Source organism: Thunnus thynnus, chromosome 12 (genome assembly GCF_963924715.1).
Source record: "Thunnus thynnus chromosome 12, fThuThy2.1, whole genome shotgun sequence".
Lineage (NCBI taxonomy): Eukaryota > Metazoa > Chordata > Actinopteri > Scombriformes > Scombridae > Thunnus > Thunnus thynnus.
This window is the reverse complement of record NC_089528.1, coordinates 8,985,062-9,129,240: the sequence shown is the minus strand read 5'-3', so window position 1 is coordinate 9,129,240 and position 144,179 is coordinate 8,985,062. Positions and strand designations below refer to the sequence as shown.

The 144,179-nt window shown below is 39.1% G+C and overlaps 1 protein-coding gene and 3 non-coding genes across 4 annotated transcripts; all 4 read left to right on the top strand.

The window, feature by feature from the left end:
• Positions 1 to 40,659: 40,659 nt before the first annotated feature.
• LOC137193494 (vertebrate ancient opsin-like) lies at positions 40,660 to 102,109 on the top strand. Its single transcript, XM_067604709.1, has 4 exons — positions 40,660 to 41,367; positions 49,657 to 49,985; positions 83,215 to 83,448; positions 101,828 to 102,109. The coding sequence occupies exons 1-4, from the start codon at positions 40,995 to 40,997 to the stop codon at positions 102,107 to 102,109; spliced, it is 1,218 nt and encodes a 405-aa protein (XP_067460810.1). The 5' UTR covers positions 40,660 to 40,994.
• Positions 102,110 to 114,813: 12,704 nt separating this feature from the next.
• On the top strand, positions 114,814 to 114,886 carry trnar-ucg (transfer RNA arginine (anticodon UCG)). The gene has a single exon. It is a non-coding gene; the product is annotated as a tRNA-Arg (tRNA).
• Positions 114,887 to 116,368: 1,482 nt separating this feature from the next.
• trnar-ucg (transfer RNA arginine (anticodon UCG)) lies at positions 116,369 to 116,441 on the top strand. Its single transcript has one exon. It is a non-coding gene; the product is annotated as a tRNA-Arg (tRNA).
• A 180-nt stretch (positions 116,442 to 116,621) lies between these two features.
• trnar-ucg (transfer RNA arginine (anticodon UCG)) lies at positions 116,622 to 116,694 on the top strand. Its single transcript has one exon. It is a non-coding gene; the product is annotated as a tRNA-Arg (tRNA).
• The last annotated feature ends 27,485 nt before the right edge of the window (positions 116,695 to 144,179 follow it).

Below are 144,179 nucleotides of genomic sequence, written 5' to 3'. Positions count from 1 at the left end.
TTTCCAAATACTTTTGCAATACAGAACATCTGTTTCCCAGAGAGAAACTGGGTCAAAAAATAGCCCATTTATCCATTATCATTGACAACTTTAGCCATAACTCCAACAAAGATCATTCTTGTGTTAGATACCAACCTTAGCATAGTTTTTAGAATATGATAAACTATATTAATAGAAATTTTGAAACATCAATTACTGCTGTACATTCATGTGGCGAATCATGCGACTCATCTCACATACAATACAAACTCTGTTTCCAGGCTGTGCCCTCAGCTACTTGTTGGAGCTTACTACCCTAAAATATGAATGAACAACAATTATATTTTAATATTTGATGAGTGGCTATATGTTATGGTGTAATACATCCTGTGCTGTGCAGTTACAAAAAAATAATGATCTCTGCAGAGGCTGAAAACCTCTGCAGCATGTAATGAGTGGATACCATATAGTGTGTCTAAGTGGTGTAAAGCCTGAGGTTGCTGATGTATGATATGTTACTCATTCGCTATCATCTACTTGTATAACACATAACTGTAGAAAGAATTTTAAAAAATATAGTTTATATTTAAGTTATATTATCTGAGAGGCACAAACACACAATCCCTCAATAAATACAGTATGTGTCTGTGAGAGTGATGATTGTTTTGTGTGTGCATATATATGGAATTTATTTTCATGTCTCTTGCAAAAGAAATCTTGCTCTCAATGAGACTCAATAAAGCTCAATAAACCCGTCAGTCCCTCCAGGATCTCTTTTGTAATTTTTGTGGCTTAAAATGATTCAACTTTCAATGGCTTTTCTTAAAACTTCTTGTTAAAAATTGTGATTTAAATGTTTTAAGTAACTGATAATTTAGCAATCTCTTTGAGATGCCCTTTGCGTGGATACCCAGTAGCTCTTAGCCCGTGCAGATAGCTAGCCAGGAAGCTGTACATGCACAACAAAACTTTTGTATGCCCTGAATTGAGTCTATAAGCAAGTGTTGCCAAGTTCTAAACCAGCTGATTAATTTCAGGTATAAAATTTGAGATGGTTCAGCTTTGGTAACTTTGCAATGGTCACATGGAAGAGCTTGTTGTGAGCAATATGCAGTCTGAGTGCAAAGCACTGCCTGAGAAGTCAAGCTCATAAAAGTGCCTCTGAAATGGATTTTTAATGTGTAAAATTGGTGAGCATTCTTCCAGTCTGGCGGTTTTTGGCAGAACATTCGAAAAGAAAATGCAAGCTCTCGCAAATATTACAGGATTGGTTGAATTTGCGCTGATTCTTATGATCAAAAGATTACAAACTCTTGAAGGAACTACTTCATTTAATGCTTTAATGGACAAGAAAGAAATAAAGCACTCAATTCTAAATCATAGGTGAATCTTTTCTGAGAAAGCTAGATTGAGTGAACCTCCATGGTGGAAAGAACTGCATGCTCCTAACTCTAAAGCAGAGATAATCACTTTTTCCGCCTAAATCTGTGAATCAATCAAATCTACCAATCAACCTCTGTCCATCTCTGCCTTATTTTCTCTCTCTCTCTCTCTCTCTCTCTCTCTCTCTCTCTCTCACACACACAAACACACACACACAGCTGCACACAGTCATGCACCAGAGGAACTCTATTTACATTACTGCCTTGGAGAGGTGATGGTAGGCAGGTTTTAATTTCCATGAAAATGTGTGGAATGACGGCAAGTGTGCACAGGAGGTGTGTTTTCACACTGAATGTCATCATCACCCAATCGCTAGAATATGTCACCTCCTCACACACAATGATGCCACTGTGAATCTGGCTGAGGAATGTCAACTATTAATATTTCAGCAATCTATGTTTTTCAAGGCTGTTTCTCCTCCACTTCCCAAACATCTAAAAGCATTTTTCACTCTCTTGTCACAAGAATATTCTGTATAGGTGGAAAAAGTGATAATCTCTGCTCGCCTTCTCTCCTCCCTGTTTTTCTCACTTTTCTCATCAACCTTCCCTTCCCTCCCCATAATGCTGGCCATTGGAGTGATTTGTTTGTCATTGCAAATCCTTGATTAACAGCACACTTGGTTTGCAGCAGCCTGACCTTGCCAGGCATGGACAAGCTTTGTCGTTTTTGTATAAATCACAAGGAGAAATGTCTCAAAAATTACAAAGAAATGATCTCATAATCAATGTCTGTGCACAAAGACCTATGAAAAAGTCAAACATAAAAGAATAAAGCATTTCTTTGTCCCTTCTGGTGTTTTTAAACAGAAGTTTACTCAGACTTGAAGGCAAAGGTGCTACAAAGCGTCCCCAAAGCTTTTAAGCCTACAAGCTAAATGACTGTACAAATACTCTGTTTTCTTTTCTAGGGAAAATGGGAAGAAAAACCTTGTGATTTGCTTTTCAAGCATAGTTGTTATTATCTAACCTGCTTGTGCAATTGAGTAAACACGCTGCATTTACATGAGACCCCAGCAGTGTGTTTTTCATGTAACTGAATCTCATTCTCTAAATAACTGTGCCTGGACATGATTTTTTGTCTTAATATGAACTTAAAGTTTTAGAATGGGAAAGCACAAGATCAAGAAAGAGAGGAACGGAAGCTGAGAGGACAGGTTAAGAACTGTGTGTGTGTGTGTGGACTAAACTCTGTCGAAATTTCTCTCCATTTCTTCTCTTTGACTTTGGGACTTTGTCATCTAGTCTTTTGAAGTTTCATCCCAGAATGGGACAGGGCAAACATAGTTAAGCATACCAGTTTTCTGCTGAGGTGGTATAATTTTTTTCCTCTAAAGCACAACTGAAATCTCATCTCAATCCATGTACATACAAGTGATGCCAAGTCCAATAACTTAAGCACCTTTGATTTTTCATTCATAAATTCATTAATACACCAAGATCTCTGTGTAAGTGACTATTCTCTCCTCTCTCTGAAGACACCTCATCAACAATGCATGGACATAAAATCTTTACCCTGCAAACTTTCTGACTTTAAACTTGAGGAAAACTTTCTTGAGACTGTAGTTTTTGGTACATCTCTCAAACAGTCACCACTGTTTTCATTAACATTAACATCTACTGTTCCTAAATATAGTTGAAATCAAATCACATTCAGCACTACACAGTTTAAACATAACAGATGTCCCAATGTTTGTACATTTAGACAAAAGACAAATTTATACTCTTAATTAATAATTTTACAGTGTAAAGCTTGAAGAAATTGTGTCCAAGCTTGACTGATACTGTACATATAAAAACTTTACATAAGTAAAGAGATTGAGAAAACTGATTGCTAACTCTTTTGATAATTAATTATCAACCAAAAAAGACAAACATTCTCTTGTTGCAGCTTCTCAGATCTGAAGATAAATTCGATATCTTGTTGTTTGAACAAATATATGAGTATGGTGATTTTCTATATCATGGGCTTTATGTGCTATGCTTATCATTGCTGACACGAGCTGATGGCAGTCATTAAAGACAGCTCTTCACACAACAGTTTGCTGTTTTTAATAGCTCGCTTGCAGCTTCTCATGAAAACTATTATAGTATACATATATAGCATTGGCAGGTCTATGCTGCCCTCTGCTCAACAATACTGAAATGCAATACACCTCTTCACTTTGTTTTCTGTGTTGGGATTTGATTTAAATGTGGCGTGAAAAATTCATGTCACAATGAAAAACTAATCATTCATTACAGACAAAAAGCAAATTATTATTCTTTTAACATATGTTTTTCATTTAATTATAAAAGAATAAATACGCATAAAAAGGAAATACATATAATAATGTGTACTGTATTTCACTTTATTTGATTTGTTTTTATTTAGGCATTTTAAATCCACCATACATAAAAAAGACCTAAAGTAATTAAAAATGTATTAATCCTACTAGCAAGTGTTATCTGTGTGGCCAAAGCCTAATATAGCTAATCCTCAGTGCTACAAAGCTCCACTGTTGTCCAAAAAACAATTAAAAACACATTATTGAGCCACACTGTTGCCCTGAGTGACATGTTCATTAGGTTGAACATGGGCCTGTAATTTTGAGTGAATCCCACAAACACTGTCCTGATGCCAAATTTGCAGCTGAAAATAATCCCTTACAAAACACACCATCTACCTGTTTCACATAACCTTTGCTAAAAACTACATGCTTTAGGTAACCAACTCTGAAAACAATTATTAGTTACAGCCCTTGGTATCACAAGTTAAAGTTAAGTTAAACACAGTCTGGACACTGACGCATCCAACTATACCAACAAGTTCTCCAAATGAAAGGACCAAATACGGTATTTGTCCATGAACTCCAGAACAACACATAGGAGCGTTTTCCAATCTGGCGTCCCTATTGGCAGTAATAGACAGGACAACATAATTTGTCTGTGTTTTCCAAAACCATTACAAATCACTGTTGCGACAACATCATGGTTAAGGTCTGGTTAGGTTTAGGGAAAGATCATGGTTTGGGTTAAAGTTATCACTTTGTTAAGGTTAGAGAAACATGTGGTATGGGTTAAAGTTACTACATCCTTAAAGTTAGGTGTCCTTCATTGTTACGGCAACAGTACAACACCATGGGGTTAAGGTTTGGGGATGATCGTAGTAACGCTTTTACAAAAACTGTCCCGACTTGTGGTTGGAAGGAAACGGGAAACAGCAGCCCACTCTTTGCAAGTTAAGGTTATACCATCCACCCAACCCAACACCCCCGAATGAGGAAATCTGTCAGCTTATATACATATCATCTGGACTGCACCACCTCTGCGGGTCATAATTACTATGGCTGCTAGATAACATCTGTCACTCAAACGTAACTGTATGTCGTTTTTGGCCAACTGAGTTGAGTTGTTTGTCTTGGGAGGACAATATTTTAATATTCATTTTTTAGTCCCTAGAATATATTAAACCCTGCATCCCATACTTCCTACAATGCATTTTTTGCTAGACCCTCACAACCTGATAAATATGAAATATTTCAAATTCCATGCTCCCAGTGTCTTTAAAACATCTGCAATCTTCAAGCACAACACAAATAAAACCCATAAATATTCAACTTCATGATGGTTTGTCTCATTTTCTAGTCTGGATTCTGTTGCATGACTCATCAACACAACAACTCCTCCAACAGTAACAAAATATGTCATTGGATCATGCAATCTACATCAAACGTCTTTTGATCTGACACCCCTATCAGCAGTTATTGGCTGGATGACAAAATTTGTCTGTGCCTTCCCAAACATATCACTATTGAAAAAAAAGTTTAGTGATATGCTATGTTATGGTTATGGTTTGGTTAGGTTTAGGCACAAAAATCATTTAGTTGAACATCATGGTTTGTGTTAAAATTTGGGGACCTTTATCATCATGGTTATAATCATAACCAAGCACATCATAAAGGTTTGCAGACAACCTTGTTTATGGTTGTAAGAAAAACCAAAGTTGACTCACTGTTGGAAAAAAGAAATAAACAGCAACCTCCAGTATTAAACTTAGATGTTTTGTTGACCCCAGACCTCCTAACTCACTTGTTACTCTGTAATGACACCTGATTTCCTTTATAATTACAATGGCTGGGGTCCCCTGGTAGCCTACTGGTTAAGACGCATACCATATAACCACAACATTTGCAGTTTGATTCTGGCTGCGGACCTCTGTTGCATGTCATACCCCTCTGTCATGTCTGGAAACAAAGAGGCTGTGGCAGGTCCCCAACAGTCTTACCATTGCTATTCAGTATATGCAAAGTATTCATACTCCAGCCTTGAAACATCGGTGATCTCTCACACTATGTATACATCCCAAGTCTCTTAATTGATATTTCCTGGCTCCTCGATCCTCGCTTGAACCAGAGGTTGTTCTGGTCCACCATTTTGAAGGCTGCTCCAAGTCTCTTATTTCTGCTCTGAGGAGTGAGGTTACAGGAGAGCAGCCTTCACAGAAATCTTTTACCTGCCGAAAAGCCCCCTTATTGGATATCAGTTATTGATTGGAGGCTGCAACTGATTGGACTGATCTGATTCATCACAACATGACTGCAGTTTCATACTGAAGTGGAGACTGATTACAGATTAAACTCAAGTGTTCTTCTGATTCATCATCCAATTAAAAATCTGTTAATTGTCAGTCTGATCAACAAAGGAACGATAAGCAACTTTCTTCATTTATTAGAAAGATTTCTTTTCATGATCTGTTATTTCTCCATTAACTGTTATTACGGATAAAATTAAAGTCAGAGAGTCTGTCTGTCAGCAGGAAACAGTTTAAACACATTTTTATTTTACATAATTCGCTGTCATATCCATTCAATTACATGTGAGGCTGAAAATTCCTGAGCGTTGGGTTTGATATGAGTTACATAATTTCAATTTGCCCTGAAACATTTAGCCTAATAAATAATTTCCAGTGATCAAAAGACATTCTAATCCTACTCTGGATTATTAAATAATTAATTCACAATCAGAATATCAATAAATACAGACTTAAATATTTAATAAATGATATAAATGCATTCTGCCAGCAGAAATGGTTCATGTGTCTCTGACCAGGACACAGTACAAATTCAAAATGCAAGTTTTTATTCATGTGCAGGTGTTTGTTAAACAGGTAACAGGCTGCAGAGAGCCAACAGCTGCTCTGGCAGTGAAAACTTCTCTTTTATTGGTATGAGCACAGTGCATGTGTATGCAGACACAAACTCCATCAAAAGTCCCTTCAGCTGTTTAAGCCATCTGACAGCTGATCAGCTGCCGCAGTCATCAGAAACAAACGTCGCTCCACGTAACGTGCCTCAGAGGAAAGGACATTTCATTTCTCTACATACATATTTCCTCTTTTCCTCTCTCCTTCCATCTCTCCATGCATCCACAGAGGGATGAACTGAGTTGCAAGGAAAAGACGCAAGTGAGGGAAAATTGCATTGGATGCAATTTACGAGATTTGGGATGTACTCTATATATGAACACACAATCCTTCTTCCTGTTTGGTGTGAGGTGGTTAGACCAAACCATGTACTGTATGTACCAAGCAAACCATTTTGTCTTGTTTTCTCCTTCTCTCTTACACACAAATACACACACACACATACATATATACATATATATATATATATATATATATATGTACACATCCACTGAGATGATACCTTCAGCAGATCTGGTCCAGGCATTGAAGGACACGTGTCGGCTTCCATAATCACTAATTTCATTTTCTCTGCTGCTTCAGCCTGTTGAGTGTTGAGAGGAACAGCACGATGGGCTGAGGGCAGGTTATTATCCTGGCCCTTGTGTGCTTAGGGCTGGGATGAGTGGTATTCTGGGAGGAATTGTGTTTGTGTGTGTAGGTGGTCTTGTTAGATGTAATGAAAGGTGATCCACAAAGTCTATCTCTCTCCAGGTTAGACTTTTCTCATCCCTTGTTTTTCTATCCCTCTTCCTCCTCCTCCTCCACCTCTTCTCTTTCTCTGGTTTGTTTGGATATTGGTGAAATGGCCTTTTGCCGCAATCATATCTGAGAGTACGTCATGGCCCAGTGGACCATGCATTCACTTCTAGCACATGGAGGAGAGGCCGACAGAGTGCAATGAGGCTTGCACCATGTTTCTAGTGTACTGTACAGTACAAGTCCCTATAGTTGATCTCAATTGACTATCAGTTCACACCCACACACTTTGATATATACTGTAAAAACTGTGTTTTCACATAAAGGCATTGGCCACATTTTCAGCCAGAAATGAAACAAAGAAGTCTCTTTTGAATCATTTTTTAAGAATGTCTTCCATGGCAGCTCACTGAAAGATGAGGTCAAACAGAAGACAGAAAATAAAGTGCTATTATCCCCTCTTTCTGTTTTTCCTGCACAGCATCATTGCTTAGGTGTCTGCACATCTATGAAAAATCCTCTTTGAAGTCATAACTCTGGGTTGATTATGCTATTCAACTTGTCTCCAATCTTGTATCTTTTTGCCTCTCTGCTTTTGAGCGCCGCCATCGATTCCCTTTGTCATGATGTGTAACTAACCATTAGCAAAGTAATTTTGGTACTTGTTTTGACAGGCGTGCAAAATATAAGTCACAGCTAATGTATGCTGACCAGCTGAATGATTGCTGCAGCATGCATCATACACAGACTGCCCCATCCTAACCAAAGACTAGTCAATGATACCAAACATGTCATGGATGAACACAAGCAGAAGAAAGAGCATCTAATAAGTGAAACATGAAGGAATTTGTTATTGATTTCCAAGGCAAACCACCGAGAGAAGAAGGGAGAGATAAAGAGAATGACCATGAAGAGTGAATAATGTTTAATAAATCACACCTCACATCTTTGCCTTTTGCCAAATTAGATTATATGTGCTCGTGTTTTGTATTAGGCATGTTTATAGATGCTTGTGGACCACCATCCTCATATTTTTTATCACCAAACCAGCAGCCACAAATCTGAACAGCCTGTTAAACCATTATGTAAACTCCTTTAGTACAACCCCCCTCCTTCCTCCCTTCCTTCTTTCTTCTCCTGTCACTCCCACGCCCCCTCTCTCCATGTGAATTTCCATAAGTTAAAAGAGAAGGAGGTTGATGAATGGCCCCATGCTTCTTTGATGACATAGGGAAATGTCTACACCACCTACACTATTCCTATTATATTCAGAACAGGGCAGTTGGTGGACATGTCTGGCCTTATCCTCTGAGGGTATACAGTTGAAGTGTCCTCTCCCAGCTTGAAAAAAGGGAATAGACTCAGACTAATTTACCTCAGTCATGTGGCTTTGTCATTTGTAAGTAAGAGTCGCATAAAACAAATTCAAATATATTTATTTGATTCACCTAATATATACAGTATGTTGCAAAATCTAACCTGCTCATGTATGCGATTTCAACACACAACCAAAAGAAGAAAAAAACATCTCTAAAAGATGGTGATATTCTGGAAAAAGCAAATTGAACATATTGTGATGTGAAAACGGGTCAACAACCTGTTGATGATGAATTGTGCCAATGCAAAAAGCACTGTGCTACAGAGCTATGCGGGTTGCAAGATAATCTGAGAGACATGTTAACTCAAAGTCCAAAGCACAGATCTGTTCCATTATCCAAAAGTTGATACATAACCATTTGGAATGTGAATTGCTTGATTAGCACTAAACCTGGCAGCTCAGTGAAACCAGCCTGAAACACATTCACAAAACTGGTAATTTAACAAACATTCTCATACTTGAAAGGTTCAATGCAAAGAGCAACAATATCTCAAGTGGTCCTTAAATATAATCTGGAATTTATCCTTCTCCCATTCAGTCCAGTTCAACAGACAGGGAAAAAGTCTGAGGGCATCTGGTGGACTGGTGGAGGGACACAGAGCAAGACTGGGACAGAACTATAACCACATTGTGACACAAACACTGTGTTTTTACTGTTTATCTTGTGATTACCCTTCCTTTTAGTATACATCCATTATTATTATCTTTTTTGTCTTTTCTGGACTGTATTTCATCAACCTGATGCCCTTTATCACTGTAAACCACAGACTGGTCATAGAGGACTGTTGGATGACCAAGAAAATTAAATATAGGAGTAGAGACAGGTTTAGCTCACGGTTAAAACTCTCTTTTGACATTATGTCCATTTGTCTACTTACAGTATATAACAAAACTGAGTAAACCCTGGTCAATATCATTAAAATGTTAATTACAAAGTCTTTCCATTTAATACAATTTTGTTTTTAGACAAAACCCAAGAAGATTTAAGCCAATTCATTTGATAAACAGAATGTTTGACTGATTAAACTATAATGAAAGATCCATATTTAAGAACGAACTGCAACAAAAGTCAGCACACCCTTCATTAGTGAGACTCCTTTATTTATTTATTTATTTATTTTTTAATATTTGGTTTGCCCGACTTTGTTTTTGATGGCAGATTGGATCCTCCTGGGCATGAATGATACCAGTCTTGCACAGATCTGTAGAGAGATGTTCTGTCGTTCTTCAGAGATGATTATTTTCAGCTGCTCTTTGCTGGGAAGGTTTTGTTGCTCTACCTTCTGCTTTAAAATATTACAAACATGTTCTATTGGATTCAGGTCAGGGGACATACCAGGTCACAGTTTTCACATTTTTCTTCTTTAAAAAAACTATTGTCTCATTTTTTTCAGTGTGTTTGGGATCATTGTCATGTTGGAAAATTCCTCTCCTGCCAACCTTCTAGAGACTGGTAGTCATCTTTTCATTCAGTATTTGGGTATACAAACTTGCATTCACAATACCATCTATAAATGTCATCTCCTCTACACCTTTTGCACTCTTGCAGCCTCATATCAGCACACCTCCATTTTTCATAGTTGGCACTATGCAGTCACTGTGGTACTCCTGGCCAGGTCTATGCCAAACCCTCTCAAACCCATCTGATCCAAACTTATTTTGGCTTCATCTGACCAAAGAATGTGCTGCCAGCATTCATCAGGCTTCTTTTCATGTTTTTGACAAAGTTTAATCTTGCAGTTTTGTGCTGTTTTGTGAGCAATGGTTTTCTTCTTGGGCATCGCCTGTAGAGGCTGACCTCATGCAATGTCCTTCACACTGTCTGAACAGTCACTGAAACACCAATTTCCACAGATAATCCTTGCACCAATTCAAAAGCACTTGCCTGTCTATTTTTTAATGCAAGGTTGCGTAAATAGTGAATTGTGCGTGCCATCATTTTTCGAGGATGGCCACTGCGCCTTCTGTTATTGGTAGTATGGGTCTTCCTGTACCTCCTAACCACTGCTGCCACTGTGTTTTGGCTTCTGTTCAGTAGCCTACAGGTGATCTTGTACCTTTTCCCATCTTTATGAAGTCTCACAATCTGGTTTTTTACTTGTTCAGGCAATTCCTTACTATGTGGAGTCATGTTGAATAAGACACAACCCAGGCTAAAACTGAGAAAGTTGTGGTGTTCACAGGTTCTTTTATAACCTTGTTCAGGCAATAAATCTTAATTGTAGGTCACAGGTATACTCACTTTTGTTTCAGTGGTCACAGGTGTACTTGATATTGTTGCATTGAAGTTGTACTTTGAGGCTGGAGCCCTACACTTCACCCTAAAAATCTTCCAATTAATGTGAGATGATACAATGTTGAATCATTTAACATATCAATGGTATTGCACAGGGGTGTACTCAGTTTTGTTATATACTGTATATCTGCTGGAAAATATTACTATTCTTCTGATATGATTACCCCACAGTATGATTTTTTTCTTTGATTCATATGCCTGGTAAGATGCTTGCACCTCTTGGCAAAGCATTCATTTTCATGGGGGATGATTTGTGTTACCTAAATATAATTAAGCATTCTCCCTGTGTTTGCAAAAATGCTGATTATTCATCTTCCATTTTCTGCTAAATTGCTACCACACCACAGCACTGACTATCAAAGAAAAAGAGATTAGCCGTTAGCCATGCTGGATTTTATACCTTCCCATGATGCCCAGTTTTACCGGTTACCTTCCACTCCTTGAATCGCCATGGCCACAGTCCCCAGCTCTGACAATGGTCAAGTGAAACTGTAACATAATTTGGTCATTTCTCTCTTGGCTGTCAATGAAAATGCTGCAGACTGTGATATTTTCAGGAAGGCCACAACAGTGGTAATGTCACAAATTTGCTCAATATATCAGAGTTAATGAGGAGAAGGAGGATACAGAGCTGCAAGAAAAGAGACAAGGGGGGCATGTGTCCCAGTGAAACCCAAGCAAATTTCACACTGATGGCTGTCGTTCAGAAAGGCAGAGTGTAGGTAGGCTGCATACAGACTCTGTCAGGAACTGTTGCAATTGCCTGTCAGCTGCTGTACAACTACTTTATTATTACATATGAAATTAATCTTCCTCTAAGAAAGTACATTCAAATTCTTCTTAATGAATAGTATCGGTGATGCCTGTCATGCTATTACTTGGTATCAAATCAAAAATCAAGTTTGTGAAATTGCTTACAACTATGTAACACTGGTCATAAAAGGCAGAGGCGAACCTCCAAACACAGAAAAGAAATTCAATTTTGGTAAACCAGCCACAGTGGTTGAACTTGAAACGAATACCTTACTGTGTGTTTATCTCATGATTATAATACTGTAAATGGGAGGAGCCCAGGAAAAATCAAGGTAATCATCATCTTTTACAGTTCCTTGCTTTGCTGTTCTATGGAAAACCATCTGTGCCATGCCAGAAGGCCTTGAATTATGGAAAAAAAAACACCCTGAGTGTGCACTAAACCAATCAGATAATATTTATTGGAGAACAGGTGGTCATACATACTGTACATATTGTGACATCAATCAACAAGTCAACACTCTTACTCTGAGAAGTACAAATCAAAGGTTGAATTAACACTGAATAATGAATAGACTGAATCTTGATATTGAAAAATTATTAAACATGCTTAAAATCCAAAGTCAAGTATAGAATTTGTTGTTCTCTAATAGTAACAGTACCTTTCCAAAGAAAATGAAGAACACATATTCCAACACTATATCTGTCAGAGAATGAAATTCTACCTTTCATTTTTGAAATTTAAGAGCTCTCTCTTCAATCTGTAACTACTAACAATGAGGGCAGGTGAGAGTGAGAGTTGGAACAAATGGGTGTAGATGTGTACTCATCCAGATGGAAATCAGAAATTGTGATTCCAGGGCTGTATGAGGCTGTGATGATAAGAGAAAAAATACATTCTTTGAGATATATCTGTCTGGTCTACAACAAAAGTCCAAGGGGAGATGGGGAACTAGGAATCCAGCACAGGGGAGTGAAAAATTTAGAAGCTCCTATAAAAACTGTGGAGATATGCAAGTATGATGTCCTTCCGTCTCCCAGTTTACTACTGTGGTAGTTTTAGAACTGAGTAGAGGGATAACATTGATCAGCATTTAAAGACCAATGTAATGGCTAACGCAATGAGAGCTCACCTGTTAACCATGGACCCAAGAAGAAAGGAAGCTGTTACATTCAATATTTTTTAGACAGTGGAAACCGCTTAACAGCTTAGCAATTTACTGAATTTTATTGACTTTCAAAATACAGTACAACTGTTACAAAATGCTTGTTTCACTGCAGCATCTCACTGCAGTTTTGCTGCTGCATCTCGTTTTTGGCAGTTTTTCATAGCTTTGAGGAGACTATGTTTTTCATTGAGAGAAAATGACTTTCTTTTTCCTGTCATGATTACAATGTGCACGCAGAACCAGCCTCAGGTAACCAGCCGGAGGCAGGTGGCTTACCGCGAGGCAATAATGGTGTCACAGTCGCTAAGTACATATCATATGTGTATCATGGGAGTAAAGTAAAAAAAAAAAAAAAAAAAGTAGAATTACTGTAGTTTAAATTTTTTTTCTATATGTTGTCATGTATGAAAAGACCCAAAAATTAGCACTGTAAGCGGACTACTTGATTACTATAAGCAAGTTATTTAACAGAATTTGTGTAGTAATGATTCTGTCCCAAGCTTTTTGATCCATATAAGCGGTTGAGCACTGTAACCGTGATCATTATAAGCGGTTCCCACTGTATTAATGATAGATCACATGACAATGTGTATGCGAAAGGAGTCATTGTGGCTAACCCTCAGAATGATCACCAAATCCTGCCAATCCCCTCAGTTTTACTGTCTTTCAGCTCATTGTTTTGGCCCACAACTTACCTGTTTTGGCTGAGTCTCAATGCTCTCATTAATACTGTTTACAGCCACAGCAGGCAGTAGTTTTCAGTGAAAAAGCTCTAAAACCTAATGTACACTACCTGCCCCTCAATAAAGAGCAAACAGACAAAGATGTAAACTAGCTGGTGAACATACAGAGCTTTTAGCAGCTAAGCCAATCTCAGAACCCACCAGTTATCATCTGATGATGGTTTAGCCTCTGGGGGTAACAGCCAATATTTCAAGGGTTCCAATGTAGCCAGCGGATATCCAAATAACAGATATCCAGGCCAAGGCTTCCTCTTCCATGTGCTGGTCGTTGTTTACAGTCTGATTGGCAAGTTTAGATGGTCCAGGTGACATTTCAGCTAATCTCTATAAACATATACAATATATGCATGTGAATGCAGATCATTTCTTTTTAAAAAGCTGATAAAAAGCTAAATTGTGGTCAGAAGATAGATGATGGGTTCTGAGACAGCATTTATGCCAATGCCTTCCGCCTCTTTTTTTCTCCACACGGACTGTTTACCTGCATGCAACCAAAGCCTGCTCAAACATGATTGGTCAATACTACTCAGAGTACAAACGGACTACAAACAGAAAGAAGAATGCTTCTGGTACCAATATCTTGTTCTGTTGCCTACTGCATTAATATGCAGAAATCTGTTTATAGAGATTACAGCTAGGCAGATATGTCCCTGGGGAGCTGGTGGAAAGCAGACCAGAGCTAAAACGAGAGTGAATTTTGGACTTAGAGTTGCTAAGCATGACTCCAAGTAAATGCTAATGTTTCTCTATACCTGTTGGATGTGTAAATAAGCAACTATTTGCTAACAAGTTCACCATATCAACTTAAGAGGTGACATTATGTTGTGTTTACAGCTTGTTGTTATCCGCTGCTTGAAATTGTTCCCCCCAAAAAACAAAAATCTATCAAGGCAGGTTTAAGACCCTTAAGGCCTTTGCCCCATATGTTACCTTGGCACATATGGGCAAAGGCAAACGTTTAAATCCAGTATTTCCATAAAACCTACTGATCTCTTCTTCGCTGTACCAGCTATAAATTATGTAAACTGTTGAAATACTGGATTTAGACGTTGGTTTCAAATACTACAAAGGGTGAGTTGGTGTTTCAGCATGGAATGATTGAAATGCTCTAAATATAAGGGCGGATTGCATGTTATACCCGTGTTTATTCTGCCCCACAGCCTCTCCTGCAAGCACACCACATCATTGTAATGAGGCATCCCTTGCACTGGTTACCAGTCTGACCTATGGCCTCTGGCCTTCAGGAGATTCTCAACTATTTGCTTTCTGATCTACATTCCACACACTCATGAAGTCATTACAGATGCTGAACACGATCCCGTCTGGCTGACATAAATGCACACATGCACACACACACACACACAAACAGAAACACCATTGTAAAAACACACTGCACCACTGAAAAAATACTGATAAAAATACTGGAGTCATTACTGTACCCTCACTTCAGAGTTACAGTGCATTAATCAGCTGTTGGTAGAATAATATAATGTGACTTCATTTGAATATTTTTAGAAGTACTTTAAGCACTCTTATACTTTATGAAACTTAAATTAAAAGAAGTAGGGAAGAGTTGTCCAAGGTTATCGTTGTTAGTGTTTCCACAGCAGTGGAGGTGTTTTTTGGGTTTTTTTTTTGTAGTTTGAGAATATAATTTTCTCATCTAGAGTCAGACTTTTTTACATAATGGACTTAAATCTCATCTGCTGTAATCACCCACCAGCAGCACTCCTGGGGAGGTGAACAAAGCAGTCACTATGACATCCCGAAAGACCTGCAGAAGTGCTTAGTGTAATGATCTTCCATTTGGTAATCCACAATTTGTTTCAAATTGACAAATGCTTGAAGAACACCAACTTTCACAGAACAGAAAGTCTTTATAATGTGAATTGTGCAGGAGATTGTCAAGAGTAGCACTGTCTAATCATTTGAATGCTTAGAAATCAAATAATCAAGCTCTCTTTTCATCCGATCGCAATTAAACTGGTGGATTGCCAGTTTCATCATCTGCATTTCAACTTTTTGTCTGCTTGCACCTGTTTGATCACTTTGTGGCCCAAAACTAATTTGCCTGCAAAATTTCCCTGGGTCCAGCAGAGTCAGCCATCTTGTAGTGTGTTAATGAAAATCTGGTGGATTGCAACTTTGTTTCCGTTTTGGCATGAAATTTGTCCTTGCTGAATCAGTTGGCAAAAGTGCACATAATGTATATAGATCTATCCAAATTCACACTTGAATCAGCTAACTCACATGGAACAGATTATTATGTGAATACAGAAATTGGACAGGTTGATAATTGGCAACTAGGCTCTGACCTCATCACATCCCACAGATGTACACCAAGCTCAGCACAGCAGAGACTAGAGAGTGATGATAATAGCTTAATAACACCAGCCATTATGTTGAATCTACACTATATGGCCCTGTACCTGTACCTTTTGTGTACTTTTGGTCTTCAGTTCCATAGTTCCAATTACAGGAAATGTAAATGCTACAGCATACAATGATGTTTTAAACAATTGTGTGCTTCCTAACTTGCAGCAACAGTTTGATGAAGACTCTTTTCTGTTTCAACAAGCCAAAACTCTGTGCACAAAGTGGGGTCCATAGAGGAATGGTTGTCCGAGTTGGTGTGTGTGTGGAAGAACTTGATTGGCATGCACAGAGCTCTTTAGAATGAATTTGAACAAAGACTTGAAACACGTCCTCACTAATGGTCTTGTAGATAAATAGGAGAAAAATCTCTGCAGCCAGGTTCCAAAATCTTTTGGAAAGCCTTTCCAGAAGAGTACAGTATGTTTTAGCATCAAATTAAAGCCCATAGTTTTAGAATGAGATGTTCAACAATCACAAATGGGTGTAGTGTTTGGGTTATATAATACTTTGGGCACCAGTTGTCGTGTGGCCATTTTCCTCTCACAAGGCATCTGAAGCAATGAGAGGAGTATACTAACTAATGAATTGAGATGAATGAATTGAAACCCAACACTCCCCTGATATGCAGATGCAGGGTAAGACACATCACAGATGCAGCACATACTTACTTGTTCAGGCATATTAAAATTACAAATTCATGGTTCGGAGTAGACAATCTCCTCTTATCAAATGTTATGTAGCATTGACAAGAAGCAGATGCCTATCAGGCAATAGGTGCAGAAGCAGACTCTCTCATGCTAGGCAAATATGAGGCATGTGGAGAAAATGTGACTGTGACTACTTATGTATATTGTCTGTGACAGAAACGATGTTGGATTCCACATGAAGTCAATGCAATAGGTAAGTATCTACAGGTATTTGAATAGACTGTGCTGCATGAGAAGAGTCATGTTTACACCCCTCCAGAGCTGCAACGATTAGTCAACAAGTCGATTGACAGAAAATTAATTGGCAACTATCCTAACAATCAAATAATCATTTTAGTCATTTTTAAGGAAAAATGCCAAACATTTCCTAGTTTCAGCCTCTCAAATGTGATTTGATATTTTTATGTGTCATACATGATAGCAAACTGAATATCTTTGGATTTTGGACTGTTGACTGGACGAAACAATACATTTGATGACATCACCATGAGCTCTGAGAAATTATAACAGGCATTTTTCAACATTTTATAGACAAAATGATTAATTGAGAAAATAATCTGAAGATTAATCGATAATGAAAATAATTGTTAGTTGCAGTCCTACATCCCTCAAGTCAATAAACAATATTATCTTCTATCTGACTTTGTACTGGACCAACAGGAACCCCCCCAAAATAAAAATAAACTACTACTACTACTACATAATTTACCAATAATGTGATACTACATATCACACTACACTCACTACATAAATCAATAGCATAAAAGCATTGTAATGCGTGTGCTTAACAACCACCACAGGAAAATTAGTTTAGCTAATAAAACATACATACAAAAATAATTCACAATTTATACTGATGTGAATATTGCAAATTGCTGGGCAGATAGCAGCACAAGAGCAGAAGAAATACCTTGATAAAATGAAGCAATGCTCCCCAGAATTTCAGCTGAGAATACATCCTTGAGTCAGACTCAAACTAGTAAACATATACATGAAAATTAAAAAGGAGCAAATACAACATTTAAATACAACCCTACAATGATATTGATAATGATAATGTAATTTTGACCAGACTGGATTACCTATCTCATACAAGTTTCAAGTCTATGCAAGAAGATTTTCATACCATACTGGCCTGAAATAAGCCGGCAGCTGCTAGGGAGTAAGAAATCAACCTAAAAATGTATGGTGTGCTTTGGAAAATGGTCAGCAGTAATGTACAGTGTATGCAATTTGTAATTAATGGGCTAAAATAAGCAAAACCACCCATACGGTTCTTTTTATGGTCATTTTATGGTCATTTTTATAGGCATCTATAATTTTTAATGTTTAATATGTTTAATGTTTAATGTAGTTCAACCAACATTTTCAACAGAAATACTATGTTAGGGAATTAGACCTTACTTATACATTTAGATGCTTTGCTTTGCTTGAGCAAATGGTTCAGTGTGCTTTTAAGTGCTTTTTAAGGCCAAACAAAGGCAGATCTGACAGCTTAGCAATTCTTTCCATCTTCTGAATGAGCAAAACATTTACACAGTCAGAGTGAAAAAAAGGCCCTACAGTCACAAAGTTTACCCAGCTCCTTGCCTCTCCACAGTCTCTCCCCATCAGTCATCAGAGCTGTCAGTGCCACATCCAGATACATAATGAACGTGGGGTCTATTCTGTCACCTCTCCGTCCATCTCCCCACTCGCCATCTCTTAATCAGGAAGGAACCTGTGGGGGCGTAATGTGGACATAAGTCTTTTTCTAAATGCGGCACGCAGGTTGACAGGGGAGGTCGCCTTTCCCTTCAATCAAAGGAAGTCGACACACATGGCACACACTCACATATGTGCATGAAAATGAAGACATTGACCAGCATCAGCATCCTCCGGAACAGCTTATATTTATGTATATGAGAGCACAAATTTCACTTCTAATGCTACTGTGTTTGTCATGGCACAGCTGATTGGGCAAGTTAATTAAAGTTGCAATAGTCTATTTCTTTATACAGTATATCTTAAAGAAATAAGACATTGCACAGCTGGGGCTTTCCACTCTTCTGCCCACCACCCATCAAATAGAGAAACTGCTATGAGAAGGTCCCAGTGGAATTTTTCCAAGGTGATACTGAGCCTTCCTCTTATGCATTCAGTTGGTGTATATCTTGAATCCATACGCTGTATATCCAACAACACCCTTATATGGTGGTTTGGTGCGGTATTCAGACAGAAAATAAGACTGTCCTAGTTTCACAATCTGTTTTGAGCACATTTGTTAAATATGACCTTACATGCAGCCGGTATATATTTTATGTGTGACAGTACTAAAATTAGTAAAAGAAAACCAGAAAAAACCTGTTCAACCAATCAAACGTCAACTTGATGGAGGTCCCACTTGTGTGAGGTTATTGCACTTCCCGCTTGGCCGGCTACTGCACTTAATTAATTCACTGGAATAATATCTAATTCTATTAGGGGTTGTGTCCCCACCTGTTTACCTAATGGGCTTTTTCTTCCTCTTTTTCACCACCTGTCTGTTATTCTTCATCCTATCCCTCTGTCTCCCTGGGTCCCTGAGGATGTGATTAGAAGTGTCTGCGGTCCCGGTGGGAAATCACTTGCGTTGCTGCTGGTATGTCTATAGTGACAGATTTGGCCCAGGACTCACTAGCTGCTGAATTACTCTGCAGCTGACCAGGTCTGAAGGAAAAGGCGAGATGAACAAGAGGAGGAGAGGGAGACAGATTAGAAGCAAGAGCAAAGGGAGAAAGAACAAGAGGCTGATGTGCAGATGTAATGGGGTCATATATACCTTTATCTCTTGTTCTGTTGTTATAATTACACAAAATCTATCTGGTTACAGTTTATTTTTGATTGGGAGGACCTCCAAACTCCAGAATGTCTATGTGTTGAAGTTCCTTCATTTCTCCTACTGTGTTCCCTACTATAAGTTCCTTTTGCCCCTTCCCCTCTCCCCTTTTTGTACAATTCCCCTGTGGGAGAATTGGGTGTCATTTCTTTTGGCCCATTTATTATCCTAATCCATCCCATTATTTCTTGTATTTATTTGTTTATATTTTTGATTCCTGCAATGTTATAATGTCTGTCCCAACCTGTCAATGTATTGATTTCAACGAACTGGCACTTAAAAATAGTTGTTTTAAGAGTGAGTGCTGGTAGCTTAAAGTTGCAGCAAACTAAGTTAACTTCCTTTTGTATATTTATTTTATTTGTGTAGGAGCTGGAGCAGGCAATAGAATTAACATGGAGGTTCTGTTTCCCTATTTGTTTGTTTGGTATGTCGTACTGTATATTGGTTTTATTCCATAGTTAATATTCTGCCACAAGCCCTTTTTGTACAATTCCCCTGTGGGAGGGGAGCTGGAGCAGGCAGTAGAATTAACATTGAAGTTCTGTTTCCCTATTTTTTTTGTCAGAATAAACAAAGGTCAGCCATAAAAAGATTTCAGTGTCATGGCATCTCTCCTGTCACACCAACACAATGCAGAAGCCCACTGGTTAGAAGGAAAGAGGTGTGCAGTGAAGATGTAGGGAGCGCTAGATGAATGTGGAGAAGAAAAAGGAGATGGTAGCGCAGAGAGTGTGACAGAAGAAGATGGCGAGAATGAGATGGAGGTTGATACTGATAATAGAATGGGGAAAGAGGAAGAAGCATGAAAAATATAAAAAGAACAAAGCGACAGAAAGTGCTAAATGGGATGAGATGAATAAAACAAAGAAGAACAAATGATTTCTTAAGTATAGCACTCTCAATGCCTTTGAACCATTACAACGGATGCACATCCCACTAATTCTCATTGTTTTAATGAGAAGAAAGGTTAGTTATTATTAATCAACTTTTTTGATTCAAATCTTCATCAAAATAGACATTAGACCAAAATTTATAACCTTATGGCCATTCATCATGTTGCTGTATAGTAAAATATAAATAAAATGCTATCAAATTTTTCAAGATTGCAGTGTTGATACTTTTGCATGTCAACTAAATTTGGTTGCAATTTTATAATGTGTACAAGAGTCATGGCAGTAAAAGTTGTAAAAAATGGGCCACACCAACAAAAATTTGGCAAGCGATGTAACCGACCTGTGCGCTGATATTTGACATGGGTTTTCTTTTTCTTCCTGAAAACAAATAATTTTAAAAATATTTTCACGAAATAAATGTTCATAAAAACCAACTATTTGTGCTTTGCCAAATGATGTATTTGGATTCGGACACACCCCTAGTTTCTATTAAAAATGAATATCCGCTGATATACCATTATCATTTTTTTTAAAATCCTCAAATATAAAATGTGTATCGGCCTTAAAAATCCAATATTGGTCTGGCTCTATCAGCAATAACACTAGAGGCATTTCAGTTAATAACAATGTCAAGATCTCTTTCTTCTATTATTGATGAAGCTGTAGATGGAAGATGGATTGGTCTACATTCCATTTTATATTCATTTGTTCATATCTCTAAAAGCCATTTAAAATGCATAGCACCAATGGAGATGGTGGGACAATACCCAGATTGCTTGGGAAAATCTGGGCAAGGAAAATGAACCAGAAAGACTCTTGACCAACTGCTCTAGATGAGGTTCTCAGTGAGTGAATACTGTGGTTTACTGGGCGGCTCGCAGATATAAAAATGTGTTGTATTCACTCATACAGCTTTTTGTTTAACCTGGGTTTATTGTTAGGGGTTGTGTGTCGTTACACCTCAGCAAAAGCTTTCCATTCTCCCAATGCATATATGCAGTTTACATTGACAACAGGGACATATTTACCATTCAAAATTCTAAGTAACTTTTGAATTCATTTCAGACGGAAATCAGGCTTCTCATTTAGCCAGCAAGTGTTGATATTGCCAACTGGAATGACATCTGTTGCCAACAGATTTTATCAGCTGTAGCTAATTAAACTAACATAAGCTCCATGAGTTGGCTTAAAACGCCATCTCCAGCTGACTTCATGTTTCCAGGTGACGCTTTAAACCAAGAACCATGTAAAAGGGTCTTAAATATGCACTTGTTGGCTACATACATGATATCATGCTAAAAGACTAAAGCTAAAAATTGTCCCACGCAAATAGTCTGCATTCTCACCAGTTCTTATTCTTGTATTGCATCTAGAGCAGTTAGTCCTAGTATTGAAAGTATGATAATGAAAATTGTAAGTTCAGACACTATTTCATGCGAACATTTCCGATTGGCTGCTTTCAACATAACTGGACAAGTAAAGCAGAGGTTAGATTTATGTTTCTGATGTATTTTCAAACTGTTTGAAGCTTACATTATAGCAGAAAAACACACGGTTTAAACTATTGCTTATTCTTTTGCTCTTGCATTTTTGGTTTTGGAAAGGCTAAAAAAGAAAAACACCATCCTTTAAACTCTTTAGATATTGAGTATTAGTCTTACTACAGCCCCATGGATACCACTTTAACCTGTGGCAAAAGTTACAGTTGCCTTGAGCTATGACCGCTGTTTGGGCGAACACTCAATTAAGTATCCAAGAGGCCCAGTGGTCAAAGACACCGACCATGAAACTGTGATATCCTGTTTCTGATCCGGCTATTGACCTTTGTTACTTGTCAGCCTCCTTTCTGTCTTCCAACATTTCCTGTAGTTTGAAACTAATTGATAAAGGCAAATACCTTAAAAAGTCAAACACAGACCACAGAAAACTAAAAACATTTAAGAGAAAACAAAGTAATCGCTGCCAGAGAATATAGAGGTTGCATTGTGTATGAACACGTTTTCACTTGAGACTTAAAAAGAAGACATATTCATTTATTGAATGGTAAATTGTCTCTTGGTTCAGGGGTATTTTAAAATGGACACACTGTGCATTGACTGCACTTGGTTTCATTAAAAAGGCCCCAACAGATTTTGTTGCTGGCCTTTAACAACAAAGCTGTACGTAGTACTCTGTTATTTTATCATATGTCCATTAATCTCAGTACCTGGTTGGATTCACACCTCCCCTGACAAATCACTTCATTCCCTCACTGCCAAATAACAGAGCAGTTCTCTCTGTAATTTCACACTCTCCAATAACTATCATGTTTATTAAATGGCAAAGAAGCTCTCTCAGGTAAAATGATGAATAATTGCATCACATTGATACATCACAGATTTCTGCTTCCTCAGCTTGTCGCTTTGAAAACTGCTGTTGATCTGTAATGTTTGTGGGTGAGCCCTCATTGCGCTTTTATTTTTTTCACTGGCTTCTCATTATACTGCCAGTGACAAAGACTAATGACTGTCAAATGACAAGATGATGCTTCAGGAGGGACATCACTCCCAAGAGGGTGGAACTGAAACAGGTGCTCCTGTGTGCGAGGGGGCACGCTTGCACGCACACACAAACAAAAACCCCTGATGACAAATTGAGAGCTGTGCGGTGTTTTCAATGATTCACTGGTTCCATAATAGTAACATTTTATTCAAATGGGAAGTATGATTGTCTCATGCAATTGTGATGTGTGTAGTGCTGACTAAGTAGAGGCATGCAGGCCCTCCTGCTGCCAAGTTATTAATGGAGACAAAAAGCACATCCTGTGATCATATTACTCCAGTTTTAACTTCACTTTGTCAGCTGCTTGTTCATTTTACCTTTGACTGTAAACTGGCCATTATATACTGTTGAGCGTGTGAGATATCTGTTTAATACTGACATTGTAGAACTTTCTCCCTTCTCCACCTGCTTTCTAATTGCGTTCCTTTATCTAAGCATTTTCCACTACCCAACAATGGACAAAGCCACCGGGGAGCAACCAGGATCACACAGCCTTTTGTCCTTTAGCAATAAAAGCAAATGACAAAGCAATATTACTGTATTGTGTTACAGCACTTAGTAGGATGATAAAGAACCTCCCCAGTCTGTAATTAGCGACCTTACTAATCTTTATTTTTGAAAAAGAGAACGTTAAAGTTTATGTCACTGCTTTTCTGTCTGCTTTTCATTTAACTATCCATCCAGCCATCGTCTAAACCTGCCTGTTCCTGTTCAGGGCCACAGGGGGCTGGAGCCGATGCCAGCATGTTCTGCATGCTTGTCTTTTTTGCTCTTTTTTGTGTTATTTAATTATTTGTATTTATAAAGCACTTTTTCAAAAAATGCCAAATAAGTACAGAAATGCAGTATTTATTCCTTTTTTATTATTTACTCACTGTCATCTATTCTCTCTCCACACACACACACACACACACACACACACACACACACACACACACACACAGTAAAGAATCATTCAGCTTATTGAAAAGATGCAGTCTGTGTATTGCGCATTGCCTTCTTATATTGCTCACTGTCCAGGAAACAATCTTAATGTTCCAAACTGTAGATCTGTGCTTTGTCAGCGTTCAAATGGAGAGATGGATCATTTGAATTGGATAAATAGATCCTCATTGCTATTTAGTTATTAATTATCTGTTAATTTCAGTAGCTGTCTACCCATAGTGGCAATAGAGATGCTAAAGGAGGCAACAGTCTGACATAATTTTCAGGAAGAATCAATCTATCTATTTATCTGTCTAGGTTGTAATAAAACCTGAAGGGCTGGATTACTTTAACATGAGCTGTCACTTCATACATCTGTATTATTTAAATGAATGATGTTAAATCAGATAGACTGATTAATGACCTAAGATAAAGACAGATGTAATAAATCAAAATCACACATCATTAGTCAGCTGTGAACAAGAGGAAGGGTGATTGTGAAATTGGCACAGCTGTTTTTCTTGTGTCTTACATTCAGTTATCAGCCTTTTCATATTGGAACATTGTGTTACAGTTTTTTTTAGAGGACATCACTATAACACTATATTACAGTCATCAACTCATCAAGGTGATTTTGTTATTATTGATAAGAAAAGCTGAAATGCCAAGGCACCTTTAGAAATATAAAAAATACCCAATAGATGATTCTTAAAGTTCTTCATTTCAGCATCTTAGAGCACTTTCACACATAAAAATTACTTGTTAGTGGTGGGAATTACAGCTGATTCTTTTAAATGACTTAGTGAGTCAGAGTCTAACTAAGAATCAGTTAGTATAAACTGGCTTCCCATGAATCAAACTTGACACAGTATTGGATAATTATGGTCACATACAACACTGTCATTGTAGAAGGAGAATGCATGAAACAAACAATTAAAAGAAATTTTGGTGGATATACGGTTTGGATTTTCCGAATAATTAGGTGACAAGAAATCTTTGAGGGTTAGTGGCTCTTATTATCATCCTGCATGCTTTGTTTTGCTCTCCTGTGACAAAAGATCAAAATCCAATACAGACAGGAGTTTTGCTGCAACAGAGAGACTGATCATTAAACTTCTTCCCATTAACTTAATTAACAGTTTAATGGCTGATAGGTGGAGCCAGAGGTGGTTACTCGATTCACACCTGATGACACCTAAAATGAGGACCTGCAAGAAGTTCATAGATGAAGCCACCCCTATATATTGTTTATTTTATTTCATTTCATTATAGGACCATACAATAGATAATGTTCAGAGGTTATAATGTCCTGTCTACTAAAACACGTATTGTTTTATGTTGTGGTGTTGTTAGCAAATAGTCACTGTGCTCCAGTTTCCTGCACTCAGACATAGTACGTATGAAGGCAAGAGTTGTTGCCCCCTTATGCCACAAGAGGGAGAATACCCTTAAGTCAGCACTTCTGTCAGCAGTAAACAAGGGCAAGGCACATACATTGTACTGTTGTGCTAAGAGAGAGGATGGACAGAAATGTGTAATGATGTATTGCAATGTCTGTGTATTTTGCCGTAAAAGAAGAAAATAATAATTCACACTGAGTTTTTATTCAAGTGTGCAACAAAATTTGGTGTCAGAAGTGGGAGAAGAGGTGCTACTGAGAAGCAGTGTGAGATCGCAGACCCAACACACAAACAGTGGAGCTGGAGCAACTGCGAGATCGGCTGAGTGAGATCCTGGTGCACTTAATGCTTGAACAGCTACAAGAGGTGTGTTTGCAAGCTAAAATCTCAACTGAAAGACAGACAAAAAAAGCACATGCTAATCAGATCAATAGTGGTTGATACAGCTATTGAAAGTGAAAGGTTGGCACATAAGTTCTTGGTCTGCTTAATAGCAAGCGCTAAAGAAGTGAAAGAAAGAGATGCCCAAACACAGGTTGTAGAGGATAGTGCCAGTAAAGATGCATGTTGTTCTAGGCTAGCCTACGAGAACAATATGCAGCTCTACAGATAAGCTTTCAGACCTCTACAAAAAGACCAAGAGAAAGAAATGGTGGAGCTGTCAAACAAAATGACTTACTAGGGACCCAGTCAGGGTTTGTGCCCCAAACTAGCTGCTTCATCAGCAACCCAGCCACCTGAAGTGACCATGCACAGGGATTTAAAATTAATGGCGAGATTGGGGAAAGGGGTCAGACAGATAAACTGTCATACTCTAACCTGGTCCATCAAATTGAAATGGGACTGAAAAGAAATCACAGTGAGGCAGAAATTATTGAAGCCGTCGTCAGAGCCATAAGCCCAGGCCTAAGCCTCTGTGATATATTAGTGATCAAAATGGACCTCACCCTCTCACAGCTTCGTACTATCTCAAAAGGGCACTATAAAGAGGATAGTTACACTGATCTCTACCATAAATACTCCACGGATAACTATCACCCAAGACAGTAACGAGTCCACACACAACTTTCTATTCAGGCTGATAGAGCTGAAAGAGAGACTTCTAGTGTTATCTAGAGAACCAGGCACAGATGATCAGTACAGTGCCAAATTGATACAGAGGAAGTTCTTAAAAGCTGTGGGTACAGGATTGACCAGTGACAATGTGAGATACCAGACCAAGAGCTAGCTGGCTGATATAGCAGTCGCTGATGATGTTCTGATTGTTGAAACAAATCAAGCAGCAAGCCTTGAGTGGGACAGGCAACAAAAATTCTGAAACAGCAGAGAACCTAAAGTGAGAGAAATAAGAACAAGCACAACCAGTTCAGGAGGCAGCAATTGGTGCAGTTGGTGGGCAAGAACAATCATCCTCCACATCTACAAAAGTTAAAACAGTTAAAACACAACCAACAGTGACTCATAAAGAATCAGCGCAATCAACCAACTAAAAGGTGAAATAGCTGAAATAAAGGAAGTTACTCATGAGTCACATAGATATCCTCCACAGCACCATCCAAGCAGGAAATGTGATGTAGTAATTGTCGGGACAGCAACAGAGGAGAGCAGTGTGACCATTGCTTCAAATGTGGACAAAGTGGTCATCTCTCCAGGGGATGTAGGACCCGGAGGAAGCCCACAGACAAGCCAGAGCAGGTAGATATGTCAGCTAGCACTGTAACACCCCTTCCATCTCCATCTGTTACAGAATTTAACCAGATTGAGCGACAAAAAGATGTTTATAAGCATCTGACATTTGGAGACAAATGTGACAGCTAGGACACAAGACGAGAAAAATGAAGCAGTCGGTATGAGTCTCTTCTCCCCAAAACGAAGAGCCCAACTCCTTAATCTGATTGGGAGGAAATATATGTTTACCGGCCTGTTGGATGGAGTGAAAACAAAAGCTTTGTGGGACACTGCTGGATCACAGGTTTGCCTCATAAATGAGAAATGGATACAACAGAACACCCCACATACCAGAATTAGGAGTATGTCTGAGATCCTCGGACCTCGTATACTAGATGGGAGGGCAGTGAATCAGACACCAATCCTCTTTTCTGGGTGGGCTGAAATCAAGTTTGGGTTGCCCACAGATGAGGCCACACAGTTAAAGCTTCTAGTGCCAGTTTTGGTAGCCCATGAAGATGGAGTGGCAGAGGAGCTAATCACTGGTTTCAGTGTGATGGAATATCTGTTAGAGTGGGGCATAGATCCACCACATGATGTAACAGAGGCTGTCAGCACAGCATTCTCCTTTTACTGTGAGAAAACTGTACTGCACAGTGATTGTAAGGAGAGAACTAATGACTATTCCAGCTGGTCAGACAAAAGTTGTTAGGCGTAGTGTGAGAGCAGGCCCACTTCCAGATCAGCAGGATGTCCTGTTTGAGCCAAATTCACATCCACAGCTACCAGAGGGGTTAGATGTCATGGAAAGTGTTGTCCGTCCATTGCGAGGTACATGGTCCCACATCACCATCCCAATCACGAATAACACAGCTCATGAGATCTTACTGCCCCCAAGAACTGTACTTGGTCAAAATTATATACCCAGCTAACTCCGGACCAGTGGAAATAAATCAGACAGAAACAATAATGCCAACCACATGAACAAGCATCCACACCAGCGACAGGAAATCAGATGCTGGAACAAGAAAATGGAACAAGACTGTGCTGTGATTACTGGGAGCTAAACAGGAAGTCAGTCCCTGACCACCAGGAGGTGCTCGGGGCAGTGCTTTACCAGAGGCAACATGGGAAGCTGTTCTGATTGCATATGGGCCCAAGACTGTAACTGCCCCTGAGAAAAACTACCACCTTCACTCAGGAAAGTTGGAGTTTCTTGCCTTGAGCTGACAATAACCCACTCACATATGTGGTCACCCACAGGTGGGTAGCTGAACTTGCTGACTTCCAGTTCTCCTTCAGTCAATCAATCATTCAATCAATCAATCAATCAATCAATGATACTTTCTATAAATGAAATGACTTTGTAATTAATACAGCACTCAATAAAAACAGAAACTGTGGAAACACTTTCATAAATCTCATCAATTTGCAATGAGGAAACACAAATATATGAATAAATGATAATAAAACAAAATATTATAAAAACTACAAACAGTAGATAAAAAGTAAATGAAAAGGTAAGAGCACAAGATAAAATAATAAAATATTATATTAATAAATAATAAATATAAATACTAAGAGAGGAAATGTATTGACGTAAGTAAAACCAGAAATAAAAGGTAAGGTAATAAAAGGAAAACAAGTATTGACGTCGCAGGGATAATTGGGATGCTGATGGTCTCTTGTGCATGCCCTTGGATATGGAACAGTACATGTAAACCTGCACATAAGCAGTGGCACCTGAGGTCATAAACAGTGTGACTCAGGCCCTGGCTGTTCAGCTGCAAGGAAATGAGTGTCCTGTGACCATTTCAACAGTGTTAGCTAAGGAAAACAAGGAAGTGAGGATGTCAGTGGTGGAAATCCCAAAAACATCTCTGAGAGAGGCACAAGAACAGGATCCTGTAATTGGGGAAGTCCTGAATTATGTCATCTCAAACCACTGGCCAAAAGGTGGAAAACAGGCCTGCATGAAATAGCTGCTCTGGTAAGAGAAAGACAAAAACTGCATATTGATGATGAGGGGTTACGGTATAGAAAGACTGCAAGCCAGTCACATCTACTCCTGTCTAAGAAGTTCCATGAGCTTGTCTATAAGGAACTACATGAAGAAATGGGTCATCTTGGAGTAGAGAGAGTTTTGACTCTCATCTGACACCGCTTTTATTGGCCTCACATGCAGAGGGATGTTGGCTAGCCTCAGAGACAGGAAGGTCCATGGTGCAGAGTTGTGCCTTGGATGCAGAGTGCTGGTCCAAAATCTAAATGAAAAGGGAGGACCAGGGAAATAGAGGTAGTTTTGAGGAGATCAAGTGTTCCTTGTTACACAAAGGAAACATCAAGACAGCTCAGTGTATGAGCTCAAGCCAGCAAATGGGAAGGGTTATTGTTATTATTTAACAATGTATTGCAATGTCTGTGTATTTTGCAAGTAAGCAGACATAAAATAGGTAATAAGTGGGCATGTGTAGTGTAATGCCAGGGGGTTATAGAGATGGTGGGAAAGCTGGTCATTTATTGCCGTTGTGCATATTTTTGTGTAACTTAAGTTATTGTTATCCATGTAATTAGCTAAGCAGCTAAGCTAAATTTTGCTGGGACCTTGCGGTGCTACATTTTAAGTGTGTGCTTGAATTTCCTTGTACTCAACTATGAATACAGTAGTAAAGAAACAGGCGGCAGCAGTAATATGTTGTGTAATGTATTTGTGTTGCATTGGTTGGAAGCTATTTTTTGTTTAACTGGTGTTATAGATAAACAGACACACATTGTACTGTAGTGCTAAGAGAAAGGCTGGACAGAAACATATAACAATGTGTTGCAATGTCTGTGTATTTTGCAGAATACCGAGTAAAGGAAGAAAATAATAATTCATACTGAGTTTTTATTCAAGTGTGCAACACACTTGACACTCTAAAAAGAGTTGGCACTGTGTGAGACTGAGGAAATCTCTCAAAGTAAAGACAAATAACCTTCATTCAAGCATGTGCTTCCTTCAGAGATTCATAAAGCATGTATTCTTGTGTTTACTGACAGCTGGTTAGATGACAGGGGTCATGACTCTCATGACCTGTTTGTACATGTACAACTGTTGGTGTAAAACAGTGGTGCAGAACCCACCAGTGTAGGATTATTGACACTATCACTGCTGACACTATCTGTTTAACCTCCCCAGTGAGAGTCCCAGGTTTTCTTAAGAAGGTAAAGCAGTGACAACACAGAGATGGACAGATGAGGCTGTATAAAGAAAGTGAGGGTGCTTTGAAAAGACTGATTAGGCAAAAACTGAAATTATGCTAGACCTTCTTCAATTTGCATACAGACACAATAGCAGAGTGGAGGCTGCTTCTGTAACACTACTCAGTTTTATCTATAAATATCTGGGACTGGGTAAAACACATGTCCTCCTACTACTTCAGCATTTTCCCTCAACATTTGCTGCATTGCTGCCAATGTTTCACCTGAGAAACTGTTCTTTTACAATTTTACAGTGATGAAGAATTATTCAGATGCTTTACTCAAGTAAAAGTAGCAGTACAACAATTTATAAATATGCAGTTTTTACTAAATGTCAAGCATGAAAAATGTTCAACTCAATAAAAATACAGAAGTATCATCCACAAAATGTACCTAAAATATCAAACGTTAAAGCACTCATAATGCTGAGTGGCCCCTGTCAGTGTTATAATCCAATAATATAGTATATTATCAGATTATTATTAGAATTATTATTGATGCATGAATGTGCAGGCAGTAATTTATTGTTGCAGCTGGTCAAGGTGGAGCAAATTTCTTCATATAAAATAGTTTATATACTATTGGCTAGTTTAAAGCAGCACATTGTATTTCATAGGCTCATCACATCACTGTGTACGTAAAATCTCCTCTGCAAAGTAAATAGCTGTGAGATAAATGTAGTGAGTGAAAAAGTACATTTCCCTCCAAAATGTAGAAGAATACAACTATAAAGGAGTAGAAGTATAAAGTAATCATAGGTACCTCAAAACTGTACTTCAGTAAAATACTTGAGTAAATGTACTTAGTTACACCAATGCAAATTAAAAGTTGAATTTACAAGCAATGAAATGCACTGTTGCTCAATTCAATAGTTCTGGTATGACCAGAAGCTTATGATGGCTAATGTTAGCAAGGTTTAGGTAAATATTGTCACTTTGCTTTTCCTCTACTATCATAGTATCTTAGCATTCAGCTAAAATGCTAACCTACAGCCACTGTTGTGCAACTGCGAAGAAAAGAAAACTTTGGACCCCCAAAACCATTAAGCACTCAGCTAAAATGCTGAATAGTAGTTCAGCATATAGCATGTCCCATAACTGTCAGTTGAAGCTGCAGTGGCCACTGTTCAGCAAAAGTTACATAGTCTCACTTCAATGCAAAGTCACAGTATTGACTTCAAGCAACTGGTTAGTGACTGCCTTGACCCATGTCTCTACACTACATGCCAGTTGTCTTGGTAAGGATTCAAACAGGTCATCCAGACATTTGAAAAATTACAACTAAAATGCTGAGACACATCCTCATGCCTGTAAACACCACAAAGCCATACTTTTCTTCACAGCTTAGACAAAATAAGTAAGGGTTTGCAAAGTAGAGAACATAAGAAAGTTTGGCTCAACTGTTGTCAAAAAGCAGAAGGTATAATAGGCATAATTATAGTATGAGAAGGGCAGAGCGTGTTCCTCACTTTTATTTTTTCCGCAGCCTCCAGTGGTGCCATATAAAACAAAGGTTTTTGCCATTGTTCTGTCTATAAATGGTGCTGCAATTATCCCACAATACACCATCAAGAGCTCTTCATGTTATGGGATGATTTTGACTAGAGATTTTATTTCTGCATCCAGTATCTTACAGATAGATGCATGAATTTATCTACCACAGTTTGGCAGTGTTAATGCAAAAACTCCTGATGCAAATAGACTAAAAGTGCTGTTGTTAGTGACTGTTGTGCAGCAGTCTAAATATGTTTTTGGAACAAAATGCGACCTTGTTGAAGCTCCAAATGTTGTCTACATCTAATACATACATGAAGAACTTTTTGGTTTGGACATGATGCCATATCATAATGTGATGGTAGCTCTTGAAAATGCACTGAAAAAATATATTTTTTTGATGTAGTGTGAAAAGAAGTGTCCCCACAATTACCACTCAAAGGGCCACTTCTCCATGCTTAGTGCTTTTAGCACTCCGTCCCTCTCAGACTGTGCAGCGAACAGCCTTTCTTCATTTTCTTGTTGCTGACCTGAAAAAGGTTTTATAAGACACTTCATAAATGTGATCTCTGAAAAGGTTTTAACGATCAGTGGATTGACTGAGAACATAATGTGTTGCTTCTTGTGATAAAAGATGAGTGGACTATAATTAAGACACCTAAAAGCACAGATTTCTGGAACTGAAAGAAAAACCAAACTGTGCATTTCTACGTTTAAATTTTGCTCCGATTTATGAAAAGCATGTGATGTTTAAAAGCGAAAAACACAGGTGGCACACACTTCCACATAATACATGAGAGTTGGTTGAATCTGGAGCTCTCAGTAGCATGTTGCACATGGTTTGGGATAATAGTTTATTTCCTTTCCAAAAAAGGTCCTTAAAGACACTGAGCTTCTGTTGGACTTAATTTGTAATTAGGGAAAATAGAAATCCGTAGCCAAATCGGATCTCTGACCTCTTTGTGGAAAGAAGCAAACGCAAAAAGACTAATCAATAGTTTGTCACAAAACAAACACTGCCCATACCAAGGTTTTCAGTCCAGCGCCAGGTGATGCTCTTAAATGCCCTCTCATCAGTGTACCTTTAATGATCTGGATGATTAACCTGCCAAGTCTATTCTTAGAATGAATTTTACTTTGATCTCTAGAGCCACCCTGGCCCTTGTTTTGTGTTTGTGTCCTTAGATTAGTAGAAATAATAGTGGATAACTATCAAATGTCCTGCTTTTTATACTGTGGTGGTTGTTTGATATCCATCTTCCCCTGAGGTCCCAGTTTCATTAGGCATGAAGACTTTCAGATGCTGCTCTCCCTTTTTCCTTCAGTCAGTCTCATTTAAAATTGAAAGAGTTTGTCATTTTTCTGTAAGAAACTGCCTGTGTTTTTGCCAAGAACCATTTACCCTTGACTCAGTCTTGAATTAACTGGACTATTACTGAAATAATGTGTCAGCTGATGATGTTACAACTCAGACGTTGTGTCGTAACTTGTCCAAATGTGATAAAATATCTTTTAAATGGTTGGGAAATGAAATCAAGCCTATTAATGTGATGTTAATGGTATATTTCATCACATAGTTACACTGCTGGGGGTCGGCAGATTGGTTCAGTGTCACCTAACAGCAGTAAAATCCTGGGTGAAAATCTCTGCTCTGACCCTTTCTGTACAGACTTTGTATTTTGTCCTTGAGTTTATGTTGGGTTCCTCAATCATTTCTTAAATGGCCTGGAGATATCACTGCATAGATATCACTAGTTTTCAGAACTTAAAATTTTCTTCCACAATTTGCCAACAGTTAACGCACAAAATATCTTTTGGTTTGTTTTGGCAAGGTTTGAAATAGGAAACAAAGTCAGAAGACAACAACAACAGTAAAAATGGACAAGAACAAGTGGTATAATGAAAAAATTATATATGTAAATATATGTATAGAAACTGATACAGGTCTGAATGCTACAGTGAGGGAACCAAACAACATCAATCCAGAAAATAATTAACAGATTAATCGATAATGAAAATAATCATTAGTTGCAGCCCTTGCAGTTAGATTTTATTTGTCCAACTGTTTCCAGGGTCTAGAATGAACTTTCAGGCTAAACTATCAAATCACTGCTCTACAGTGAAACTAGTGGTCAAAACACTCTACAAGTGTTCCTGTAAAGACAAATTCTTCATTGTCTTATTGTTCAGAGTATCTGAATGTTCTAAACCTGGAAGTGAGCACAGACATGCAGGGACATGCACACCTGACTGTAGCAGACTGACACCTGTCAGTCTGCTACAAGATGCCGTGTTGCATCATGGATTACTTCTCACTGGCCTCTCACAATGTATTCTCAGACAGCTTTTCCTCGTCACCCCTCCTCACCCATCCCACGAGATATATTCTCTCCTGTATGTCATGACAGGCTCTGTGTCAAGCATTTAAAGCATGGGACTCAAGTGACACATGTGTCCAGATAAACTAGGGGCTGTGGCGGACCCTTGTATTAGACCTGCAGACAATAAATCTATATGATCCATGGCTCAGCACCTCATCTGAGCTTTTCTTAAAGCCTCAGGCATATTAAGTTGCAGAGCAACAGTGGCCACTCTCCCAAGGTCAATGTCAGAGGGGGAGGGCAGCGGTGATTGAGGAGGAGCGTGGGCTGGGGGCGAAGGATGGAGGGAGCGAGAGGGCAGGAGAGGAGGGGAGGCAGAAAGGTAGCACAAAATACCAATGGGATGAGGGTTTGAAACAGTCTCACTGGAGAAAAATATTGTGGAACAACAACATTTGTGTACTCTGAAGCACACTCTTTGACACCTCAGTAAACCCCCTTGTGTTTGTTGACCTTTCGTTCCTTTTCCTACACCCGCTCTCGCCAGTACTTGTTTTGTTCTCTGTCCGTTTCCTCTCCTTGACTCTATGAGATGTCATTGTGTTTTCTGTCTCTGACAATATGGCAGCAGTTGGACCACTTGCATACAAAGATCTACTGTGTACACTTACTTGTGGATTATTTGAATGCAGGGCACCGATATCTGGTGACACTTTTACCTTCGCTTGCGCACCCTTTGGGCCCCTGCATAATGTTGAAGCAAACAAAGCACCAAGGCTCTCATAATCTTCCAGGATAAACAAAGCAAATGTACTGATTCCATGCCTGATATATAAACAGTAACAGACAAGGAAGAGGAAATACATGGATTTACAAAAATATACAAAGATATGACGCTAAATTGAAGAGTCCATTTCCACAAAACTGCATATCTACATCAAAAACAAGAAAACAAATATTACCTGAAATTACTACAATGTTTCTCCTGTTTGTGAAGCGCTACACCAGTAATGAACCTGAGTTACCTCTGTTCATTAGTTATACTTGTTTGACTCTTGAATAGGTATGGTAGCGGTTTTGCTTTCCATCCTCACTCTATTCCAGCTCAATATGTAAACCAAGGCTCGTTATACAAGGGTGACTAAATGCTTCACAGTTTCTAAATCAAAAGTACACGTGCTGTACATTTTGTCTCTAGAAATCTGTTTGTAATCCAAATGTACTGTGCACTAAAGCATAGACATTTAGCTGGTCTATCCAGTAGGTCTGGCCTAATTTCATGTACCGGTGCTGTACACTGACTTTCATGACTAACTAATGTCAGCAGCATGTTGTTGATGAGTGTCCTGGAAACTGCTGAGGTTATCTAGCTTTGTCTGTGAATTACATTTTAACTAAGGGTTAGACAGGGATTAGACATATTCATTTCAATGTTAAGGCTGCTGCTGCACAGATTCTTTCGGCAGAATGTCATCTTTGTGCTGTGGATGACCCTGGCATCCTGACAAGCACAAGAGAGATGTTGAGTCTGTAGGAAGTGATATGGAGGTACAGCCACTTGCACATGTGCATCTGTCAACCATAATTATTGTGTGATGTCCAACAGAGTTGTTATTATGTTCAAGTCTAACAAAAGGCAGAAAAGGATAACAAGCCTGACAGTCCACAGCCACACTGGCAGCTCTGTGAAACTGTACTTAGGCACAGAATTGTTATGAGCTAAATGCTCATAACACGCAAGCTAACTTGCTGGTGTTTGGAAGGTAAAATTCACCATGTTCACCATCTTAGTTTACACAAATCACAGCTGAGGCTGATGGGAATGTCATTAGTTGTGCAGGTTTTGGATTTTTAGGGACCGGGTAGGAAGACATAAGAGGCAGAACAAAGCAAAAGTGATTATTAACAAATTGGGTCAATAAAATTTAACTGAAATCAGAATTCAGCAAACTGAACTTCAGCAGAACTGAATGGCTTAAAAAATGACCTCAACAAAATGCAAACCTGACTTAACTAAATGACAAACAGGGGGAAGATACTGGCTGGCCAAACCATTTACACAGACAACAGGTGGACAACACACAGTAATATAAATATACATTAGACAAAAAGTTTGCTACTAACTTAATATTGACTATGGAAAAAAACTAACAAAATATCTCTAAAGCAAACCTGCCAAAATTACTATAATATACACAAAAAAATTGCTCTCTCCCCAAACCCCCTCTTGCTGTGTATATGTACATGCTCATTTAGAAAATACTGTGTGTAAAAATGCTAATAAACCTAAATGCTAAATCAAATTGTGTTGATTGTTTAGTTATGAAAGTTGCCTGTAACTGAATGAAAATATAAATAAGTGAAAAGGTCAAATTAAAGTGGTAATGAGGGTGAGTGGAAATTATGTCACCACATGATTCAGACTGCTGGTGTGGATGTGTGTGCATTATCAACTAAATTAAAATGAAACTAAAGTGAAATTTGGCCTGATGATGGCAATAGATGCAAAAATTAAGGGATCACCAAAGTTATTACAGTTCATCCTGAAGGGGACATGAAAGTCTGAACCAAATTTCATGACAATCCATCCAACAATTGTTGAGATATTTCAGAGTAGACCAAAGTAATGGCTCGACTGACATTTCCCTCCATAAAGCCACGCCGCTGTGGCTAAAAATGTGTCTGTGACACTTCTGTTGTAACACAACAAATCTGTGGGACAAAGCAAATTTTGGAGCAATAGGAAAACATTTTTTAACAATGAGCTGCATGACCCCTTAGACTTTTGGGGAGCTTAATGAAATTTAACTGGCTAATGAATCCGTGGCTGTCCTCCAACTTCATTTTAGGTTCAAATATTGATCTGTAATTGCAGATTTGGCTTGCAGGGAAGCACATGAGGCTACATAATCACAATGAACAGAGTGATAACATGATGCACTTTGATGACACAATTGCCTGGCCGGCAGTCACTGTACTAATTTATTTCATTATTGTTTAAATGTTAACCATAGCTAATGTTCTGAGGCTAAGTTGATCCAGATGGGACTTTTAGGTGCACATGGCATTTTGGCTCTGGGTCCTGTGTGTGGAATAAACCCAGCATAGTGGAGTGCTGGAGGAGAACAAACCCCTTTTCTTTTATTACTAAATGCAACAGTTGGTCCATCACAGATTGGGACTGAGAGACAATTCAGTAATATGAACAGCAAGACAGAGTTAATATGACAGAAAGTATCTATTACAAATCAAATCACACTTGACAATAACCATAAAAAAACAACATTCTGGCTGCACCTTTTCTCTGATTTACACTCAACATAGAGTCTCCGTGATGACCTCCTAACCCCATTTGCACTTTATCTTCCTGGACAACTCCCCAGAGTGCAGCCACCATGTTGACCTAGAAATCCGACTAAATATCAACTGCCCAGTCTCACTGAGATGATTAAATAGGGGTGGTATTCACAATAGAACCAAAGTGTCTTAATTCAACCCAATTAGGACTGTATATGGGGAAGATGTTGTCAGAGTAAATGTCGCTGTACAGTTTTCATGGGTAATTATCTTGCTCCGATGTGACAAGGGGGATATTTGGTGGGAAGGCATTAGTACAGACCACGGAGGGGGAGGGTGTGTTTCCCATCTGAATCTGTAACTTTGCATCCAGTGTGCAGAGTCAAGCGTTGCTTAGGGTCACATTTTTACCTGGCCACGCATAATTAGGAACACCTCTTTAACACCAAATGCCAGTGTTTGACCACAAGGACTTGCTTTTAATTACCAACTAATTGCTGACATGTTGAACCCTCACTTTTTTTGGTGGATCATGTTGTGAGCTGTCTTGTACATATATGCCAGCAGCAGACACATAGTACATAAAAACCCTGCAAAAGAGACTTACACGTTTGTGTTACTTGTTTCCAGATACAAACTGTTCTCTCAGGATTTCATTAGAGCATCCTTAGACATTCTGCTTGAACACATTATCCTTAATTTGGTGTCTGTCTAATTAAAATGAGGACAAGCTGTCCTTTCTCCAAAAATAAAAACACCATTATATTTGGCACCACTTTATCTGTCAGCCATGTAAAGTAACAGTTAAGAGGTTGGTTCAGCACTGCAGTGGACAAGGCAGACATGACTGAAGTGAGCTGGTCCAGATTAGGCTTGTTTGACTCAGAGGGGCACCATGGTTCAATAGGACGAGGTGTGCTTTCTTAAACAAAGACTGCTGGTCTCTCAGCCTGTGGTAGAATTTATGGACACTATGAGGGTAGATACCTTCCTGACACTCATCATGTTTAAGCATTTTGCTGCTCCTCATTATTTCAGTCTGAAGCTGCCTTCCCTAGAGTCTCGCTTTCAGTGCTGACAGATGGAAAAAATGATGATTTCATTTCACAAATTGAGTCAACCAAAATAAAAAAATAAAAAAGCCATTGGACAATGGAAAATCTACTTAAATTGATTTCCTTTGTGGGAAACAAACAAGTTACACGCCAAATATTCAAACCTCTGGATATATCTGATAGCACGGTGTCATGCTGAGTTTACTCATAGACGTTGGTCTAACTGAGTGTAAGACAATGCTCCAAAGTGACCTCATCATCATCACTTCTGGTCCAGAGCAACACCAACTTAAGTCGCCTGGAAATCTAATCTTTGACATGGGAGTGATTAAACCTATTGCTTGTGGCTAAATCCAGACAATGGGCCTCATTCACAAACTGTGTATACGCACAAATCTGTGCTTAAACCGTGCGTAAGAACTTTTTAAGCACAAATCCAGGATTCATCAATACTTTCTTACCTGAATTTGCTCTTACTCTGCGAACAAATTTAAACTGCCATAGACCATGTGTGTGCACAAATCATAAACGTCCTTCGGTCTTAAAAATGATACAGTCAATATTTATTCAATGTAAGCAGCATATTAGAACCCCAATTATTTCAAAAATATAATTGGGCCTAAATATACAACATTCAGAAGCGTGAAACTGCTAATAATAAACTATTTACCAATTATGAAATAAATATCTAAGACTTTGTAATCCATAAATAATCATCATAAATATAATGGAATTATTAATATATTAAAATTGTCCTGTTCTCACTTTTAGATGACAATAGCTTATATTTCCGAGTTTCCATATTGGAATGTGACAGCGGTTAATTTCCCCATCAGATTTGATATATGCAGCTGGTTAACAGCCTGACAGTTCAATAGTGGCACAGGGAGGGACGCTCTGCTTTCGGTACATCACGGCCTGTTGTGGACAAAGACGAAACACGATGCGCACCTGGCCGTAGTAGAGATTTATTTAGATCAGTTCAACAGATCTACACGTTTACCAACTTTTTATTTAGTTACGGACGTACTGCGTGGTAGTGGTGCAACAGGTATGCAGGCTGTATACAGGATTCACAATCAGGCTCCAAACAGTTGTGCCAATAACATGTTTACCAGCCAAATCTGCCTTTTCTGACTTCTACTTCTGAAACTATTGTTTGCATTTCACTAGCACTAAAGGTTTTCTACAGTATTACCATCACTGCCCTCAATGCTGCCTTTACAATGACTGACAGTTCTCCACACTGCTGCAGCGCTCCAACACAGCTTTCCTTACATAGAGAAATGGGATGTGTTAGTATGCTAATTGCTGATGGCGGGCGCCTGTCAATGTAGAATGATTCTGATTCACTAACATACGCAGGGTGGTAAGAACAAAATTGGCGCACGTGAATCCGACGGTGATTTTGCGTGTGCACTTATTTTGTGCGCAAAGTGAGAACATTTTTACGTACACATTAGTGCATAAGGCCCAGTGAGTCAACTGATCGTTTATGTGTGCCTATTTCAGAAGTACTACAACAGTCTTCATTTTTAACTAAACTTAAAACAATTGTGGAGAAATTCAAATAGTTTAATATCTAGTTTCACCTGTGAGCATCATTAACTCACTCAGCGCATTATTAATCAGATTTAGTTGGCATTTGAACTAATATATAATATATATGGTCCTGAGTTCATATTTTAGGCGCTGTATTTATGACTTGGATCGAGGAGATTAACGCGCATAGCTTTGCGGCATTAAATCACCTGTATTTAAATCAACACTGCAATTAAAATGCGCGACAGAGTAGAATAAACAGCTGATAAGTGGAGCGGTCGCTGCCCCACAGAGACCGTGTTCAGCACCACGGACAGCGCCTCGCATCAAAACGTGCTCAGTGGATGTAAGAGCGAGATAAAACCAGCACCGGGAGAGAGAGAACAGCTCCTCAAACTTTAAGGTGGACTTTTTTTCGTGCTCCGCTCACAGCGGGCTGGCTATAGTGCAGTACAATCTTGAGCCACATGCTGATCGTCTGATTGGTCTGCACTGTATCTCCATGCTGCTCTCTTCCTACAGAACCACCAGCGCGCTCCGCTCCCCCCCACGCCCCCTCCTCTCCGCCCAGACGTCAGCTGCTGGAGAGCGGGCAACAGTGATTTAAATACGGACAGAGAGGGAAGGTGTCCGCATGAGAGACAAGAGCATCTCTGGAAAGAGCGAGAGTGTGCATTATAGACTGCCACACGGTGGAGCAAAGCCTAACCAAACTTTTTAAATTTTCGAACACCCCCCTCCCCTGAACTGAACTGAGGCACAAAGTTTTGACATTCCCAACAAACAAACTATTATTCCACTTTTTTGTTTGGCTCTACTTTTTTTCCACTTGACATTTCTTTTAAAGCAATAAGTGTTGCTAGCTGCGGGTGACGGCTTGTCTTTATATTCTTTTTCCACATACAGGGGAAAAAAAGAAATGCCAACGACATATTAGTTGCCGTTCAGTGCACTGTGGCCGCCCAGAGTGCCACTGCCGTGACACCGGACTGCGATGATCGTGTCCAACGTGAGCCTGAGCGGCTGCGCAGGGGTCAACAGCGCTCTGTGTGCCGGAGCCGGGGAAGGGCACCTGGGGGGAGGCTCATACCGGACCACCCTCTCTCCGACAGGGCACCTGATTGTGGCTGTGTGCTTGGGCTTCATCGGCACTTTCGGACTTATGAACAACCTGCTGGTGCTCGTGCTCTTCTGTCGGTACAAGATGCTGCGGTCGCCGATCAACCTGCTCCTGATTAACATTTCCATCAGCGACTTGCTGGTGTGCGTACTGGGGACTCCGTTCAGCTTCGCGGCCAGCACGCAGGGAAGGTGGCTCATAGGAGAAGGGGGATGCGTGTGGTACGGCTTCGCCAACTCCCTCTTCGGTGAGTATAGAAATGCGGAATATGTGAAGAGATGTTCATACGAACGCTTTGTTTGTGTCTCTGTGTCATTTCTAGGTTGCTGTTTATTTTTGTTGCAGATGTGGTTGTGAATGACGGTGCGCTGTACACACAATCTTCCCGGAGCACCGCGCTTGTTACATTACATGGCTAAGATTCATGTCTGTGGTCTGAATGTGCATTTTGAAAATGATTTTAATTGTCTTCTCTTTCTAACGCCAGTTGTTGTTCGTGGTGCGTCTTTACGGCCACATGAAACTTTAATTCAAAAGCCTGAAAATCCCTGTAACCTATATGAACAGAATAACGGGGAACTGATCACTGTGCACGACGCGCACAATTTGGAGATATTAAACCTATCATTAAACCGATTGATTTGGCATCTTTATATACTTAAATAGCCTTGTATTTTCGTTCTCTCTTTCTTTTTCTTAATTGTGGGTGTGATCGTCGTGTAGTGTGTCATAGCAGTGGTTGATAAGATCTTGGTAAAAGTGCAGATCATCTTGTTTTCTATTATGGTTTGCGCAGCATAATTCGGTAGACCTGCTTGCAGTGATCCGATGTTGCGGATCATCGACCTATGGAGTACACAATGCCTGCACATGCAGATGCGCAGGTTTTGTCCAAGTGATGAGTTGTGGAAACCAGTCCTATGATGCACTTCTTCGGTCATTATCTCCGGCTGGGGCTGCGTGACAGGCTGTTAAATCACTTCCACAGCGCGTGCATTTTCATGGCGCACGTCGCCGTGGGTATTTAGGGAGGCATGTGTGCTCAGCGAGCCCTCACAGATGCTTAGTCATTTGTTCAAATGTCATTATGAACTCTGAGAGGATGTCACACAGGATTGTCAGTGGGTGATTTGGCTGCTGCGTGTACTGTATATAAAGTACGGTGCAGCCTGCTATTAAATGGCCACTAAATGCTTGTTATAGTTGAGTGGCTGTGCCTGAGGCAAGGGGAGTCTCATCACTGTTCATTTAGCTGCTCGTGCTGGGCTGTGGTGGGCTGTGGGCTTTGGGGACACAGTCCGTGAGCAGGCGCATCACCAGCATTTGTTTCAGAATATAATCATTTGTAATGAGAAAGGGGACGTTGCTCTACCTTTGCTCAGGAGTGCTGGTATAGATGCAAATGAGGCACAATAATGCACCTGGGAATAAGGCGCACACTCACCTGGAACCAGCCAGGCTGAGATGCTGAGCAAAAAAAAAGCCAGCGGTGCTATAGAAAAGTGGCAAATAAGGATTTTAGCAAACTAACATAGAAGCCAGAATAAGATTGGCGCACTGTATCAAAACTTCAAATGTATGTATTTGAGTGATGTGGATGAAATTTGTCTGATGCTAAACTCGAGAGAAGACTCATCTGCAGAACGAATGCTTTAAACATAAAAATGCTCTTCCATCACCAGGAGTCTTTGGCCTGATGCCTGATTTGAAGATCCTTAATGAGCAGAATTCCTCGCTATCAGTCACACTAATTGCTTTAAAAGCTTTCCAAGCCATCCAAACAACCTTTGAAGACCAGGCAGCGTGAGATATACGAGCTTTCAAAAACACTAATTTCTCAATTAACACAATGTAAGAACATTTGCACTGCTGTATGTCCTTTCTTACTGTCCGATCAAAGTGCATATTTCAAAGAATATCTGGCAGTTTGTGATTGCAAACCAATAAACTCCTCTACTGATTCTGGAAGAAAACAGTCATTTATAAGTCATTTTAGAGCAGTTTTTTTTAAATTTGTAATTTAACTCAAAATCCACCGCATCAAAAGTGGTCATATTATATTTCCATTGGGCCTCATAAAAGAAGCGCACGTGCAAACAGATTCGTTCTTGAAATACACGTACGAGTGTACAGAACATACAGAGAGTACGAACATTTGTGGCATTCATCATCATTTTTCTCATACTCATATTTTTCTTTGAGGTACGAAGGAAATTGACGAGTGGTTAGACCTGCACGTGTCATGAATAGACCATCTCTGCCTTTCTTCACTGGGCAGAAACACTTGTTTGATTTACAGTTACAATGTTCTAATCTGGATTAATTTGGAGTTTAAATATGATACCGTAATTAACCAAAAAATCAATACATAAGTAAAGCAAACTTAATGCGAAATTTATATTGTTTAGCATATCTTCACCATCATGGCTGCCAGTTTAATTAAAATGTTGGGGTTTTTTTGTAGATTTTATTGGCATATTTTGGCGCCGCAGCTTCAGTAGTTTTTGGAATCTTCTCTCATTCCGACTGCTGTCTCTCTGCAGATGTCTGTCCAATATCATGTTGTGTTGCAGCTGACAGTGTAACATCACCTGTAGACTATAATATTCTCCTCTAATGTCTCTGTGACTGTCACATGACCGCCTCCCATCACCGAGCGCTTTGCTTTAGAAAGATATTTTTTAGCATCTGAGTTCATGTCAAATCATTTCCTCTTTATTTCTGCCACAGTGCAGAGCTGCTCTGATGACGTGTTAGCTGGAGTCATATTTTATAATTGTTTTCCTGCTGTCACTCCTACATGTGTTATGTGTTTGTCCTCTGATTGCTGAAAGCAGGACTTGAAGCTGCGCGGTGTTTTTAATTCTTTGGAAACTTTTTTTTGTGTGAATGAAACTCGCCCACCAACGGAGCAGAACATGGAGCCTTATATGGCGATTTTAGGGGCGTGGATTATGTTAATGATCACATCTCATGAACGCGCACCTCCTCATGAACTGGTGACATTAATCAGGCTGAAACAAGAGATTTACCACAAGTTCAGGCATTTAAGAGAGTTCGTTGAAGCCCACGTAGGATTTTCTTATTTTCCTCTTATTGCTTTGTGCCAGAACAAATATAAGAGAAAACCAAGAACACATTCATGCACGAGGCCCACGGAAACTACAACTCAGCCACTAGTGTCATCATTTTTTTAGTAATTTATCATGTTTTCACTAGTAAATTCTACCGCTTTGCTTCCAGCACTACAGCCCACATCGATTAATCACAACCACTGAATTTCCTGCTCAGCATCTTTAAAAGAATCCCTTAAGTTCATTGGTCATTACAATAAAACTATGCCAACATTTCACAAAATATATGGAGCTTTTTAGAGACGGAGACGTCCACGTTCTTTTACAACTGCTTTCCTCTGATGAAGTTTCTGTAAAGGCGTCATAAATCTTGCACAAAAGCTTCCGTCTAACTCACTTCAGCGCGTCTAATCTTGTGATGTTTAAAGCCTCGCTTTAACTGGAGTAGCTTGTTGTAGCCACCACACGAGCCAAACATCAGGGCTTCTGATAGCTCTTGTAGCCACAGATTTCAGGCATGTGTCCTTCTCTAGAGTGCGATTATTATGTGCAGCCACCTGCTCGATTGTCCAGTTGATGTTTGCCAACGGCGAAGAAAAGTTAAGTGAAAAAGCTTTTGAGAAGACAAAAGTTAGAGGCTGGTTTTGTGTTTGCTGCTTGACTGAAAATGTGACTCGTGGATACTTGTGTATTTGGACAGTGACAGCAGAGGGAGGAACCAAAGACTCGCAACAACACATCGTGAGCTACATTTGCAGTCTGTGAGTCACATTCGTGCAGCCTGCATGGCGGGTCCTGCAGGCCTTTCCCTCCCTGGCTTTAGTCATCGGGCCACCCGGTTACTTTCCTTGATATATTGCTAAAATGTTCACACAGCGCGCTCAACTTAGCCTAACTAAATTGAATTTTCCTTCGCTTAAGAGCCTCTTGAATCTGTCAAACTTTTAAATTGAAAACAGACTCTGGAGCGCTGTACTTCCACTTCCTCTGGGATAAAGTGGCAATTTCCAAAACAGGATTACTTCATTTCAGTCATATTTTCGGAGAATAAAGCGAACCCCCGACGTTTCTCAGTATCTGGATGATTGTATCCGCTGTCTCGCTAACTCAAGTGTTATGCCGAGATTAAGCGCCATCTGAAGATGTGTAACACTGACATCCACAAGGAGCCAATTTATTAAAATCTGACAGGACTTTGGCTTCTACGTGCTAACGCAGATCAGGAGGAGAGACAGAGTGGGTGTGTGTGTGTGAGAGAGAGAGAGAGAGATGGCTGGCAGACATAATTAGAGCTTCCATTGGTTATGGATGAGTAATTCCTCAATGGGTTCATAAAAAACAGAGCGAAATAAAGAGTAAGGGAGGGTCCAAGAACGAAGAAGTGAAATTGATTGTTTAGATGAATAATGCTGGGTGCAGCTTTGACAAAGCGACTGTGTCTGTCTTCACCAAATCTCTATAAAGCCTTTCTGAATGATCGATGTTCCTTCAAATTAGAGAGCATCACTGTCAATGACAAAAGACGTTGTTAGTTTGGTGTTAGGACTTGGTATTCCTGCTCCCTCTTCACATTGATTTCTACTTTTTGCTCGCTGTCTCTTGCTTTGAGCCTATAACGTCTCCGATTTTTTTGAATGACTGAACAAGTGAAGATCCACTGCTCTGACTTTATGCCAGGAGCACCAACTAAAGACAATCTGTGGAGATGCGTGCATGTGTGTGTGTGTGTGTGTGTGTGTGTGGGTGTGCACATTCACACCCGGTTCTTTCCCCTTTATACTCTCTGCTTTGCGATCAGCCTCCTGGCATCCATTTAGCTGCTTCACCTCTGCTGCCCAACTCTTTGCATTTTCCTCTCCATCTCACTGAACATTTTATTGTCTTCCATTATGATGTGGAGGACCAGGAGAGGAATTTTTTTCTCCCTCTGTATTTGACATCAGGTCCGCGTGTCCCTGCATACTGCTGGCTGCCTCCTCCTGCCTCAAGTGGACTCTGCACACAGTCACTGGATTAACCTTGCACTGCTGGGCCCTCTCGCTGCATACTGAAGTTAGATTGCCCCTCCTGCAAGCACACACACACATACACACACACACACACCAGCCAGATGCAAGCACAGAAATGGATGAACATGCACAAGTATAGAGGAGAGGAAATATATAGACGCACACATACATGTGCATCACGTAGACGCAGGCAACACCTGGCTTGAGTGATGTTCATTTGTTAGGACGGTAAGAAGAAGTCTCATCGGGGAGAAAGAAAGCAGAACAGTGCTTCACTCCATAAAGGTCAGAGTGAGCAAGCCTGCTAATGAGTCTGTGTAATAAATAGATAAAAAGTCTCTTAAAGCAAAGACGATGATGGCTGTCTGGTTTGAGTGTCATATGTACGAGAGACGTTTGCAAGTCTAATGAAAGGTTTCTATTTTTTTTAAGACCTAATAGTGTCACAGTGGTTCCACGCTCCTGTGATCGCCAAGAAAAAGACACTGAGATGGGATTTATAGGACAAACACAGCTTTATTCGATCCTGTGTTTTTCATTCAAACTGTCTTTCCTCGGATATACAGTATCAGAGAAGTGATACAGAACCAAATGCTTTCTAACAGACAGATAAGACAGAAGCAGTGAGGGAGCATCACAGAGAAGGCAGAACAAAGATGCTTCTTTTTTAATTTTTTATTTCAGACATTATCAGATCATAAGATGTTTCATTTTGGAATATTACATTCAGCCGCTGCCTCTGATCCTGCCAGAGGACTAGAAGATGGATTGTGTGTGACGTTTGATTTCAGATGCTGTGAAGTTTGAGCCACGGGTGTCGTTCTCCATGACATTACACGCCTCTAATAAAGAATTGCTGTCATCATGCTCTCATCAAGAGGGTGGACATGTGATGGGATCAGCTGGTATAATCAGGTTTTCCTGTTAAAAGTGATAAATTACGATCACCTACAACAGCTGTGTAGAGCTGTGAAGACAGAGGTTTAGTGACATGATTACTGCCAGTATTCAATTTCCTATTTCAATGGCTCTGTATGTGAGGCATGAAAGCGAGCTGCTAATTAGCTTTAGCAATTTGATGTGTGTGATTTGATTTGGCTCCTCACTCAGATTTGAGTATATAGGCCTTGGAGACGTTTGTAGATGTTATCAGTCTATTATCTCAAAGATGTGCCGCACCACATGATTCCAACCTGGACTCACAGGATTTCATGGAAAAGGAAGAATTCTTTTCTGCATCAGGAAAGAGTGTTTTACCACAGGTTGTATTTAAAGTGTATTTCAACATGTTCTCCAAACTAAATAACAAAATACATTCTAAAAGAACACATGGACATTTTCTCATCTGACGCCCCTTTCAGCAGAAAGACATCCTTTGTCAATACCTTCAAAAGCTGTTACAGGACAAACACCATTCATCTGACTGTTTTCTGATCTGCCATCATTGTGATTAAGGTTTGGTTCGGTTTAGGTGCAACAGTTGCATGTTCAAGGAAAGATCATGATCTGGGCTAAAAAAACACTACTTGGTAAGTTGACAAAACAGTTTCCACTCAAGGTCCACTTACTCGCCTGTTTCAGTGCTTTCAACCGCATCACATGGTCTTGTGGGTTTGTTCAGTTATCAGGAGTCCAGGTTGTATTAAGCCAACATGTCCTAAAGGTGTTCAGAATAATGGGAAGTTAAGTCACAGCTGCTGTTGATGAAGACCATGTGATATGAGCTAAAAGCTCCAGAACAAGCGAGTAAGTGAACCTTGAGGTGAGACTGTTTTATCAACTTAACAAGATGTTGTTTTTTTTTAAACCCAAACCATGACGCTTCCCAACCTTAACTGTACAGTTTTTTGTGCCTAGACTTAAGTTTCTCTCAACTGCAGACAAGAGTCTCTTTTTGTGAGGACAGTCTCTTAGCTTAGCTTCCTTAGCTTAGTTTAGCTTAAGGATACTTGTGCATTGACATGGTACAGTGTTTGAACCACAAACTGGAACTACTGTATGTTAGAGTTCTCTTTTTAGACATTTTACAGTCAAGTTTACAATCAGAAAATAGTATAAACTGTAAACCTGCATTTACTAACCAAAACTCTGAGAGAAGTTTTGTCAGACTATTGCTGCATACTGGATTACAGGCTACTTCTGCCAGGTTGTGGTTTAAGATAACAAGTGCTACTATTGCACTATAACAGCGTCTACTGATGACACCTAGATATAAACACTATCACAAGGATTTTAGCCCAAAGATGAGATCAGTCAGTCCACCTGTTGTGAGAAGACAGTTCACCCCTGTTTCATTTTAGACTTCACAGAGTGCGGACAGAGAATAACTGTGGAAAAATGATAGACCTGATGAGATAGAGCAGCAATGAGCTGGGTTGAAAGTGTTTTTTGTCAAAATATATGAAAGCTATGTTTGAAATTGGTTGCTATTAGTCAGTCAGCTCAGATCAAACAGGAACAGAAGTGGGCTGTTGTAAAACTGTGTTGACTTTGTAATATTGCAGCAACAGAGCCAATAAAAGCCCAGAGCTAAGCAGTCTGTGCAGGAAAAGCTACATGAGCGCAATGTCTGGAGTAAAAGGACAACCACAACACACTGTGCCATAGAGTTCAGATGCTGTAGTGAGGGGCATATACTGTATGGTCAATGTGAATGCACAAAAACATTCAGTGAAAGCATCGTCTTCAATCACATAGCTAAAATCTGTTTCCATCTTCCTCTGCTGGCTCTTTTTATAACCTTTTTCTAACTTTCCTGCCTCTCTTTCACTCTCCTACAGTATATTCTCCTCCTCTCTTTTTAAATTTATTCATTCATCAGCGAGGGTCTGGACCGTGTTTTTAAAAGTAGCATCCAGCACAGGGCTGCATCCCTGCCACTGAAAATCAATGAGCATGAAAGACAACCTTGTGGATCATTATGGCTTCAAAACAAATAGCAAACAGGATAAAAAGGCTGAGGGGTCAGCATGAACACTGAGCTGTGGGCTCATGTGGCTCTGCCTCTAAAATACAGAGACGGAGAGTCGTAGAGATAGCGAGACAGAGAGAGTGTGTTTATTGAACGCCTATGGACAGAAAAGAAAGTCTCTTCCAAATATTGAGTGTTGTGTTTCACTGCATTGCTTCTGTCAAGCAGAGACACTACAGGTAGTGCAGCTGTTTGTGATTTACAGCAGCATGTATCTGCTGCTACATCCAACACGCTTGCGAGACTTTAATTATGCTGCACTTTTCGCTCAGGCAGTTGTTTTTTAAAATCATAACCCTCTTTGATGCTGTAAATCCCATTTAAGCTGCACTTTTGATTTCAGAAAGAGTTGTGATGCTTTATATTACTAGAGTAGATAAATATTTGGGCAGGTAGCGCATGTTTGTCTCATTTGAGATTTCAGTAGGCTGTAGGATGCATTTAATGGTTACCTGTGTGTGTGTCCTGTTTATCTTCTACAGGCATCGTGTCCCTGATCTCCCTGGCTGTCCTCTCCTATGAGCGCTACAGCACCATGATGGCCCCTACTGAGGCGGACTCCTCCAACTACTATAAGATCTCCCTGGGCATCACCCTGTCCTGGGTCTACTCCCTCATCTGGACCCTGCCGCCACTCTTTGGCTGGAGCCAGTACGGCCCAGAGGGGCCCGGGACCACCTGCTCTGTCGACTGGGAGGCCAAGACGGCAAATAACATATCTTACATCATCTGCCTGTTTGTCTTCTGCCTCATCGTGCCGTTCCTGGTGATCATATTTAGCTACGGGAAGCTGCTTTGCGCCATCAGACAGGTGAGTCAGTGTGGGGAGGGCTTCCACCATACCGCACATATTGCCCATAAACCCTGATTGTTGAGCAGAATAAGTGCTGGTAACATCCAAAATGTTTCCTCGCAAGGTAAGCGGTCAAAAACTTTTTTTAAAGAAACTCAGCAGAAAATATGATGCAGTGCAGCACAATGTTAATGATGCCCTCATTGTTTATGGTAATGTCACCATCTTAAAGGGGAGGTCCAATGATTTTAGCATTGCACTTCCATAATGTTAGAGGCCTGACAGGAGACAAATATAAAAAAGAATGGTCAAAATTGAAGCAACAGAGACCACGATATCTTAACTCAAATTATTCCCTAGTATGGGTCAAGCTCCAAAAACACCTGAAACTACATTTCCCATAATGCAACACAGCAGTGTCTTTCATGAAATGCCCACTTATCTGAACATAAACTACAAACTAAACTTCGAAAAGCTCTGTTCAGAACCACAGAAGACAATTTACAACAGTTTTTATCCGCTGAGAAGAACTCTGTATGACGAGTAAACTGAAGTTCATGAGTAAAACTGGTGGAGTTGCCTTTAAAATGTCTCAAAATTAATGGGACATTTTTTGAGACACAAAGCACCTCTAATCCTACAAGCTGGCAGATTTTTTTGTTTAATAATGGTTATTACCCTTTTTTTTAATATAACAATAATGTTGTATGATGATACATCAGGCTTATACAGTTGGATGGTATTATTACTTTAATGCCAGCTGATTCAGCAGATGTTGGGGATCTGCAGCACGTCTAAACTTAACAGAAGCAGCAACACTGGAAATAAAACGTCTGTTACATCCTCTAGATGCTTGAGACGTCTGCAAGCTAAATAAAAATAAAAAAAGTCAAAACTACAATATTGACTCCTGCAGTTTACGTATAACAAGAGACAGTGTTCTTGTCTTTATTGGGAAATGTTTCAGACTGCCTCCTCTACAATGTTTGCAGTGCAGAATGTGTCCTGCGTTATGAAACATTTTCATTTATTTAAGTAGATCTTAAAAGAAAAAGTTGAACTAAAAAAGGATGTAGAGACAGTTGTGAGACAAAAATACTTCACAAAATATGAAATCTTATAAAAATATTATAAAATCTAATATATAAGATATTGTGCAGCCAACATGGTAGTACACATTATGATTATATTACTGTAACTTTTATACATCATGCATCATTTGTTGTTGAATAACTAAACCTACCCATTAAAACTTCTACAAGTTGTTTTACTCACTGAAGCAACCTTCTCCCAAAGCTGTGAACCAGTGAAGCAAAACCTACAGCTGCTTCATGAGCACTTCTTTTACACATTTTTTTTTTTAATGACCTTCCATTCAAATGACTGTTTTATACTGTAGCAGAGTTAATTATGGTTATGAACCACCAACTGGGGCTATATAAAACTGAAATTACTGTTGCTGGTGTCACTATAAGTCCGTAAAGTTGGTCTCTGGGTTTTTTGTCATCATTTGGTTTCCACATTTATCTAAAATCACCTTAAAAACTACAAGTGGATGTGTGACTGAGCTGGGCCACATCATGTGAATGAGACATTCAGCAGTAGAGGTGAGAGGGACAGCAGATCATCTAGAGCAGTGGTCCCCAACCTCGGGGTCAGGACCCCCCACAAGGGCTTAATGAAAGGATTAATGAAAGGGGTCGCGAGATGATAGGACAGGATAGGATACAGAAAAAAAACAAACATATTTTGGACACACAAAATTGTGATTTTTTTCAAGCTTTCTTTATTTCTTGTAGATTTCTGTGTTTTACCTCTTAAAGCCTCTAAAAGTTATTCAAATAAAACTAAATAAGTTCTCTTTCTAGAGCTGCAAGGTTAGTCGATTAATCGATTAGTCAATCGGCAGAAGATTATTCGTGACTATTTTGATAATTGAATAATCGTTTTAGTCATTTTTTAAGCAAAAATGTAAAAAATAAGCCAGTTTCAGCTTCTCCGATGTGATGATTTATTGCTTTTCTTTGTCTAACATGATGATAAACTGGATAACTTTGGGTTTTGGACTGTTAGTCAGACAAAACCAGACAACTGAAGACGTGACCTTGGACTGTGGGGAATGGATATTTTTCACTAATTTCTGACATTTTATGGACAAAATGATTAACCGATGAATCAAGACAATAATCAGTAACTTAACTGGTAGACAATGCAACATGTGATGAGGGGGTCCCAGTAGACTTTGTTTTATTTTAAGGGGTCACAGGCCAAAAATGTTGAGAACCACTGATCTAGAGAGTGTGTTTGGTGAGATCTGCTGCTCTGCCCCAGGGGCTATGAACTGTGGCATGTTTGGATATTCACACACTGTCCCACACTGACTGACTGAAAGAATATGAGGGGAGACAGTGTGGAAGGCAGTGCTCTCCTTCTGCAGGAAAGCCACACACACACACACACACACACACACACACACACACACACACACACACACACACACACACAGTCACACAGTTTGCAAGAACAGGCCCAAGAGCAATTTTTCCAGGATTACAACCTACTCAGTCTCTGTGACCATCATGTCTTCTTGGATAAACGATGAATGTGTGTGCGCGAGTGTGTTTGCATGAGCAGGCTAGTGCTCAGCCCTCACTGATAAATTGCTCAGCAGCCTGGTATGTAACACTGGCACAACCGTGAGCAAAAAATAAATAACAATTAACCTAATAACAACAACGCAATCTTTCTTTGACGAGGGCTCGAGGAAGAGAGGTCTTGTGTAAAGTCTTTGCCCTTTTGCACCAATTAGCCTCTTTTCTTTTGTCCTTTGTCACTCTTAATCTCTCAGCTGTCTTTCCTCATCAGAAAACACACAGTTTTTAGACGAAGTGGAAGGTGAGTGAAAGTAACAGTGTTTAGTTCTCCTTCTCTCCTAGTCTATGTCAGGCTTCTCCCTTTCTCTTCCTTCCGAATTTTTTCTTTAATATATCTGTTATATGTCAGGTGCAGCTTCTTTGTGCAGGATTACACTCTTTATCTTTGCTCGTTTCCATGGCTCGCAGTGCTGTTCAGGGTTCTTCTTCCCTACTGATAATGTTAAATGTAAAGTAAAGGCTATAGTTCTCCTGTCAGGTGATGTTAGGTGACACCAGCTGGGACAGATAAAAAGAGGTCAAGCACCTTGTCCTCTAAAAGCTGAAAGAATTGAACTCCCCTATCTAATAATGTGACTCTCAACAGAGCTGTCCACATGGGGTGAAACTGAATCAAGTTTGGGTTTGATCCAGATCGGCGTATGATCAGAGATAGAGGAAGAAAGTGAGTAGGAAGTTGAGGAGGACTCTTCTTAACTGTTTGATTTAGTTTCATGCTTTACCTCATCATGGTGTGAAAACGTGCTCCGTGTTCAGATTAACATTTAACTAAACCTCATCCTGCCCATCAAGTATGTGCTGGAAAGAATTTAAGGAAAAGATATGAACAGATAGACAGAAAAAGAGAAAACGACAGGGAGACAGATACACGGGCAGAACCCGTCTCTGCTTGCTTGCACATGCTTGTAAGTGTCTGTCAGTGTTGTCATCCCTCGTTATTGCTCATTCTCTATAAAGGGAATTTTTGCACTTTATCAGTGCAGAGGACAGAAGCTGTGAGAGAGGTGGGTTTTTCCCTTCACAGGCACTTCCATCAGGGATCATCTTAAAATAGATGCATGCTTTAGAGCTTTACTTTGGATTATATTTTTTATTTATTTGGATTATTGTTTTTTGCTTTGGCCTTGTGTATAAAGCAAATTAACTTTGTCTCTGTCTAAGCCATGCTAAACTATGTTTAGTAGTTGAATTAATTAGTTGACGGACAGGAAACTAATCAGCAATTATTCCGATAATTTAATAATCATTTTTTAAACAAAATATCAAATACTCACTGGTTGCTGTTTTTTTTTTTTTTCAAATGTGAGGATTTGAAGCTTTTCTGTTCCATACATGATCGTAAACTCATTATCTTTGGACTTGAACTGTTGATGGGACAAAACAAGACATTTGAAGGTGTCACCTTGGGCTTTAAGAAGTTCTAACAGCCATTTTTCTCTATTTTCTAACATTTTATCGACAAAACTATAAATCCAGGAAATAATTGGTAGATTAATCGATAATGAAAATAATCTTTAGTTGCAGCCCTAACCATGTAACCATGGCAAAATGTGATGTTGAGTGTACGACTGCACCAAATCTGAGACATAGTGTTGGAGAAAGTTTCCTCCAGTCTGCACAAACTAAAGATATATTAGTTCCAAGTTATTTACTATTAATAGTACCGGTAATAATGCTGATTGCACTATTGTCAGCAGGTTATGTTTTGATAAAGTAAAACATGCTGATGAGTTACTCCAAGCAAAATCTAAGCAAAAGCATACAAAAAATATACATTTAAAGCTTCATTCAACTAAATATACCCACAATATCAAGATAATTACATTTAATACACCAGTGCAATCAAGAAAAACTACTGTAATTACTTCATTTTCAGACATTTGTATTGAAACTAAATTGAGCAACATTTACAAATGGGTGCACATTTTATTTTATTTTCAGTACATGTTGTTTTGTGCACACAGAATGAAAATGATGGCAAAGGTTAACTGTAACACGCAGATATTTATTGCAAAACAATAAAAGCAAGGTCTGTGTGTACATAACACTATCTTTTACTCTGAGTTCAGCAAATTGTAGCCTGAAATATTTCTCCTTGGCCCTAAGACATGATGTATTACACCCATGACCTCAGGAATTTTTATGTGCTGAAGCTGCATTCAGAAACAAGATTAAACCAAGACTAACATTGAATGTGTGAAATCAAATGCATTGAATGTTGTCTGTATTACAATAAGAAAATGAAGGCATTAGAAAGGCTAAGGCTCCGTCTCGATTTAATTTACAAATGAATATTTCATTATTCTGGCTCTTCTCAAGATGGAAGCTGCACAGGCTGATTTTAGAGGTGTAAAAATGAATGTAAAATCAGCCTATGGTGTAAGACGAGTACATGTCTTCATCTCTCCGTGTTGATTGATCACACCTGAGAGGTAAGCCAAACATACTGTATATAAAAGGGTGTAGTAGGCGTATTCAGGTGCAATTAAAGTGACACAAATTGTGAACAGGTTGCTGGCAAATGTTGCAAATCACAGTTTTTTATGCCAAAATTGCAGGGCGCCGCTGGGCTGCCAACAGTGCTTCTTATTCAAAAACATCAGAGGACTCCAGGAAGTTTTCACAGCAGTCTCACTGCAGTTATTTCACAGCAAAGGCACATCATGAGCTGTGCACTTGCAAGAAAATAGAGCCCTTGATGTAAACCATGACCATAAAAAAAAAAAACAGATACAAGAACAAGATATAGTTTTGCAGAGCGATTACCTTTGATTTAAATAATTTAAAGAAATTTGGTGTCTCACTTGATATTTTAGATGAAATCAAGATAATGATCATCACAGTAGATGCATATTTGGATTTGGTTAACTACTAATTAATTGCTTTGTTGCCAGAGGACATTAGACACAAGTAAGTGCTTGAGGTGATGATGTTCAACTCTGATGATTCTGATGATCCAAAGATCCTCTGGTAGGTTTTTCATTCCCTTGGCCTTAGCAGCAACGATGCCATTAAAATGAAGACATCAGAGCAGCATCAGCATCAACAGAGTGACATGATTGTGACATGGATAGAATATATCTGTGACACTTGAAATCATTTGGACAAATTATGCAGACACGCACACATCAGTGAGTTAGATAACCAGCGGTTCCCTCCTTTGTCTCCACATCTTTACCCTTGGTCTGAATTCATTATCTGACTCATATGTGGATATCTAGCAATACTCTCAAGTGCTACAATATTTCTCCAACATCCTGTAGGCTATATGGCACAGAGGTAGAGATGAAGAGTCGGAGGGAGATGAAGATAGCAAGATGAAGTGAAGGAGGCAGTGAGATGAAAGAGAACAAAGGAGTAGGGGGGCTGGGCTAGTGACAGACTGCTGGGGTCCTAATTTTGTGCTGGCCTACATCAAATGTAGTGACCTTGCGCTGGTCATGTGGTAATTTTTTACCACATTTGCCGTAAGCTAATTTTTTGCCCAGCACCTCAGCCCATTTGGTAATTTCATGACCTGATATCACATCACACAAAAATAGTCAGGGGGTTTACTAGAGGGGAATTTCAATGCAAATTAGGTGTGCAGTTTGGATAAAGAAATTACATATGTGCCTGCACCTACTTTGCTGGCATGCACAAAAGTACTGTAAAGAATTTCTGTACCTTTTTTAATAAAAGAAATGCCAGCATCATTGCACTCTATCAAACACAACTGTCAGAGTTCAGGAGAGGGAAGCCAGTGAGAGAACATGTCTTTGTTGCTACACTAGTGTGTAAGTAAGTAATGTTTATTTCTATAGCATCTTTCACAGATACAAAATCACAAAGTGTAATCATTCAACCTGTTTTTTTCATCAGATAATGATAAGATACAATCTTATGTGAAATAATTTTGATTAAAATGACAAAAAATGATTGGTTTTGGTTAGACTAGATTGACTGAAATATTCACTCTAATCTGATTGTTAAAAAAGACTAAATGTCAACAGTTTTCTTTGACTAAGATAAAACTAAAATGCTCAGACTTTTAGTCAACTAAAACTTGACTTAACCGTAGTGTCTGAGTGCCTATAAGACACAGTGCAATCTCAACGCACTCAGTGCAGTTGTACGACACCACCCAAGGAAAAAATAAAAAGACTGTACTGAATGGCTCACTCTGACTGCCGATTGATGGACACCACTGGCCGTATATATGCTTATGACAGCAAATCGTCTATCTCCAACACATTACGGTATATGGGTTGTGTTCAAATTAATTCCAACAAATTACTTGTTATTTCAAATTCGTTTGAACTTGACCTTTTGAAAAACTGACAGCCCTGTTCTACAACCTGTATAGGATTCATACAGGATATCAACCCAATGATAGGCTTAGTCCAGTATCAGTATAATAGTTCAGTCAACTACTAGCTCTATGTCTGTCAACATGTAATACCAAAAATCTGCTGATGTCCATGTGTGCTGCTGCTGCTACAAACTTGTGTCTGTGTTTATGTCTTTATTTGCATTATCCTTGATGTCCCTCACCACACACACACACACACACACACACACACACACACACACACACATGACAGAATCAGAGAGACCAGGAGACACAGCTGTGAAAACACATCTTGGCAACTCTTGAATGGAATGAAAGTTGCCAGCACTTCTGCTTGATATGCGCTTGGTGGCAGAATGGTGAGATACCGGAGGGCATGACTGCTGCTCTGCAGCGTAGGCTGCATGCCTAAAACACAAATTAGTTCTCTGTCAAAAGGCTCCAGGATAAATATCTTCCTCTCTTTGTATGTGTGCTACAAGTGCCTCATCTTTGCTCATTGTCTTTTATACTTGTTTTTTTTCTCCTCTGTATTGCCTTTGTCCTCTGAGCATCCATCTCCAACTCTGTTTCCATTGTTTTACATGACTTTAGACTGTTATGCTTATCTTATTTATGTGTTCTTCATTGTTACTCCCATCTCCACACATTCACACTCTGACTGTCAGTGGCTTACTTTGCTGGATTTGTGTGCACACACACACACACCCATTACAATGGCTCATTTCATTTTCTGCAGTGGCTGCTTCAATCCTTGCTTTCTCACTTTCTCTTGTTCTTTATCCGAGCTCTCTGGGTGCCCTCTCCGCATATTCTTTCTCTTTCACTGTGCCATTATCATCCATCTTCTTCACCTTGGCTGCCTCGGTCGTTGTTATCACTCCCGTTCCATCTGCACCCCTCATAACCTCTCTAGAAACCAACCTGAAATATGCTATTTTTGTGAGACAATGAGACAGATGTCAACAGCAGCCAGTAGTTACTTATGTATACAATACAAGCAAAACAATCTGATACAGACATCGAATATGAGAACTTTTGTCAAAAAAGTTCATTATAAATAACTTTTTAAAAATAACTTTTCTTCTTTGGAGTAAAGACAACAAACTGTAAGTAAATGGTGGATCCTTTGGAGAGTCAGCTTGTTGTTCCTGCACAGTGATTCAGTAACCTGCTGTCAAGAAATCTTACATGTATCATTTACGACATTGACACTGTTGCAGTTTGTCCTGTTAGCAATTGCTGAAAAAACAGAGGAAAGAAAGCAGAAAAGTTTCTAAGCCTTTATGCCAAGTTTTTATGGTTGGATGGATGGAAAGCTGATGCAGTGATAGAGCGGCCAAAGAAAAGACCAATTCTGATGATTAGATAAATATCATATCATATGTCAAAGTCTGACAAGAAATTTTGTAAGAGGTAAAGTAGACAGTCACAGTCACAGAGAAGCAGGATCACAGACAAAGGTGTAGTATTTTATACCTTCCTCTTTTTAGAAGATCATTTCATTAAACATGTAAAGGAGGAAATTAGAAGGAAATTGAAACTAAATGTGAAAATTGCTTTTAATGTGACATTTGGCAAGCTATTGAGTTTGTGGCGTACATGTCAAGAGGTCAACCGGATTAGACCATTAAACACACAATATGTAATTTCAGCCGCTAGGGGTCTCTCAATCAAAACAATAACAAAAGACAGAGTGTGATGACGGTGTGAAGTAGCAAGGGATCATGGGAGTTGTTAAATAACCAGCTTCACCAGGATAGGATTACTCCAGTGTTAATCATTCGGGATGTTTTTATCGGAAGCCGAATTACCCGCAGAGGTCTCCTCCTCTCCAGAACAAACGGACCCGGAGATTACAGGTAAAAACACTGAATAAAGCTTTTTCACCTAAAAAATCAGTGTTTCTCCGACGATGTGCGGCGATGACCGGACGTCTGGTACAGGCTGTTAGCCGAGCTGCTGCTAACACTTGTTCAATTTATTTCTCTTATAACTTTAGATCCAGACATTCGGTCAGTTTCTCCCAGGAGCCGAATTATCCACAGAGGTCCCTCCTCTCCAAAAACAAACGTACACGCAGATTAAAATCGTTAAAAATACTAATTAAAGCTGTTTTACCTAAAAAATCAATATTTCTCCGACGGTGTTTGGTGACCACCGGACTTCCTGGAGGGGCTGTTAGCTGAGCTGCTGCTAACGTTTTCCCAGTTTATTTATCTGATAACTTAAGATCCAGACGTCCAATGACGAAATCTAAAAGATATAGTTAAAAGCGACCTAAATTTATCATGAAAATGTGGCTTAAAACTGAATAAAAGTCAATTTATAACAGTTTCTGTGGAAAAACCACAACACCGATGTATTATCTTGTATGTGTGTAAGTTACTCTTTGGTAGACGCCATTGTAGCGGACAAACACAGTGCCGCTGTATGCATCTTGTGCGTGTTTACTCTTTGGTAGAGGAGGTATGACGTCATTGACTGGCAAGCAAATGAAACGGTCCGTTACTTTGATTAAGTTACAGATTTCTCTGGGTTTGAAAATTGTTGGAAACATTTGGGATAATTTAAGTACACAACTCAACAAAATATATAACATAGGTCTAGTTGTTTTTAGACATGTTAATGTGGAATAATTACATATTATACCTTTAAGTGAAAAAAAAGGATAATTCAAATGTAACAAAAAAATCTAATTAAATAATTAGAAATTAATTGGTGCTGTCAAAATCAACATGTTAATTTTTTATTTAATTTGAAATATTTAATGCATTAAAATATGCAGCTCAGTTTTAAAGCCAGAGTGAAGATACTAGTATCATATGAAACTACATAACATCAGGCATCCATTGGTACCAACCATGTCATGCTAGTTTGTTAGGAAGGGGCTAAATAACACTCCTAAGTCAGGCTAAATTTTTGCAAAGGGAAAAGGGGTCTCTTTGATGTCTCTCTGTCTTCCACGTGTAAATCAGAATCTTTCCTTGTTTTTTTTTCATATTTGCATGGACTATTGTTGACTTTGTCGAAATTCAACTGACACTTGAACATGGAGCAAATATATTGTTGTTTATTATCATTTATATTAGTGCATATAACAAATTATTGCCTTCTAAGCTGATATCTAATTTTAATGGCCTTGATGGTTACATTAAAGTACATTCATTCTTTAATAATGAGCACATATTCACCACACAGTAAACACTCCTATTTATACTTGACTGCTCTGTTAAGGCTTAATTATCCTTCTGTGTTAAGATGTTGCAGTACCCACAGCAAGTGCTGCGTCGGATATTTTCATTCAGGCACAACACAAGTGTTTATTGATTGTGAGGATATATGGAACAGGTTCAAGAAAGCCAAAATAACTCCCCATTTCACTGATGGTAGAAGAAGTTGTATTTTGCAATTTAGCAAAGCCAGTTCCAGTGCAAAACTTCTTGCTCTGATTGTCCTCAATCAAACAGTGAAGGAGAAAATATATAATTAATGCAGTATACTTCCTGATAATGCAAGAGGTAGCTACAACTTGTTGTTGAACTGCACACTTTCAAGATTTAAATATAGTTTTATACTGTATATTTTTTGATCTAGCATCCAAAGACCACTATGGCTCATTCACATCAGCTTTCAGCACATATGCCAACACTTTCAGTATGTTACAGTATGTTTGCATTTTTAAAACAACCAACAGAACATAAATACCAGATGATACCAAACTCTTGACCCAATAAGACCAATTAGCCCTATGTAACATTGCAAGCACTTCAGCATTTTTTGAGGGTCCAAGACATCTGCCAACCCCTCACTACCGATCTGTGGACATATGGAGTGCACGCGCTGCCTGCACTGACAACCAAGCTGTGAGATGCCATTAACTAAACCATGCTGATTGATAACCTAGTGAGGAAAACTTCCTACAAATTACGGTCAAGAGTGTAGCCAACATCCCAAAATCCATTAGGAGTCCTGAGAGAAAGATTAAATCTGGTGGGGAGAGGGTGTAATCAGGTTTGAGCTGTAAAATTGATCATGTGCTCATCAGCAGCTACAGTCCAGTTTTCGCTGTATGTTTAAATCAGTCCAGTGCGGCTATTGTTTGCATGGCAGAAAATCCACCAGGAGCCTCCATGGATCAGCAGATGTTAATTGATGTTCAGTGACACAGCGAGAGACAGTGATGTCCTCAGAGAAAATAACAGTTTCAGAGTCAAACCTCAATCAGTCCACAGTCACTTCAGAGATCACAGAGTTCAGGACACTCTGACCAAAAGCCACCAGAGAGTATGTCTATCTTTATCTTAGGAAGCCTGGGAAAGCTGGTTTGCCCTCTTTTTTTGGCCAGAGGGATGTTGTTTCATTTCATATCCAGGAATTATCTTTCTCTAGCCCACTTCCTATTTGGTACAGAAGATGACATCTTTTGTTTAAAACACACAGTATGTACCACTTAAAGCACATTTTTATTTAGCTCACTCAGAACAATGGACAGTGGGGAAATAGTGTTGAATCTTAAACAGGACAACCAACCGTACAGCCTCTAATTTCATCAGTAAGGGTAAATGTGACCCTTAAATCAGGTTCAGCATGAAAGTGAAAATTATGTAATTAACTTGCTGTTTTCAATTATCCACCATGTTAGATTAATGTCCCAGATAAGAATATGTCCAATGCACATGAATAATTAATGGTATACCTAGGACTTTTATCTAATCTAGACAGGTACCAATGATCACTACTGCATCTTTCATCAAAGGGCATGCAGTATTTTACCTCCAAACCTGACCATTCAGGAAAAGGAGTCAGTTCAAGAGAGCATGTTCTTAATTACACTCCTCCTGATATGCTATCTTTACACTATCTGTATCACCTTGTACCTGAGTGATGGATGGAAAACACCTACACTCCATTGCTGAGAGCTGGCTAAGATACCCCTCTCATGTCTGTACAGTAAATATGAAGCTACCACCAGTAACCGGTTAGCTTAGCTTAGCACAACAGGGAAACGCCTGGCCAAGAAATAGTCGGCCACATTACCTCCTGTAAAAACACAACTTGTCATTTTTACACTCAGATTTTGATATCATTGGACAGAGCCATGCTCGCTGTTTTCCACTGTTTAAAATCTTTGGGCTAAGCTAAGCTAACTGTTACTAGCTGTAGCTTCATACTGTACAGATATGAGATATCTTATTTCTGTGACCTATGTATTACAACCACAACATAATTGTGTGAGATGGTCCCACACAAGAGCTTAACATTTGTATAAATCTAATTGCTTTTTATATTTTATACAGTTTTATAAAGGAAACTCATCAATATGCAACGAAACATAACAGCATGTTTTTAAACTTATTTCCTTGCTCACATTTTAGATCTTCTTGCACATTTGTGTTATTGGCCATAAATATAGCTGGTGTTCAAATTCACAGTGTTTTCAAATCTTTAGACTTTGTCTAAAAAAACTTCCTGTTCTTACAAAAAATTGCATACTGCATATGAAATTTGGGGTTTCTATGTGTAAACGATACTGCACACTTACAATTAATTACACTTACACAATTTTTGCTCAGTATGGCAAACTACAAGGGACAGTGTGCTCTGGTAATTTAGACTAAAACCATGAGCTGCCTTTTTGTGGGCAAGCATTTAAAAGTGAGGATACTATGAAATGCCTTCAGAGTTGCGACACCCTCTTTAAAGCAAAACAGTAGCATGTATCATTAGTTTAATTCATAATTGAGATGTACTCATATGATGGCAACCCTAAAGCCATTTATTTTTACTTCAGTTATTAAAATGGATTATAATAGATTTGAAAGAGCTTTTTTATGGCTGCCAGAATAATAATATATATTAGAAGAGTTAGATAGTGAAACAGAGAGTAAGTTGAGGTGGGTGATATTAGAGTATAGAAGCAATATACCGTAATCCTCCAAACTCCCATGTGAATGTCCCTTATTAATTTTAATTGACCTTCTACTAAAGCTGGCTCTATGCAAGGTTATCACTCATACTGGTAATATTTAATGATACTGCATTATGAAACTTAATAGTGTTTAAAAGGTTGTGTACAATTTAACCTGATTTTCATCTGCATTTTAAGTGTAACAAAATTTACTAGCCTTACATGAGCTGGGATAGAAGTACACTGTATCACTGTGTATTCCCACAAAACTTTCCCATCAAAGTTTTGACAGAGAGAGAATCAGTTTATTGACCCACAAATCTCAAATGTTCATATTATTTCTACTAAAACAAAGGGTCTCCTGTGTGTATTATTGACCCAGTAACTCAAACCACATCTACCATATGGCCAAAATTATTTAATTATTCATTATAACTACATTAATTATTGATGCTTGAGCCCAAGCTCTCTGTTCAGAGACATCAAGTTTTGACGGATGTCATCAAAATGCCATATACAGTAAATGTACATCCTGTGATTCCCATCGCATTTGCCTCCAAAGCAAACTGGGACAGAAAGATCTAAAAATATCAACCTCAATTTTTCACTTACTAAAGCTTTCATGTTGGTGTCCCAAAGAGAAAATCAAAATGGAGCCATCAAAGTTACCACAAAAAATATAGACTCGTCCTGTTGCAATACGCAGCATCAATTACGGTGATTTTGTTTTCATAAAAAATTCTGTGAAAAAGCTAGTCGAAAGAGATTCAGTGTAAAATGTTGGCTGCATCATATAACTGTGGTCTAAATAGAATATTTTGGGGCTCTACATAATTTTATCTGCACTCGTGTTAATCTCAACAGTCCTACAACAGCTTGTGTCAGCCAATACTTTTGTTGGTAAAATGTTAGTGGGTGATTCTGCATTTAGAGCCAGTGCAGGATGGCGTGTGTCATACGCCATTCAATTCACTGATTGTGGGCAAAAAAAAAAAAAAAAAAAAAAGACATTTAGAAGGATATTTGAGATTGCCCAATCTAAAATGAGGCAGCCCAAAATGGGACACAGCTCAAGGCTATATTATTATAGCTACGCCTGAAAATGACGTGATGTGATCTGATTAAATCAAAACATAATGTAATTATCATGCGTAGCTCCCAAAGCTAGCTAAGACTCCACAGACTTTGTTTGAAAATGGAAAACTCAGTCCCGCGCTGTATCTCTCTAGGGAACTTTCTATGGCCTTACCCTAAATGGTACAGACATTGACACGCAGGACAAATTTACATGCAATGACCAAAAGTTTAATTTGACTAAATCTTGGAACTTATTAAGTAAACACAACAGTGATGGTTGTCAAATCACAAAAAAACGGTTTTCTTATTTTGTGTATGTGTTTAAAAAATATGGTGGCCATTGTTTTCTCTCTTTGCACACATCCTGGGCTCTCCTCCTGTACTGACCCAGGAAGCCATGGCCTAATTGAAGTATTTGAATGTAAGGCAGCCTCTCGTCTACCACTGTCTGCCTCTGCGTATGTCTGTCTGTAGTATGTAGCAGCACAGACAGACGCTCTCACACATTCATACAGCAAAGCAGTGATGAACATGATGCGTTCCTTGAAATTATAGCAGTCATTCTTTGCCATATTTTACAGGCCACAGGTTTATTGAGGATGGCTGTCTGCTGTTATGATAGTGTATGTGTGCCCTAGCTACACCCCGTCTGTTTTTCTCCTAAGGATATAAATCTAACATACCTCTTGAGAATTCTGTATTGGAAATGGAGCAGCGGCTACACAGATATATTATCCCTTTGATTGTGTTCTTTCTGACCTATTTTCATGTGCTCACTCATTTCCTGGCCCTCATAATAAATGCTGTGTGCTTATGGAAATATAAGCTTAACTAGCTGAACTTGACTTCCCATTCCCAACTGATTATATTTCTTTTTGGAAACACAAAGCTTGTAAACCAAAGATCTGTAACCTGTCTTTTGTAGTTCGTTTCACTAGTGACATACCCAAATCTTCAAACTTCCTTCCAAGTTGGTCACAGGAGATTTGGATTACATCCTTGAGATTTAGTGTAGCTGGTTACCTTTAAAGTTTCACATTTGAATGCTGTGCAGGAGAAAAGTCCCACATGTGACAGAAGGGAGACTGACAATAAACTGCCTTCAGCCTCAGAGAGAGATTGTTGCACAGTGACTTGCATCATGATTACTTTTAGTTGATTTCCGTTGGCTTCTCTCTCTTTCATCGAACATTTTCATTTATGTCTTGTTTAAGTAACCAGAATGTAATCTGTGTGACTTATTGATTGATAGATCAATAACAATTATTCAATCAATGAGGTTTTAATAGTACATTTTGTGCAGTTACATGTCCTGGAGGGCCTGTATAGTGTGTTTTTTTTTTTTACATTTTAGAGCTTTGGCAATGTGCTGGTTTCACTACGCAGCCTGTGAAGACAGTGAATTTGTCACTAAGACCTACTCACAATCAGTCAGCTGCTAACAGCTTTTTGGAAAAATCCAACGATAATGTTTCTCATCAGGCGCCTGTCTTTGGATGAATATTACATTTCATGTTCACTGACAAGCCAGGTCACCTTTCCACCACTCACTTTAAGTTCATTCATTCATGAAACATGATGTCAGCCATATCAGCAGGCTCAACCCTGCCCCTTCTCTTTGCTTTAGAGTTCTCTCAGTTCAAGTTGTGGTCAGCAGCTTTGTGAGTCCGTCTTCAGAGGAATCTCTCAGCTACAGTAGGAACTTTTCGCTCCATTTTTTAAGACTCCTAGTGTAAGAATGGATACTTGAAATGCACCCGCAGTAAAGGGGGCATACACACACTGCTGAAAATGATCAAACTTTGAACATCTTGTGACACTGATGTTGGAGAAAATGTAAATCCTCACATCTGTACTCTTGCACCTTGTCTAATTGCTTTCCGCAGCTATTTCTAATTAAATATTCATGTAGATAATGAATTTGCTGTTCGGATTTAATGTCCCTCTGATGTATTAAACCGGAGTCATACTGGGACAATCAATAATATTCATACTGAATGTGTTTAAAACCATAAAGTGGGAAATCCTCCTGGTAAGGTGTGTGTGAATTTGTGTGTGTATGCATTGGTGTTTCAGGCAGTTCCAGGACATGCTGAGCGATGGGCTGTTAGCCCCCTGCCGCTAACAGATGAAACACAAGGACATAACAAACAGTCTTACCCTGTGATTGTGTTTGTGTGTGAGTACTTGTATACACATGGGTGATCATGTGTGAAATTTTACAGCATATTGTACATGGAAATCGGTAAAAGTTGCAGATGTGCAGTTTAGTTAAAGGGGCACTTCACTGATTTTATCATGAGGTGTACTACCTATATATATAATACCTACATGTTGTATAATGTCCTCTGTGGCTCTGAGGGCAGCTTTCTATAGTTTAAGAAAATAACCCTGATGACATCATCGGGATCTAGCAAAAGACGTTGTTGAGTTGCATCATGGGAAATGTAGGAATTCAGTATTTTTGGAGCTTGATTCATACTACAGGCTTGAAGTCAGGCTATCTTGGCTTCTCTTGCTTTCTTTTTTTCTGTATCCTTTCTTTCTTTTTTTGTCTCTTGAGAGTCCGCTGACTTAACAATAATGCAAATGCTAAATTGCTAAAGTGCCCTTTTAACATCATGAAGTATTTAACAACCACACTCAAAGTATATTTTGCATGTTCAAGTAGAATCCTAATGATAAGAGTGCTCTTCTGCTATTTTGGTTTTGCTGTCATGACACTGGAAACACTTTGTTAATTGGGTGCTAATGGGTGTGACCAGTGAACTGGACTTCTTTAAAAATCACTGAGACCATTAAGTCTCCTCTGTTTGCAAGGTACCACCAAACTTCTCTATATAGTCTATGAGTCTCTGACAGTATGTGTCTGAATATAGATACATCAAATTATAAAGAGACACCTCTGCAGTGCCAGAAAAAGCTTGAACTTTTCAGAAATCCGACGTAGGTCTCATTTATTCCTTACTGACACCAGCTTTTTTATTTGCACATTTCACACTATTTCTACACTATTATAGTAGCACAAATGTCAGCATGCAAGGAGGATGGAGGCTCAGCACAATTAAAGGCACTAAAGTAGATTCAGTAGTAAAATCAAGTGTGTGTGTGCATGACCATATGCATGATTTTAAGTCTTTTTCTTTGTGTGAGTTCATGTGTCTGAGTCACTTCTTGTGTCAGTGAGTATGATTGAGCCACCCAGCTACAGACAAACCCATCAAATGAGTTAGAATTAAATGCTAACTCTTTCAATAAAGCCTGTCACACACAAAAAAAGCCTCCAAGGGTTCCATTAAGAAGTTAGCAGTTTAGTTGTGAACGTAGCAGTGCAGTGTATGTACAGTTTAGGCTATTTGTCAGTGAATAAATGCTACAACTCCTCAAGACCCAAGCAAAGTTCCCATGTCTTACTTGCCACCTGCTGATTAAAGTGAAGCGGACTAGCCCCGAAGTTAGTGGTTAGCCTAATCTGACCAGGCTCACTTAAGGTGGACTAACCTTTAAGGTGGACCAGCTATTTTCATTGTATATTGTTGTATATTCTCATTGTCAATCTCAGCAGCTCCTAAACAGAGAACGGAGAAATTTCTAGCTGCTGAGTTTTTCCCGAGTTTTGCTCACCTACCTTCCCTATTGGGTAGAGGTTCATGTTGATGCAGACTTTGTGCAGAGTATATTTTAGTTTTAGCATGTGAGGCATTCTTGATGTCAAAGATGTCACTTGTGTTTACCGAAAGCAGGCATGCATAAGATCTGCTATGAACTCCCCTTTGCCACCTCGCTCGCTACCAGCGGATATGATTCTGACATCGGATGACAACATCGGTTCGGAACGTTTTTTTTTTTTTTTCCTTTTCTTTGTTCCAGGAGGCAGGACAAGAGGCAGGATCTCCAGACATTACGAAAAGCAATCTAGCCATGAAAAAAAAAAAAACCTTTAGGTCTACAATTCAACAAGTCAATTCCACACAGCTTGTACAGTGCTCCTCTCTCCCTTGGGTCCTCGGAGTGTTGTTATTCCAAATGAAAATGAATGTCCCAGCACTCCATCTGAGGACACACACACATTCACCCACACCAACCTTACATTCACTACATCCACCCCTGAATTACCCCAGCAGCCCGACAGCACCTCACCCTCAATGTGATTCCTGATTTTTTTCCCTTACAAGTTGTTCGTCTGTGGAAAGCAGCTGGTGATGCTTATTCCGTAGCACTCAACAGATTTACTTGATTCTCCCTCATTCAATAAAAGTTACAATCATGCTCCTTTTTTGTACACCCTCCAGGCACCTCGACATGAAGGCAAGGGGGAGAGGGAGGGACACGGGGATATGGAAAGGCAGAGAGGAGGACGAGGACAACGAGTGTTTATAAAGCAACCCAGCAGAGCATTGAGGATTCTTGCTGAGAGAGGCCCTTTGATGGGCGATAGGCAGGTGTAGTGTTTGGCAGGCCACAAGAGGCTGATGGTGTACAGGACTAATGCAGTAGACACAAATCCTGCGATCAATCATGTTCAGCAGCCAACAACTGCACTGGCAGAACACCCAGGCTGACACAGTAGCTGGAATGCTGAGGCAAAACAGGATAGTCAAAAGTGCTATGTCTGTGTCTTTCCTCTTCTGTATGTTGTGTGTTTGTGTGTGTGTGTGCTACTTGTCTGGGTGCCCAGGTGTGTGTTTGAATGTAAAAATTATGTTGGAGTTGAGCCTTATGTTTATCTGGGTGTCTATTTTAATATAAGGATGTTCTTAAGTCTGTATTTGCATGTAGGCTGCATGTATAAATTTGAGCATATATTTCTGCACGGTATGTGTGTGTGCATCTGTGTGTTTGTGTGCAAGCCCCAAAGTACTATCAGCATACGACTGGAGCTGTGTACAGCTGATTGGCTTCAAGAGCCACTTCCTCCCTCTCTCAGCCACTTTAAGGAAGCAATTTCAGAGGAGAGATGTCACTCTTACAATGGCTGACATGTTTTCATGTGACTCTCAGCATTAGTTGAACGTCTTGTCTCGGTGACTTTCCCTCCCCCCTGGCAGAGCGGGTGGGGAATATGGGAAAGATGATGGAAGGGCGAAAAGTGCGATCAGATTGGTGAGGATGTAGCTTTCTGAAGTGCTCATGTTCTGGTGCCAGGATTCAACTACGCTTTGATATCGTGGTGCAGTTTCTGCTGTCAAAGCCCCGCCAACGGGGGAAAAATCATACACAGAATTTTCCAAACGAACACCAACAAGGTTGTACTTTTAAGCTTCTGAATCTTCAGTGATTATGGTGATGCCTGAAACAAAATATGTCACTTAAATTACATTTACACGGTCTGTACTGTAGGTCTTGTAAATCCCTAGCTTTCCATCAGAAGCCAGGGTGTTTTGACAGCGACACATGATATGCTCGTGTTTAATAAATGATCAGATAAAAAACTATCTGTCAGTTATGTGGGATCACAGTTTTTATGAGGGTGAATCATGAGAGTCAAGAGCTGTGGCATTAGAAGTTCATACATTTCCTCCTCACAAACGAAGTTAGTTGCCCACAACTGTCATATATCTCCTACTATGTTCCTCGCCACATAACTTTAGTCACAAACAGCTGAAGCAGAGGTTAATGGATGGATGGGTGCACCTTTCACACCTATCACCCTTTCTGAGCATGATGTCAGGAGGGCTTTCAATCGTGTAGACAGTATCAGTGGGCAGGTCCTCAAACTGTGTGCTTACCAACTAGTGCCGGTGTTCACAGTGATATTCAACCGACACTGTCTTATCATACACACATATTTATTACTACTCCTATTCTGAAAACTCTTTTTAATGCATAAATTGAAGGAACTGGTGGGATTACCTTTCACTGTGATTGTACCTTATATGATTACATGTGACAAATAAACTTGATTGATTGATTGATTGACATTCAGCAGTCACAAGATAAGTTTTGGCTCTCAGCATTTCTAAGTTAGATGTAGCTGACTCGCAGACTTGAAAATGGCAAAAGAATGGCAAAAAAAGGGTTTCTGTAAAAGATAGGAGGTACGGAATCAGAATGTACAGTAAAGTCACTCAGACAATTGCTTTTAATCTTTCTTTCCTGGGTGAAGTGGTGTAGTGTTGCAAAGCTGTTCCAGCTCACCTCTCCCATGAGTTTTCACGAGTGTTGACAGTGCATTCCCGCAAAAAATTCTCGTGGCGCAGTGGATAGTGATTGTTTCAAATGGCTTACGTCTTCATTTTGCAGGAGTCTCTAAGGGTGTGTGCACTTGAGACAGTTGGAGGTTATACGTGGTGACGTGTACTTACATGACAGACTTCTATCTTAAATTTGGGCACATGTGTTTGTGTAACTGGCAAGGCAAACATGGCTGCAGCTGCCACACTTTTCTCTCTAGCCAGGAAAATGCTGGTTAAGCTGGAAGCTTCACCTGCTGATTACAACATGGAGCAAACTCCAACAACAAAAGCCCAAAATGAGGATAGACAGACTGAGCAAATTCATCACAACAGCACTTTAGCTCTGCTGATTTACCATTCACAATTAGACTCACAGGAGTCTCCATCAAATGAAATCAGTTATAAATTTACCTGCATGCAGCTCCTCCTATATACCGCCGTTTCTCCCCCTCTGGGAAATTTACTCTCCTACTTCTCATCTCTTGTTTCTCTCTGCTGCACCAATCTCATTCCTTCAGCTCGTACGCTTTTACCTCTCAAATAAGCTCTCTACGCTATATCTCACTCTCTCTCTCCACTCCCTGTCTATCTTCCTCGATCTGTTCTCACGCCTATGTCTGGCTCATACCGCCTGCTTTCATTCGCATTGCCACCACCAATCTCCCAGTCTAATAGCCAGTGTCTGGTGCTGCTGCAGGCTGGGAGGAGGGCAGGCAGCAGCTGGGGGTAGAGCACAGGAGGTACACACTGCCTCCAGCCTCCTAGGGCTAAGGTGATTTTCAGCAGCCAGTCTGCCTGCTGAAAATCAGCCAGACTGGCACACTCCATCCGTGTAATCCAGTTAGCCAGCCTGAAGACTCCAAATTAACTGATTATGTGGATTAATTAAGAACACTTAGAGTGAGCTAATATGGTTGTGGGTGTGGGGGTGTGGAGGAGTTGGTGGTCGTCTGGTGTGATTTTGGTGTAATTCTGGGTCACTGCCAGTTATTATGAACAAGAGTTTTTCTGTTATCTGTGTGTAACTCACAGGCATTTTTGTGTTGAATGTCATTATTGCTTTGCTTCAGTCTGCTTTTAATGGTACAATTATAGATATTGGTGTGTGAAAACAGCTACATTTGTGCTGAGAGAACAGAAGTGGAGACAGCCTGAAAATCTGATAAGGAGGGAGAGACGAAGAAAAAAAAAGATCTTTTTACAGAAGGAAACAAGTGAGACAAGAAACTAGACTTGGACAGATGAAACTGTGAGGATGAAACTGAATGAATGGAGGGTTGATAACAAAGAGCGTAATTTAGGATGTGTAACACTGAAGTTTTCTGAGCACTCCTTGTCAGTGGACTTGTGTGTTTATTTGTTTCAGTCTTGCCTGATTGACAGACAGAATTGGTCACGTGACAAGATGGCGTGCTGAAGGTCTTGGGGTTCACAACACAGACCTCAAGATTTTGCTTGTATAAATTACCCGATAAATAATATAACACAAAGCTGAGAAGAAGCATTGTTAACAATAAATGCACAAATGAATGAGAGGAAGTGGCATCGTCAGAAGACAAGACAAACAGCAGAACATAAAAAGAGCAAATAATGCCAAATGAAAGGAAGCATGGCTGGTGAGAATCCTCCAGTCTGGGCACAAGAATTTCTAAAGCAGTTTGCTGATGTTAAAGAATCATTTGAACAAAGGTTCAGTGCCTTGAATGACAATATGAAGAGTCTGAAAAAACTCTCAAGCCCTGATTAATAGAGTGGCAAATGGGGAACAGCAAATTGGCAATTGAGAGGACTTCAAAGACACTCACACTAAAACGATCCAGGACCTCTCCAAAGAAGTGCAACATTTTAAAACTAAAGTCACTTACCTGGAATCCCAGGGCAGAAGGAATATCCTGCTGTTTGTGGGTTTAAAGGAGGGCCTGTTGGAGTCTTCAAATCCTGGTAAAGAAATGGCAACGATCCTCAGATACATATTGGATCCAGATGAGTCAGACCAGGTACCAGAGGTGGAGTGGTAGCATACAACCTTGCGTCTGTGACTGGGCCCATCGGAACCACTCAAGCCATACATTGTCCGCATGCTGAAGTGGAGTGATCAACAACACATCCCTAAAACAGCAAGGGCCAAGACAGGATTAAAGTGGCATGGAAAACCTTTCTACATATCTATAAAACTCCTGAAGAGGTGCGTCAAGACCTGGTAAAACATGTCCCATCGGCTATGGTCAATAACAACATGGACTACAGGTCAGTGAATTGATTTGATCTACAATGGGAACGTAAAGTTTATACTTTGGTGTTAATCTTTTCTTTTTCCTCATTATGAACGCTGGACAAATATGAACTATTTCTGTTGTATCTTATTTACTCAAATTCCAGCAAGAATAACAGGTAAATGTTGAAATTATAATTGATGCAAGGTCTGGCAGTGCTAGAGTGACATGCCTACTCTTGGATCACGGACAAGGGACAGAGAATGGGTCCCTATATTATGTGTTTTATATTCCCTTATGGTGATATTTTATGTCATCTGTCTGTGTTATGTTTATGTTGAGTTATGGTAACATCAGAGGAACAGAGTAAACTGACTGACATGAGTTTGGGAGTCATTTGTAAAATGAATCACCAGTATGTGAAAGATAGAACTGCCTATTATTAAGATTATATCATGGAATGTTATTGGAATATCAAACAAAGTTAAACGTGACACAAGAAACTTAACTCTTTAAAATTAAAGCAGAGGTGGATGGACCAAGTTTTTTCTGTCTACGGTAATAGTGCCTCAAGGCATATTGTCCTTGTGTTGTTTATTTGTGCTATCTGTAGTTGATATTTTTTGTAGTTATAAAATGTAAATAAATAAAAATACATTTTTAAAAAAGTCTTGCATGAGTGCTGCGACAACATGGTTGTCAGTCAGTCTCCTCCATCCACCTGCAAACCAGTTTTATGTGTTTGGAACATGCTGGAGGTGACTTATCCTCAACACAAGAGACTTCACACAAGCCTGCTGGCCTGGTATCAAACACAGATTTACTCTCTGCTCTGATCCTCCTCCGAAAAACAACCAAAACCAAAACACTAAACTTTAGCGAGGAAAGTTTAAAAGATACCCTCAAGGGTAAGGTATTAATAGATTATCATGTTTTCATTGTTAGTAACACATGGGATAGAGATGGGTTTTTTCTTTTTTGGTAACTTCAAAATGATAACCTGTATCATTAAAAAATGATATCACTGCAATAGCAATTTCAAAATCCTTCTTGGCAGATCTCAGACTGTTTGACTAGAAGACAAAAACGCTGGACGTCTATTTAACCTCAAAAAGCTGCTTTCAGCTCTGTTCTCCAGTATTAAACTGAGGAGACTATTTGATTACACTGATATAAGAAGAAGCTGATCCTGTCAGTGCGTCATAAGGCTTAAGACAGGACAAGCTCAGGATAACAAATGCATACCATACCAGGCCTGAAATTCCACACTGCTTATTACATCCTCACCCCATAATTTGAGTTTTTCACGCATGCTTTGACAGAAACTGCTGTTGTTTTCCCTTCACCACATGCCTTCAACTAAGAATTATCTGGTGTTCAAACCTGAAAATGTAATTTTTGAACCGTAACAGGATATCGTGATGGAAATACAGATTTGGAATTTAATTTGGTGTAACATATGTTGCAGCCAAAGACTCAGGCAGATGCAGGACTGTTGTGCGACTAGAAATGTCTTTATTTTCACACTTGACAATGAAAATGAAGCAGTATATATTAATTCCCACAGTCTACCAGCACACTTTATCTGCTGCAAAAAAAACTAATACCTTCTTCTTCTCTCTACTGCAATGTACAACCACAGCGAACAGAGTTTTCTTCTCCTTCACAACTCACTTTTTCTGACTCACATCATAACCTGGTGGTGGGAGCCATACAGCACATCCACAAACAATACTGCATAAAATATAAACTCACAAACACTGTATCCTGGAAAAACATTTTGGATCAAAGACATTACCTGCATAGACATGAATATTTATGCAGTTGCAATCTAACCCATTAGATGAATTAAATTATGCAAATTAACCCGTTAAACTAAACTAAATTACACAAGATAATAAATTGGTGGGTCTCTGAGTTAACAGTAGGGAATGCCCATGATAATAAACATAAACAATCTTGTTGATATCAATTAACCCCTCACATATAGGACTGTTCACCAATTTTTAGATATAACTTTTCACAGTATTTTTATTTTATTTAATGTATCTCATGCTCATATGACAACTACATCAAAAACAGGATTTATTATTCTGTAAATACTGACATTACAAAGATAATATAGTGTGTGTCATTTTAAAAGTAAACCTCAGTGAAGTTTAAGTCATGCGAACTGAAAGTGCTGAAAGAACTGAAGATTAAGTTCAAGTTCAAGCACTGAAAGGTGTTAAAATGTTAGCTGAAGTGTAATTGATTAACGGGAGCTGGAAATGTTAGTTGAAATGAAAGTCCTGAAACTTATGCCTGTTCAAGTGCATAAACTGAAAGTGTCAGCTGAAGTGTCACCTGAGGTGAAAACAATGAAAGCAGTTGGTGAAAGCTGATTTTTTTGTTTTTTTCAAAGTTAAAGATCGGAGACTTGAAAGGGTTTGAAGTGTCAGCTGAAGTGGAAGTAACCACTGAAAGCAGATGAACTCTCAGTTTAAAGAATAAGAAATGAAAGCAATTAAACTGTCAGTTGACATGTAAGCTCTAATAGTGGTTCAATTGTCAGTTAAAGAGTAAAAGATAAAAGCAATTGAAGTTGAACTAACACTATAGAGTGTGGAGACAAGTTTAAAGTTTGATTGAAGTTTCTTAGTGAAAGTATAAATGCGTATAAAAATGGATGACCCTTCCAGGGTCATTAAAGATGTGAAAGTAAGCTTTTGTGTCAGTTATTGTAGACGTGTTATTATATCTAGAGAAGACAATAATAGACAGCTTTAGAGGAAATATTTCCCAATTAAAATAACTTTTCTGGTGTCACAGCCTGTCTGCGTGCCCAGTTCTAATAAATAAAATTTTATGGCTGACTCCACAGGGCAGCGGAGACAACCGTAGGCAAAGAAACCAAATTGAGTTAACATGTTCACTGCTACTTTTCTATTATTGATTTAGTTTGTCTGGCAAATTAGAACCAATATAAATGTTCACCTCAGTACATTCCTCTTCGTCCCTCCGCTTCAGCTCAAGAAATGAAAATATTTTTTAAATTAAGATATTTGCCATTCACAGACTGCTGAATGAAGCAAGAGTAATGGTTTAATTTCTGGCTGAAAAGCATTTAATTTATCTATTTCAACTTTACCCAATGTATAAGTCAATACATATATATAGGCCACAGAATATGCCAACAATGGGTTGTGAGCCATTCTCCTTGAAAACTAACAATACTAAAAAATAGATAGGATGGGTGGTAAGAGAGTACTGCACTTTTTCCCTCCACTAGCCCTTTCCATCATCACTGACAAAACTATAACGACTCCTGCCTGAAACCTGCAGGAGTCCTGACTTGATTCTAGACAAGGAACTGTCATACAAAACCCACAATGCAGCCATAACCTGAGTATGGGGATTTGCCTCTTGAAAAAATCCATTAAATCAGATCTTTCCTCACCTAGGATTCTGACCAGCTCTTTGCTCAAGCTTTAATCATCCCCCACCTTGACCACTGCAACATCAACTCAGCCAGGCTGCTAAAGTATTCTTTTAAACTGAAGCTCATTCAATATTCCCTCAATTCTTGCATGTCCTTCGACTACTTTCTCCTTGAACAAAGATAATAATAATGGAGCTGCAGCCTGAAAAACAACCAGCCCATTGTATACTAAATTCCACCACTACATTCCCCTCCATGAGGCAACCTGGTCATCACTTCTTTTGGTTCCATTTCTGTCCGTCTCTCCGGTGGTGAAATGACCTTCTCACATCAGTCAGAACACCTGAATAACTCCTTTTTTTCTATCTCTTCAGAAAGCACATCATGTACCTTGGTGAGTGTTCACTTCACATCTTTCAAGTACTTTACCATTAAGAGCTTCTATAGGAACTCGCACATTCACTGCAAGATCCTCCTCTGAACATGAAATATGAACAGCTAAATGCCCATAGTAATATGTATCTGTCATATTTCTCAAGTGACATAGCATACAATCCAGTTTATCTGTCTCCCTTGCTTCACACACCATTATTCATCCTCTTACATTTGACATGCTGTGATTAGAATAGATGGCTATGCCTACAGACAGGAAATATCTACAGAAGATTTCAGTGTGACAGCAGAAAAGCACAGAGTTACTGTCTTTCTCCAGAGAGGAGCAACAGACTTGACACATAGTGAAAGCAGGTTCTTAATGTCAACATCAGTATCATCTGGAAGAGCGAAATGTCTGTGTAGCGGAAAATACACAGACATGCAAGCATTTAAGCTTGTACAGATTTTTGTGTTTTATGTGTGTTCCTACTGAAAAATACAAAGAAAAGTCTGTGTTTTTCGGTAGGAACATTATTGAACCATGAAATAATCATCATTGCATCGGTTCGTTGGTAAATTTTTTTGGTGACAGTGGTTTGCGTGGGCTCAGCACTTTCTTCAACTGCTGGCTGTGCTGTGCTGGATTTTCTATTGACTTAGGTGTTTTTTCTGTTTTAAAAAAAACTGTCCCTTGACACCCAGAATGCATAAGAAATAATCACACATGGATAGGTCTGATTTTGCTGCTGTCACCAAAGTACAAATTGCAGGTCACATGACACACTGGGCATCAGTACAAGAGAAACAGCAGTCTAGCCTCTTTAAATCACTACAATTTGAAACTAAGTCCAGTAGAAGGGGCTATGTTCATGACAATTATGTGAGCCAGAGAACACAAGTTAGAAGTGATAGAAATTTTACACCCTTTATTTTGAAAGAATGGACAGTTGTGTTTGGATACCTCATCCAGTGTTTAATACATGTAGTACTGGCTTACATAAATCATCTATAGTGCATCCACTGCAAAAAAAATATTTTTTAGGTATATTTGCCCATCAAAGGTGAATTTTGCAGCCAAATACTCTAAATTACAAGTCTGCGACACAGACACACACACAGACACACACACAGACACACACACACACACACACACACACACACACACACACACACACACCAATCCTCACCAAGTCCTTCAACCTAACCGTTGTTTGTCATTGCGTAGCAAAATAACCAATATCAGTGTTTTCTGATTCCTGCCCCTATTGTCCAGACAATATGGTTTGTCATGCCTCCCAAAACTCATATTACCACTACAAAAATTATTCATATTAGCATTTTCTGATCTGCAACTTGTATTGTTATGGTTAAGTTTAGTCATCTAAAGACACTTTCATCCCTGTACAGCAGTTCAGCTCATTTGTTATGGAAGGAAGGAGGAAAGGAAGCAACCCTAACCCTGACAGGACAAAACAAAAGAGGTAATATTTAAGTAATATTACATGAGGATAATTACTGTGTAGTTGGAGGTGGATACAAGCTAAACACACCTTTGGTAAAATGCCTGTACTCACGTGCTGATGCACATACGTGTTAGTGTAGTTACCAAACAATCATACATAAATATTGGCCATATTGCTCATCACTTATACAGACATAGCTTTTTGAGCTTTCATGCTAAAATCACATCTACTATCACAAAAACATATTCTGTGGTTGGTCCGCTTTGCTTTCACACCAAAAACAATCCTCACCAGAGTCCTATTATACTATTATGCTATTATACTGACCCAAACAAACCAAACTCAATGGGAAAACATACCAGAGTTTGTTTGAAGCAAACCAAATATGTCAGATATAAAAACACCTTAAACCGTTAAAATAAGAGAATGACTATTGTTATGGTTAAAAGCAACATTGACTGTTGACAGGAGACTGATGCAAACAAAGCTGAAGAGGTACCGTGGTGCCACACCAACATGACACTATTCACAGTGATCCCTTCATTATCTATCATTATCTGCACAGCCACAAGAGGTCATCTGTCAGGAAATATGATGTTTTAACTGTTGGAACAAACAGTGTTTTCATGATAAGGACAGTCGCACATGTACTTATGTGTGCTGACAGGACCTGAAAACCAGAAATATGGACAGAAAGTGACAGTTAGAGCACACACAACCACACACGATGAAACCATACAGATATTCCATGTACCAACACTCTAAACTTTATTCCATTTCCAGGCATTTTAGTTTACCATAAAACTAATTTTAAAATCGCAGCACTTTGGACAGATAATCTGTCTGAATAACTGACAGCCTGCCAGGGACTCAAGAGGAGACAATGCTCCTGTCGTTGTAGAGGAAAATTAGCCATCTGATATTTAATAAAGTCATTGAAGGCTGTGAAGATATTTTCTCTTTACAAACATTTCCTTGTCAAACAGTTCTTGACTAATTTTTTCCCACTTGTTTATCCACACTCTGTTAGCGTCAAAGCCGCATTGAACCACTTGCCCATAATCTACAACTCTCAAACTGTCATAATGCTGAACTAAAAAGAAAGGGTCGGCTGTTATCAGTTCACTAACTTCTTGCTTACTGCAACATTGTTGTCCATCATCAAAAACCTGCTGATATTTTGATGCTCATTACCGAGCTTGTAGTCTTCAACATTTTGACAAAAGGCTGCAACAGATTTGTGCCGTCACACAGACGCAACACATAAATATTAATTGCACGGCTTTGGGGATTGCTGTTTAGCATATGAAACGGTTTCTCTGTAAGGAAAGTCAATTAGCAAGCCAGTTCCTTTCACCAGCCACCAAGCCTTTGATTGCAATCATTCAGCACTTACTCTCCATTTCCTCAATTTGTCTGTGATCCCTGCCACTTCATTTATTTAATCAGAGCCAGGATTGAAGCTATTGGCCACCTATTCTCCAGAGCTGACAAAGTGGGAAAGTCTATAGGGTGGGAACAGAGTCAAACTGGAACTAAAAATGAAACTTTCTGAGCCAATATGATGGGTGACCGTTTCAATTGAAGAAGAACAAATTATAAAAACTTTCAGCTTTACATGAGAAGGCAGTAAAAAGACAGTTTAACCACTGTGTCAGGAGAGCTATATAGAGATCGCACTAAGCTGTCACTCAGCTCTTGGAAGCATATGTAGTGATTTATAGACGTACTGGCTGTTATGGTGAATCAAAAGTTATATTTGTATTTGGTTTGTTTGGGTTTAGTGGCCTCTTTCAAGCAAACTAGACACAAATCTAATTGTTTTCCTGAGGATTTTGTTTAGAGGACTTTTTTTCCTGCTCTAATGGCTGCATAAATTATCCGCATCCAACCAAGGAGCATTATACTACATTATTTTGTCCACTGTGTAGTATTTCCCCACCATGTGGAGGCTATTACTGAATGCTACTACTGTATATCAGAGTTTAGGCTAACATTAGCAGCTCTGTCATTCTTTTATTGGATTTGGGGAAGTTTAAACTCGGTCAAACTCGTTACCACAGACAGAATTACATTTCCCAGACACGTTGGTTAGTCCTCATTTTAAACAGGGAAATCTTGTAATGTTAAAAAAACGGACATAATGTTTGAAAATATGGATAACACAAATATAACCCCCACACCTCTTGCTTGTCCAAGAAAGCTAAGGGGCTAAAGTGGGTTATGTATACATCTTTCCTTTTCGGGCTAGCTCTACACTTCTACATCAATCAACAACTGGTGAGGATGCTGACTTGCAGCTTTAGCCACTGTGTTTTAGCACTATATCATGCACTCTATATAGCCATTAATTGCATATTGAAGACCCCCTTTACAGGATTCTTGTTTTAAAATGAGTCAGCTTGTAACACTAAAAAAATCGGCTGGAGACAGCGTTTTCAAACAATTTATGGAGCTAACGCTTAACTGGCAAGCTAGCTACAGGTAATAAAATGACCTAGCAACAGATTCAGTCAGCAAAATTGGCAGTTAGAAATAAGATGCCAGCTTTCGTCTGCTTCTGTCTGAATTCCAGGACCTGTTTTAAAACATTACTAAGATAGTAGCTCCTAAAAACACCATGACACAGTTTGCTTGAAAGTTATTAAACTAAGGGAGTGAACACTCCAAGTGAGTAAAATGGTCTAAACATGTTTAGTATGAACACACTAAATCCCCATTTGCAGAGTTGTGGGAGCTTCTTGGGGGTAAATGAGCTAAATGTAAAGAGGCTGCCAATCACTGGCATGGCTTGATTAGTCTGTCACAATGGGAAAGCATTTATTTTCTTTCTGTCATATTGTGACAGTAATACAACACTCTGCCTGTCTGGTGATAGCTGAGTGCTCTTTTAATGTGTATATTCATGAAAATGTCACAGTATGAGCGACAGCATGGTTGTCTACAGGAATGCGTAAGTTTATAGCATGGTAGGTGTGGTGTGAGCTGAATTATTAAGGAGAAGAGCTCCTAAATATACTGTATCATATTTTATAGACCCTCACATCATGCAAACACATGTTCACTGTTGTGTGTGGCATGTGCTAACATGAAAATATCTATAAGAGTAGATTTATGTCTTAGGTGTTAGCAGAGAGCTACAAAGAGAGGAATAGTTTTCTTAATGATTAGCTGTCAAGAGAGTGATGATGATGACTGAGCACTGGACAGATTTTTTTTTTCTTAATCTTTTTGTTTTCCTGCTTTGGGTGTTCTTCTTATATGTGAGTGTGTGTGTGTAACTATGTGTGCAGCATATCTACTTTCATTAAGTGTATCTCAGAATACCACCACCTCACCCAGAAACTCTGCCACTGCTTGAGCTTTTTTAAAAGTGGTTACCTGTCAGTGTGTCTCCATGGCGATGAAATTGAGTGACAGCAGCCGACATATGGCCATGAATCAAAGATACAAATGGAGACAGCTCAAGTTTGTGGAGAGTGAAGGTGTTCGTCAGTGTGCAAGTGTGTCCATGTGAAGGTGAGTGTGTATGTGTTTAGTGGGTAAAGAACACTCACTAAAGAATACACACATGCACACACGCACACACACGCACACACACACACACACACACCTTCATTATGTCTAAAATGGTCAGAGCATGATCTTATGCATCATTCATTCATTTGCCACTATTTATGTATGTGTTTGTTAAAATTATTACATCATACTCACCAAAGTAATGGCTGAGGTCTGAGCAAACAGCAACATTGCTACAACATGGTCTGTAAATACAAACAGTCCGACAATCAGACACATTGTAAACAAGCAGTTTAGCCAGATTATTTGAAGCAATTTATTTGGATTTGGATTAGAAGCGTTTTTAAAAAGCGTTCTTAGAAGCGTTTTTGAAGCACGTCTCATGGAACAGATACATTTGATTTAAAAGAAGCGTATCAATCTACACTGACGTCAGATGCGTCACCCTGGGAATGCAGGTCAGAGTTGGTGAGGACTGAACGGATAAAATGCTTCAATAGTGCTTACGCATCACTCACATCTTGCTTTCTATGTGGATTCTTTGTAAGAGTGTGCAGCCTTGCTAGTGGCTCATGCTAACATGCAAACAACATGCTAGCAACAATGCTAACAGGCAAACGTTTAGTAGGTGATATTTACCATTACTAACATTTGTTAATTAGTACTAAACACATTATGTGCTTGTGCCCAAACCACCGGTGGTTCGGACCAATCAGTGTTGCGAATCCAGCCGCCTCACAAGGTAAGACGGTGATAGACGGTGATAGGCAGATGGTTCATGCAATCACCTGCCAGGTAATTTTTGAAAGTGCCTGCCCTTATCCAAACAGTTTCCAAGGATGACTTCACAACAAGTCATCAACAGCAACAGATTACTAAACACAAAGTGCAGCTGAGATAACAGTTTTGCAGGTACTATGTTTGGTCATTAGTCAAATAACAATAATTATTGGACAAATTAAAAATTAGACCTGATGATGGCACTAGATGAAAAGTGAAGGTTTCACCAACCATATTACAAATCATCCAGTGGGGACAGTGAATATCTGTACCAAATTACATGGCAATGCATCTAATACATTTCACTGAAAACCGTAAATGGTAGCACTAAAGGAAAAGTCAGAGGATCACCAGAGTTATTAGGGATCATTCTCTGGGGACCATGAATGCCTGGACAAAATGTTATTTCAATCCATCTAGTAGTTGCTGAGATATTTCAGTCTGAAAGTGGGTCAAACTATGGGTAGTCTGAGTAATCACTGTACCATTTAACGTTTTCTCTGCAATTCATGGTGGCGTGCAGCAATGCAGAGGCTTCTCTAGCTCCAACCAGGACCTGCACACCTAATTTCATTCCCTTCATGTACCAACATCTGGAATGACAATAAATTGCCTTGAATCCTTGAATCCAAATACATTTGTTTAACTCAGAGATTTATTTAAAAACTGTTTTAATTGTCTGACTAATTGTGTTCCTGCTCCGGCTGACTCCTTTTTAGCATTGTTGCAGTGTTTCGAGATCTCAGTAATTAACTTGGTGAGAGCGATGTTTTCATTACCGCTAGGAATGGTGGCCAAAACCAAACAAAAAAAGACCCAAGATGTAATTAACCAGAATTACCCTTTAATTTGTGAGATCCTGTGTGTCCCTGTGTTGATGTTAAAAATGATTGTGTTTCTGAGGTCAAGACATCCAGGCAATCAAATGATCAGGTAACAAAGTACTCTCTGTACTGTCAGTGAGTTTCTTCTTCTACTGCCTCTGTCTCACTCCTCACTGACAAGGGTCCTTCTGTGGATGTTCAGATGAGTTTCCCTAACCTCTGTGTGTTTCCTGCTCTCTCTCCACCTCTCCCTACACTTTTCAATCTCTCACTTCAACCCATCTGACCTGTATTCTTTTCTGTCACTTCTGCATTTTACTTCCTATACTCCACTCCTCCTTTTCTAACAGCTCTCTCCCAATGAAGAAAATCCAGATGCCTTGTGACAGCAAAAATCAAAAACCTACACATCTGAAAACATCGTGTTATCACAGAATATTGCTAGCTCATTAATATCTTATTTCTAATCCTCCTCTCCTCCTCCTTCTCCCTTGCTGTCTCCAGGTGAGTGGGATCAATCCATCGATGAGCAGGAAACGAGAGCAGCGCGTGTTATTCATGGTGGTGGTTATGGTGATCTGCTACCTATTGTGCTGGCTGCCATATGGCATCATGGCCCTGGTAGCCACCTTTGGGCCACCGGGTCTGGTCACACCCGAGGCGAGCATCATTCCCTCAGTCCTGGCCAAGACGAGCACGGTCATCAACCCAGTCATCTATGTCTTCATGAATAAACAGGTGAGGAAGGGCTGGCGCTGGGGTCAGTGCCTTTTATCTTTCACTGTCACAAAGTGACAGGCTGAGGACATCTCACCTACTGAGACCAGTCATCTCCACTGTTTTCAGGGTAGTTTGATATAATGGAAATGAGTCCATGTTTTATATTCCTATCAGATGTTACACTGGTGCCTTCTTGACACTGAATAATCTAAATTATGTACTTCTGTGTGAATGATGAATAAGGTGTTTTTTCACATTTAAAATTAGCTATTTGCAGATTTGAGGAAATACGTTAAAGCTTGTGTAATATAATTTTACAGCGAATGTACCTAATCTTCTACCTTGTCCGAGTTGGCATTTCTGAGCACCTCAGGCCACATAATCCTTATTATGTAGCCTTAACTTATTATCTTTAATTGTTGTTATGGGAGGCCTGGGACTATTATGTTGTATTTGCTCTATTCCTATATTCTATTTAATTTTAAGATGCCCATGAGGACATAAATTAAAACTGACATAATGAGTCCATGTCAAATGCCCCTCTTAGCTATCCTCATTTCACATTAGGCTTATCACTACTACTGTCACTGTAGCTACTGAAAAAAAAGTGATGCTTAATACATATTCTTTAAAAAGTAATAAGTAGTAACATCAACCTAAAAAAAACTTCTATGGTTGAAAGTTTCAAGACCATTACCCCTCTAACCACCTTTGTATCACTGATCACTGGTAACCACACCCAACAGTGATGTCATGATGTACTGGAGTACACCTGTACAACATTACAATGGGGTGGTAAGTCGCTCTTTAAGGCCCATGTAAACTTGACTTCACATTTTAGTCAAAAAAATGTATTTCTTGATAACATGAAAAATTAATTATTAAAAAAGCAACAGTGAAAGTAATATATATGTGTGTGTGTCTAGGGTATTATTTATTACGAGTTAGGGTTGGGCCTCCTACCATCATAACAGTGACTTAAAAGCCACACTCCCCCACCAGTCCACACCAACACTGCACCCTGCCACACTACCACACAAAGAGACACACCAATTTGGTTTGGCCAGCCCGGATCAAATCTGCATGCCACACAGTAAACTACACCAAGCAGAGATTGACAATAGCCACAGACACTGGAATTACAAAAGGAGAAAAATGTTATCATTCCAATGTCTCTGCTGTAACATAGAAAAATGTATTTATTACTTATTTCTTATATATTATTTTATTATTTGGTTACTTACTAAATGTTGAATTATCGACGGGATGGTGTGTATGCAAATGGTCATGAAGATTCATCGTCTGTCCATCTTTTGCAAAGATTACATTAGCACAAATCCTGAACACACCTGTTTCTTGTTCTCCTCTTTCGTTAGGCCAAAACCCAAAGTACTGCCAGATGGGTGAAGTGGTACCTTTTTAGGAACCAAGTGTGTCACCACCATAATGCATGGTGATTTGCCACCATCACTGATCAATATATATATTTTTTTTTTTTTAATTCACTGGTATATTCTGCAGTTACATCACTATGACTAGTATTTAAAAGAAAAAATATAATCAGATGATCTGCTTAATGAGGTAGCTTAAGTACAGCCTATAGGGAGGAAAAGTAACGAAAGACTGGGTGAGTAGAGCAACAATATTCCATTGCAATGTGTCACTTTGGACATCATCATATGCCAATTTGGTGGACATCGCCCGACCCTATTACAAGTGAAAATTATATTCCTTCAGGTGTTCATTAAGTCAAACCTCGTTAGGAATACTGTTATAATCTGCATTTTTTTCAGCAATAGCCATTCATTGTATTTACATTCTGTAATTGCCTTTTGATAGTAGTTTTCATTTTTATTGGTGGAGTCTGCCATTCCCGTGTGAAATTTAGATTGCCTTCTAACACACACTCACACACACACACACACACACACACACAGGGGATTCACAGGAAACAATGCATGCATGATGGAAAATTATTATTTCTTGATTAATTTAATGGAAAAAATGGCCAATTATTGACTGACTTCTTTATCAGAACAAAGTGAGTTTGTTTGCTGCACTGTAAACAGCTACACCAGTTGCTCATCTGTTGTATTTCTGACAAAGTAGCTGCTCGTTAAGTGTTTGCCCCCAGAATTCTCGGACATGTTGTACTAAACCACGCTTGCTATTTCCACCATAACAATTGGTGCTGCCAAATCAACCAGGACTGATATCATAAGGTTTTAACAGTTACCAACTGTCATCAGATTGAGATTCAAATGTCACCAAATCCTCAAATGTTAAATAATCAAAACTGTTAGAACTCTGGCAGGATTACAGTGTGTTTATGTGGGATCTTAGTTTTAGTGAGAAACTTATTGAGAAAATATGTTTTCAGGACCTTTTTAAATTTGTGTTTACATAAGTTCAACACAGCCAGTGGAAGAAATTCTGCAAAGACATGACCAACGCGGGCCCCGCTCATGCTCTTTTGGAATGAGGGCCAGAGAGACAGGATGAAAGCCAAAATGCAGCAAGGGTTGGAAAGTGAACTCCAACATCAGAAATGCTTCATCAGTCATTCTTCGTGTTCTACCTCCAGTGGCCAACATATGAACCACATCTGATTATAAACTAGCTGTATACTTATATATATATATACATATATATATAAATTATTGATTAAGGACTAGGGGACACACAAAGCCTTTGTATCCAAATAATTAATCACAGCAGACCTTAAAAGTAGTGTCACATTTATCATGCAACTCTCGCTTGTTTGTGTTGTTTAATTCAGTCCACAGGCTGATGCAAACAAGCATATTTTTGTTGAATCATTCAGTTGGAGCCTTTTTATTTAGCAATTTCAGATTTAGCCAAGACAGCACTTAAAGTCTAGAACAATGTTTGAAATGGATCCAAGATCCTCTTTCCTGAAAATTAGATTAGGCTATTTCCAGCAAAGGTCTGTGGTGAATTCAAATCAGATTTAATGAGACACATTGCCTAACTAGTGGGAGTAGTGATGCTGTTTTGCCCCAAAAGGATATGCTTAGAGTGCAGGTATTGTTTAATGGGGAATTCCAGTTGCTTTAACTAGGTCTTAATTTCCTGATGTTTTCTATCACAATGATTGATTGTGTTACTTGCTTCACTCTAGAGCTTTGGATACTGTAGCTACAGTTCACTGCCAGAGCAATCTACAACAGTTACACATCTATTAATAACTTTGATTAATTATCATAACATCCACATTTTAATTGCTCATTTCATATTTGTAAACATTGTTTACTTTTAAATATACTTTATTAAATTTTTTGCACAGGGAACATTTACATACATAAAAGTAAAAAGGACATTCAATAAAATACATCATTAACAATAATAATACAATAATCATCATCATTACTCTTAATCATCAATCATAAATATACATTGTCAACAATAATACATCATTAAATAATAGTGTTAGAAAAAATACAGCACATAAACTTACAATGTTTTGTTAACATTGTTTTTAGAACTGAGGTTTAAAAAAAGTATTTCTGGTACATAAATTAAAGTTTGTTTTTGTTTCCTGGTGAAATATTGGATGTATTTACCTCTTCAGGCCTCTAAAATCCTTCAAATAGAACAATATGAAAAGAAATGAACTCATTCCTTGTTTCATTGTCGTCAACTCAAGTCCTTTCTAAGGCTGTAAGTTGTTACATGTTTAAACTTTTCTTAATTTAAAGAGGTCACAAGCCAACGGGGTTGGGAACCACTGCCTTGGAGGACCAAAAACCTCCAGGTTTATTGTCTGGCAATTTGTTTGTGATAACCTGATTAACCATAAATATAAAGCACAACAACCAATAAACTGCAATGATAAGGGCCTTAAACCTGCAGTGTTCATTACATATTAATGAATGTCCGTTACATTCAAGCCCTTGCCAAACAAGTTCACACAATGCTGATTTAGCCTATCACCTCCATAAATCTCTCTGTATTTCACAGTACACAGTTTTTAAATCTGATGTGTGTGGCAACTTTTCCTAGCGCACCTGAAGTGCTGGAAGTACACATTTCTGTAGCAGAAAATAGGCTACAAATAGATAATTACCTCATATGACAACTCCATGATGTTTTTTCCCCCTTTGCCCTTAACAGAGCACTCCTGGGGATGGGGGAGATGGGGTGGGGAGGGATCACTGTATGCAGACGTCGACAGTGTATGTGTAATTACTCACAATTCCAGGAGGAGAATACAAAAGTCTTGCACTGCAACTTTAAGGCGACTCTTGCATCATTACCTAATTTTGAGGCCTTGTTTTGACATCTAGTTTTAAGGCCTTTATATTATTACACAGCTGATTTTTCTGATGTTTTCTGCCTGTGTTTCTACAGCCACATTACCAGGTGTGTGATTACAGCCTCTGCAAAAATGTCCAGATCTTACTTGTAATTCCCACAGGAAAGTTGACACGAACATACGACAGGTTGTATTTACAGAACATCCCATATGACATGAACGCAGCATCAGCGTACTTTCCGGCTACCTCATGCGGCAACATACACAAGTTTTAAGCAAAGGGTAATCAGAAAATAGATTAAGGCAGGTCCTGCTGATGTGAGTATATTTTGGATTTTTCTCTCTGTGTTTTGGAGAGCAGTACAAATGGTGAATGGTGAAAAACAGTAAAGAAAGCGACTGACATTTAAACAGAAAATAAGGAAAATAAGGGCCTGGTTGAGAAATATAGCTAAACCTTTCTTGGTGTTTTCCTTCAAAGGCCTTCGTATATAGCATGGTTATTGCAGGATTTTTTACCATCTAAATTATTAAAGTAAATCTATTGCTGCATTTATTCAGACATTAATTATTTGCTGTTTTTCTGTATTCCCTCTCAGAATAGGAGACCATAGATGTTGGACAAAATGTATGAGCTTCCTAAATGAGATTTGAGGAACTTTAGACCTTTTATAAAATGAACACAAATTGAAAGCAAAGTACTGCAGGTAACTTTTTTCCACAGTTGACTAACGATAATATCAATTTCAAAGAGTGAATGCTTTTTTGTTTACGACATCTAACGCCTATTACTTTGCAAGGTTTTCCCTGTCTATCTAACTCAATGGCGGGCTGCCTTTGTATTATTGGCCGCCACCTTTGTTGAAAATTCCAACATACGATTTTGACAGAATGAAAAAGGCGGAACTCAACTGTGAGGGCAGTGCAGCAGTTCATCTTCAAAAAAGACAGCTGTTGCAAGCAATTTTTGATTTAGTGACTAAATAATTACCTTTGTGAGAAGAACGTGAAGTACGCTGTGAACTTTCTACACTGTCACTCAGAGACTAATGTTAGCAGAGCGGAGCAGCCATCAGCAGTAACAAACGAGACCAGCTGACCAATTCACACTGCAGAATTAAACAATGTAAACAAACTCTGAGGTGAAGAAAATAACTTGGTGCTCAGTCTGTTTCACCTCAAAATCAATGCACCCGCTCAGCGTCTTGGACAACGATGGCTTCCACTGATGGTGGCATGACGTTTATAACAACACAGCGGAGCACTCCACCTCCCTCATTTTGTTATTCTCATACAGGCAGGAGACTGATAAAGATGCTTTCAAATTAATTCATTAATTAATGCAGTTAACTTTTTGAAATAAAAAGGCTGCAGACTATTTATCTTATCTGTTAGTTATGTTTCATATTGTATTAAGGACACCAATGAATGGTTTGGCACACAGTATACTGGAGCAAGAGACTGAAAATAGTGCAAGCTTTTATATTCAATCAATCAAAAATCAGTTTTGAGAATAAATTCTATATCAAATCGGCACCCAAGTATCATGATAGTATCAAATCGGGAGATAAGCACTTTTGTCTGTCAAATCATGATTTTTTTTCATGTAAGTGCATGACATTCGAAACGTGTGCGGACAAGCTGAATACACCGCACCCCGCAAGTTCTCTAGTCTTTGCCATCTCTGTCTCAAAAAAATCCAGGGAAAACCCTGCTTTGATTTAGGATTTATTTTTTCCCCAATGGATGTACTGTACTGTAAGGTGGTATGAAAGTTCCAGTCTACATAAAGTCCATGTTTTTTATACTTTCTTATAAAGTTGCTCTCTCAAGTAAAGCTCTTACCAAACATTACATTCCGACTTGAGTTTTAAGATTTAAGATTGTCTTCCCCACTGGGGCAGACTGATAAAACGTTTTACCTCAATGTAATCTTCATCATCTCATTCCACTCTATTAAATGAAGCACAAAATGCTATGTAAGGTTTTAAAAAATATTCCCCACAGATTCAGGCAGTTGGATTTCAAGTTCTATACAGAGAATTATATAGTGCTGTTTATTGTAGAGCAAATCTTATCAGTTTCCAAAGTCACTCAGATGTAATATCTTGAACTGAAGTTTAAACTTTCCTCACAAAGTTACTGTCAAGAGTTATTTTATTGTGAAGTTTTCAATATAAAATAACACCCTGTTCCAGATGTTGCTGTCATGTGGAGATACAGGAGCCTCCTTCTTCTATCTCACACACCCTTCCTATTCAAGCCCCACAGCCGCCACAGCTACCTAACCTTACAGGGACATTTACGCCCACACATCATCGACCTCATGACAGCCTGCGAGGGAGAGAAAGTGGGAGAGAGGGACACCAAATGTCCTGTATGTCATTTTCAGTCTTCAATTCCTCCCAGCCCGTTACTATGGAAACTGTGAGTTGAGGCGAGTTGAAGACTAAAAATGCTGTACAGATACAAGTAGCAGCTGGTGTGTGTTTGTCCCATCATCGATCAGAGCCGCTCACAGCCAAGAGACCTGACGTAGACGTCAGGAACGTTCATGGAAAAACCCTGAAATTGTGGGTAAGTTTGCACTGAATCTGCTTTTTTTCTCTCTCATTAAATGTTATTGTTCAACTTTGTGTTCATTTACAACTTATGGATTATTACAGCATCAACATCAACATTTTGGATGAATCATGAAGTTAATGGAGCAGAGTTTGTTGGGCCCCTGCAGGCTTGAACATTAAAGTTATCTTATAACAATTGCAAATAATACAGCAAAGGTCATATTTAGGCAAATACCTGTCAGCAGTAATTGATTGGTTTGCCAAGCCCCTCCCCCCTTAGTTACTGTTGCTATGCCTGTCAAGCTTTCCATTACATATGGCACGTATGCAGTTTACAATGATAACAGGGACAGATTTATTGTTGGGAATTCTTAGTCATTTTTAAAATATAATGGGTCATTGATTTCAGAAGGAGGTAGACAAAAGCAGCCCTCTCATTTCTAGCACGACTGTCAGTTACACCGACTGGCAGCTAACAAGAAACCTTCCCTGTTAAAGGGGTTTTAAATATAATAGCTAAAAGACTGAGGCTACATGTTCCAGGTCATGAGTAAGCATCCTCACATCAGTTGATGATTCATGTAGCTAGAAGACAATTAAAGAAATGAGGAAACAGCATTGTTCTTATATTGCTATTCAGTCCTTATTTGTATGATAAGGAAAATATAAAGTCAGATCAGACTCTTATTTCACTGGTTAGATGATTAGCTTATATACCTGGACACGCAAGACAGAGGTTAGATTTATGCTTTATTCTTAACATTTTCAAACTGTGTTTCAATTTTAATTTAACAAGAGAAAAGGCTTGTAGGATAAAGCAATGTGTTTTGGCAAATATAACACTATCACCATTAATATTCTCTGGGGTTGCTGGAGTGTAAACCTATGAATCCAATAAAAAGCAGCACAGAGCTGCTAACGTTACCCTGCACTCTGATATAGTGGCAAACTGGACCAGCTTCCACAGTGGGGAAATGCTACACATTGGATGTGTTATTGTGAAAAGGGCTTTTTTGACATAACCTGTAAACCCACAAAATGTAATAAGCTTATCTTATGTTCCTTGACTTTGGCAGTAACACTACTTTAAGTTACTGCAGTAAAGTTAACCAGACGTACCAATGTTAGCAGCTTATGTTAGAGCAGATAAACGCACCTTGTTTAATCAATTCCTGACACCTTTGCTCTTGTGCTCTTGGAAAGGCTAAAAAATGTAACCATCCTCCGAAGACTTCAAATGCTGAATATCTCTCTTATTAGAACTACATGCACGCTGCTTCAGCATGGAGATATCTAAAGCTTGGCAGGACTGTCGTTCCAAGTTACAGCTGCTAAGATATGACTGGACCAATGCTCTTTGGGGGAGCTGTTTAGCAAACATCAGTTGTTAAGCTACAAGACTTTTCAAGGCTACATCAGCCAACTAGCAGAGCTCTAAAAATGCCAAATTACCTGTGCACAATTTATTTGCAGGTGTATTATTAAAAACGACTCCATGACTACTTATAGGCAGGAGGAACAGTCTCATAAATAATGAAACCATATGTCAAACAAACTGACGGGTGGAATGATTCCAACATCTTACAGTTTTACTGCTGAGAACTGCTTCATCATGGCTGACAGTTTGACAGGCCTTGCGATTTTCTACGTGATCTCCTTCATCAGTTGTTGAATAATTGAGTTGTAAAGAGAAATCAGGGCCAGATTATTATTTTATATTGACATATTTTCTCATCATTCAGTTTTATTCCATATTTTGTAAACCAATATTTATGATAGGTAGAAGCCTCAAAAACAAGGGCTTATGGACCACCTGATAAACATCTAGGAAGGGTCTCCTATTTTCACTGGAGCCATATTTTAAAGACAGGTTCACAATTTTTCAAGTCTGTCTTAAAACAACAGTCAGTTGTGCAGGCCTACATCAACCTCAACTGTAACCATTCCCTCTGTTCATACTGGCTATTAAAAGATTTCCTTCAAAATGCAAAATATAAGTGATAGGGGGCAAAATGGATGTTAAAATGGGGGCCAAAATCCACAGTTGTTTTGTGCAAAAATGCATTTAAAAGTTGATGTGAAGCTTATATGAGGCTTCAGCAGTCTGAGTTAGTCATATCAAGTGGATATCTGACACATTTACAGTCTTTTTTAGCATCAAATTCCCTCTTTGTGTTTCCCTGTTGAGCTGCGGTGGAAGTATAGTAACAAAAAGAGGGACTTTGGCACTAAATATGAGGAATGCTTACACCAAGAAAAATCTGTTTCAATGTTCATTTGGGCACCTGACTATTTTTTTAAGACAGACTTGAAAAATTGTGACCCTGTCTTTTAAATTAAGGTCTTTCTCCTAGTTCATCAAACTCAATCAGCGGTTGACACTGGATCTGTCTTTATCAAGACGCATCCAGACTGCCACACTCATATGTCATAATACACATACAGTTAGTCAGCTGCAGTCTGTTGAACAGGCACAGTAGAAGTTTGTTGTGTTTTGCTTGGCCTCTTTACATGAGTGAGCTTTCCCTCAATGGGGCACTTAATCACTGTTATTCAAGAGCCAGTTTTGTGTTTTGCTTTTAAATTTTAATTGACTTTCTGTGCCCAGAGAAAGTTTCCAGCCACCGACAATTACCCAACCAAAATAATTTAAACAGCAATTTGAGGAATCTACAGCATGGCAGTTGAACAGTGGACACTCTTGGCAACTGTGGCCCCAATTTGCGCAGGTTTCACGGATGTAAAAATAATCAAATTTAATCTTATACTCTTTGGAAGAGGAACACCGGTATATTATTGCATTGGGCTGTGATGAGACAAGTTGCTTGTTAGGACAATGGCTCATGTTATTATAAAAATCCATCAACATTTTTTTCGAAGTGTTGTATCATTTTTTTATACTCTGATGATGACAAATTAAGTGATTGTGATTTCAAAATTAGACGAGATGGGAAACAATTTGCCAAAAGTCTTACAGATTGTGATGCAGGTATATTCAACAACTGGTCAAGGAAGAGGTTTTTTTTTTTTTACTTTATGGTAATAATTGTGTTTGTTTTTTCATGCTAGACTCATGACAGGGCAGTTGTGATGTATTTAATGACAGTTTATAAACTAGTTTTCAGAAAATCAATCAGCATTTGACCTACATCGGAAATGCATTTGTAATATGATTTTGGGAGCCTTAAGGCTGACTTACCTCATACTTGTTATGTACTATATTATCTTCATGTGATCATCTTTTTAATTGGAAAATTTAAATAGCACCAAACTTTAATCTACCCCTTTGGCATTACACATAATACTGTGTATGAACCTTTGTCTGCATAGTTACACTACTTTCATGTTCTACTTGTAGTGACTCTTGGATATGCATTGTTCAATAAACTTCAAAGAGGTAATGAGTTTAATGAATGAGAGTACATTTTTTGCATTCCCCTCTATTGTTTGAGCAAGTGTAGCATCAACTGTACAAACCTCTTAAACCCATGATAATACACCATAAAGATCTGAAACCTATCACTGCAGATGGTTAGCATGAATGGCTGTGTTAACAAGGCATAGCAATAATATTATGCAAAATGAACTAGCCTTACTGCTTCATTTCCCAATGGAAGCCAAAGTAGAGCCAAGTAATATTTACAGTGCATACACTGCACTCAGTGTATGCTTACTCTTGTAGTTACATGTAAGCATGGTGCATCTGAAAAAGATGTGGTAGGAAAGAGTAACCATCAGTGTTGGTAAAACATTGCTGCATTGCCTAGGACTTAAGTTTTGTCAAAGATTTGGTTCTTGTTTGGTTTCCAGTGAACTGCTCATTTAACCATATCAGCATCATGTCACTCCACAAGCCAGCCACTTCAAACATGATGACGATAGGACATAGTGTTAAAGGCAAGCAACAGACCTATTAGGAAACATTAAGTCAATGGCCCTCCACATCATGGAAATAAGATGTTGCAGGATATCTAAAATGTGAGACTTAGAAGTTCAAGCTACTGATTGCAGTGTGAGGAAATGATTGATACACACAATATAAACACAGTGCAGCCTTTGCTGAATTGATAATGTGCCAGGAAATCCCGAGAGGAAATAAGATGATTGTCATTCTGTTCACATGTTCCTGTGTGACAGTCATTATTTTTCTGGCGAGAGCTCTCAGATCTATTAATTTTTATATTACATTCTGTGGTCTGCGGGATACTTCACAACATCAGGGAGGTTATTGGATCAAATTAAGCCACGCAATTGTCAAATGAAGAAGTGAGTTATCTGGTGATGCCCTTAAAAGAAACTTAATGCTTCCTGTCATTGACTCACTTCATTTAGATTCCTTAAACTGCATTAAGTATAATGTACTGAGGTGACTGACTGTCAGCAATTAAACTCTTTTCAAACAGTGATGAGAACACTGAAAGGTTTTTGATATTAGTGTGACAAAAAACTCAATTAAAGGAGTAGGATCAGTTCATTTTAGCATCTAGCTCTGCAGTCTGGAAATGCAACCACTCACTGAATATGAAACACTTTGTTTTGGATGATATTAAAGTGAGCTGGACTCTCACACAACAAACAAAAGTGATGTCTCACCTTACAAAGCCAACGTGTGCAAAATGCTAATGAAACTCTTTGTGCACAGTCACGTTGGTGTTGAAAAATACTAGATCTGAGCAGACCTTCTCTGCTTTAAAAAATTGATGAACACCTTATAGTCTGAGATGATGCCTGACATTTGACCATAGAGCATCAGACCAGATCATAGAAAGCATCACCCAAACCTGATGTGACCACTCCGAGATGGCCCTTCTAGAGTCACCTCCAACCTCGCTCTCCAAAATACTGTCAGTGCATCTCGCTCCTTCCATCTCCCTGTCATGCTTTATCTATTTATCTGTCATTGCCTTCACCTTTCTCTTGACCTTAACCCTGATGCCTCTGTGTCTTAACCAATGTCATCCTCTACCATTTATCTGTTGTCTTCATCTCCCTCTCTACCATCTTTCTAGCCCTCCTCAGTGTGTTGTTTGGACAGCTGAGGGGAGCAGGGAGCGTGCATCAGCACCACTGAGAGGTGTTGATCGTCTCGTTTTTTTTACATCTTCTTGCTAGCCTTCACTCTTGGATGACCTACGGGTTACAGACAGACTGACAAAGGGGACGAATGTATTGCTTATAGATACATTGTGAGGAGAATATCTGGTTATGTCCTGAGGCATTTCTCTCTCTCTCTCTCTCTCTCTCTGTCCACCTCCTCACACTCAGCAAACATTTGACAGGCTGTGATGTGCAGGAGAAGTTCAATGTCAAGTCAAATGACTACGAAATTCTCTCGAGATGAGTTCATGGTGTGGAAAAAAAAACATGTCTGAACAGTTTTGAGTAATGCTTTAGACTTAAAATGACTTAGGTTGTCATTTAAAGGATGAAGCTGGTGATATTCTATATTCATGTTACTGTTAGCAAATTCCACGAAATGACCAAAACCAACATTGCTTTAGTTTGCGCTTTAGTCTCTCAATATTTTTTCCGACTCATCCTGTCTGTGACTCTCAGCCTCAAGCCTGTTTCTTCCAAGTGAAGATGTAAATCTTTAAAACATGGTATATTTTTATACTTGGTATACTTTTTTAATTTGTATTTTAAACTTAACTCTCAACCCTTACATATTGTTCAAGTTGAATTTGACCCATTGCCTGAAATTGTATGACTTTTCCTAAAGTTTACTGTGAATATATGAAAATGGAAATATTTCATTTGTTTTTATTTTGTGCAGCCAACTCAAAATAAACTACTGTGTCCATATTAACCAGAGCAACGATATGGCTCATTAATGTGGTTTTAATAGTTTCTATAAAACAATGGAGATCTATGGCATAGAGGAACAAGATACAGTATATCAGGCTTTGTCTACACAGGCAATACTTGTTAGTAGGATCAATTAGTTGTTGGTTTTGGTCTTTTCATGGGTTTTGTTGACAATAAGAACAGTACAGAATATCACCTGATACATGTAGGATATGGGTAGGGGCTGTTGCATAAAGAATTATGGAAGTTGTCTCAACTCATTTTGGCACTGCTTTTCCACACTTGTGCAGGCCTGCATCAACATCACATATCTACAGTGTATGCTGTTCATCATCCTATTACTTTTATTAATCTCATTTTTTAATGTCTTTTGATCAACTCTTTATTTTGTGTTCTCTTATTATGTTAATATATATAATATTGTTCACAGTTGAAATGCTATGCTGTGTGTGCATTTGATTTGTATGGTATCCCCACTTTAACAAGCTGTGAAAGAGTTTCGTCATATTTTGCTCTCATGAGAAAATGTAGTAGACTATAAGTATACATGAAACTCAGGAAGTATACTAAGTATACTACGTTTACTCAAGAGTGGCGTCTTCAGAGCCCACATTAACAGGAGCTTGCGAAGAGAACCTGAAAATAGGCTAAATTGTGATCTGTGTGTTGTCAGTATGTCTCTCTGTGCACAGACATGGTTGGAAATGCCTAGAATTTCAAGTATAGCCAAATACCCTGAATGAATTGTTATGCTTTCAACTTGCTGCTGGGGTGCTCAATTATTCAGAACCTTCCCGTCTGTCCATCAGCCAGACTAGATACCTGGACTTTGAGCTGGGTAACACAGGAGCTCTGTGTTCTGTGGAGGTTGGTATAAAATAGGAAGATCTGCATGAAATCACAATCCTGAGACATCCAGATCTGTTTCACGGATTGAAAAATGTATTCAAGGGTCCATTCACTATTTATTATATTCTGACAGATGGTGTATACATTTCAATGCCTTACCTCTGTACCTTAGAGACAGCTTGTCCTTCCTTTCCAAAAAAATATTTCATGTGTTCCGACTCTTGGTGCTGGTTAGAATACAGTGTTTGTGGAGACCTGTAGTGGTTTATGTTATATCACTGAAACTATATTATCAGTTTGAGATGATGTGTTTATGGAAATATCTGTTGTTGTTTGGTCTTCCTTAAAATCTTATGCAGATTGCAAGCTTGCACAGTAGAATGTTAAACTAAAAAACTCACTTTGTGGTTGTTTATCATCATGTGTTAGTAAATGATGTAAAATATATGCTGAACTGCTGCTTGTTAAATGTTACTGTGGATGGCAAGGTCAAAGCTAACTGAAAAATAAAATTTTACTACTCAGCTTACTAGTCAAGTCAATTCATTTATAGATCGCATTTAAAACCAACAAACCAAGTTGACACTGATCTCCCTTCATTTTCCTTCCATCATTTTTGCTCAAGTACTAATCTTAGCATTAGCAAGCTAACAAGTTATTCTAGCTTGCTACTAGACCTATTCAAGGCGAAAGAGAAGTAACTCATTTTCTGGCTGTGATGTGCAGAAGAACTAGTCTTGTTTGCTAGAGAGGCTAAATAACTTACACAAAAGTGCAACTCAATGATCCACAGAGTGTATTCATTTAATTCTGCACAACGTTTAAAGGTTTTATATGTAGAGTTGTGAAGCAATTTACATATATTAATGTTTTTTTTTTATTGCCAATGAGTGAACAAGTAGTAATGGAATGTAAAAAATGAGAACCTCCCTGACTTTCTCAGTTGTCTGTAACATCCTGTGGACTGATTTCTATGTGAAGAACCCGGGCTGGATTTTCCGCAAAAATCCAATGAAAGTGACGTTTTTTGTGCGCTCCCGAGTGCCTTGCCTCTCTCCCACTAACGTCAACAAACGACCGGCATAACGACACAACAACACAACAAAAATATCGCTAGAAACACCCTGCAGATATTAGCTCTCCAGCTAATGAGACAGCTAACTGCCTCCGTCAACCACTACACATTTCACAGCAAAACACCCCTGCAATGACAAGTCACCTACTCCCAAGCACACACAGCTAGAACATTATTTCCTCAACAAAGGAGCAGAAAAACAAGCTCCAGAGCAATAGCAGAACATAGCTTACCCCTTTTGTTGTTCCTCTTGGTAATCCAAAATTCGTAATAAGCACACATTTCACAACAAAACCACAGCACATTGTTCCCCAGCTGCAGCGCGTCACTCCCCGGCCACAACTACCGGTGTTAAGTAAACACGGTTGCAACACGGTGCAAAACACAACAATTAGAGATTATGTAATTATGAGAAGCGTAATTGAGGAAAAAGACATCACCTGTAATAGTTCCACGCTGCGAGAAAACACACCAGGACGTTGACTGCACCTCATTTAACAGCCATAGATGTCACTAATGAGAAGGAATTTCTGATTCCGAGATAAAGAACCTTTAAACCTGAGGAAAAGTGACAAGTGGTCGATGGAAACAGAGTTTGAAATGTATGTTGATGCCAGGTGTGAATGCATCCTGATCAAACACAATCTCGACACAAGTGACCTGGTTTAAAAGGGGTCCTAAATCAGTAAACTATGTGAGAGACTCAAAATCAGCTTTAGTAATTGATTTTTAAAGGCTGCAGGTTTTTAACTTGATTAGAAAGAAATCTAGTTCATTGTTGGTCTTTAACTTGTGACTCTCTCTTCAGCCATTTATTTTGATCTCCATCCTGTCACACACAGTGTCTTTTATCATACTTCAAACTAAATTTGTGAGGAAGAACCGTTGACTGTATATAAATATGGACGTCATGACAGCTCCCCAAAAGTGAAGCCAAAACATTTCGATCACCCCCTGTTGGCTGGCTGCAGTATAGATCATAAATCACACCCCCTCCATGTTGGCGAATGGGACATAAGCTAAACTTAAAAAATCAAAGTACACGTCAAATAAATTTTTCCCAAAGATGGTTCCTGTCATTTTGGGTAGTTCTTATCATGCTGATGTTTGTCCAAGTTCTCCCTTTTCTTTTATTTGAATTACTTATTTAAACCTCCGATAGGCAGCGGGATGGTTGAGGGGGCGCTCCCACTGGCCATCACCCCCCCCCCACTCTACTGTGCAGACTCTGGGTCCAAATGACATCACACAAGCAATGAAAGCTGATATTTTGGCTTCACTTTTGCATAGCAGCAGGAAGTGGAGATGCATCATCCGTATTTATATGAAGTCAATGGGAAGAACAAGGGTACAAACTGAAGGTTACTTGGAACCTTGTTCTATGAGTACAGGTGGAGCCCTGCAGGCATTGTGGGCTTCACCACTCTCTCTGCATGTTGGCCCTCTTACTGAAGTATGAGCAAGTACCAGTGCATTAGTGATAGACAACAGCTTCAGAGAAATCAAGTCCGGTCAAGAGCACTGAGAAACAGCTGGCATAGTGCCGATTGCCATTACCTCCCACCTTGTAAAAAACGATTTACCAAGGGATGGCTGTGGCTGACCACATTTCTCCCACTGAAAACCCACTTATGGGGAAAGAAATTGCTGATACATACAAGTTCCAAGTAGAATGTGACAGGCCAAAATAGGTTTGTGGTAAGAGAGCAGTGGCTCTAATGAGCAGGTCAATGGGGTTAAACCTCACACCACTTCTGGACAGAGCACACATGCTCTGAATGGTACACACTACAGATCACAACCCTATGTTCACCAGCCAGTCACGCAAGTCAAGGCATCCTCATCAATAATTGCATTCTCCTATTACAGTGGTTCGCACAACTAGTGGACTGGTCAAGGTGGTGCTATCCTCAGCTGGATCATGGAACTACTAGAATGGCCATAAATCAGAAGACCTCAGGCGTGATTGTGTGCTAACTCTAGCTCCTTGGCCTAAAATACCTGTTTTTCCGCATTCTGCTTGTTGATATACAGTACCATTCTAAGCATTTCTCGCCAGAAGCTGAGGTGCAGTGGCCCATTTTTATTTGGCTGATGAAGTGCAGCAGGACCCTGATCTTTGCTTCCTTTTTCAGAAGAGGTTATATGTAGCCACAGCCACCTCGGAACAGGAGGAAGAAGACACCACTGTTGTTGGTGGCAGTGACACCAATAGTTGTTGCCACTGCCACTTTCAGACTGACCACAGGGAAGTTCTTCAGAGAGAACATGAGAGCTTTTCAGTGCAGTCTTCCACACAAACTATTAGTCAACACTGTAGAGAAGGTTATATGGCGTAGCCTGTGTCACACAGTATTGACGGTAGTCCAGTGCTGGGGAAGTGTTAGTATAAAGGTTAGAAAGGCTTGTGACTGGAAGGTCGCTGGTTTGTTTAGTCTGGAGAGGACACACAGAAACTGATCACAGAAACAGTTTGCACACAGAAACTGGTCAAAAAAGCTGCTTTACACATCTGAAAGAGCAGCACCTTCCTCTCCCTTATTACCATCTTGAGCAAGACCCTTAACACCCAAACTGCTCACAGTGGAGCTGCTGAGGGGCCAACACAGCAATCTGTGGTTATACTGGGCAGCTTCCGGCTGTGAAACTGTGCGAGTGTGAAGGGAATTTCTCCATTGAGTGCGATAAAACAGTAGGCCTAAGGATGATCTTTGTTTTTCCCCATAGGTAATTCATTGTCTTTCACCCTTTTTGCTTCCTCTACTGAAAGCGTCTTTTTGCATTTTACTAAAGTTGTACAACTTTTGGAAGTGATTCAGTGGGTCCACCATCTGCCACTTGGTAACTTCGACTCTGGCATGCAGCCTGTTTCCCGTTTTGATTCACACACCTGGTTTGTCTTATGTGAATTGTGCAAGGCAAAAAAAAAAAAACTATCTGGGGAAATGATGAGCAAAATGCAAATTAAGCCTCCCAAAAGAGAATAAAATTATTTTTTGGGTGCTTAACAGTGCGTAGTCCTCACTCTTTTGTACCCTGCAATGAAATTTTTTTGTCTTGCACCTAATAATTTACCTGGATGTGCATACACTTGGTCCGCCTTTCAAATGCTTATTAAACCAATATTCTCTCTCCTTCTTCTCATAATTCATAAAGTTGAACTATGAAAATTATTAAGCACATAGTGGGAAAGTTCAGTGGTTAGTTTACCCAAGGAAAAATAACAGATTAGGCAAAAAAATGGGATTGGCAGTCTCTTGTTCTCTTCCTCTCTCACCCTCAACTTGCCACTCTCTGTAAGACAAAAATCATTTATCCAATTGAAAATGCAGTTATTCTTCCCACTCATGACTGAAAATGTAATGAGGCAGATTTAATATAATTTAATATAATTTTGAAAATTTACAAATAATTTGTGTCCCTTGGCATATTGTTACACATGAAAAGGCTGGCGACACAATGACCCAAATGACAAGAGAAGTGTCATGGGAAGCAGGAGGAGGACCAGGAGAGAGAAGCCGAGTCCAATCAGTCATAATTATTTGTAATTACCCCAAAGATTCACTTGAGAGAGAGTTTAAGAGAGATGGGAAAAATTATGAGGCAAATTAATTTCTTATTTCAAAAGGCAGAAACTTGAATGGGAAAAATTAGGTGATATCTGTCTGTCTGGATGTAGCAGTCATATTCACTGTATTCAGACAAGGTCAAGCAACCAATTACAGCATTACTCTTCTTGTGTAGTCTTTTCTATTTCATCCTCTTGTCTAATTTTGCAGTATAGTATGTTTCTGATCACATGCCTGTGTTGTATGCTTGCCCCAGTTTTACAGATGTTTCCAAGCACTGCTGCATTGCGAGGCTCCTCGACGAGGCTCCAGCTTAAAGAGCTCCTCCAAGGTCGCCACCAAGGCCATAAGGGGTGGGCCAGTCACTGGCCCCCGCCGTACCAACGACTTCCTATTCATGGTAGCCTCCTTGGGTCAACCAGCTGCCACAGTGCCCCAGCTGGGTCCAGCCTTTGAACCCACCATTGATATCACCAAAGCTCCATCTTCAGACAACAAACCTGTTGTAGTATCACTAGTGGCCCACTTTGATGGGTGATGATTGGCTTTAACCATGAAATCCCAAAGCCCCCAGCCAGGAAGGCATTAATTGTGAGACAGGTGGTGTTACCAAGGCTAGGAGAGCTGCAGCCTGTCAGTCCAGGTGTATTTAACGCAGCTGTTCTGCCTCAGCTCTGCCCCGGCTATTAGACATGATGGACCAGTAACAAAAGGGAAATCTTGGACTGCCTTTGGACACTATGAGCAGAAATCAGAGGCAGTAAACCTGCGGAAGCAGGCAGTCTGTATTTCTCTGCAGACAAAAAGTATATATCTGTCTAGCTAAGAATGAGCATTTTAAGGATGAGAAAGCACTATCAGATTGTTATGGTAACAGAAGAGAAATTGAAGGGATCATTTATTTTGTGAGTGCAGAAAGAGGGATAAGATGTATTTTTGTATTGATTAGTTAGTGACTGTGGTTACATGAAGTTGAAGACCACAAGTCTTTCCTAAAGTAGACAAGATAAAAAAAATATACAAGAAAATAGTCAGAGTTATAAGAATGTACTGGTAATGATTTTTAATGAAGAATCAGTCTTTTGATCTTTTATTCCCTGTCAGTAATTTTTATTTAATTCATCACTTGACACTTTATAATGCATAAGTGGTTTTCAATTAAGTGGTTTAATAAGTGGTTTGTTGTACATGTAGCATTGCTAGCATGCTAGCTGCATTCATGTTTTTTGTAAGAAATAGTGACTTCAGGGTCACAGATAGGTGCATGTTGGAGAGTCACGGTATAGTTTCTTCAATAAGGACTGTGCATGTACACTGTTTGAGTATGATATGCAAATTAGGTCAGAGAAATGCAGTAATGAGAAATTGTTGAATTTCTCAGTGGTATTTGGTAATGTTCAGTGGATAGCACTGATGCAGATACTTGGTGTAGCCCAAAAAAGTCCTAGAAAATTTATGCTCCTGTGAGATCAAACTTTTTGGCTGTGCTGGGTTTGGTCAAACCCAAACTTCATGGTACCCTGCATAACTAAAGCACAGTTGGGGTCACAAGCCCCCTGATGTAACAGTCATCTTCAAACATCCATGAAACTATTACCAGTTCAGTGTCCTCGCTCATGGGCACATAGTCTGCAGTGCATGTGGACAGATATCAGCATCTACTCATAATTTACACGATATTCAAACTATTTGCTTCCTCAAAACTCTGTTTACTGTGTTTAGCAGTCTTTGAGCAATTGGTTTAATCACAGAAAATGTAAAAATCCTGACAATAAACTTCTGCTTCTACAGTATTTCCCAGAGTATGACAAAGGACGTTACCTAAGGCAACAAATATCTTATAAGTGGGATAAGTTCTGTATATATTGTTTGCCATGTGCTTGTCTGCATCTTGTTCAATTTTTTGATAATTGATTTGATTCTTTTTCCTTCTCATAATACAATGACAGCCGGGGTTTCTGAGAGCAGTGCATCAAGACTGTGTTGTCAGTGAATGTTGAAGCTATCAGTGGTGTGGTACTTTCACTACTGCATACGATTACAGTGTGTGCAATTTTTTGTAATTCACTTCTAGCACACTATCTGTTTTTGTATGTGCCATCAAGATCTTGTATACATCAATGTACAGTATGTGAGTTGATACCAAAGCTGAAGAAATTTAAATATTTTTTGAGGGGTGCTGTCCAATAAAAGTTTGTATTTAAAACAATGTAGTGTTTTCTTTGGTGGACGATTTCTTTGTTTGGAGATTGGAGTGATCAAAATTAAGGAAGTTTAAAGTGTAATATACAGTGTATGTTAGGGGTGTAATGGTACACAAAATTCACAGTATGTATCACGGTTTTGGGGTCATGTTTCGGTATGATTTTGGTACAGCAGAAAAAAAGAAAGGAAGAAAATAATATTTTGGTCCTTTATACTGAAGAATGTAAACATCCAACATTGGCTCACTGGCCAAAACTATTACTGAAACAGTTTAGTTTTTCTATAGTGGAAACTATTACTGAAATAGTTAAATTGTGCTATGGTGGAAAAGGAAAACAACCCTTCTGTTTTCTGCAAGGAGTCAGGACACCTGCTGGCAGCTGTTTTATGCTGATTTATAGTCGCTCAGAAGTGGTTCTTACAACATGCTATCTGACCACGTTGGAAATCAAATGTGTTTATAATTGTTCAGAACGGCTTCACTCCAAGGCGACCGTCAAAGAGAAGGGAGGGGGACGAGGAGATGCAATATTGTTTAAATATGAAGATAATGGTGCATATTTTAATAATAATGATTGCAGCGACATAACATGAGCATGGGTAACCGGGGTAACCAGGATAACTTGGCTAAGCCGGTGAGCACACATCCCTGAGCATGCTACCCGCATGCTACAGGTAAGTGGTGCACTGCCAAAATGTTATGGGTGGAACTCAAGTACTAGAATTATTGTTCCACACATCGGAGTAAGTGGATTATTAGACTACTTTGACAGTAATTGTTTGGGTCAGGGAGCATACCAAACCAAGGAAAGTTGCATACCGAACATCCTGTGCCGATGGGTCAAGACGAATACACAAACCGTTACACCGCTAGGTATATGTCAAGTAACATTGTATATATTAATATGTAATTGACCACTTGCTAACCCTCCCCTGAACAGTGATTCTCCAGTCATAGCTTAGCAACTCTAACCAGGCACAGCAGGCTTGTAAAGCCATCTTGCCACATGCTGAGGTGATTTGCATGGGGGTGTATGTGATTATGTATATAGCTAAAGAGTTTGGAGGGTAGTGTCTTTTTTTGGAGCCTTTTTAAAACAAAACATTTAATTAGATAGTGTGTTAGTCTGATATAAAGTAAACTGCTAACATTAGCATATCTGGCTAATTAGCTTGCTACCTTCAGTAACCTAACCATGGATGTATTGCAGAGAATGTAATCCAGTGTTACCTCCAAGACCAAGAAGTATTTTATGTGTTTCAGGTTACATTATAAAAAGCCTGTTATGCTTATCCACTGTGTAGTTAATTAATTAGCTAGCTGCAGTTGATAAAATTTGCTAGCAACAGTTAAGATGGCAAAATCAACAGTCACTGGCTAGAGATGAGAAGCCTTTGTTTGTCTGCCTTTTTCTGAAATAAGGACCCAAAGATTACTGATAATTTTGAGTGGTAAATCTACCACTGTTATTATTATAAGCTGCATACGTGCTGCGCCAGAACAGAGAGCATGACAGGTGTAACAAGAGTAATCAAGGGTACGAAGCTTAGCAGTTGTGCAAACATCACCATTCAGAATGCAGTGAACGTTAAAAAAATGCAAATACTTCACAATTTTACAGGCAAGATGATATCTAAAGAGACTTCATATAAAGGCTACCTGGGTTGAACCTAGCAAGCTGCTAATTCAGTTATCGTCTGTAATGTAAGAACCAGATTTTCCAAGGGGAAAATCAGCCTATGTCCAACCTGGTCCCAGATTTTTTTTTCCTTCACCAGAGAGTTTCTATCAAGTTTGAACTACTTCCAAGTAGTTTATCCATCCCACGTTTTTAATTCACACACAGAATCAAAGGAGTCCTATGACTACCTAATTTCCGAAATTGTCCAATACAATCTTGGCAGTCTTTTTAAGTCAAGGAGACTGTTTTCATCCTGAGTCTCTCGTCTTAAATCTTAAATCTCTTAATCCTAGTTTGCCTAAACCCATTCAGTTATAAAAACACATTTTCATCTGGATACAGCCTAGAGAACTCAGGGTGAGATAAGGTTACCTCTTGACAGCTGAACATAAATGCAGTGTGATGCTTTTGTTCTGCACTGTATCTCCTCTAGAATAGTTGGAGAAGAAATACCTAAAGGGCAACCTGACAAGCAGCAGTTATATATTCATGCATGATGGACATCTTGAATATGTATTCATGTGTATTAGAATCACTGAAAATGGAAATTGTTTGAAATAAAGACTCTTACTATAAGCACTTACTTGTGCTAACTAAACTTGATGTATTTTCAATTGACTGAGGTCCTTAATATGACTACAACAGTCATGATATGAACTGGGGTTTTCCAAATTAGTGTGACTGGCAAGTTATATCATTCATTAATGGATACACTATCAGTCTTATCTGTAACATAATTTGCTGTTCTATTATGGGCAGTAGATATTACTCTATGGACTATGAGAGACTTTGCCCTCATATAACCTTTGTCTTATCAATGGATAACAACCAAAAGATTTACAAAAACTGCACAAACTAACCCATAAGCTTATCCACTGGAGACTGAACTGGAATTGGTAGTGGGACTTCAGGTTGAACAAATCTGTTCTCAGCACTGATTTTAAATCTATTTCAGGCTTTGGTACGCCTTTAGGAATATTCTGCTAATTGTTTTTGTACAATGCTTGGTCCTTGGTCTCCGCTGTTTACTATAAAGCCCCTGGTGAGCACAGATAAGAGACACCCCAATAATCAACATGGCTGTAAGACGGCATTATGGCAATGGACTCCATTAACCAGAAGCTCTAGGCGTAATGTCCGATTAACCAGTTGAATAGCCTCTAGACTGGAAGGGAACTGGGATGAGTAGAATCCAAATGACCTTTTTGTAGCCAACCCTTTCAGCTTTTCTCAAGAATAAAAGCCAGTCAGTTGTCTTGATAAACAGTTGCCCCACTAAAGGCCTGCTTCAAAATTGATTTCCCTCTCTCTCACACACTTTCAACACCTCTCTGTGTCTCTCTCTCTCTGACTTTTAGCCGTGGATAATGTCAAGGGCTCCTTTATTCAGTCAGCAGAGCAAAACCAGATGGAAGAAATGAAAAATTGAGATCTGGCCAAACAAAAGATTTACAACATTTCAAATGTCATGAAAACTACATTGATTTACTTTCACAAATTACAAATACATCGTATTTGCCCTTTTCTACATAAAATAATTTTCACCATGAGAGATTAGAAGGATAAAAAGGAGTTTTGATAACTCAACCCCATTTAACAGATTCTTCAAAAATAGGTCTCATTACATTCATTCATCTGTAAATTTAAAACCTTTGAACAATTCAATTTCATTTTATCCAAACCCATCACAACAAAGACAGATGAAGTCTATATATGTTTCCAGCCATGAGTGTCACATTTCCAACTGCTAGTTGAGACAGTTTTTAAAAAACGTAACGACGATCATCCCCTAACCTCATGGTTATTTTTGTAGCCATGACAATGAAGTGATGAAGGTCACCTAACTATGAGGAAGTAGTAACTTTAACCCACACCACATGTTTCTCTAACCCTAACAAAGTGATCATTTTAAACCAAACCATGATCGTTCCCTCTTTCCTTCTCTTGATTTATCAATTTATCGTTTGGTCTATAAAATGTCAGGAAATAGTGAAAAATCACAGTTTATTACAATCAGATTTCTTGAAGTGATGTGTCAAATGATGTTGTCATGATGTTGTCAAATCAATATCAGTCTAAACCCAAAGATATTCAGTTTACAATTATATAAAACAGAGAAAAGCAGCAAATTCTCACATTTGAGAAACTGGAACCAGTGAAAATTTGGAACATTGCTTGAATTAATTATCAAAATTGTTGCCAATTAATTTTCTGTTGATTGACCAATCATATCAGCTCTAGACAACAATTCCATTAAGATAATGAAAGGTAAGTGATATCAGCTGCTCATGGAAGACTGGACTTCACAGCCACAACAATGGCATTATGGTATGTAGCGTAGTCCAAAAGGTGGGGATGTCCATTCATAAAGTTTATTCTTGACAGTGAAGCACTGAAGAAATCTGTTTCTTTACTACCACCTGTTTCCTGCAGCACAGGTGGTAGACTGTTTGTCTGTGACTCCTACCAAGCAAGGCAGACTAAAGCGATTGTAATATCTGGCAGGCTGCCCTGTGACCAGTGGGGCAAGCCAGCACTCTGATGATAAAACACATTGTAAATGAGTGCAGACAGCATAGGGGATTCCACAGTTAATTGATTAAGTCCACTGCCACCTGAAACTGCCCACCATGAATTTTCTCACGGGCTTATACCTTAGACCTCTTTTAGTGTAAGGCAGGACATGTGCAGACCTCATCCCAAGAGTAGCAATAGGGGGGTAATAGAACATTTTAGAATCTCATTAAAACTAAAAAGAGATCATCCACTGGGAATCATGAATGTTCTTTGTTCATTTTTTGGAAAGCTGGCAATTATATTTTGATGTTTCTTTTTTATTAGTGAAAAACGTCCTTATGTTGGTCTAGACAAACTGGGTTATTATCTACAGTAACTGTGATCAAACCTGGCTGTTGTATTTATGCTAGCCTATAAGAGCCAAAGTGTGTAATACAAAAAGACGGGAGATCACTCCAGCTAGTAGTTGCAAATCTGGATCAAAGTGTTTGACTGAGAGACCATCTGACCAGTCACCATCATTGGGCCCTGCCACTGCTTCAATTATGCTCAAGTTTTAATTTTATCAGTCAGCTATCCTGTAAGTATGCTGTTTAACTGAGAATAGACTGTAGGGAAAACAGGAGGGTGTTGGGGGACATCTTATTGTAAGTCCTATCAGTCTGGCTGATCTACAACTCCTCATGTTCCTCTGGGATGCCTGTAATGAAGTAATAAGTAGAAAGCAAATGCAGAAGCAAATCACCTTTTGCATCAGTTTGATCAACAAATTTTGAGGAAGTCTCTTCTCTGTCTCTGAAGAGTGTCTGAGGCAGGGCGATGCTGTAAAAGAACATTCAAACTCAACATGTGTGTGTTTATAAAAGGCAAAAAATTAAAAGTAAAAAAGAGCTCCTCTCAAAAATGATGTGACCTTAATTCTACACTACAGCTATACGAGCTATAATTTCCATTTTCACTGTAACTCTCAACAATAACAATAAAAGAAACAACTGATTGTAACTCTGCCATCAGGGGTACATGTACTTTTATTAGTACAACGATGCATTTCCATGTTTTGCTGTTTAGTTCTTCCTTTCATACTTCCTTGTCTGTCAGGTCTTCTAATGGTACAGTCAGCACAACAAAGGAAAAATTCTACTATCATCTTACATTGGAGGTGTTTAACCTCACTTAGCTGCTTGAACGTCTGTCCTTGACTTGAATTGTTCAACTTCACATACAACAGCAGTTTACACAGAGTTGTCTTCATAAAAATGAAGACGTCCTTGGGATAGACCAACTTTGTATTGTAAGGGGATATGTTCAAACGCTGCTGCTTTTGGACACTGGAAGGGTTGAGTGTTCAACAAGTGAGGTTGTGAGATGAAAGCAAAAAAAAAACACAATCTGACTGTTTCTATAAATAATTGCCTCACACCTCCTACTCCTACGTTTCTTTTACAGCCGAGTGCCACTCTGAAGCTCCTCAGATATTTCTAAAAGGTTCCCAATTAAATTTTGTCACTAGCCCTAGGCCAGTTTATTTTTAGTCTGCTGATCTTTGCCTCTTCTCTCTGATTTCTCTACCCTCCAGATTCAAGGTTTTAATTGCTAATGCCTTTTCATTTAATGACTAATTTTGCATTATGAGCTATTCAGGCACCTTGTCTTTCCTTGATACATTTCAAAACAATACCTTATTTTCACATGTATTTTTCTACTCTTAATCATAGATACTATTACTGATACTCTACATTAATGATACTGATATTGACATACAAAGCACTGATGGAACCTTTAAAAGACTACATGAAACATTTGCTGTTGCCTTTGGACTCTGTCATATTGGTTTTATATTTGTTAGCTTACAAACCCCTTAAACCTTTTCATTGCTGTATCAACAATTAAACAACAAATAGCCTACAGTATGAATTTTGTGTTACACAGTAAATAAAAGTGTGCAGTGACATTATAATCAACAATATGTATATGTATATAAAAACATGGAAATATGTAAAAATATTGTAAAACGTGAAACTATAACTCATGTGGTCTGATACACCAACACAGTCTGAACTGACATTCCATTTAAAAAGATGATGGATGCAAAGTGATACAGTGTTCAGCTGGTCCCCAAGTACTGTACTCTACTTGGTATCACTTTTTGACCTGGCTTTGTCAAGGTTCATTACTTTATCCGACTTCAAAACTCAGGTGACAGTTTGGTCCAAATGAGATTCATTAATACAATGAAATATTAACTGTGTGGGAATTTCTCTGCCAAGGCGGCCCATAACTGCAGCCCAACTCGCGATGAATTGCTGCAGGAAATGTTGGTAGGAACTGGTTTGCTAGATGTGATAGAAGAGGCAATTTAAGATTTGGGGATTGGGAGCTGCAGTGAGGATATACTGGCATCACTGTTGCAATGTGCAAGAAAAAACACGTCTGTAAAAATTGCAAAACACTAAAGGTGCCACCAAAATGAAAAGTAGCCCACACAAAATGTCTTTATGGTTATTCACGGCGAATACCTTATTCTGCTGGCCAAACAAGCAGATCTGGTTTCCCTCCACTTCAGTTCCATCTTCTAATATGTTCTCATGGCAATTCCAAAGTCTGTTGCTGTGTTATCCATCTTTGAGACATTTTGCACCACATCCCTCGCACACTCAAGAAATTGTTTTCCTTTTATGTGTTTTCATAGCTGGTGGGTGTAATCTGAGCCAGTTTTGGTTACTGCCACCATTGATAAGGGCTGACTCCCTCTCCAGAAATGCCTTTTCAAACTGTCACATGAACTTTCCTTTGTTTCTAGATTTATTCAGTGAACATTCAGTTTAGCTCTCAAGGCACCTGTCTGGAAGCCTTAAGCAACTGTCATCTTTTAGTATTAATTGAATTCTGCTTGTCAAACCAACATTAAGTTGTGTTTTTAGGAAAAGATGTACCCATTTTACCAGACTGAATCATAAATCGGGCTACAGTATAGGCCAAATGTTCAAGACATGCCAAAGAGGCACTATTTGCCAAAATTTAATTTTAGGGGACTGCTGCTGAGCTGGCAATGTAGTAGGACACGTTTAGTTTGAGCTCTTGCCGAACTTCGGTTTTATTTAAAGTTGGTAAGCACTTTGCATTACAAAACGTTGGAAAATCTACTCCGAACGTATTTCTGAAGTCAGATGATAGTGTGTATGTGGGTTGATGGCAAATATAAATACAGTGGATCATCCAGCAATAGGCCCAATGCCACCTCAAAATCAAGTTCCACTGGCAACCAGGGTTGCAGAACCCCACCCCGCCAGGGGACTTCAGCTCCCTTAAAATTGAGCTACAAGCAGGAAAAGTGGAAATAATAAATTGTACGGTGGCGATCCATTCTGAGATTAACCAAATGAAGGCTACAATCAAAAAGTTGGAAGGTGGGCTATCAACATGGTCAGATAAGGTGGCAGCTTTTCAGACTGCGATAATTGATTTAAAAGTAGAAGTGACAGGGCTTAGAGAGAAATGTGAGGACATGGAGGGAAGAACGAGGAGATGCAACTTTAGGATACTGAGGGTAGCTGACATGAATGGATCAAGCTCTACTGCATCAGTCTAGAAGCTGCTGAGAGAAGTGCTACAGCTGGATAAAGGCGTGCTTGTAGACTGCTCACATAAAAGCCTGGCTCCAAGAAGACTAGGTGGGAAACCAGGCACCATTATAGCTAAACTCCACTACTATCAAGATTGTGTCGAGGTACTGAGCCATGTGCACACTTGAGCTCCACTTCAGGTCAACAGGGAGACAGATTGCGTTCACAGACGTTAGGAAGCTGCTCCGCAACCATCAGGGCGTCCGGTATGGCATACTGTTCCCAGCCCAACTCACACACAATGGAGAAGAAAAGGAATTCATAGATGAAGACAAAGCGATGGGCTACATTAAGAAGAATATTGTCCCTGATTGAGAGACTGAACATTATGTGCTTATATGTTATTCCAATTTAAAGCCTACCCCAACAGGGCAATAATTAATCTGTTTGCATTTATATGGGGTGGGGAGGTGAAACTGGCCTAACCAGCTGTTTTCTGCTGCTTTTAATGCTTCCTCTCCTCCCTTTTTATTCATTTTTATTTCTTGACATATGTGGTAGGTCACCGTAAGTCATTGGCCAGTGATGCTCTGTCTCATTTCAAGGCCAACTTTGACAGGACAATATTTGTTTTAAGTCCCCCTCCACACAAAAATGTTTTTTTCTTCTTGTTCCTACAGTTAAATGTTTGAGCTTCACTATGCAGAATGATGCATGTGCAGAGTTTGACACTGGAAGGCTGTTTTTACATTCATCTGCTGAAAGTGGAAAGTTTCTTTGTGCTCATTGAAAATCCGATTTTAAGTGGTGGGCCTACGAGCAGGATTTGTGGCATCACAAATAGTTATGGAAGCCAGTCCTGGTCCAATATTCAACTTACACAAGTGTGATGTGGAAACTTGAAGCCTGTAGTGCACAAACACTGAGAATAGACTTTACAGTGAACAAAGAGACATCTTTTGTCCAGCAGTTGAACTTCTGAGATTAAATATATTTATATATTCATAGAATCTGGAATTTTTTAATGAGGGAGAAGAAGATGTAATTTTAAGGATTTTAACAAGATAACTGAATTTTGGGTGGAAAAACCATATCAGACACAAATTATTATTCAAAGTAGAGTATTTTATTTATATCTTAAAACATGTCTCAAGATCTTTAAACATATTATCACTACTTTTGTCAATGCTACTGATTCTATTTTATTATGCAGCATAGTTTATATGCACATGTTAAAAGACATCATCCCAACAACGGAGACTTGAGTGTGAATATGAGACTGAGCTTTATGTGCTAATACATTATTCCAATTTAAAGTCTGTCCCAAGGAGGAAATTTATTTATCTGTTTGTGTTCATAAGGGGTGGGGAGGTAAAAATGGCTTGACCAGGAGACAGTTTTCTGATTACATGAATGCTTCTCTCCTCCTCTTTTATTTATTTCTGTCTCTTGACATACAGTGTTGGTCACCCTCAATCAAGGGCTTATAATGTTCTGTTCTACTTTAAGGTCAACTTTGACAGGGCGATGTTTGTTTAAAGATATCATCACTGTTTTTGTTAATGTTGCCACTTTTGTTATATTATACAGCATAGTTTATATGTAGCTGTGAGGAGACGTCTGCTTGACAACAAAGGCTGGAATGTGATTGTGAGACTGAGCTTTATGTGTTTATACAGTATTCAAATTTAAAGCCTATCCCAATGGGGCAATAACTCATCTGTTTGTATTCACAAGGGTTGGGGATCTGAAATTGGCTCGACCAGAGGACTGTTTTCTAATGCTGTTAAAGCTTCCTCTCCTCTCCTTTTATTTACTTTTATTTCTTGATATACAGTATTGGTCATCCTCAGTCATGGGCTCATGATGCTCTGTTACATTTCAAGACGCCCACGCCTGCCATTGTCATTATTAGTCATATTTCTATTATTATTATCGTTGTAATTGTTATTATTGTTGTTATTATGCTTCTCTGTGTCTTTCTCCCCCCTCTCCCTCTCCCTCCTGCTTTCTCTCTCAACCCGGTCAAAGCAGATGGCCACCCACCTAGAGCCAGGTTCTGCTAGAGGATTCTTTCCATTAGAGGGGAGCTTTTCCTTGCCGCTGTTGCCAAGTGTTTGCTCATGGGGAAATGTTGGGTCACTGTAAAATAAAGAGTGCTGTCTAGACCTGCTCTATGTGAAAAGTGCCCTGAGATATCTTCTGACTTGATACCAGACTTGTTCAGTTACTGGACTCAATCTGCCAGATATTTGTTTTGCTTTTCACTTGCTGATATGTTGTGGCTTTTATAGGTTTCAGATATACAACTTTTCTTACTCAGCATGATCGACACCAGTGAGTCGGAATGTTAAATCACTTAACCCTCCAGTGAAGCATAAGAAGGTATTTACACATTTAAAACAGCTTAGTATAGATATTGCATTCCTTCAGGAGACCCATTTATGTACAACAGACCATTCTCGACTGAGAGGGGGATGGGCAGGACAGAAATATCACTCCAATTTCCACTCAAAGGTTTGAGGGGCAGCCAGTGTGTATATATATATATATATATATATATATATATATACACTGTTTATGATGACAAGTCTAGAGTCTGGCCTCGCAGGGCAATACTTTGTGGTGGGGAAACTTTATGCATTTCCGGTCATCTTGGCCAATATTTATGCACCAAACTGGGATAACTCTGCTCCTCTCCAGTCTTTTCTCTTATTTGCCAAACATGACATTACACCACCTTATTCTTGGTGGCGACAAGAATCTCCCTTGTCTTAGACCACAGTTTGCCCAAAAAGGCTTCCCAGTCTAAATCAGCATGTTCAGTCCAGTTTTTTCTTAAATCATACGGTATTGCTGATTTGTGGCAGTTTCCTAATTCTACTTCTAGAGGATATTCTTTTAAATATTTGAGAGCAATTGATTTTCTGTAATTTTATAAGGGATGTGGTTGTAAGGACACTTTCAGCAGCAGGCCAGTTAGCTTAGCAGGTTAGAGCATGGTGCTGATAATGCCAAGGTCACAGGGTTGAGCCCTTTACTGGCAAGGCTTAGTTGTTGTAAAGGGAGAAGTTCTTGTGACCACTTACAGATGGAGAGGATATTTATGTAAACTTCCCTTTGTTTTTAACCCATGGAATGACCAATAGTGCCACGTCATCTCATACGTTTCCCATGAAGGCGAAAGCTTCACATCCAAAGTCCCACTCCTTCTCACTCTTTGTCGGTAGACTACTACCTTAGCCCAGTAGAAATGTACACGTCCCTGTCGACATGACCACGTGGCCTAAAGGACAAGGCGTCTGACTTCGGATCAGAAGATTGAGGGTTCGAATCCCTTCGTGGTTGGATATCCCCTCCTCTGTAGGATTTGCATGTGTATCTGCTCAGGAATAGAGATCCTACTGAGAAGCTGTGACTGTGTATGTCAAGCAATTTGACAGTGCTGATTATGGGTAAAAGCTACTAGTAATCACAGAAATGCTAGAGAGTAATAAAGTGTGTGGGGGAAAAGCTTTAGGAACTCAGGAAATATGTGTTTTCTGCAGTTAACATTTGTATTAGAGAGTATAGCTGTAAAAATTCTGCACCCTTGCTCTGCTTATTATGGGCACATTCAGCAGCAGTAATGCTTTGAAGGAATCCTGGTGTACGTCAGTTCCTTCAAATCAAGCCATTGTGTTTTCTGCCATGAAGATTTGTATGCAAAGCTTTGGCTTTGCAGTGTTTGACATCATGACACTGCTGACTGTGACTAAAAACTACTCATGGGTGGAGTAATGCTTTGAATGAATTGTGCTATAAACGTGTTAGGTGTGTACACCAGCATTATGCAGAGAAAACCTACTTCTGTCGTGGAGTAACTTTGAGATGCACAACAGCAAATGACCAAACCCGTTTTGCTCAATGGAAATAAAGTTTTCAGGGGAAATGGACTGAATCCATTTGCATCTTGCATAGAAAGATGAAATTATTACAAATATAAAATCTGCAAAAGGATATTCATGTCCAATGGAAAGAGTCCAGTAATTGGTAGGTTTGAAGGCCAATTGGGCACCTGCTGCAACAACAGAAAACCTGTGGAGTACTGATTTTCAGGGAAAAGACCCATTTTACACGAAAGAATAAATGGCAGTGAAGAATGTGGGCGTCAATCCTGCTAATTCCCCTCTGGAGGTACCACCTGGGGATGTATTCACCAGCAGCTGAAAATTTTGAATGAAAGTTATTGACTCGTTTTCCTCATTTACATACTGTATGTATCATACAGTATTTTCCTGAGAAACTCTTAGCCCTGTGGGCTCAGAGGATTAAAGCATGGAGTTAAAATCACAACTGTGAGTATTCAAAGTTTTCAACAAGATGTTTATGAAAAGGCAAAAGCTACTTGAGAACAGAAGGTAAATGTCCTCCAGAAGCTCAAGCATAGTCATGTTTCTAATCAAGAAAGCATGATGGAGACAGAACAGAATATCCTTTTGTAATGGATTGACTGTAGGACATCAACATGCAAACAAAAAGTGGTGGATACTAACTGGCCCCACAGAAAAGAAGGGAATGGAGAATGCAGGCATCAATCCCACTACTTCTCACATGCTAAGCAAGTGCATTACCATTTGAGTTCATTCCCATCTTAAAGACAATTATGAGAGATGTGGCAACAGGTCGCTAAATATTTGAAAGCACTTGAATTTTCTGTCATTCTATAAGGGATGTGGTTGTAAGGAGAATTTCAGCAGCAGGCTAGTTACCTCAGCTGGTTAAGGCATGGTGCTAATAACGCCACAGTCACATCGTCTGTAGGATTTGCATATGTCTCTCTTTAGGAATGACCACGTGGCCTAAAGGACAAGGCGTCTGACTTCGGATCAGAAGATTGAGGGTTCGAGTCCCTTCGTGGTTGAATATTCCCTCTTTTGTAAGATATGTGTAAGAATCCATGGAATGACCAATAATGGCACATCATCTAACATGTGTTTCCCATGGAGGCGAAAGCTTCACATCCAAAGTCCCACTCCTTCTCACTCTTTGTCGGTAGACTACTACCTTAGCCCAGTAGAAATGTACACATCCCTGTCGACATGACCACGTGGCCTAAAGGACAAGGCGTCTGACTTCGGATCAGAAGATTGAGGGTTCGAATCCCTTTGTGGTTGGATATCCCCTCCTCTGTAGGATTTGCATGTGTATCTGCTCAGGAATAGAGATCCTACTGAGAAGCTGTGACTGTTTACATCAAACAGTTTGACAGTGCTGATTATGGGTAAAAACTACAAGTAGTGAGAAATACTGTAGAGTAATAAAGTGTAGCAAAAGCTTTAGGAACTCAGAGTAAATATGCATTTTCTGTGATTAACATTTCTATCAGAGAGTATAGCTGTAAAAATTCTGCACCCTTGCTCTGCTTATTACAGGCACATTCAGCAAGAGTAACGCTTTGGAGGAATCCTGATGAACATCAATTCCTTCAAATCAAGCCATTGTGTGTTTCCTGCCATGAAGATTTGTATGCAAAGCTTTGGCTTTGCAGTGTTTGACATCATGACACTGCTGATTGTGAAAAACTACTCTGGGTGGAGTAATGCTTTGGAAGAAGTGTGCTATAAACGTGTTTGGTGTGTACACCAGCATTATGCAGAGAAAACTTAATTCTGCTGTGGAGTAACTTTGAGATGCACAACAGCAAATGACCAAACCCATTTTGCTCAATGGAAACAAAGCTTTCAGGAGAAATGGACTGAATCTGTTTGCATCTTGCATAGAGAGGGAGCGTTGTTCTGTGAGTGCTCCTTGACTGAAAAAGCATGCCAAATAAACATTGTCTGGAACAAGTCTGCCTTTTTCTGCCCAAACCATAACTACTTCCACTTGTCGGTAGAGGAGTTGCGCCATAGCCCTCCTGGTAACGTACAATGAAAGTATGATGACAAACAAAATGTTCCTAATGTTCTTAAATAAAATGCAGTGTTTGCAAGATGAAATTACTATAAATCCTACTTCCAGAGGATATTCTTTTTTCTCCCTAGTTCACCTATTCATGTATACATAATTATTTCCTGGACTAAAATTTTTATTCTTTTTTTAACATCAGATTCCTTTTGAATATTCTTTATGGCCTTTCTCCACCCTAACCCTCTTTGACTGGGCTATTATTACAGCACACTGGAGAGGTTTGGATTTGGCAATCAGCTAACAATAATCTGTCCACCTACTTTCAGCTCCAATGCAGCACAAGACAGGTGTCCTTTGTCCCCACTTCTATTTGCGGTTGCAATTGAACCACTTGCTCTTGCTCTGAGGCAAAATGCTGATATCAAGGGAAGTCAGCAGGCAGGACTGGAGCGTACAGTTTCGTTTTACATAGACAATATGTTATTGTACATATCGCAACGCCTTTTGAGTCTCTCTAAATTTATGGCCTTACTTACAGAATTTGGCAAAACATCTGGCTACAAAGTTAATATTCAGAACAGCAAGCTCATGCCTGTTGGCACTGGGACATGGTCGGATGCCTTTAGGCTCATTTCCTTTTAAAATTAGCCCTAAGAAATTCAAGTAACTGGGGATATGGGTTACACATAACCATAAAGATCTATATGCAACTAAGTATCAGCCTCTATTATCTATTCTGAGGCAGGATATTGAGTGCTGGGATCCCCTGCCTCTCTGGGTGGAAGAATTAATATGGTAAAGATGAACATACTGCCTAAATTTTTGTATCTTCCAGTGTCTTGCGGTCTTTTTAAAGGATGACTCCATCTGACGACTCCCTGTAAAGCAGACCCTGTAGGCATAGCATACTGTCCTCTTCATCTGCATAAAATCTGAAGAAACACAGGTTACAAATACTGTGAAATTATTAGGTCGATCTTATTTTTCTACTCATTGACTGTGGGGTCATTTTATCAAGACTCCTCTGAAATACAACTTTTCACCTTTTCACTGTCTGTTTTGTGCAGTAGGTATAGTCTCTCTCTCTCTCTCACACACACACACACACACACACGCTACTTTTGGCCTGTTGCCCTGAAAATACACTATTTTAACCCAAGGGCAAAAGACAACAGAGGTAGCCCAACCATAAATAATGGCAGTGCATCATTGTTGGTGATCAGACAGTGATGTTTATTACCTGACAAAACAGACTTTTTATAGATTACTGAGATGAACTACAAAAGTTTTAAAAATGTGTAACATTAAACTGTGTTATTAAAGCAGATGAGCATTATCTGGGAAATATCATTCACCTTACATGGGTCTAAAATTAAAACCGAATTATGTTAAATGTTTCGCCGAATGAATTAGTGTCTGTGACTCTTAAGAAATCATAAATTATCTTTTAGAAGGAGTATATGTTTACCGTAAAACACAGCTCCCTTAAATTTAACAATATGTTAACAGAGCAAGGCAAGCTAATTGCTAATGCACTTTGAATCCACAAACAACTTTGAGCTATAATGCCACTCTAACATTAAATTTAGTCCTAAAAGGGAATTAACATGTATACATGTTATCGAGTCAATCAACATATATAATAGATGTTGATACCTTGGCAGAAATTATGTGTCTTCAACCATCTTTTTAAAATGGTTGTTTTTTCCACCCCTCTTGAATCCACAAGGCACTCCATCCTCGTTAGGAACGATACACTTAGTGTTTCTTTTAGTTTGAATATAAGAGAAAAGTGTCCACAGGTCGTCTTTCCTCTTTTCATCATCATCGTTTGAGAGGTTAGCTTACATTCATTAGTAGGTTCTGGCACTGACAAGGTTAGCTTGTTTACAGTTATACTGGAAGCTGGCATTTGAGCGAGCACCCGACATGCACTGAGCAGGAAAAAAAAATCATCCAATGAGATGGAGCTGTGAGAATTCGACTTGCAAATGCAGATAAATGATTGGTTAATATGGAAAACAACCAATGATTTGAGGTTGTTCACCTGAACAGAGCAAACTATTTTGTCTTGTCTTTACTCGTCAGGGTATAATGAACAGAGATTTCACTATAAGTTTTGTTGTCGATATTTTTTTATTTACATTGGTGTTACAATTTAATCATGAAATAAAATGTCAATGACTACTTATCGTCCAAAGCTGACAGTGTCTTCCTAACATACTTGCTCACTGTATTTTAGAGCACAAAAATTGTCTAGATATACTACGAGCGATGTTGCAGTGGTGAGTCTGAGTGTGTGAGATATTTATAAATGAAGGGACAGACAGCTGGTGAGTGCCGGGAGCTCTGGAGGAGAGAGCCGAGAGCAGAGCCTGAGCTTCGGGATGAAAAACACCCGCAACTCACCAGATTCTGCTCTGTTCCGAAGCTGTTTACTGGCAGTCCATCTCTGTGGCTACTGGCTAGGCAGGCTAGGGGGTTTATATCTGTTTATATTCGGCTACAGAATGAATCCATCAGTGATGGATGAGGCTTTTGGTACCTGGTTAGAAGGGGTATGGTCTAACTGTCTGATCTCTATATTGGCTGCAATTTTGCCTCCTTCGAACAGTTAGTGCAGAAATGTAATATTCTCAGATCACACTTTTATAGCTACTTGCAGCTCCAGAACTTTGTAGCCTCAAAATCGGATTGCTTTCCATCATGTCCTCCCCCTTCTCTGTTAGACTCAATTTTTAACTGTAACAAAAAAAGGCTATACGCACAATTTACAAACTACTTAACTCATACCATTTGAAGCCTTAAGACCTCCTTAAAAATAGATGGAAACAGATTTAGATGAACCAGTTTCAGAAGAAATTTGGCACGAAATAATACAGGGATTTTTCTCCTCCTCCATATGTCTTAGGCATGCTGTTACTCAATTTTAAATTGTACACCATCTGCACTGGTCTTAAGTCAGACTTTCTAAGATCAAAGCTGAATTAGATGTGATCGATGCAGGCAGGATCCATACTTATCACTCTGCTGCACATGTTTTGGTCATGTCATGCTTTACACGTTATGGTAAACCATCTTTGAGACCTTCTCTAGGATATTTGGAAAAGCAGTAGAGCCGTCTCCATTCATTGTACTGTTTGGTGTGGCCCAGGTGGACACCCCTCTTAGTAGGTGGGAAATCAGCTTGTTGGCCTTCTGCTCTCTCTTGGCCAGGAGACTGATATTGTTTAAATGGAAAGACCGTATTCCACCAACATATAGTTATTGGATCAGGGAAGTCACGTACCATCTTAAATTGGAGGAGATTAGATATAATGTCAGAGTGTCTACTATGAAATTTCATACCATTTGGCAGCCTTTTTTAACCTTTGTTGAGGATATGGAAGCTGACAGTATGACAATGTAACCATTTTTTCTGCCATTTCATTTTATTTGTGTTATTTATTTTCCTTTTATGGATGTCTGGCTATGTATAAAGTTTATATGAGTATGTCTGGTATTTGGGGATTTGGTTAAGTTTCCTTTTCTGTTGGACTCTTTTGGACCTGTGATATAATGAGAAAAATAAAAATAAAAAGACCTTGATAAAAAAAAATAATTTTAGGTTCGGGTACACTGTGTGTGCTCTTCTGCCCACAGAGAGTAATGAACTAAGGGGTGGAATAGTACAAACTCTGCTGAACAGGAGCAAGTGGGCACTCAACCAAGAAAAAGCTGACCTCTCAACATTAGATAGTAAACCTCTCATCCCCTTGGTATCTTGTAGTACAAAGAATCACATAAAAGTTTGGTCATGCTGTGTGGAGTTTACTACAGTATTTCAGATGACTTTCCTCTTCTGAACGTGCAAAATGACCTTGTGAAGTTTTCAATGATTAATCCTGCTTAACTGTTTCTCTGTCCTCCAAAGTAATGGGAAAACCTTGGCGCAACATCGCCGTACAGGTCGATTGTGGACGAACTTCTTTATAAGACGGTAGATTAAGGCTGCTGTGAGCTGCTGAAATGAATGAGATACCATGTGGCACCATCTTGGCTCATACCTGACTTTTGACAAATCATCTGTCATTGGAGTTGCCACTGTGTGCTGTAGTTGGTCTGACAAGCCTTCGGCACACTTAAGCCCAATCATAAGGCTTTAATTGGAGCCACGGGATTCAGTAAGGAGGCCAAGTGGACAGTATCAGGTCATCTTTCCTGTGAAGTCAAGAAGGACCATCTACAAATAGATCCCACACTGAGGTCTCTGCTCTGACAGGAAGGTCTCTGAACCACTCGTGCCTTCATATCATCTGTGTTAATCACTGTATTTATAGAAAGAACAAATGCCCTCTATCAAAATGAATAAAACGACTTTCTATCATACATCTATAAAGAGTTTCTATCCACTCAAAATAATATACTGCATGTACACCAGTACAACAATTCACATTAAGATAATATTCTAATGTACGTCTTCTCCATTAGTGTTATTTTTAACAACACTTTGAGCTTGACTGACACAAGAATAGGTCTGGCATTTGAGGACAGAGGAATGTTCAAAACAAAATGAATTTAAAATGTAAAAGGAAAAATAAGTGAGTCGGTCTCCTTTATGTGCGTGTCACAGTGATTTATGTTGAGGTTGCAAAGTCCTGTAATCATCCACAAGCATGGGCCAAGCTTGGGTATAGAATTTAATTACTTAGACAGTGGCTGATGGGGATTAACTGAGGAAAAGTGACAGAAATGGAAGGTTATTACGCCCGGCCATGTTAATTGTCCCATCTGGTATTTTAGAAATCCATGAGTAAATCCAAAACTAAGGAGGGAAATTAAACTCCGATTAAACGTAGAGAAAATCTGACATGGGTGAGTGGACGGATGAATGGCAGACCAATAAATAGCAAAGATATTAGCAAGTGGGTGAGTGTGAATAGATGGAGACAAATAAAAAAAATTAAGATATTCTATTAAAGTGTTTAGAGTTCTCAGTAACAAGAGCAGCCTCAAAAAATGAAACCGAGGGTGAAGACAGAGTGAAAATGGAACAGCACAAAAGATAATTCAAGGTGATGCTTTTTTTCCTTGGGTTAATTGGAAACTCATCGTGGCATTTTCTAGTATTTCTTCAATTTATGAATTCATGTTTATAAATGCTCATTTCTCATATTCACACTGAAATCTGTGGAACTTTAGTATAAAATCGCATCAAATCGCATAGATTTGCTGAAGAGATAATATACCAGGTAGTCAAAGGAGAAAACATCTTATATTTGAAGACTTCAGTCTCGCTGAAACAACATAATTGTATGGTTGTGTGTGTGTGTGTGTGTGTGTGTGTGTGCAGGAGTTGACCTTTGTCCGTGGTTTGTTTGTTGATACTGTATTACTAATAATAACTACCCCAGATGAAAGTTAAAATACAGGCCTCCAGTCAATGCACTCTCACTTCACTTTATTGATTTTTTTAAATACACACACACACACACACACACACACACACACACACGCGCACACAAACACACACACAAACACACATAAAAACTTCAACAATCAGAACCCAAACAATTTCAGGGTCCATGAAATTCAATTTCAAACTTTACGGTTTGGCTAACTGACAACACATAACACTACTATAAATAATGCTATTTACATTTTCTGTACCACAGAACTAAAGATTGTTCATTTGAATTATTTCTAATTTTATAAGTATCAAACTTTGGTGGCAGTAGCACATTTCTTTTTCAATGCCATTTTAAGCGAATGGTTGATATTGTAGTTCATAATTGATGCTCTAGAGAAGTCAGATTTAAGTCATATATCACATTCCTCCAAGTACAACAGACATGTAATCCAGGTAAGTTAATGAAAAATTTGTTGGAAACTTAAAAGGTTCTTAACTGTCTGAATGGCAGGAAAAATCCAGTGCACCCATGCTATCAATTGTTTTTACTTTATGAACCTGGCAATTCTTACTTGACGGCTTTCGGCTGATCTATATTTTACATAAACATTAAATGACATGAGTCCATGTAACGTGGCAGTCACTTTCCAATCAACACAAACTCTGCAGCTCTACATAGCCATATATTATCTACTTTTACCTAATTGTTTCAGATTTTCCAGCCCACATACAGACTCACCGCTCTCACCAACTTCTCCGTTCAGCTATTTAAAGCAAATGAGCTCAGACAAGCCACATATAGCTACCTGCTCTATACCAAACAGAGAGTAGAAGTTAACTAGTGGCTGATTAAGAAAGTTGAGTTAAATCTTGCTAAAAGTAAAAAAAAGACAGAAAGTTACAGGGTGAGACATGTTAGCCTGTTGGTATAATACACACATTACACTGTGTTACACAGCTAATTCTCAAGCACAACTGCCTTGAATTGCATGCCCATTAAGCAGAGACGATTGGCCAGCACCTTGGAAGCCCCCCTCCCCTCTCGGGAGGTTTCATATCATTGCTGACAGTCTTTGTTTCACAGTGATAGAGCTCAAGGTTACAAGGTTGTATTGCCTTTCATGCATTTTCATTCAGCTACTCTGCACGAGTTTTATGAAAAATTTAATCCAGGGTGCATCAGAGCAGGTCTGGTGTTTCATCTGCTTTAACTCTGGAGCAGCTTGGAGATGCTGATTTAAGTTAGAAATAGTTCACAAAAATATGAGCAGAAGCCCAGTTGGCAATGGTTCATATTTTATATTCCGGTACAGTGTTTTGTGTGACACTGCAGGAAATGGTTTGTCTTGATTCCTTATCTCTAAAAACTTCAGGAGGTTTGCAGATCTTTGTGTCTTTCTTGATTCTGGATTAAAATCTCACCAACATATAAGCTGTGTGTTTATTTTTTAAAAAACAGGTGTTTCCTATCAAAACCAAACCTGTACACACTGATTGCACAAACCATCATTGAACATTTTTGGTGGAATATTCATATTACACCAACATCAAATACAGCAGACCCAATGTAAAGTCTAGTAAAGTCTAGGACTAAAACCCTGTGCTGAGGCTTTATCTGCTGATTGCACCAATTAACTGCCATCAAACTAAAGGCTGTTGAGTTTCCCCCTGTGCAAGAAATGTGCTATATAAATAAAAGTTTCCCTGTCTTTTCTTAATTGCCTTGCCTTGCTTGTGATGCAGCCACACCTCCAGAGGGATGAGGCTGCACACCAGATGGTGGTGCCTGCCCTAAATGCCAAATGCCATGCAATGCTCCTACAAGTATGAAAGATGCTGCTCCGGCCCCTCGCTGGGCTTGCAAAGCGCACAAACAGCAGGTCACTTTGACAGTGGGGTTCCTGTCTCCTCTCTCAGTGTAATGTGCAATGTCCTCACTGGAGCATTAAACCTTCGCTGATCTGCAGAAACCAACGATAAAAGGCAGAGAGCTGGAAGGCCAAACAGCTATCATCCCTGCAAACCTCAGGGTGCAATAAAACAACAGCGCCAGCTTTTGCAAAGTGTATACAGGAAGGATGAACAGATAGTGCATTTAGTTCAGTTCACATGCTCATCCAATATGACAGCAGGTAGAGTGGTGATTTTATCTGCAGTGGCTATAAAGGAGTTTCACATAGTGCCTCCAGCAACAGTGACATGTCCTGGGATTGAACTGGACGGAATAGTCTGGCAGAAAGGCCATTCATGACGTGGTGTACCACATTATCAGCACAAACTCTGTTGTCTTCTTAGCCCACTGGGTAAAATGAAAAGTAGACAGATTTACCTTGAGGGTTGAATAAGCTTTCCCTGGTCAAGCAATGAATACCCGCAGGGATGTAAGAATACCTGCAGTGGGGAACTGAAAAGGTCTTTCAATCAGCACCAAGCATGTAATGCATTTTCCTTTAGGGGAACTGGTTCATACAATTATGGCTCTCATACAAGATCCAAATTGCATGTCAATTGCATGAACCTGTGTTCCATTTATGGGAGACAGGATCCACAAATTTTGTCCGTGACCCTTTGGTGTGGGGGTTTGATTATATCTAAGAGCTATCCCTGCAGTAAATGAGGGGTTATCAAAATCCAGGAAAGCTGCTCCCTCTCTCCAAACTAATGTGATGAGACAAGATGGAGAAAAAAACAGAGGAAGGATATTTGGTTATCTGCATGTATTTTGTTTGGATACTGATTGCGTGACAGATAAAGCTAAATCTTCTCATGTTTATTATGAAGCAGTCCCTTCCCACAGGAGTAACCTGTGTCCCGGGATGCAAGTGTCACCCGTTGATTTTAAATGCGCAGCGCTCCATAACCAGATCAGTGAAGCTGGTGGGAGTGCATGCTACCCTACCTGTAGGTGTGAGAAACCACTGACACATTGTCTGTGCAAATCAATACACAGTGGCTTTGCATGAGGTGAAAGAAGTGTCAGGCAGAGGCTGATAAAGAGATAGCGATAAACAGATTCATACAGTAGCATATTAGAAAAGAAATTATAAAGTTCAAATTGTGAAGTACTTTTAAACACATCACTAAAAAAATACATTTTATTTAGGCCAAATTAAGTCCAAATTTCCTTTTCCTTTTTATTGAGCAGTAGATAGCTACTTGCGTTAGCCAACGCAACAGTTAGTTTGTTGTAGCAGCCCTGAAGGACTGTTAAGCTAATGGGAGAATCAATTTGGACTGTGGGGCGTGACACAACGCCACCGGGGAGCAGATGGAGGGCCCCACTCTGCTGGTGCAGCCTCAGGCCTCGCTGCCTCAGCTGTCCTGGTCTGACCTGCTGCTGCTCTGAAGTGAACTCCTCTCAACAATAGAAAGTTAACATAATTTGAATGAAACAACTGGGAGAGTTAGCTTGTTTGTCATTGTTGCTAATGATATCAGACTGGTTAACCAGCAGCGACAATGTTCTGTTAACAAACAAGATGACCAACAGCCACAAATGCAGTGGGGCATTATGACACAGATACCTTATCTCCATTAAAGAAAGAAGAAGACGTCAGATAACGTGAGTCAGATACAACTTCTCTCTTTCTGTCTCTGTGGTCGCTAATTTCATCTCTGATGGTTAAATGTCTCTGTGGCTGTTGTGTTAATTTATCTCCTTAACAAGAATGCAGCAGAGATCATATAATGTGCTGTAGGTAGTTTGCTTGTTGAAGTTACAGTGAGCTGTCTGGGCTCACTCATTCATTTGGAAGTAATCCAGTTTTTAATTGAGTGGTTGTGAATGAGTGTGCAGGAGGTTTGGCTGTTTGTTGCGATGATTTCTTCATTCTTGTTTGTTTTTAAGGTGAGCCGTATATTGAGTGATAAGCTTGAAAACTAGAATTAAGACTTTTAAATACTAAAAGTAACTAGAAGAACAACAGTGTTAACATGTCTGCTTTGTAGGCTATTTTTTGTGTGTGTATATAGATAAGAGTGTGTGAGTCATGTAATTGATACATGCATTAATATTTTTTGATGTGAACGTAAACTTTTAGATTTGTGAATGTTTTTAGTGTTCAATCTTTTTAATATTCCGCACTGACATAACATAAGATCATAACATAACTTGAACATAGAGTAGAGATAAGTAGCCAGCCACTAGTGTAAAATAACATGATGCTATGGGTTGGTTTTCCTCCTGTTTTTTGAGTCAACAGCCACCACTGGTGTCAGGCTAGTAACACTGTTCCAAATTATTTATGTTGGTCTGGCTCTGCCTGGCTGCCCACATGCTGTTCACTTTTCTGGAGCTTTGATGGTACAACTAAACAGTAAGGCCTGCGAGGAAGGGTGGGCATGTACTGCATATAACAGTGACTACAGTCAGTGGCAACATTATAGTGATTCATGGATTAACTCAGTTTCCTAGTAACAAAGACCAAACCCAATTACAGTATTTTCAGTCTAAGTGGGTCGGGTAGGGCACCTCTGTATTGCCACGGGTTTCGGGTCTGTGTGTCTAAAATCAAGTACGAGATCCAAGCAGACTCACTGTCTCTTATCACATGGTGCATCATAATCATCACAGGAGAAAAATGCTTTTTTTGATTGTGTGAACTGTGAAGTGGAGGGAAAATCAACACATACCATTTCTATTTAGGAGCACTGCTGCTTGTTAATTGGTGGTGCATAATGTTTCTGCCAGTGCTGGTGTCTTCTCTCTATTCTCTCTCATATTTTAAATATGAGTAGTAGTAAAGTAAAATTATTAAAATATAATAATACTAATAATAATAAAATAACTTGTGGAAGTTCAGGAGGTCGATAAAGTATTGTGTCCTGTGTGGTATTATTCGTAGGTAGTAACATTTATTCATTATCCAAGACTATAATCTTTCTCTGACCTTAAACCATACCCTCATCAAACTGCAATTGACATTGTAGGAATAAAATACAATTGTTAAACTGCCTAAAAGGTATGTTTGTAAAATGAAGTTTCGACTTGGAAGCTTAATTTTTCAAGTCTTCACATTTAGATTTACTGTTTAAAGCATATATTCAGGTGTGTGTGTGTGTGTGTGTGTGTGTGTGTGTACAAGCTTAATTTTACAAGCTATGAAGCAAAAAACAAATGCAATTGAAGACTTTAGACAGGTTTATGTTTCATCATAAGGTTATATGTGCTAATGTGTTATATACAGGTGTTTGTAAGGTAAACAGGGGATCCTAAAGAGAGGTTGTGTCTTATCTTTTGAGTTTCCCCTGAGCACCCTCAACGTATACAACTACTTTGCCAAGAATAAATCTGTCACCATCACGTGACAGTGACACAACATTGCAGTCACCTGTTGTTGACTGTATGAGTTATCAGAGGTCCACAGAGGAATTTCAGCAATGACTTCACAAAGCTAGGTAGATGACCATGGCCTTGTTTCCCCAAACACATCCTGGCTGAGCTGATTGTAAAATAGATATTACACACCTTCTTAAGTTTAACAGATGTTTTCCAACAGCATTGTAACCTAAATACGCTCTTAGAAATGAAAGCGTGCTTCCTCACCCCTCACAGAAGGCTAAGGGTCAGTCAGAATTAGTTCATACGTGTTGTCCGGGCAGGTCGGAAATCAAAATTGTTTCAAAAGGGTTCCGAAGCTATTTGACTGTCTGACAAGCAGTTCTGACAGAGTATACTGGCCCCTTAAGAGCATCTTACCTCCACAATCTACAAGTTTGATTGTTATGGTTCACTCTTAAGTCTACACTTTTATCAAAAAAGCCACTGCTCTCTGTGGTGGCATTTGATGTAAAATGAGTGATGATGAGTGAATTAGAAAATAAAACTAACACACAAACACTCACAAAAAATGATTGAAAAATAGATTTGAACAGCTGATGTGCCAGTTTCCGTCATCATCATCCTCCTCGCGCTCTTCTTGTATTAGTCTCTTCTGGCTAAAATGCCACTTTACTCATGATCCGTTATCTTCTCCTTTTCTATTTATTTATGGTACGTATATGTTTTTCCCACATGCTTATATACATTTGATGACAGAATGATATCAACACATTTCATAAAAGTTAAAAGAATCATCACTACTTGATTTTAATTCAGTTCCAGGAATAACACATTTGTCTTATACAAATATCTTCATATTTGTTCAAATTAAAATTGCACCCACTGATAGGTTTGGATACCACTGTGTTTGTTTTATCTTCTCTTTAAAAAAATCTAACAACCAAAATCATCTTGTTTTCCAAACCACAAGATAAATTCCCCAAATGGTCTTTTGATGAAAGAAACTGACTCTGTTTTCATATTGTTCATCACAGTTTACTGCTCCAGTAATCCCTGTGGACGGTGATGGCAGTAATGTTTACAACAGATAGTAATCTCCACCGCCTCTCCCTCAAGTCCCGTGGTCCTCAACCTTGTGTGATAACACTTCATCAACCGTTTCTTTTTTTCTCAATACTTTACCCGCTCCATGCCTCCATCCCCCAGATTTTTCCTCTAGGTTGCCAACTGCCTCCAATTTCTCATTAACCACCACAATTGTACTCCGGTATCAGCGGTAAATGGGGCTATCCCAAATTATTGTAGCTGCCTGGCAAGCTACAGTGGAGTGGGAAAAACACAGATTCAGTGGGAGTATCAGGAAGGGCAATCTCTGAGCCTGGAGAGGAGAAATTCCCAGGGAAAACAGATGGCATTCCATACTTCATTAATCACTAGCCAGGCTGACAGCTAGACTAAATTGAAAAGGCAGGGAGCCTGATTCGGTCTCCATCAGCCTCCCTCCTCCTTCTTTTTCTCTTCTTTTTCTTTTATACCCCTACCTCTGTCTTCATCAGTCGCACCTTTCCCCACCTCAGTCCCACTTCTCTCCATTTTCTTTGTCTCCTCCCACGCCCACTTTGTCATTGCCTGTCTTCCACATTACATTCAACCACAATACTCTCTCCACTCCTGAAACTCACACAGACCAATGGAGTATGTTTCTCAAATGGTACTAATATATGCTAATATATTTTGGTAACGTCTTGATAATTACATGTGGTGAGTTGCAGTTCATTAATACTGCACGTTATACCACCCATCAACTGTTAAATGCTGTCACAGTTTACTTTTATGCCAAAAGATCACTGGTGAACACTGGCAAACCTACATATTGTGGACATGTAGTGTACAACAGTTCTGTTTCTGCCAATCTGCTCCAGTTTCTTATCCTTACTTTAATATGTAGAGCACACCAGTATTTCCTGATCTGTCTTCCTCCCTCGTTCATCTCCTCTTTTGACCCTTGCCCGTGACAAAGATGCACAGACAAGTGCCGGCCGTTTGATAGATTAAGTCAGGGCTTTTGGGGGACCCTTGAACCTGAGCTCCTTCATCATCCAGAGATCATTATTCTTAAAGAGACCCAGGAAGAAAGTGTGGTTAGTGGTGGTCATGATGGTGTTGATGGTGATGATGGCAGCTGATGATGATACTTTTTGGAACTGCCCTGCCTCTCAAGACATTTAAAATGACAGTCCCTAAGGTCAAGATACTAGCAAGTTCTTTCAATACTGTTTGCTGACGGTAAGCAGAGAAAGCCCATGTCATGTTCAGCTTTTCAGAAAGAGCTTGACCAATACAGTAGCATGGCAAATATTAATCATTTTATCTTAAATAGCAGAAATATTGTATCAGCATATTATAGGATCAAGAAATCCCAATGCAGACATGACAAAGATTTGTTTAAGATCATCAAGAAACACCATTATGTCGTTTTTCTATTGACACACTAAGAGCACCGACAGGTTTGGGGCTGCAGCTAACGATTATTTTCCTTATTGATTAATCTGCCAATCATTTTCTCTATTAATCAATTAGTTGGTTTGTCTACAAAATGTCATAAAATAGTGAAAAATGTCCATCATAACGTCCCAGTATACAATAAAGAAAAACAGCAAATCTTAACACTGGAGAAGCTGAAACCAGAGAATGGACTAACCTACAGCAAAACATCAACAAGGAGCAAAGGAGCATAGCCACGGGCAAGCACCAGGTTCCCTCACAGGCACAATTTATGTCATCGTGCTGGTTTGCAGACGTGCATGTGTTTAGGGAGCCCGCCACAAGGAGATGCAGTGACATCATCTGGCAAGGTGCTCCATTGGCCGATCAAATCTGTTGAAGCACACATTCCTGGTCGATGACTTTGCAAAGTGACCCGCATACTTTATACTGTACGAAAAATATAAAAATTAAATCTCAGTCTGGTCTGCATGCTGTGCCAGTTCTAGATTTCCACCAAAAGCTAGTAATGTATTTCAGTTTACATCACCAAAGAGATTCAGATTATCTGCTGTCACTTCCCATGTTGTGGTACATTACATGATAATGATGTGCATGAATGGTTAGCTGAGAGCAGAAAGAGAGACAGAGCAGGTTTCCCGCATACTCAAATGCCACACAGCAGAAGAGAGGAAAGCGTTGAGCGCAGGACACGGGGTCACAGATTTCGTAATGATCCCATAATGTATCAATTACCCACTGACATGTTCTCTCCACCCTGACAATGGATGATGGAGGCACGTGATGTGCCATTATTCCAAGGTCTTCTTGGGGTTGCTGTGAGTTAATTAAAAAAACAAATGGTTAATTATATGGTCTGTTTACCCCTGGCAGAGGAATGTGTTGATGAATAGCTGCAGTAAATTTTAAACATGTTTTTGATGAAATGTGCCATTTCAATTTCAATGTGAAAAGAGCAAAATGTCACAAAATGGCACATTTTTAATATGTATTTCAATTTTTTTATTAAATAAAATTCATTTAAACAGACAAGTGTGTGCATGTGTGTGTGTGGACATTTATTTATTCATTCATTTTTCTATATTTTCAAATTAATTTACCACACAATTTCATCAAGGGCTGTAACTAACCATCAATTAATATGTTGATTTTTTTATCATCAATTAAAAGGTTTAGTTGATAAAATATCGAAAAATAGTGAAAAATCCCCATCAAAAAGTTGAATGAGCCTAATGTGATGTATGTTGGTGGTTTTGACGATAAATATTACAGTAATATAAAACAGAGAAAAAGAGCAAATATTCACATTACAGAGGCTGGAAAAAGCTATTTATAGGCACTTTTGTTTTGTTTTTGATAAAATTGTTGTCAGTTTATTGTATTTCAATCAACTAATTGATTAATCAACTAATTGTTTCAGCACAAATGTTCATCATTTTGGCTTTATACTTATTGTCGCTTAGGAAAAGTTCTCAAAAAATGTAACTTTTTTTGCATCTGAGTTGGGCAGTGGACCAGGGTGTGTGGTTGTGTGTGTGTGAGATAGAGAGAGAGATAGAGAGAGAGCTTAAGTGTTTACTCAGAGTAATACTGTGATGCTCCTGCCAACACCTCACTGTTTCTGTTCATTGTGTTGTCTGTCTGTTCACTTCACTCCTCAGACGCACGTGTCAGACAGTCATCAACAGGTGTCAGACCGTTATATAAGAATTTGGCCCTTTGAAGTGAAAGTGGCAGACTCTCAGCAGTGAAGCACTTAATGAGGTAGATTTAAAAAAAAATTCTAAATAAATAGCATGATTACCTATTTCTGAAGCCTGGAATCATTTCTATGTAAATTACTGCACGGCCCCTAAACTCACTCAATCAGCATTTATTTAAAGTGCCACAACGAATTCTGACCATTTCACTGCATGCTGCAATGACAGACTGTTGAAATCGTCTTCAATTGAGACAGATCTGCTAAGTGTTCACCGCCGTGATTGCAGGCATTCAGTCAAGGCCATTTACAGAAAAAAACAGACGTCCACTTTTGTGAATGACTATGGAGTCTGCATTTTGTCCCATTTTGTCCTGTCTGGAATCAAAACCGATTACCTACTATGCTGTTAGTTGGATTTCTGTCAGAAATGAAAGCGAGAAAGACATTGAGTATCTCACCTCCATCCTTCTCTCTGATATCGATTACTGTATAAAACTGTAGAAAGATGAATGACAATCAAACTTCATAAAATTCACCAAGCTGTATTTATTTTGAATCTAGCAGGATGGATACAACTTCATCTGACATAGGTACAAGAAAGTTAGTTTATGACAATATTGCACAATAGGACAGGATTTACAATATTATATTACTTGTGAGTTGTGTCTGTTTATTGTTAATAGCAAGAAAAAAATGTTTTATGAGGTGAAAAGCAGTAATGCAGCTCTGAAATGTTGCACTGCTCAGCCCAGTCTCTTTAGGATTTGCATTCATGTTGGATGATTCTGTAACACACCATATTCATCGAAAGCCAAGACAGAAAGATGTAACAATGCAAAACTTATTTCAGGGTTGTGTATATGCATGTAGCGGCAAGGGTTCATGTATCATCACAGACCAAAAGGTTAAAGCTGGGGTAGATAAGCAGGTAGGTAGGTTGACACGCAGGTGGCCCGTCCAATTATTTCATTCGGGCCAAATGAAATGACTGGACAGACTTATTACAGGCCTGTGCCATCCACAGAAACTGGATTTTTTTTTTGTTATTGTCAGAGCATTTGATTTATTGATTGCAGTCGAGATGTAAAGATAATTTCAACAATACAACAAAAAAGCTTCTAAAATACATTACCTACCCCAGCTTTAATTTTGAAATTGATGCTTTAATCCATAACCTTAAAGTCAGTGAAACAGAAGTTAAAGCGTCTTTAGCTTCTGTACTGTGACGTATTCCCCGGTGAAACTGAATTTTTGAATGGGGCACAGTTACAAGAGGGATTTAAATCAAATCTTTTGCATTTGATTGGACTGCTAAAAAAGTGTGCGGCGCTTAGAGAGTTCAGCAAAACATGGAGCTGTGGAGAGAAAAAGCTACAGAGGACTGTTGGCTCCACACACACCTCCCACACCTGTTGTTAGATCAGGAGGAGGACAAGAGAGATATGAATGAATTAGATCTCAGCCACATTGCTCTGGAAATGAAAAAGCTTTTGCCCACTGATGTCCAAACAAACAGCTCTTTTTCTCATTTTTTTGGACAAATATTTGGCATATAACAAGGGATAAAAGAACAATTATAACACAGGGATACAGGATTAAAACTGGGAAAATGTATTTTTCATTTCCCCTCCACTTCCTTTCCCAGCAATCCAGACCCTGCATGTTTGTGATCATGCACACCCGATGTATCGATTTCTCCCCAGGGACTGGAAGTAACAAAGCTCTTCGATTTGATTAATGATAGGATTAAGGCATCCTATCTGGAGCTTGCTGGTCTATGACTTAGCTACACCAACGTCTTCCAGCAACTGATGCTAGATTGGAGCCTCGGTATGAGATGAGTAGTGGCTCAGAAGTGCATTCACATATTGATTGACAACCGAGAGCACCCACGTCTGACTTTGGCCTCCTCTGATTGGTTGAAAGGGTGCGGCACACTTAAAAACATGAGAAGGGAATATCTCTGTACTGCTGCAAAAGGTCTTTAACTGAAAACAACAAATGTGAACCCCACAGTGGCACTAAAGGAAAAGTCAGAGGATCACTAAAGTCATTAGGATTCATCGTCTGGAATCCATGAATGTCTGTAACAAGTGTTGTGCCAATCCATTTAAGTGAAAACACTGACCTGTTGGTGGTGTTAAAGGGAAAGTCAGGGAATCACCAACGTGAGTAGGTGTCATCTTCTGGAAAGCATGAATGTCTACAATAAATGTCATGGTAATCTGTCCGATAGTTGTTGAGATATTTCAGCCTAGACTAAAGTGGTGAACCAACCGATATTGCCGTCTCTTGCTCCATGCATGGCTTAAAATGTCACCAACACCAACAAATCCTATGTCATAGAATCTATTTCTGACTGAAAATAAACTGAACTGATTTTTTACCAGACCACAGGTATCTTCACTGGCTTTAGGAACAGAATAAAAGAAAGGTTGTGATGAGTGATACTTAATAGCATAATGTAATTACAGTAAATGTTCACAGATTTCAAAGTGGGAATCTGTAATTTTTAATGTTTATTCAGTTTAAGTTGTATCCATTTAAATGAGAGTCCACTAAAACACAAAGAATGACACATTAACTATGTATTGCATGCTTCCTGCATGAAATGTTGATGAGGCTCAGCAGGATGAAGTTTTTATGAATTTATTTCTTGTGTACATATGTTATTGCTTATAATTCATTTTGTATCTAAATTTAGGATGAGATTTTGATTTATCATGTCTTTATTTATTAGTATATTCATCTATATATTCATCTATGTATTTCTTTATACATTTCTTTATTTTTTAATTTTGTCACATTTAGACTTCGATACAGGCCTGGTATTAGAGAGGAACAGCAGAGCTAGTAAAAACAGCATGATGGCATGCTAATTGGGTCTCTGTAGGATGCTTCTCACCACTGAGTGACCTCTCTGAACTGGACACATCCAACCAAACACAGAGCAGGAAGGGGGGGGAACACCAAAGGAATTGAGCAGAAATTTGATAAACAGCCTTCGCCACTGACAGAGACTGTTTGTAGAAGCAGACACATGTGTATACGGTAAATAGATGGATGCACAGTCCCACCTGTGTTAGCTGACAGATCCATGACCTTCCACGCGAATGCAGGAAGACATGACTTGAGAGAATTAGACAGCAGGAAAATCAATGCGCTGTCCCTGAGGTCCTGGGAAAAAAGGGGGCTTTGGCTGTTGAAGTAGGAGAAGGAGAGCTTGTCATTTTCAAACCTTTAATTAATTTCCCAGGTCCCCAAGGCTGAAGGCTGTGGGATTCGGAGGAAGGGCAGTAGTGAAAGAGGGATGGAATGAAGGAAGGTGAACAAGTGCCCAGGTGAGGTTTGCATGGTGCTTCATGTCTACTTTAGATCTACCAGAAACCTCTGCAGGCCATGGAGATTTTATAAGAGCTGCATAAAGTGTTTCATTCATTTCAGTAAAAGTCGCTCACCCTATGCATCCACTGAAAAGGCTTTTAGTCTTACTGGTTTGCTTCTTGAACTGAGAAATGCAAGTTGGTCCTTCTTCTTTGATGTCATTGCTAAAAACAATAATAATGCACATGCCTTGCTACTGTTGACATTCTAACAAACCCTCCTGTATCAGTAGCCTCTAAACTTCTATCCGCCAGGGCCTGCAATGAATTTGCCTCCTTCTTTGCTGACAAAATTCAGAAAATTAGACTGGCAGTCAGTGCCTCCATACCAGGTACAGGGTATATGTTGTCCCTGTGTCCACTTAAAATCAATTCAAACCATAAAAATTTGGAGGACACTTAACATCTGAAATCCTCCTCCTGCTGCCTTGATATTCTGCCAACAGGCAAATGTTCATCAAAAATGTTACTAACTGCATGGCCTCAGATCTTCTACAAATTGTCAACATGTCTCTTCTTTCAGGTGTCTTCCCACAGACCCCGAAAGCTGCAGTCATCAAGCCACTCTTAAAAAAGAACCGTCTAGACACCTCACTAATGAACAATTATAGGCCCATATGAAATCTCCTTTCTTTAAGTAAAATCACTGAAAAAGTTGTTTTTCAACAGCTGAACAACTCCTTGGCACTAAACAACTGTTTTGATGCCTTCCAGTCAGGATTTCAACATCACAGCACCGAGACAGCTCTTGTTAATGTCTTCAGTGACATCCACTTAAACACAGACAGTGGCAGAATTTCAGTCTTGGTATTACTGGATCTCAGTGCTGCATTCGACACAGTTGACCACAACATATTACCAACTGGAAAACTGGGTGGGACTTTCTGGCGCAGTACTAAATTGGTTTGAATCCTACTTAAAGGACAGGGACTACTTTGTGTCTATGGGTAATTACACATCTGAGCAGACAAAAATGAAAAAAATGACTTGTGGAGTTCCCCAGGGCTCCATTCTTGGGCCTCTTCTGTTCAACATCTACATGCAAGGCTGCAGACTTTTCTGTTTGCCGCTGCCTTTTATTAAATCAAATTTGAAGCTTTTGATTAATATCTTACACTGCACTGCAGCTTTTTTTTCCTGTTTTATCTCTTATTCTATTTTTAGCTTATTTTTATTTTCTATTTAACTCTTTTTAGTTGTATTTAAAATATTAGTTTCTCTTTTCAAAACAGAAAACCCATTATGCTATCTACCATACTGTACACATTGGATTATGGACATACCCTGTATGCGCATGTTGCTGCCACGACCCTTAAACCTCTGGACATTCTACAACAGTGCCATTCGATTCATTACAGCAGACAGCTATCACACTCACCACTGTGAGTTATATGAAAAGGTCAGATGGTTGTCACTGACATCTAGGAGTCATACCTGTGTCTTCATTAATAAGGCCTTGCTATCTAAGTTGCTGAGTTATTTAACATCCTTAGTTGAGCTCAGAGCTAATAACCATGAAACAAGGTAACAGAGCAGGTTGGCTTTAAATGCTCCTCATGCAAACTCTGAACTGGGGAAAACTGGTTTCCAGGACTATGCACCTCACTACTGGACTAAACTGCAAAACAGTTTGAAGTTAGAGACATTTGTTCCTCTGAGAGACTTAAAAGTTTTACTAGCTGCTATTTTTCATAATGTTGAACGTGGTGAAAAATTAAATATTTGAACTGTAATGACCTGTTCAGATTCAAAATTTATAGTCTGTAAGACTGCTTGAAGTAGTTTGCCATGTGATCCAGCAGAGGGCAGTCTTCAAATTCACAAATTCACATCAGCTTGACCTATTGCATGCTCTTTGACCTATCAGTGAACTAAGCTAATAAAGAAAAATGCAGAGGGACAGTAGCGAGCAAAGCTGTGCTAATCAGATAATCACAACACCGAAGCATCCGAGAAGCAGTGTGTGGAAGTATTTTGGTTTCTTCACCATAGATGGCTAAATTACCGACAAACATAAGCAGCTACCTTACTCTACAATGACGATTGATCTGAGGACTCACCAGCTAACTTACCACACAAGTGAGGCAGCGGAGGCATCAAACGAGCGGAGCAACATAAACTCTACAACCTCACCTGACACAGTGCAATCTCAACACACATAGTGCCGTTGTATGACACTAAATGGGAAAATATCAAGACTATACTGAACGGAAAGACACCCTCTCTGACCACTGACGGATGGACATCGCTGGCCATATTGTTGTTTGAATTCATTCAAACAGATTACTTGTTAGTTCAAATTCGTTCAAACTTGACTTTTTGAAAAAGTGACAGCCTTAAACCATGAATAGTATAAAACTGGAATGCAAAGAATATACAAACTACACAACAATTCAATTCAATTCAGTTTTATTTATATAGCACCAAATCACAACAAAAAGTCATCTCAGGGCACTTTCCACACAGAGCAGGTCTAGACCATACTCTTTAATTTACAGAGAGAGAGACCCAACAATTCCCTCATGAGCAAGCACTTGGCGACAGCGGTGAGGAAAAACTCCCCTTTAATGGGAAGAAACCTCAAGCAGAATTTTTATTTACAACAGCAAAGTGCTTCCTATTGTGACATGGCTAACTCACAAAATTAACATTAATTAGCTTCAGCTGGCTACATTATTGATGTAGTGATTATATTTTAAGTAGCATTTTTTTCTCAGGACATTGTTAATAATGTAATATACATATACAGTCATGGCTTTTGTGACTTGATAATTGAACTCTTTCAAATCTCAGAGATATGAGATACAATTTTTTTGGCCTTCTGTATACCAGATAATGTGGTTACAAACTGTTTCACACATTTTGATATTCAACATACTGTAGGTCTCTAGATTTTTTGTCTTTCTTACTGCATGAATTTCACACCACAGGCATGCAAATTGTTATTGTTATAAAACTAAATATTGTTTCTGGAAAGACATATTTATTGAGTTTTTCAGAGACAGCATTCTAGAAACTTACTCATATTAAACTAACTAAAACTATTTGTTTTAGTTTAATATGTTTAGTTTAATTTAATATAGTTTGAATTATTTATTTTAAGTTACCTGACCCTTTAATGGTATAAATATTTTTTTTTAAAAAATCAATCTACATTTGATTGATTTGTTCAAAGTTAAAAAAAAAAAAAAAAAAAACTTTTGCTGCTCTTTCCTCTACATTAAGATCATTATAAAACCAGCATCTGGTGTTCACATAAGGCAACCTTGTCCCTCACATCTGTCTGACAAACATCCCCCCATCTTCACTAGATGTATGTTCCTGATTTAAGTAGGACTTAATTAGAGAGACCAATACTTTCACATCTCATTGTGTCTCACATAATGACATAATTGAAGCTCATGTTCTCTAATTCTTTTTGATTAGACATTGAAAGCAAGTGTGCAAATTGAGTATGTAACAGGGGAACACCTTAAATACAGCCACACTGTGAGGATGTGGATCAATAAGCCATCTACATACTGATCAATGTAGAGCAATAAACATGGCCATATTTTTGCCTTCTACAAAGCTGTAAATCATTTCCCGCCCGCACTGACCCATCATGAGGCTGCCACAGCCAGGCTGAATAATCTTGTTAGCATATAGCACTCCCTTGCTACCTTCATCTGAAGGGTACTTATTTTGAAATGCTACTCATTATAATTCATCATTAACATGAATGTTTAGGGATATGATTAATTTAAGCATGCTGATATTTTGTTTTACAGATTTAAATCTGTGTTGCTGGATACAGTTATTTGTTTGTTTGTTTGGGAGGCTGAATGATGGGCAGTGTTATGAATGGACTGAGAAATTGGAAGTAAATAAAAGCTGTGGGCATGTCATACCTCTGTACTGTAACCCTGCAGAGTGGAGGGTGGATGCCTGTGGAGCTGAAATATGGAGCTGTCAGGAAGAGGCACATAGCAGCAGAGAGAGGACACTGTGACCCAGCCAGGAAGTGTGGTGAAGATGTGGCTGTATTGGTTTAGGCTGCCTTATGGCTAATATGTGTGTGCTTCTGTCTCAGTCTGCAAAACACTGTGCCTTGATCAAATTCTGTAATAAACAGCCACTAGGGTTGCAAATTCCATGCATTTTCCTTAATTGATAGTTAAACTCATTAACAATCAATAATCAATTAATCATTGATAGTTAATAAGATACAAAACGCACATCTCTTTCTCAGTTTAAAGCTGGAGTGCGGGAGATTTGTCTCCTCCTTCTGGCACTGACAGTAATTAAAAAACACTGTTGACACTTGCTTACATCATAGGCTCTGCAATAGCCTACTCCATGGTTACATTGTTTTAAGCATCACAAAACCCTCACAAAATGATTCAATTATTTTATCCCAATTCAAGTTAGCAGAGGGCTAACCGGAAGTTAGCTGCTCAGCCAGTAGAAGTCTCTGGTGCGCATGCTCTGCATGCATGTATTCATCCAGCCAGCACGGGAATGTCACCACCGACACCAGATTTAAAAACTCAGTATACTATGAAATACAGAGAGATTTATCTGGCAGTCATCGGCTTAATCAGCATTGTGTGAATTAACTTGGGCATTCAAGGGCTTGAATGTAATAGACATTCATTTATATGTCAAAGTTCCGCACTACAGGTTTAAGATGAACCTGTCAATTATACACTGTGACTATATGTCCTCACATTCAACTTTCTCCTGTTCCCACACACTGAGTGCTGACACTCACAGACACAAGCTGACAAGTGCATAAAAATATCTGGGGAGAGGTAATGAGATTTTCCTACTTTTACAACTATTGTTGAGTTCTCCTTAAGAGGATCCCAAATCATTATACAGTGGCCCCTACAGAAAAAAAAGGTGACTAAAAGGTGAAAGCAAAAACATTTAGAGAAATGGTGCAGTTTCTTTTGTGTGATATTGAGTTTGATATTTTCATCATGCATTACTTTTTATGGTATTGTTTTTCACATTCATTTTAAAAGAACAGCACAACATTTTGGGAAATATGCTTTTTCGCTTTCTTGTCAAGAATGAGATGAAAAGTTCAAAACCATTCTCCAATTTGTATGGTAAATATGAAGCTAAAGCCAGCAGCTGGACAACTTAACTTACCATCACCACTACCTCAAATTGTGTGTTCAGACAGAATGCAGAGTGAATTTTAGACGTGGCGCAATTACATACTAAGGTAATGTGAGTGGATGCAAATTCACCCAGGGCCGCGCGAATTGACGCAAATATGCATCCGCGTCAGTTGAAAATGTTTCAACTTAAGTGAAATATTTGGCTTTAAGAATGTATACTTTATAAAAGTATAGTGACAAGAGGGGAAAAAAAGAGAGAGACTGAGGGAAAATAACAGAAAGAACCGGAGTCTGAGGTGAGTCAAGTTCAGTCAGAAGCTGAACTGAACAGAAGCCCACACACTCCCACAGACACACTCGTTGCATCTGTTGCTAGCTTATGTACAACTGGCATTTTGGCGGGCGAATAAACAAACTCATGCAAGTAACACAAAGCTGAAAATTTGTTTTGTGTTCTGTGTTAACACACCTTAAAGCTCACCAACTAACACATATCTGTATCTTTATTCGGAACAAAAATAAAAAAAATGAAATGTTGAGGTTTTAAGGGGGTTATGTGCCAGACTTTTTCTTGACCAGGCACAGCAATTTCCTGGAGTCTTGTACCTTGAGGTTACAAGGCCACCAGCAGAGACTCCAGGGACTTAGTGCACCCAGCCAAGAAATAGTCTGTCACATAACACCCTCAATAAAACCACAACATGTCGTTTTTGTACTTCAGCCTTTCAATGGATTAAACAAATTAGACATTACTGCTTAAGTAGTAAGCTTTAAAGATGCTGGTAGGAAGATTTCGTTACCTGTGGACAGAGCCAAGCTAGCTGTTTCCCACTGTTTCAGTCTTTATGCTAAGCTAAGCTAACCAGCTACTGCCTGGCTGTCAAGGAATTGAAAAGAGCTGATTTACCCAAAGTAAAGAACTTGTCAGGAGACCAGGATGTCTTACACAGGAACGTTTATTGAAGCTCAATCGAGGAGAACAGAGTTACAGTACAAGTGAAACACTGCAATGCCACTCAATTCTGCCTTAATGCTGCCCTGGAAAAACCACCCTGTTGTGGCGTTGCTGGTTACCACTGCCCTCCAATTCATTTACACAAAATCTATATAATATTACAACACATTGAGTTAACCATATTTATCTCACTGGATTCCTTTTCCCCAATTTTTTCACTTATCACTTTTGATTTGAGCATCCACTGAAAGGTTTACATGGCACATTTTGTCCTGAGCAACGCTCTCACAGAGTTCAGCCAGGACATCATCCCCAGATACTGAAGCTCTAACCTTATCTAAGCCTTAGATGCTCACAGCCAAATTATAGAAAATGCACAGGACTTTTAATTCCATCAAACACAGACTTGGCAAGGCATGATAAAAAGAAACTTTGCACTTACCAGTCAGTTGTTCTCTTGGAATCCTGTTCGTGATGCCAATTTGTCAAGGAATTGAAGAGAGCTGGTTAACCCAAAGTTAAGAACTTGTCAGGAGATCAGGATGTATTCCACAGGAACATTTACTGAAGTTTGATTTAGGAGAACAGAGTTGCAGTACAAGTGAAAACACGGTGCAATGCCACTCAATTCTGCTGTCTACTTTTGCACAAGAGTAGAATTTAAACCCTTCACGAAAAACCTTACCCTTACTACCTCCAAATAAAGTTATTCTTCACACATCTATGCATCTATTGGTATCAAACTATAAACAAGACACTGTGCTAATTAAAGTTAACTGAAGTCACGTAGTCTGTTCATGTTAGTTGCTAACCGTCTGACCGTCTGCACAAAGCACAACACATCTCCACCTGACCTTGGTTACCATAGGAGACAGCCAGCTTTGTCAAGACAGCTGCTTATCCCAGCCAGCCTCATCAGACAGAGATGAACCACTCTGAAACAGACAGGTCATGACTTACTGCTCCCAGGATAGAAAATGACCAGAGAATGACCTGTGGAACACAAATATTTCCTCCACACTGACTGTAGCTTCATGTTTACCATACAGACATGAGAGTTCCATCTTCTCATTTTACTCAAAAACAAATTAATGTATTTTCCAAAATGTCAAGATATTTCTTTAATTTGCATATGTACAGCATTTACTCCCTACTTAAAAGTCTAAAGATAAACTAATTTATATTACAAGAGAAAGGGAAAGCATAAATGTACTTTAAGCCTAGATTGTTTTGATTTTCATGCATTTCATTTGCATTACCATCATCAAAAGATCTGGGTTGGATAAGAAAAAAAAAATTACAAATGTCAAATCGCCATTGAAGTCTTCAGTCTTATTTCAATAACAATAAATAATATAGAAAATAGCATTAATACATAAAGAGAAAGAACATAGATTAATCACAGCCAAAACCTCTGAGTGATTAACACCCAACAAAGGATGTTTTGTACAGGTTATGCTTGTCTACAAGCATTTTAAAGTGATGACAAGAAAAAAAAATCCTTCACCAATGGTTGTTACCACAATTCATTTGAAAATAAACTGCCATGTTATCTTCAATGAGACCGTCAAGACATGCCTCACACACGTAATGAAGCCTATTTTCAACCTTAGCAAGCTCTGAACCAGTGGTTTATAACACAAACCAGTACCCTGGAAGGGATTTAGATAGATGCTGAGAAGAGCACCTTAAGTGTGCTTAATTCATCTCCTAATCAGAGTAATGGCTTAGTCGATGTATCGAACCACTGAAATCAGGTAATGTAACAGTCCTCTCCAGTGCAACCAGCACAGGGATTAATCAACACTGAGGTTCAATGAGTCAATGATGGCACTAGTGTGTGTGTGGTGAAACTGCCTAACTGCATGATAGAGTGTGAAAATCCATATGCCTACTGGCCCATGCATGTTTGCAGGTTGAAGAGTTACTCTTATGAAGAATTGCAGAGGAGGTTGAAATTCAGATGTCCAAACTATCGGAAGCAGGACTTATGGAGCAGGTGGATGTACCAGCAGTGCTGAATGGCCAATATTGAAGCAAAGGAGTAATCTGTGTTTGTGTGTCTGTGTATATTTGTGCATGGGTGGAGGTGTACAGTACACTTATTGTGTCAGCTATGTGAATATGTATAAATGCATGTGCGTGTGTGTGAGGAGTAGTTGGCAGAGGAGCATGTTGTGGCCAGGCGATAACAGCGATGAATGGCCCCGCCAAGTATCTAATGAAGCATTAGTGACAGACTGAGGGAGGACACTCTTCGTCTCCTCTGCCGCTGATGCACTCATTCCCATTTTTCATCCCCGTGCGGAGGTACTGGACTGAAGATAAAGGAACAAATAGCGGTGTGGAGAACGGCATGGAGGAGACGCTTATAACGAGCTCTCACCTTAAGTCGGTGGAATGTCAGCTCAGCAAAAGCATGA

Bases quoted from the DNA above. Each gene is read 5' to 3' on its own strand.
- LOC137193494 (XM_067604709.1), top strand. From the start codon at position 40,995: ATGATCGTGTCCAACGTGAGCCTGAGCGGCTGCGCAGGGGTCAACAGC. The intron at 49,986-83,214 runs GTGAGTCAGTGT...TGCTGTCTCCAG, and splicing joins TGCTTTGCGCCATCAGACAG to GTGAGTGGGATCAATCCATC. The intron at 83,449-101,827 runs GTGAGGAAGGGC...TGCTTGCCCCAG, and splicing joins ATGTCTTCATGAATAAACAG to TTTTACAGATGTTTCCAAGC.